Source organism: Colius striatus, chromosome 1 (assembly GCF_028858725.1).
Source record: "Colius striatus isolate bColStr4 chromosome 1, bColStr4.1.hap1, whole genome shotgun sequence".
Taxonomy (NCBI): Eukaryota; Metazoa; Chordata; class Aves; order Coliiformes; family Coliidae; genus Colius; species Colius striatus.
This window is the reverse complement of record NC_084759.1, coordinates 136,089,949-136,234,127: the sequence shown is the minus strand read 5'-3', so window position 1 is coordinate 136,234,127 and position 144,179 is coordinate 136,089,949. Positions and strand designations below refer to the sequence as shown.

The following is a 144,179-nucleotide window of genomic DNA, read 5'->3' as shown; positions in this document are numbered from 1 at the left end:
TTCTAGCCTTTGCTGCATGTTGTTCACATATTTGCCAGGACATTTGGAAGAGAACTCCCCAGTCTTATCGCTGTATTCCATTGAAATGCCTCAAATTTTGCAACACTTGGTTTGTAGTACTAATGCGTGAGGTCCCAGCTCCAACATCTTAAACCATTACCCTCCCAGACCAAGAAATGTTAGAAGAGAGCTTGCATATATAAAACTCAAAGAAAACCCCTCTAAAATGTCCTTTTTTTCCATTCCGAAAGTGGCAGAATGAGCTTGCTTTAGTAGGTGAAGCGATGATACTACTGTTATAATTAAAACTCTGTTACTCTTCATTTATAGAGTGGATGATAAATAGATCCAGAATGCAAAACTTCCTTGCAGAAAACTCAGAGCTACGGAGAGGGGATGAAAAGGTCTCCCAATCAGAGCAAAATTTCACGTCTTCAGAAATCAGCAATGGACTAAAAATTGTCTCCAGCTTGATTTAGAACAACCAACATATTTCCAATAATTCATTTGGATAATGTTTATCCATCTCATTTGAGCTTCTCATGTTAAATGTGATGTGTTAGCTGGTTTATTTAATATGAAGCATGTTAAATATATTTTAATACAGAAAGAAAATGAAATGAAAACATGATCAAGTCAAAACAATTTTCTCTTATATCAAAACAAAATGTTTTGATATTATTAAAATAAATCAAGAAAGTAAAAATGAAATGTTTTGACTTTTTCTTGTTAAAAATATTTTTCAGAATTGACACATTCTTGCAAAACATTTGGATTTTGACAAACAGAATTCTTTTTTACAGAAGAATTGTTTCACTGAGCTCTAATTAAAAACTGGCTAACTCACAGATCTCAAAAAATAGTTGTCAGCGGTGAATTATTACTGCGCATCAGATATATGGTGAAAGGCATCAGTTCAAGGCCCAGTGCTGTTTAATATTACCATCTGTGATCCTGAAATTAATATAAAAACACTTTTGACAAATTTTGAGGTAATAAGGAGTTTGGCAGAGTGACCAGGGCCATTGTAGTGTGATGGGGATCACCCTGGGAGACTAGTGACTCAAATGTCAAACATTTCAAATCAGGAAAATCTAGACCTTGCCCCACGAACAAAGATGCCAGCTCTGCTTCCTGATAGCAACTCTGCCATGGCAGGAAGTGATCGATGGGTTCTAACCGATAAATAACTTAGCAGTAAATGAAAGCAGGGGAGAAACAAGTGAGATACTAAGAGAGGACCAACGGTGCAATGTGGCATCCCACTCTCATATCAGCAGCGTCAGACTGTAAGCACGGAAAACTGCAATGAGGAAAGCGTAAGCTAAGCTACTGTGCTTCAGGCAGTTTTGTCTGTCAGAAAGAAGAGACTGAAGGATGAGGAGGAAAAATAGGGTAAAAACTGAGGTGGCTTTTTTTAAGCAGATAGCTGTAAAAAGGAATTTAAGGCAGACAAATTCAGAGGAAAAATGAAGCAACTGTTTTTACTGGTGAGTCTAATTGACCAGAGGAACACGGTTCCTGTCAAAGCAGCAAACTTGCCATTTCAGGCTCTCTTTAAATCAAGATTGGCTGGTGTACTGAAGGCACAAGTTATTTTGGTTCTGACTAGCAGTAGGAGGGAAAAAAAAATAGATGACCTGAATTACAGAAAAATATTCCATTCATATCCACTACATTTAAAATCCATGTGAATCTACACATTAATTATTTGCACATCATAGATAATCTGAAGATAGTCAGGAAATTGTCAGTGAAAACTATGCTGAAAATCACTAATTTATCATCAACATTGTCAACAGTTGTTGAAGGTGGATATTTGGATTTAAATACTGTCCCAGATATCGTTTCACAAAAGCATTTCCAGCTTTCAAAATTGCGATACTAACTGATGAGACCAACTTTCTAACAAACAAAACATAACTGCAGAAACATTTCAGTCTCAGCAAGCTCTGCTTTCTCAGGAAGAAAAAATAAATGTCTTTCAAAACCTTGATCATTTTGGTATCTGCATTTAATTCCCATGCATGCTACAACACTCATTGTGTGACGATGGGTTTGTAATTTATATTTCTATTATGTTCCTCTCTACTTGTAAAATGGGAGTACGACCTTCTACTACCTGTAGTTCTATTGTAAGATCCTTCGGCAGAAGACTGTCTCTTTCCATGTGTATGTGTAAATACGCAAATACTCACAAAAAAGCTTTGGGTGTCTGAGATCATTTGTAGAACAGATAATGTCTGTTCTTCTACTTCTCTGTTTAAAAATATAGTCGATGGTTAGAAAGTGCAAGTCAGAGATATTATCTGCCATCCATGACTTGAATATTATATATTTAAATAAAATACGGAATTATTTGAAGGAGTTGAATTATTTTATGCCATGTCTTTCTTTGCAGAACAATATGACAGTAAGATAACGTTTTGCAATTTCAGATCATTTCCCATGGCAAGGAAATTATATTTGCCAGCCAGCTGGGTTTTTTGCTCCATTTAATGTACACATGATAGATACTGGTTAGGACCAATGTTTTGAGTAGAATGTTGTTCACAACTGGGCCTAATAACCAATACAATCATAGAAAATCATGTATCAGCTTTCGGTATTTTCAGCTCTCAAAATCTATTCATGCTTTTCCAGTTTAAAAGTCTTTGTTTTGCTTTTTAATTACATGCTATTATAACACACATTATACAATACATAGACTATAATGCATAGTACAGACATAATGTGGTACACATGGTAATATATATTTTATTATCTATGTTTATAAGTTTACTAATATTGAAAGCTATGCTAAGTTTACATAGGTTGTATTACTTGTTACACAAAATTATGCTTAAAGAAAGGGATTTGTTTGTTTTAATTGTGACAGCAGTAGCCATTTGTATCTCTGACACAGGGGACTCCTGCCAATGTTTGTCGGCATCTAGGACAAACCCAGGACCTTGGCAATCTAAATACACAAAATACATCAGGAAAAGAGAATAGAGATAATTAGTTTGGCCCAAATCAAGTTAGTTAACAAGTTAGTAGCAGAACAAGGTATTAAACCAAATCTGTTGCTCACAGAGATACACATTCCTGGTAATTAACTCAGCAGTTAATATGTGTATTTGTTCACAGCCCAAAGATTAGAAGCAGCAGTAATACCCTATTTGGCCCAGAATTATGAAACATAACTTAGCAACAGTAACATTGCTCCATGGCAAAGTTTAAAATATCACTTCTTTTTGCTGCTCAAAGTAATTTTCCACCTGCAATATCCTAACACAAGCATGGACTTCTTGAGTGAAGCCACCATAAATCAGAATACTGAATGACATGACTCATAAAGCTTTGTGGCCAAGAAAGCCAATGTCATTCTGGGATGCATCGAGAAGAGTGTGGCCAGTAGGTCGAGAGATGTTCTGCTCCCCTTCTACTCTGACCTGGTGAGGCCTCATCTGGAGTACTGTGTCCAGCTCTGGGCTCCCCATCTAAAGAGGGACAGGGAACTTCTGGAGAGAGTCCAGCGCAGGGTCACCAAGATGATCAGGGGACTGAAGCATCTTCCTTATGAGGAAAGGCTGTGGGAACTGGGGCTGTTTAGTCTAGAGAAGAGGAGATTGTGGGGGGGAATCTCATTAATACTTACATATATCCAAGTGGTGGATATCATGAGGATGGGGCATCCCTTTTTTTCTATTGCATCTAGTGACAGGACAAGGGGTAATGGGATGAAGCTGGAACACAAAAAGTTCCAACTAAACATAAGGAAAAACTATTTTACTATGAGGGTGAAGGAGTCCTGACATAAGCTGCCCAGGGAGGTTGTGGAGTCTCTTTCCTTGGAGGTCTTTGAGACCCACCTGGACGCATTCATAGAATTCATTCATTCCTGTGAGACCTGATCTAGATGGACCTGCTTTGGCAGGGGGGTTGGACTAGATGATCTCTAACGGTCCCTTCCAACCCCTACCATTATGTGATTCTGTGAAGTGATCTCAGTAGCCTCCATCTCACCAATTCACTGATGCAATCCATATATTATTTCCTATAAGCTGAATTTCTCAGCCATTTCCCCTTGCCAGTTTTCTCTGACTTCCCTTGCTCCGGACCAGGTTATACAAAGTAAGAGGTAATGCCTACATACACATCCACACACAAGAATAAATATGAAACATCACCTTACTAAAATCTCAGTCTTTCTGATTCACAAGACAAAGCCAACTGCAGCAGGTTTTGCTAATCCTAGCCATAAAAAATAAAAAAATAGGAGTAATTATGCAATGCTACCCCTGCACCTCAAGCCAAAACCAGCTAAATGTTGAGAGAAAGCCTTTTCTCCCAAATATTCTTGTTTTATTTGACGTAACTTATGAGGTTACCTCTTCCTCAAAATTTTCAGTAGGCTAGGGAGAAGTTGGGTACAGATCTTCAGATTCATGTTAGCACACCATAAATAGCAGCAGATGAGTTTTATTCAAAGAGTGTTTCTGGGACTAAATGTGCACTCACGCTAGAGAATTATCTCTTGCATACATTTCCACTTTTAACACTCATCTTTTTTGGCCTACAGAATCCTAAGCAGTTGAGATAAACCCTACATCTAATTAATTAAACACTTCCAAATCCTGAAACTCATAACTTGCAAGTAAACCTGGTTTTGGGACACTGTAGCAAGCTGCCTTGAAGGCTGCAAGATCTCCAATTACATACTGAAACAAAAAATACTTTTTCATTGATAAGCAGTATTATTAGACAAAATTTGATTAGGTTGGTTTGTTTGTACCTGCTTCTGAAATCTTGGTACTTAGAGACTGCATTATTTGGGCCAGAGCTATAAGTAATTGTGAATCTCTAGTACACACAACAGACAAATGCTTTTGTTTCTTGTAAAGCTCTACACACCTGACACCTGCATGACAACTTAATTCACCCACTTCTGCAAGTTAGTCAGCTCCACTGTTATGGTTTGATAGACTTTTCTGGTAAAGGGGAAGGGGCTGTAAAGATGGGTCCTGTAAGTAGTCGCTTGCAACTCTCCCCAGCTCTGAGCCAGACCCACTTCTGGGGCTGAGCCAATTAGATGCCTCCACAATCACTTTTTAAGAAGAAGCCAGAAGAGAAGGCTGCTTCTTCCTGTTTCTTTTTAATTCTGTCCCTTCTTCTTCTTCTGGCTGGTGGTACTGTAAGGAGTAGGAACAGTGAGAGAAACAACCATTGACTTCAACCACTGACTTCAAGGTCAGTGATGAAAGAGAGGAGGAGGTGTGCTGGAGCAGAGACTCTTCTGCATTCTACGGAGAGGACTGGTGAAGCTGAGATTTATTTTCATTTCTTTAAAGACCCCACATCAGCAGTAGAGACTCATTTTGATAATGACCCCATATCAGGGGCAGAGACTCATTTTGCTAAAGCTGACCCCAGACCAGGGGCAGCGATTCACTTCATTAAAAGCCCTGAGCCAGGGACAGTGACCACGGCCGGAGGAGACCGTGTCCCGAAGGAGGGACCCATTATCCCTATGGCCAGAGCAGGCCGTGTCCCATGGGAGGGACCCAATATCCACAGCTGTAACTGTAGGAAGGAACCCACGACAAAGCAGATCATTAAACTTATGCCTAGAAGAGGCCTTGTCCTGAGAGAGGGACCCTATAACTGCAGAAACTGCAACCATGACAAGGAATCCACACCAGAGATATTCACCAAGGACTGTGTCCCATGTGAGGGAACCTGTATCAGCAGAAGCCACAGCTGCTGGGAACAACCCACACCAGAGAAGTTCGTTAAGGATTGTGTCCTTGGGAAGCGACCCCGTGTTGGAGCAGGGGAAGAATGCCAGGAGTTGTCCTCATCTGAGAAGACAGAAGCGGCAGAGCCCGTCTGTGAGAGACTGACCACATTGCCCATTCCTTACCCCCTGAGCTGTTGAGGGTGGAGGAGGTAGAGATATCAGGAGCAGTGAGCTGGGCCCGGGAAGAAAGGAGGGATGGGGGAGGGAGATCTTAAAGTGCTGGCTGTAATTTTCTCATCATCCTATGTTGGGGCCTGGACTATAACGAACGTTATGGAGTTAGACAAAGACAGGGAAAGTTAGCAGTTCATCTTTGAATCGCCTTCGGCAGCAGAAAAAGAAAATAAAAGAATGCCTATGTGAAAGCAAGCTTGAGCAGGGAAGAAATTGAAACGATAGACTGTAACAGTGACAAGGTCAAAATAAGAAGACAGGATAGAACATTCAATTAAGCATTGTGTGATCACATGTACGTGACTAACAAATTGTAATATATGTAACTAACAATAGTATAAAGCTAAACAAAATGTAAGGTAAGCATAACCATAGTCTAGTGTGAGAGAAAACTAACTGAAGGCCAAATAGATGGGGTGATATTTTAAACACAATAAGGTTGATGTTTTAATCACAATAAGGTTGGTGTCTTAACACAGTGAGGTTGGTGTCTAAGTTGTTACAAGAATGGAACTTTGAGGCCTTATGCATAGCACATGATCCTTAGTATTAACTAATTGTCATGAACTGTAGCACGTATACAGCATTTGGAAAAAGTACATAAGTGATGATTATGTGACAATAAATTTGGAGTCGATGCACATCATATCGGTGTCTGGTCGCTCCCATCTCGCATAATGAAGAACTCCTGCAATCCTACTCCCTTCTTGTTTTTATTCCGTTCTGTTTCTTGTAGAATAAACTTTCCTACTTTTCTCTCTAAGTCGAGTACTGGAGTCTGTTTTGCCCAGAATCGTAATTGGCAGTGAGCCCTCCCTGTCCTTGTCTCAATCCACAACAACCTTGCTTATCTTTTTACTCCCATTTCGCTGGGGCCTCTGCCATCCTAATGAGGGTGGGGGTGAATGGAGGCACCAAGCAAGAGACTGTCATGGTGCTGCTGTGCTAGCTGGGCCAAACCACGACAGTCACTTTCAATAGAAGAAATCTGAACAAGCTGCAAGACAGTTTGGTGCAGATAAAACATCACCACTGACTGGTTACTAGAATTGCTGAACCCTGGACAAGTGCACTGGGGCAGTTGAGAACCAGACACTCCCCCTCTAGCTGTTAGACACATCCAGTTGCCCAATCCAAAGAAGTAAAGGCTAGCTAGGGGATCATCAACCATCATTTTTCCAAGCCTGAAAATAAGTTTTACCTTCAAAGCCTAACTGAATTTTGTAACATGAGCCAGAGGAAGACCAATGTGTCCCTCTTAAGAGGCTGGTGTAGCTTGGAGCAACTCAAGTTTGGTAGGTGAGATCCATTTCAGTCCCACAAACTCTCACAAGTTCTCACAGTATAATCGCAACCCAGAAGAAAGTGGGGCAGCACAAGCTAAAGCTTCAGACCAACTTTCAGAGAGCATCCAAAGTATTTAAAAGGTCAAATAAATGAAAGGGTTTTGTCTTGCTCTCTCCATGGTCTTTTTTTGTTGTTATTTTACTGATAAAATCTGGGGGAAATATGCTGCTGTTTTTGTAGTGCAATACGATTGGCAAAACCCCACTTCAGAGAAGTGTAGGTAGTAGCACGCATGACTAACGATTAATGATGCTCATTAAAAAATGTCCTGATGAAATTCATTAATGCTTGGCTTGAGTCTTGCTAACAGTTACGCAACATTAAGAGCAAGGCAATTACAGATCTTGGCTGTAACTCATTGAGAGATAAAAGAATACTTTTTCCTGTTTAACTCAATGTACGACATGCTGTACTACAAAAATAAGCTGTCTTGAAAAAGCTTCTTCAACAATGAGACACAACTCCATTGCCACCTGGGGGTAAGTGCTGGAGTCTGTCATTCCTCTCTGTTTCCCAGGGCACAGAGAAATAAAGATATCAACAGAAAATAACAACAATAAAGTAAAAGCTGTGCTTCTAACTTGTCCTTATCACTCATGAAGTTGTTTGAAGCAGAGACCACCTTTGGCTTCTCAGGTGATTGTTATTAGTTGAACAATTTCATGCATTGCTCCTTTCACACTCCTAAAAATTAAAAAACATATCACAGAATGGTGAAGGTTGGAAGGGACATCTAGAGGTCATCCAGTCCAACCTCCCAGCTAAAGCAGGTCCACCTCAACCAGGTCACACAGGAATGCATTTAGCTGGGTTCTGAAAACCTCCAGAGGAAGAGACTCCACACCCTTCCTCCCTGGGCAGCCTGTGCCAGGGCTCCCTCACCTGAACACCAAAGAAGTTTTTCCTCGTGTTCAAGTGGAATGTTCTGTGTTCCAGCTTGTGCTCATTACCTCGTTAGATATAACAGAAAAAAAGACTTACCCCATCCACTTGACAGCCACCATTTGGATATTTGTAAATATTAATGAGGTCCCCCTGCAGTATCCTCTTCTCTAAACAGCCCTAGTTCCCGCAGCCTTTCCTCATGAGGAAGATGCTCCAGTCCCCTGATCACCTTGGTGGCCCTCCACTGCACTCCCTCCAGAAGTTCCCTGTTTCTCTTGAGCTGAGGAGCCCAGAACTGGACACAAGACTCCAGATGAGGCCTCACCAGGGCAGAACAGAAGAGGAAGGAGAACTCCTCTTGACCTGCTGGCCACACTCTTCTTGATGCATCCCATTGGCCTTCTTGGCCACGAGGGCACGTTGGTGGCTCATGATTAGTTTATTATCAACCAGGACTCCCAAGTCTCCACAGAGCTGCTCTCCAGCTGCTCCCAGCCTGTACTGGTGCATGGGATTGTTGCTCCCCAGCTGCAGGACTCAGCACTTGCCCTTGTTGAACCTCATGAGGTTCCTCTCTGCCCAATCCTCAAACCAGTCAAGATATCACTGAATGGCAGCACAGCCTTATGATGAATCAGCCAGTTCTCATAGCACAGCAGGAGACTGTGATGAGGATAAACTGCAGATTAATTGTAGGGAATGGGAAGGAAACAAGTCATGGTTAGCAGCTTATGTCTGGAGTTGCAAGGATGGCTTTGAAACAGTGACCAAAAAGGTTCATGGTCCTCTCTCAGAGCCAATTCCTGATCAAATAACTGCTTTGACCTTACATGTCAGCAATAAAGCACACTGTGGGGCTTTAAAAAAAAACAAAACAAAACAAACAAACTGAACTCTACCTGTTCAGTAGCAAATGTCAGTTCTGAAAAGGGACTACCATCAGTCCATATCTATGGATGTGCATAAGACAGATTCCAGTGTGTTGTCATGCAGCTTGACTCTGTGGTGTTAATGGGAATAAAGCTTTCTATTTAACAGATTTATTAACCTGTAAACTTACATCCTATGCAATTTGAATCAGATTTCTGTTGTTATTACAAGTAAATGTGCTATTGTGAATTCAGTCAGGAAATGCTCATTTTTTATAGTTGGCATTTATACACATTACATACTGAAGTCCACTACACATGCTCTTGTTTTCCCTCTTATTTTTATGTCTGTAGTTTGCTCTTTACATTGAGGGATATAATTAACTTATTTACAAACATATTTTCTGGGTTGGTCTCAAAACCACCTTTTTATTACTTCCCACAGACAACTTCAAGTTCAGTAAAAGCTTTTTCTGTACTTTCTGGACAAGATGTGAATGAAGGATTTTTACCTGGGGAAGAAAAGCAAGAATCCATGTTACAATGGATTAGTTCACTAGCACAGGAAACTTCCACTGCATTTACAACAGTGAACAAAGACCAGCCACAACTTAACGCTGTGGAAAGTTTTCAGGATTAGAGCAGTGGATATGAAAGAAACATCATCTTTCAGTTCTAATCAGCAATTCAGTAACAACAAATAACTCTGGATATTTAGTCATAGTCTGAATATTTTCTATTAAACTGAAAGATAATTATTTGACTCACTCGCTCTGTACTTCAGTAGCAAAAAGACCATGTTTTTAGATCAATGAGAGCCAGCAATGCTTGGAGTGCTTAAGAATCTCAGGCTGCACCTGTGGTATGTGTAGAGCTTTACTCTGTGGCCACTACAATTCCAGAAAAGTGAGTTAAAAGGAGGAGGCCTTGCAAAATAAGAAGGAATTTTTATATACAAAAACCTTACTTAAGCCAAGACACATGGAGGTCAAGTCTCATCTACATTGCTGGGTCAATACTTTTCCACAGCCCAAAGGTTAGTCTACTTTCATACTAAGCAGAATTTTTAAAGGCTTCGCTTTATTTGCTTGTTCTCTCTGTCCTTTACTACACATACACAAAACACTTTAATCAAGCCCACTACAAACAATATCAATATTTTTTTTTATCTTATGTATGGCAGGGAAATGCTCATTCTCCATGACAAGGACAGCAAGGACATAATGGTGTACAGACTTTGGTCCAAAGAATGTTTTCCTCAGTGAATTAACTCTGGGCAACTGCACAGAGTAACTCAAGCTCAAGTAAAATCTGTATCTTGGTGATAGTCTCTTTAGGGAACACAACCAAGAGGGGGTAAGGAGAGTTTTGTAGATGTGCATTAAAAAAAACCCAAACAGTTAACTCCCAAGCAAGTATCTAAAGTTGTGCATCTAGCAGTGGATGCAGAGCCTTTTTTCAGCATCAAGAATCAGCTTGTAAAATGGGTCCCCTGTGGTTAACAGAGCCCTCATTGTGCATAAATTAAGCTTCAGAGAAGCCCAAACTTTGTGTGCTTTCCTCCACGTTAGTGATCCCTCCCAACAGCCATGTTCCATCTAATTCATGCCTCCCAAACATGAAATTCTGGTGGTCAGTGTCCAAGCCTATTTAATACGTGCAAGCCAAATACTGTCTCAGAGTATTTATTTTTAGCTGGACCGTTAATCCCAGAAAGAGGTATGCCTCTGAACACAAGTCAAAAGCCTTTAAGAACGCTTAAGTGTGCATATCAAGTGCTTTCAAACTTTGGGAAAGCAAAATCACCACAACATATACTACCAATGCAGTTAGAAACAAAACTTTATTGTTGCAGTTTGAAATTATTTACACAATATAAATCTCTTTGAAAGGTACATTACTTCATTTAACCAGTGGTAGAAGGCCTTATAATAGCTTTAATAACATTTAGTTCAAAAGAAATACAGTTCACTCCAACGGATAAATGATGCATCTAAACTCCACAACATACAAGAAGGGTCATGGGGACTTTTTGGGGAATGACAGTGCTGGAAGATGGCAAAGGCTTTTTGAGCTTATTCACAGGACATAGATGGACTCATGTTTAAAACACTGAAACATACGTAGTGACAAAAAAAAGACAAAACAGAATATATCCCTAATATGCTATGGCCCTGTTTCTCCAAGGATTTAAAGGGTTTTAAATAGCTGGATTAAGAGGCTTAAGACAGAACTAATGGATCTAACTTTAAGCCATATTTAAGAAAGATTGGATACATTCTCGGTGCTGAGACTATTCAAAGCACTTGTGTACAGAGCAGCATTAACTACCACAGATTGGATCCAAGATACAAAATATGTTAAAAGGAAGATTTCAACAAAATAAAAACCACAAAAAAAAGAAACCCAAATCTTTCACACACTGAACTTTGACACCTAGGGGTTTTGTTTGAGAACACATTTAAAAATTACTACCAAAAGCTCAGAAATTGATCTTTTTTTCCAGTTCACACTGCATTTTATGGCATTCTTTTTTTTTGTGTTTCTCTTCCAGAGTCTCGTTTTGTATAGATCTCTATGTAGGGGGGAAAAAAAAAACCAAAACAGGTAACATAGAAAAAACGCAGTTGCAATGCAACAAAAATAGATTGGTGCAGTACCTGATGTTATTTCTCCTTTTATTTGTGGCTTGTTAGATTTCAAGTAACTTGTTTTGTTTCTAAATGTTCATACTACTTTTATCTCTACATAAACACATTTGAGAAGCCTGTGAATTAAATTCCACACTGACAGGGAGCCCGAGACAGCATCTCGACAACTGTAGGTGGCTACTGATATGGCTGATGGAAACTCTTGAACTAGAAGTCTGGTAAGTCTGGTCACTTGTTTTAAGGTCACAATTGCCTTCAGGACCATTTCAGTCAGTTCTCTGACATTTCACAATAAACCCCTTTAATATAATGAATCTGGTACACACTACCACATATCCTATTTTAAATTAACAGAAAAGACCAACAAACAGGTGTCAAAAATTAATCAACTGCACTGAGGTTTTTTTTAATAATTTGTTGGAACAATGCTTCCCTCCCTCCTGGTTGACCAATTTCCTAATGACAAGAATTTCATCAACTGAAAGTGTCACTTAAACCTAAACAATGCTTTTTGGAGTGCCTCACCACATCACTTAGATGCAGCACATCCATAGAACTGCCATATGCAAATGTTTTGCAATTGCAAATTCCTGTTCCAGGGGTCTATAAATCACCAGGGTTGGTTTCTTCCAACACGTCCCATCTGGATTCGTGTGGCTTCTCACTGCCAAGAGCCTATTTTCTTAAAAGTTGTGTGGTTGGCTAACAGAACACCTACCTTGCACAAGACCAGAGGTCATGGCTTTTCCTGTCCTTCACAACTAATGAAAACAATCAGCTTGTAGCTCACATTAATAAAAAAGGGGGAGGAAACTCTGCTGTAAGATTGCATTATCTCAAGTTTTCTGTTCTACTACTGTAATTACAACCTGCCTGGTGTGAAAGAGATGGAAACAGCAGCTAATTCCAGTAGTTTAAGTAACTTAGCACACCTCAAAAGGCATTTAAGAACTCAGTAAACAATACAAAGACATTAAAAAAAATCAAGATTAAGACAGCCACCTCAAGCACAGACAGGCAAGATGTGGTCAAATCTCCTCTACAAACTACAGGAAGGACTAGCCCAAGCAAGAAAGTATACTCCACTAGGTTATAGAACAAGGTTTTACTTAAATACAAAGTTACTCAAATTAACTTTAGAATTTCTTTCAGCAGGAATAACAAAAGTGTATTTTTAAAGTTTTTATTAGCTACCAAACCCATTAAAAAAATCTGAACTTCACGTAGAAGTAAGCCTCACCCTTTACAATTTGCTCTTGTCCTTAAACCATGCAAGTAAAGAAGTATATCCAATACCTTACTCTATCAAAAGCTTGAGCTTCCGTGTGAATGATTTCCTTTCACTTATACTTACTGAGCCCATCCCTCCTCTTGACTAACGCTTCTTTGATAAAGTCACTTCCTAGGACCCTAGTAACTTCAAGCGCCAACACTGATAAGCACACGTACCTTTCATGTGGTGCAGGTAAAGCTGACAGGATGTACAAACTGTACCAATCTGCCAGATGGACAAAGAGATTCACACACCAGTATTTTCCAGCAGTTATTAAACACAGCAGTGACAAGAGTGAACTAAAGCTTGAAGGACACAACGGCATTCAAAACAGACAGTGAAAGGCAACAGTCATGAAATACAGTCGGGCATTTGGGGAAAACTATGCTTCATTATGCCTATGCTTTCAAGACTTAAAAGACCTCCTTAGAAGGGGACCTCCCACACAATAAAATTCTGATGAGCAGTCACATACCGACAAAACAAACCACAGTTTTATTCAAAAATAAAACTGTGATGGTCAAGCATGGAAAGACAGCTTTTATATTCCTGTTTCTCCTAATGAAGTGGGGTTGTGAGCACAGAGAGGAGAGGAAGGGAGTGGCACACAGGGAAAATACTTCATGTAAGTTTCAAAGTCTAAAAAGGCTACCAACAGTTCTGGCATTGAAGAAAACAACTAGTAGAACTATTTTAGTGACTTGGGCATTACAAGCATTTACAAGTTAGCAACTAATTCTCCTATTATAAGGCTATATTCACCAAAACCATTTAAGCTGGGGGACTCCTATCACAACCAGATTGCTGTCAACCTGGGAGCACACGCTTTAAGAGTACTTCAACATCCTTATGTTTAGAAGTCACCAGCATTCAAGAATGTATAGGAAAGTAAGCGGGCTGTAAGTTTAAATAAACAATTTAAACAGCTTTCTACATATCGCAGGTACTGCATGTACCTCTGATACACTTTGCCCTATTATTAGAATAGACTTTATCTTAGTACTGTATAAATTCCTTTATTCCCAGAATCATTCCCAAGAGCAAGATGTCAAAAAAAGCTAACAGGGAAAAAAAAGACACTGGATGGCCAAAGCTATAAATGGATACCTTAACATAAAACTATTATGCTCCTTTACACATCAATTTAACAAAAAGAAGTCCACACACAGAGTTAGATTTCTTCTTTACATCAAAATTTCTACAAAATAGGAGAGAATACAATGTAATACACAAGTCCATAAATGCAAGATACAGTACAATTCACACTAATTTACAAATGGTTATTTACACTGTTTTATGTACACAGACAGTCAGACCTGGTTAATGCAAAATTGCCAAGTCTTTTTAAAACGCAAATCAAGAAATGTAAATGAAGGCCTTAAAATTATGTGACTCAAGAATAGCTATCATTCAGAAATCTTTAATGAGTAGGTGACATAAGAAATTAGGCATGGATTAGCCAGATCTGACTGCAGAAATGAGAAGAAAAAAATTCACACTATTCTGCTTTACAAAAGCAACCAGGCCACTATGGTCTATTGACTTGATGCTATTGATGCAAGAATGCCATTAACTAATAACTCTCTTTATATTTACAATATAGGTTTAACTACAGCAAGAATTATTAATTTTGGCATTCACGCCCTTAGCTTAACATAAAGGCAACAGAGTATCTTCTTGGCAAGTCGCGGTCAAAACTACTACAGGATGTTTCTAGAGCTCAGCCATTTTTTGTCCTCCTTCAAAAATTCCTAATGTTGCTATTAAAGAAATTGAGATAAATTAAACAAGTACATGGTCTCTAGTTTGGTGCTCTAGTACCTAACTTACATTCAGAATGTCCTGTATTCACAGCTTCAAGCTATCTTATACTCTGCAATGCTATTGCAAACTACTGCTTCAAACTTAGCACTGTAGATATTCCTTAGCAAGCGAAAATATCCAAGTGCTACTGGCTCAAACGGATGTGGAAAAACGCTCAAGGTAACTGGCATTTCATTTTGGAGAATATTTTACAGTATTTCCTCAGAACTTATCAGGAATTGTCTTAATCTGCACTTGTCTGGAAAGAATGATGATTCAAAGCAGCATTTAAGTGTGTAAAATGAATTTCAACATGCAAAATGAAAGCCTCTACCGGTACTCCAAAGTCAACCACTGTAACCTGTGATAATCTTTGTGCTTCTTCTAAGTGGCTCAGGAAAACCTTGCAGTATTTGCTATCTGCTTCAAAGTGCATTTGTGGGATTCAGTGGAACTTCACTCCACAAGAACAATTGAGCTGCACTCACGAAGAGCTTTGGTTCTGCAGAAGCAAGCTTCCATCCTACAGTTATTGCTACTTGAGCTATACAAACAAAAACTACTACTGAAAAAAAAAAAATGACACTGACTCCAAACTTTAATAGTACTGGTACCTGAAAAGGGAATGTGTTTTGCCAACTATTGGGAAAGTTAGGATCTCTCAAGTGTTGGGATTTCCCCAAGTCCAAAGTGAACTTCACAGTCTTTTTCAAGTATTTCACAAACACAAAGCAACACTGTCAGAAATAAAGTCACCACTTGGAAAAACACAGTAATAAGAGTTCAAAAACCATTATCAACCAATCTTACTTCCAAGGAGATGCTGATGAATTTAAAGGAACTACCAAGACAGTATTATTCAACACATGTCATTAATGTCAACAGGGAGAAAGTACAGTCAATTGAAGTTTTCAGTGCTTTCGTGAGCTCTAGCAACATCCTTAATAGCTGCTACAAAGGAAGATATGTCCATTTGAGCTATTTGTTTCTATTTAACTACCAAGAAAATTTGTCCAGTATAGTAGCCTCCAGCTAACAAACTCTAATGAAAAATGTTCCCTAACTGCAAGTTAAAAAAAAAAAACAAAACAAACACAAAAATCCCAGTTCTCCCATTAGGATTTGTAAGATCTGACTGAAAGTAATGAAATTTAAAAAAAACTTTAAACTTTCAGAGATGAATAATAAACAAGCAAAAAAAAAAAGTCTCAAACCTTGCTTTTGTAAAATAATAGAATGTCACTCAAAATGCTCTTTCAAGGTGAAAATTTTTCACTCACATCAGTTTTTTTTTTAAATCAATCCAAGCTTTTGTAAAGCACAGATGTGTACATATATATGTGTGTATACACACACACACATATGCACACACAGCAGTGTGCCGTAAAGCAATTTTGAATAAATATCTTTGCTGGAGTCTGTACAGACTCCCCATAATATTTACTCTTCAGGTAAGTTTGTGTTTGCACGTGTATATGCACACACACAGACTTTGTACATGTGGGCACTTATGTGACCAAAGTGCAAAGTTTCTCAGAGTAGGATCAGAGATGAGTACATGCCTGCCCAAAAACTGCCTTGTTGGGTTTTATTCTTCTGTCACAGGTTTCGTCCCCTCCCACTCCCCTACCCTCTTTCAGATTTAAAGCCTCTTTTCCATGCAAACTTATACATTGTTTTCTTAAGTAAACATTTTCTTTTCAGTTCACATTTTGTAATCCAGAACATTCTTGGTATAATAGCTTTAAGAAGAAAATGCATGTAATGATCAAAGCCCCATTGTTCAAGTCATAATTTTCCATATCATCCTTCAAACTGGAGACTTTGAAAAGTAATTTGCTGCCACAGAAAGAGAGACATACTAGAATCTGCAACTACAGGATCAAGCATTTAAGATTAGAATCCAAGCAGAAAGATGTTGAACAATACATGAACTGTAAACCTAAGAGTCTTGCTCTGCAGTGCAACAGGAACTCTGCTCACCAATCTTCGATAGTCGACTCCACTAGATAGTGCTGAAGCACATCAAATATAGACACCAAAATAGTGTTCAAATTTAGAATCAAGTTTCAAAAAAGGAATACAGATTTGCAATAGTGGTCTTTTGCTTTAAAAGTACACTTAATGAACACACAGCTTTCCCACAGAAGTCAAGAGATGGTACATTGTCCATCTAATGATGGTACATATCCTCAAAGATATCTGATGGTCACAGGATTTTCACACTTCCACAGCTTAACACATCAAGAAGGAAAAGTCAAGATGTTATTTATCATTTCAGTAAGCTGTCTGATTCTCATACAAAAGAAAAGTACCACCATATGGAAAGCTACCTTTTTTTAAAAAAGAGGGGGAAAGTAAAAGATCATCCTAACCTTTTTCCCCTAGGTGTACCACACTGGTGATCTCACAAGTCTATCATCACGCTTTTTGCTTGTAGACATCTAAAAGGTTAATATTCTCTGATCATGCTTTCTTTAATATAAGTTAATGCAACTTCAATAAAATAAGTTGTTAAACAAATCCTTTGGAACAATTTCACTGTCTGCACCCAACTTTTACAAAAACTGATGAAAGCAGCAATGGAATCAGGTTAAACTTATAATAAATAATTCACATACAACATATGTTAAATTACAAAAAAGGATTAAATTGCCATTTCTACAACTTTTATAGATTTAGCAAGTTTCTAATCTGTTTTATGTCAACTGTATGTATGCTTTTCATATCAAATTTAACATCGAAGGACTGTTTAGAGGCATTACTTATAAAGCAAGAACCACCAAGTGAGCGTTACAGAACTTCAAAAAATGTTTAGCTTTTTTTCCAGTATCTGTTGTCAGAAGAGATTCAGGAGTTATCTATCCACTTTGTAAACTTCTTCCCATTGTTACTCAGGAAGAGTCAATGTCATGACCTCCAGCTTCATTTTGAAATACTGGTTAAACCGAACAATTGCATACCTATGCAAAGAGAAAGGAAGAGGAAGAGTTGAAGTTAAGAGCAGGTAACACCTTTCACGTGAAAAAAGACATTCTAGGTAGGGATAGCTAATCACCCATCCCAGTACCCTGTTTCTGACACTGACCCTTAGCAACTTCCAACACAAGAAATTAAGAGAGTAACCATATTATGGTACTTCCTCACTACCATCCTCCAATCCCAGCTTGCTATAGTTGCAAAACAGATGCTGCTCTAGGATTATCAAAAGTAGTGTTTTTGTTTTTAATTGTTCTTGATAGACAATTGTCCAACAATTCCAGATATAGTTGATCTTGATCATTGCAAGAATAACATTTTAATCAAAACTGACAGGCGTTTGGGTTCTGCTACCTGTGCTTTAATTTGTTTTATTGTGCCATCTAGTGGTTACTAGCGAGTACTTTTACTTGAGAAGAACTATTCACAAGAAGAAATTGACATTTGTTTCATTTACAAAATGACACAACTAAGCCTTGTTAAACTGACTTTAGTCAGTGCAAAAAGTTCTAAAGTGGGATCTTTCTCAAAGCTAAATAATTAGTTTTGTTACTTCACTCACATCCTCAGTGGAGAGATTAACTTTGATGGCTTGTTGCCATGAAAGACAAACATCTACCTCAAATGGAATACCACAGGCCAGCATCCCAGGAAACAGAACTTAACATTCACTGGCATTATGAGGACTCTTGAAAAACAAATTAGGATTTTCCACAATCACCCAACCACACTGAACACTTCGGCTTTTATGATCTTCTCTCTCCAACAAAACATTCAATGCCCAAAACCATGTATTCCTCCAAGTTCCTTAACTTGTTACACCATACATTTTAGCTCAGGGACACGTACTAATCTAGAGAACTTTCATCAGCAAAAAGCACAGATAGCTTTTACTGTCTTGTTCTCTCTGAAAAGTTAATAGTTATAGTATGATCACAGAGGCTGTTTCTCAGATCTCATTGCTTCTGATAGCTGGGGTGTTGGGCTAGATGGTCCCACAGGTCCCTTCCAGCCTCAAGTATTCTATGATTATATGTAGCAAGCTAACTTACCCTAGAAAATCAAAGTCAATGGTAGAATATTTGGCTTGAATTAGAGCCCACAGCCCCCAAAAGAAATGAGAAGCCTAAAAGAAAAAAAAACAAAAAAACCCACACATTAGTGAAAGATTAACATTATACAAAATCAAACAAGTATTACAGCATTACTGGCCATCAGTGGAATAAATCCACTGGCCTCCCAGCTCTCCATGTGTCGTTTTGAAGAAAAATAATGTTTTAAGTCATCTATTAAGCAGACTGTTCTACAATTATAGACATATGTTAAAAAGATGCACAGAAATAAGACATTCATTTCTACTGCTGCTAATATGTATTCTGCATGTACTCCACTCCAGAGCAAATATGAAATTCCTTTTGAATCATTGCTTACAATCTTTAAAACACTGTAACTATGCCTGACTTTCACTACTGATTTGATGTAGAGATTTAGCTGCAGCTATGTAAGAGAACATCTAACTCCTCAGCATATACATAAATTTCTCATCTGTTCCAAACTTACTTCCATTACTAGTCCAAGTAAGTAGTCTGGAGGCCTATGTTCAGTTCCAGATTGAAACTATGGATTACATTAATAATACTTCAAAAGTTAGTATACTTCAAAAGAACAAAACATGTCATGGACATAAGCTTGATAGTCCCCTTGTGGAAGATGTTTCAGGACCACCCAGGTTGCAAGAGATATACTTCAGACTTCTGTTCAGTAAATAATTGTTTACAACAATTATCTAAATTGCCTTCTGAAGTTTGCATGAAATGCTTTACCAGAAGCGTAGAAGAATACACATGCCTGGAAACACCTTAAACTGCACATGTGAATCTCTTTTGCACCTGTAGTTCAGATAACTTTGCCTGACAGTGAGCAGTTTGGCATTTTACAACAGCATCCGTTAACTTTAGCTGATATTTTCTCTTCAAAAGCTTCCCACATTAACTGACACAAGTATCTTTGGCGGTATTTGTGCATCATGTGTGGTCTATAGGCAAGTCTTGAGCTGTTCTTTAAACACAACTCTATCTTCTTACACATTAGTATGATGATAACTTAAAACTGACAAAACAATGCTATATATTTCAAAACAGACCACCAACCTACTTACATTAACTTTCCTAAATGAATGGGACAGCTGAATTTAACTGTAACAGTTGATAGAGATTTTAAAAGAGTAACAGCAAACAAAGTGATATTTTTAAGGGTGTGTTTAATAATCATCCTCCTAGAATGTGAACTGTATTTCCTCACTGCAACCACTTGCTTCTTCCAGAAAACTGAGAGCATAACAGAGGTGTGCTTGGATTAGTCAGGGAGAGGACTAAAAAAAGCCAAACTGGCTAATTTGCCTTAGTCCTCCTATGAACAGTTGGACGCATTCTTCAGGACAAAGCAAAGTTATCTAGCTATTGCGTAAGGGCCCTTCTGCTGCAACATTTCCTGTGACATCTTCTAAGCAAAACAAGACCAGGACTAGGCAGAAAACCTAACAAGAACAACAATAATTTGTAAAGCATCTTCAGAAATCATACAGATACACAGCTTAGAACAAAAGAAAAAGACATCTTCAAACTGCTTCTAACAGTATACATGCAATGACACACCCATTTGACTTATTCTGTCTCCATGAATTACACTTGATGAGGTTTTTTTTTTTCCCTGAAGGACAGAGCACCAAAGCCAGATCAAAACTGAACACATTTCATCCTTTCAAAAAGGAAGAAGGGAGAAAAGCTTTTACATCCAAAGTCTGCAAAAGACAGACGGACAGACAGGAGACAGCTTGTGGCATACAAGATACAGGAGGATCAGGAAGCAGACTCACACAGCCAGCCCTCTCACTCTACAGAAAGGTAGAATTTCTGGGGAACCACAGGAGACTACATGTGCACTTCTCTATGATAATTTTTGATGACCTAAACCAAGTCTGAAAACAACATACTCCTTGCCAAGACATTGCAGACAAGGAAAGTGTTAAGGTAGTAAAAGAGTTAAGGACTCTAAAGTGACCTAATTCTTTATTTAAAAAAAAAAAAAAAACAAAAACCTAGTTTCATTCTAACAAAACTTTATCCTTTTTTTTTTTTAAATGCTTTTGAAGTGAGAAGATTTCTAAGTCTTTATGAACTACTACCTTGTCGCTCTGTCTTCTTGTCGTTAAAAGAAAAAGTTCAACACAGACCCAGCATGAGCTCTAGCTAAACTCAGGAACTTGCCAGATCAATAAACAGCCAATAAGAAATACTTCCTGAAAGCTCATCTCCTCATTTCCCAAATGCTTGCTGCCCCTTTCAATAGGAATATTCTACAGAGAACTTAAAATGCAACAGAGCAGAAAGTTTCCACGGAACAGGCTAAGGAAGTTTTTTCTTTTCATATGCCACAGTACATCACAGTAAGAAACTAGCCATTGCATTTGTCCACAGAGTAGTAGGGTACAGCATTTAATATAATGAAGTCTTTGTTATTTACCAGTGCAAACTGATTGACTTGGACATATAGAACTTCAACTTCTTTTTCACTGACTTCTGTGCCAAATCCTTTATAGTCTTTGTAGGCCTCAAGGTAAGATCTCAGCCATTGTTCCTGTAATTTTCTGTTAGGATAAAGGCTGTAGTCTACTTCATTTACTCCTAGAAAAAGAAAAAAAATACTTATTAGAAACTTACAGTGTCTAAAAAGACTATTAAAATCACATTACTGGACTATTTAAGCCATTCTCTTTCCCCAACACTCTCAAATTGATGTGGACAAATATCACTGTTTTAAGTTCAACCTGATGTTATCAGTTACATATTGGCAAGAATTTCCCACATGAAAATCAGAGCATTCAGAGCAGAATGTATATGTTTTCAGTCACATAGACATTCTACTTACATTTCGAGATTCAAAAATTTCAGCTTTGAGAGATGTCTCAAGAAAAGAAACCTGTTTTCATTATGAAACAAAAGCCATCACAAATATAGCAAATATTACACATTCCATAGGAAAAAGGGATTGGTATTTAACAATATCCAAAGCTGAATCCAGATGCATATATGTCATCACTAAGCTCATACTTAGAAAAAATGATTAGAAGTCCACCTCTCTCCTCCACAGGGTACTGGTAGAATCAGAAGTCTTATCTCCATAATCACTATTTTTGTCTTATTTTTCTTCCTATACTGGAAATACTTATAGGCCATATAGAATCTATCCAGCATCTCAAACCTGGACCACAGTTCATTCCCATTAGCTATCATTCTCAGAGGATCTGGGAGTTTTCCTGAAGTCCTTATTTATGAAGAGTGCAATCCCCTAGCTCCTTAACTCTTTCCTATGTCAGATCATAAAATCAGAATGGTAGGGTTGGAAGGAACCTTTAGAGACAATCTAGTGCAACCTCCCTGCTAAAGCAGGTCCACATAGATCAGGTCACACAGGAAAGTATTCAAATTTAGCTTTTTTCTAAAAAAAAAAAAAAAAAAAAAAAAAAAAAAAGAAAAGAAGAGAGAATAGGAGAGGTGAAGCACAACTCCTTTGTATACGAAAAACAGGTATTTGTGTGTTTAGTCTTCTTACTGTACTTAAGACTCCTTAAAGACGCAGAAGACTCTGAAAAGACATCCCAGATGAAAAATGAAAAGCTCTCCAATATATTTTGTATAGAATTTCATTTGCTTTTTAAATATTTAAATTATGTAGTATATATATACTGCAATATTTTTTTTTATATTTTCAAGACTTAATGTTCAGTTTGTGAAGTGCCAACTGGTTGATTAAAGCTCCTAATTTCACCAAATCAACTGCTCCATCTGTACTAATCACTACATGCATTCCTGTTACCTCACCTTCTGAAATAACACAGCATATACTCAAGGTTATTTCTCTCTTATTTTCAGTGAATGCTTGTTCTATTCACTGTATATTTCAACTAGTTATTGAATTAATTCACCAGGAACTTACTCCTAAAGTCCCACTTTTTTCCTATCTCACAGTCTTAGCTCTAACTTCTCATTTCAGTACATGACTCAAAAGGTAAATGCCTAGTACAATGCATTCAAAGCCAGCAAAAAATCCGTATGAGCCTGTCATTTGGAACTGTGAAACCACACTGCCTATTCCTGATATATACCTCTGCTGTAAAAGATACAGTCACAGTATTTCGTTACAGAAGGCTCATGTCTGCTGTGTCATTTCATGGATACTGGTAGAGCTATTTATCTTGCTCTACCAAAACTTAAGATGTTGATGTTCCCATTTCTGGGTTAGCAGAGATACAAAGGAAGGGTATAACTGGCCTCCAAGGTAAGACATCAACACATTTTAACACGTTCAGATGAACGGCTATATACGTGTATCTAGATATACAGACAGAAAAGAGAATGTGCAAGAAGGAGGAGGTTTGTTTGTAAAACCAGTTTATCTTTACCCCAGAAATCCAATTTTTACCTGCAAATTCATTGAAGTGATTTCCAATGTCATAAGCCAGGTAGTTGTATCCAGAGTACTCATAGTCTATGAACTGTACATCACCTATGTGAGACACAACAGCAGCAACATCAGAACCCATATCAAATGAAGTTACAGCCCTAATCCTTTGGCATCCTTTGAAGTTTTGTGGGAAAGATAAAACAAAACCACATACTCATCTTACTTGTACCCAGCTGTGTGCACTCAAGACATTCCAGGGTAAAACTGTGATTTTTACAAAAAGACTTTTTGAATATTCATTCAATAAAGCTCTTAACTAGAGCTTACAATTCTCTTAAGAGCAGAATTTAAATTCTAACTTCTACCACATGAGGGCATCCCTTACCTTCAAAGTAAGAAATGCAGTAGCAGATTCTTTATTTAAACTTTATGCAGAAACAGCCAATCAATTTTTCCCTGACTTAAAAGTTCTGTTTATTCTCAACACAAGCATGCAACTACAGTGGACTAATACATCACAAAATGTTGATATTTCCTTCAACATGTTTCTATTTCCTGCTTCCTCCAACCGCAGTTATAAAGCAAGACTACTCTTAATTGTTGCTTTTCTTAAACTGGGTTAAATTAGTCTCAAGAAACTATCAGACAACCCTCAAGACCTTAAAACTACAAAAGGATGCAGTATTATGTACACAAGGATTGATAAAGAAGCAAATACAGCCCCAAATGTTTCCAAATTACAGTTACCTATAGTGAAGCTGAAGAAAATGCTTCACATAAGTTAATAGCCTTGAAGCTGTATAAAAACATCTACACTACATTGAACAGTCAAAATATTAACAAGATGGATTAAGCTAGATTTCATTTAACAGAAACCATAAAAATGACTAAAAAGAAAAAAAAATATAAAGAGAAAATGAAGCAATGGGTTAACTTAAAAAGTTGTTTGCACTGAATCACTTAAAATGCAGAACTTTACATTTCCCACTGCTATGCTGAAATGGGCAATTTTCACAATTGCACCCTTGGCTCTCCCTACCCATTGTTTTGATGACTAGTTGTGTATTTACTCAATTAAAACATAATCTGTTTGTTATATTGAACAGTCTTCTTAACATGATTTAAAACATTATATCGATACTATCAGAACTCCAGGTCAAATAAAATTAACTAAAGAATAATCTTTAAGTTACATATGTTAGGTATTTCCTAGACTGGTGATTTCACATGCCTAACATATGGATATCATACATATCAAATACAATAGTGTTGTCAGATGTGTCCTGATCAAGTTATCACAGAACAACTTTCTTACAAGTGTTCCTCCCTGTGCAGTTCATCTTTACCGCATTTGAAATACTAAGACATTGATGTTTTCCAGATGGATAAATCTTGTCTAAGCACTTACAATAGAAGTTAAATCCCATAACACAAACAAAAATTGCTAAGTTACAATCCTGCAAGTCAGATTTTATCCTTACTTTCAGAGAGGATTGCTTACCAAGGTTATGAGGTTAAACCTTTTAGGCTCTAACAAACCAACATGACAACGGCCCACAAAATGGCAAGCTCCTCCCAGGAAAATCTTGCTGGCAATGGAAAATTGAGGTTCTCTAGAACTCTGAAGGGACAAGAAATTTTACAGCAGCTGCAGCCAAGATCTTACAATACTGTTGTAGATTAACTTCTGACACAGCTCGACTGGTAGATTCATACAGTTGTGCTTCCCACAGGTTCTTTAGTATTAACTTTTAAAAATAAACACTTGTAAACTACAAGTCAGCCAAAATGCACAGATTATTCCTGGTTAATACTCTGCTTCACAACTCACATCCTGAACCTTCCCACCCCCAAATATTTGATATTGCTTGTATTTAGAGGGTTTTTAATCCCTCCCTCACCTAAAATACAAATACAGTTGGTAAAGGTCTGCTTGCAAAATATCAACAGAAGTAGTATTAAATTTTCATGTGCAAATTTTATCTCGAACCTGTGCACTATTACACATTTTTAATCACAGCTAACATTTAAAACTTACTTACAGATATAAATAATATTACATACAATAAGAAATTGAAGCTAACAAGACATGGGTGAGATTGTGAGTAGGCACTGTTCTATGGGGAAAATGCATGTGAACAAGTGACGTGATAAATCTTCAGTGAGCACACTAGTAGTATGGTGCGTGGCACCACAAAGCAGCAACAATGGCATACCTAGGCTGTAGCTGATGAAGAAAATTCTGCTGGCTCACTTTTCTTAAGACAAAAGTTTATAGTGAAAAGGTTCTGCATTTTTACTGGTATCTTTCAGACTCATGCTACTGTGGAACTCTACCTTAAATTTAATTTTTGCATGAAGGCTCAAAATAAAGATGCACAGCTCTTTCTGTGAAACTGAAAGAAAGCAAAAACTTTAAGTTTGCCACTTCATAAATGCATAACGCATACATGTCCCAGCTACCTTGTTCTAGAAGCAGAAGAAGCTTTGCGTTAATTGTTTTTAAATATCCATAGGGTTAGAAGTTTTATAAGATTTACTGCAGTTCACACAGGAAAGTCACTTCCAAAATGCATGGCTAACATTAGTAGCAAGCAGCTAGCTTGTCCTGAGGTTTCTAATAAGTATGAAGAATTCATTCATCCCACTGATATCACTGGGACCAGGCAGACCAAGAGACACTAGTCTAAGCTCTTTTGTATTTTGTTGAAGATATGATTTAAAACTAAGCTCTATCTTCTTTCTGGAAAAGCTACTGTTACTAACAGTAACAGAGACATCAAGAATATCAAACGTTTCAAGTTGAAACACATTTCTTTCTTCCAAGGGTCTTGTGGCATAAACAACATGCAATGTAATCTGTGAAAATCACATAAAGATACAAAACGGAATACATTATGTTCCACACACCAGAAATTAATGTTCTTAACAGATCAAGTAGTAGTCAGTAGAGGATCTGCTAGATCTCTTCAAGGAACTGAAAGGTGGGAGGGTGATGACACCTCTCTTTCCAGCTGCTCTTCATTTTTAACGGTTAAATAAGGAAAGCACTTTCAATGTGCAAGTCCTAGCTGTAGTTACCACAGCAGAACGATGCATCCTGAGTTCCGTCCCATCCTGCTCATCAGGTGAGCCATAGGCCCTAGAAGACAGCTTCAGTGAAGATCATGATCTGTGCTATGACCATACTTGAAAATTCACATACGGGTCATACACCCAAAGAATAATTTTAGCTGTGAATACCCAATATAGCTTTGCAAAACAAAATAGGTTTTTAGATCAAAACCAGAAGCCTTAAACGTACCTCAGTCTTCAGAAGCACTGAGCACCCACAGACTCCTACCAAAGATCATAGAAAACATTGGGTAGGCAGAGGGAATAAACAGAACAAAACTAACCATCTACCTACACACTTAACTTCCTGGCAAGTGATTTTAATACATTCAAAAAGAGCACATATAAATATAGACAAAAGAATACTGATACTTGGTCTTATTGAATAGCAAGTATTTGAATACTCTTAAAAACATAAGGTATTTTTTGAAACTCCCAGGTCCCATTGGGGGAAAAAAAAACCCAACCAAGCGCAAACCTTTTTTTAAGAGCATCAGAACACAAGGTCTATAAATAAGTAGTACCAAGCATCAAGCATATTTTGACTGTCTTGATGTCCAAAATGTAATTAAAAGCAACATGAAGCTCTGAGTTATATCCTTCAAAGAGTTGATGACACTGATAATTGTACGTTATGTAATGTAACACTTGCAAATGTTCATATCCTGAGTGACTGAAAACGAACATTAACAAAACAGCAAGAGGCAGAGTTCTCTCAGCCACAGCATGAACAAATTCAAATCAGGTGAGTGAAACTCCATTAAATTCAAGCTAGCACTCAACATGCTATTCCAATCTCATAAATAAAATTTAGGGACATGAGATAGACTCTTCCTAAAAGCAGTATGTGGCAGAGCTATGATTCTTCTTTCAGGTTTCTCAAAACTTAATATGAATTTAATGCAGAGGACAGTCTAAAGTAAGGCACTGGGACAAGCCATAGTCCTAGTATTTTTTCATAATCTGTAGCTTAAACACATGTATGCAACCACCCTGTGCCTAGTAAATGTGCAAATTCGACATTCACAAATAACATAAAAGTGTTGATAAAACTAATACATGAGTTATAGTTTGTATTGGCTTCTGAAAAGCCAGATAAACACTACCAGCTTTGCACAAACTTTACTGAGAAGAAAAAAAAGTAGTTAATCTAGAAGAACAAGTCTCCTTCAATTCTAGTTTAGGCTTACCAAGGTCTTTTTGAAACACAGAACCTTTCTAGATGTAAAAGTAAACTTATAGGAAGAGCACAGCATCACCAAAGCTCTTAACTATCTTCAGACAGTTTGATGTCATTCCTAATGAAGTGCATCTTTTTGAAGAATTTTCTGTGCTCTGGCAAAGTTATTAGTATTAACAACAAGAGCTTTTTCTCTGCTAAAGAGTATTCCAACAATACATGTTTAGTTAAAGCTGAGCTTCCATTTCTAAAATCATATTCATAGAATCATAGAATGGTAGGGGTTGGAAGGGACCTTTAGAGATCATCTAGTCCAACCCCCCTGCAGAAGCAGGTGATTATAATAATGAACAGATTTTTTGCTCTGTAAAAAGTAACACTGTAGGAAACAGCTTTCAAATATTCATTCTAAAAAAGTCATTGAGGTTTGGTTACTATGAAAATGGTACCTGCTGTGACAGATTGCAGATGTTTCACAACATAGTACAGGTGCAACATTCAAGTTAAGAGTTTAATAAATATATTTCATATTTCCAAGTCTTTTTTCCCCCAGCTGTCTACAGCTAGCTTGAAGCCAAAGTACTTTACGTACCTCCCTCCTCCCCTCCTGTCCCCAAGCACTAAGCACTCACACACTCGTTATTGTAGGATTGCTCATAAGAGATGCATTGCTGGCATTATTTTTTCCTCCATTCTGTTTACAAAAAGAAAACCACATAGCATTTGTTTTAAAAGTAAGAACTTCGAACCTATTGACTGTGGTAGTGAACCTTTTAAAGGAATTACTTACTTTTTTTCAGGCTGGTTCTACTATGAAAAGCAACTATACTAATTACTTCTACCTCAATGGGTATGTTCTGAAGTGCTGAAACGCTAAAACTGAAGGTAGCTTCAGCACTCAAAAAATCCACAAGGTAAAGAGAACCTTTTTTTTTGGTATTACAGCATCAGAACTCCAATGAGTGTAAGAGTACAAGTTGTTTTTTTGTCTACCTTCCATGCTTCCCCCCGCCCTTCTTAAGCAGAAGTATAACCTATCTTTGAAACTAAGTAAAATCATTGAAGCTTGCTAGTGAATTCTTTAAATTAATTTAATGTTAATAGCATTGTACAGGCTTATATACACATACAAACCTACGTAAGAAGTACTAGAAATTCCCTTGAAAAGCTGCATTAACTCAGAGAGAAATTTTATGCAAGCCACCACGAGTTTCTTGATTCACATGCATTCAGTGCGTATCTGATGCAGAAATTGGTTGCACATACACAGACAGTTTTTATACTAGAACCAAAAAAAGCATCTTTTTGTTAGTTTTGATTTAGAACTTAAGGTACTTAAGAGGTCAAAAGATCAATGATGACTAGTGAAGATTTTAGTTCCATTTACAATCATTTACTTCAAATACTTCTGGCTTACACACCAATAATCTTATCATCAAACTGTCAGAAACAAATATGAAGTCACTAGAACGAATGTCATCCTCACTTCAAATTAAAATCTTGCTCTAATCTGATTTGGTGCACTCAGCCAAGCTCAGATATTTGAAATAGGAGGAAAATTGTGCATTCTTACTAAACAATGATCATTTTAGTGTCATACATTTGCCTTTTTTATTTTAATATCCTGTTTAACTGATTCATTAAGTAACTGAACCTCAAACCTCTGAACTCAAGCATCAAAAGAAACTGGATTTATACAGAAGTTTTAGAGATTTTAATGAAGACATTCTTTAATAATATGTTATGAGTCAAGTGTATTGTAATAAAAAAGTAATCTTTGCTAAGACATGTAACTGCTTACAACTGTTTATTATGTATGCATTACAAAAGATATCCTTAAGATGCCTGTGTACCTCATGCAGAAAATAATAATACATTCACTGATTCCCATTTAAGTATCACTAAAATACTTCATTATGAAAGCGTTTTCCCACTATCACAAATCAGAACAATACACATATTATAGGAGAGAATGTCTTCAGGTTATTTTCTATGTGTATGATTACATTTTTCTTCCTAAAAGCTTTATACAACTGGAATAGAATTAACTTGAATAATTACATACTTTGAAGCCTAGTCATACAGAGAAGCTAAGGATTAGCAAGTTCATTAATTCACTGAAGAAAAGCAAGGAACATTCTTCCTCCGTAGAGTAACAGATGAAAATTAAACAACTTTGTACAGATATCACTACCACTATATTGAGTCTTAAAAGCTCAAACTGAGTTCAGTTGAACAAGTCAGTAAAATGACATGACTGATGCAGCAAATGCAATTACATCATAAACAAAAGTCACTCATTACTTACTGTTTAGTTCAATACCTACCTCGTTTCTTGTTGTAAATAATATTCTTACACAACAGGTCATTGTGACAGAGTACCACCGGTGATCCTAAATTTGACAGTCTTTCCTTCATCCAGGCCATCTCTTCCTGAAGAACTTGAGGACTTGGAATGTCACTTAAAAACCTTTTCAGGTATAAAAAGTTTGAGAGTTAAGATTTAGTACTTTGTGTCTCCCAATAAGTGTTATGAAATAAATTATTTTCCTCTATATTTTTGCTGCGAATAATTCAAAAGATCTTTTCCCAAACCAGAACACTGTTTCCCTAGCACAATGGTGGTCAAATTACAGCAATTATTTCCTGCTGTCCTCCCAAAAAAAACAATACTCTGAAGATTATTTGAGCTGTAAACATAATAGTAATCCAAAAATCAGGAATAGAAAGAAGTTGAATACAATCCTGCACATTTTTGAAGGAGTAAAGACTAAACCGGTTAGTTATAGCATGAATTGCATTCACTTTTTGCTCACATTACACAACTTCCTTCAAGGACACGCAATAGCCAGTAATAAATGTGTCTTATACAGAGGCGATGCAACATTCCTTTTTCATTCTGCTCACACTAAATATGCTTAAGCAGACATTTTGTCATTGATTTTCAATTAACTAAAGTCCTCAGTTTTCTTAATCTTATATTGTAGAAGAAAAAAAATTCAAAACTTTGCTAGAGCATTCTTTAATTACAACACAGCAACAAGTGCAGTTGGTGTCAGTGATTTCAAAAAAGTTGAATTGAGAATGTTTTTAAGCTAGAACCTGCTTCCTACGCAATACAAAGCTTGATGACATTGTACAAACACCTCCAAATTACAGCTGTAGCTTAAAGATTTGATCTCCACTCTCCAAGAAACATCATCTTCAACTCAAACTTCAGATTACAGCATGGAAATTTTATTTAGGTTAAATATTGCTCCTACAATTACTCCACTCATTGCAGTCTTTCAGTTACTGATGCTAGAAACTTTTGGAGCTGTACTTTTATTTTGTTAAGCTCCTAAGAAAACAAAACTTAGGTTTACAGCTCAAGAGCTATACTGAGATGCTAAAACCAAAACTTAATTAAACCCTTAAACCCAGGCAAAACCATTATTTATACTGACTGATAGCACAAGCATAGAATGACTGCATGAGTACCTTTTGTCCTCCTCTCCCAAAGTGTTTTTCCAGCATACCCCATCACTCAAAACAGCCTTTCATTAACTTTACCTTTATGCCACTCAGTTCTGGACAAATTTATATGCTGAAAAAACAGAAGACAACTAAGAGGTGCAGGTTAGAATTAACAAGCAGTACACCTCTAATCCCAGGAAACATGCTTTTAGTATTCACCCTAGAACATAGGTCTCAACTTGAGACTAATGGTTGCCTTAAAAACTGTTGATACGACTCAAAGAAGTATGTGATCTGACCTTGGTTCTTTAAAAAGAGTAAAGAAAAATGTCGTTTAAGTGTCCAATCAAACCAAGAGTTATAAGTTTATATATACACAATATATCAAATTAATTAAAAGATTCTCCTTACCATATTTGCAATATATACATCTAATTCAGTTTACAGAAGTATTTCTCAAAATTTTACAAACTTTGCTATATAGTAACACTAACATTTTTTTTAAATATTCTTCTACCTCTCAACCAGAAAAAAATGTGCTTTCCTGACTTCCCGTAATGAAATACCTACCTTTTATTTACTTCCTCATCTGCAAATTCTGTGGGTATGAGAGAGAAGTATTTACCCATCTTCAGCCACAGATTAGATTTAGGGATCCATCCATTATGTGCATGAATAGTATGGATTTTAGCAAGCTGTCTGGCAATAAGTCTAAAAGAATAAAAGTTTAAATTAATGTTATATTTTATGCATATCTGACAGTCTTCATATTTTTCCTAGCAACACAAAACAACTACAAAATATTTAACAGAAAAACTGTAAAAAGAATGCAGCAAGGGAATCCAAAGAGAGTTTAAACAAGAGCAGCACAGCTATAAAACAGCACCTTTCAAGACTCAAAAGGTCATTAACAGCACCACTTGAGGGGATGTGGGAGGGACTGTATTTCAGTTACAGCATACATACTTCACCTGCGCCTGTGAGTCAAGAGTTGACTCTAATTAGCTGCCACTGTTTGGCAAATACATTTCGGTGCATACACAAAAAACTAAAATCTTAAGACATCATCAATTCCTGTTCACTGCTAACAGTTTAGAAAATTATGTCTCAATAGAAGGCTATCTTGAACCTCTTCACAAAAGTAATGTATTAGAAACAGAGCTAGGAGTGTTTCCTTTAATCAAGTCCAATCTCCTACCACCATGTTAGCTACTACCAGTTCTCCCTAAAGGTAATCTACAAGTGTTACATACTCACAATAAGCAGACTTCTACTGAGCATAATCTTCTGGAAAGGCAGAAAGGATCAGTTGCTCAGCACTGACATACCATGATAACTAATATAGACAACAGTGAGCTATTAAGAGGGTGAAGGTCAACTTAGTGCAAGCTATAGAAAGATTTCTTTTCTGTCTGCTCATAAACTAAGCTCAAGATCATTTGGGCCTGACAGAACACCAATAAATGTATTAGAAAATTTGGATAATTAGAGAAAAAATAAAATAAAAAGCTTACCTGAAGATGTCTGGATTGCATACATGCTCTGGATCCAGTGCTTCTCCCTGCATAAACTCATAGCACAGGCCATTGTTGAAAGTACAGTACAGCTGAGGTGCACAGCCGTGGGCCTGCAACACGCGGAAACTCTTCACTTCCTCATCCCGATCTACTAAGAGCTCAGTCTTATTTCCATAGATCCGAACTAGAACAACATCATCTGTTATGTCACCCACATAGCAGCCAATTAATTTATTGGTGATTCCATCGGTGAACAGCTGAAAAATAAAAATGCATAAAGAACTCAAATCTGCATCTTCAACATGCAGAAAAAGAATGCAGGGTTATTCTTTAGTTCACAAAAAGTGTTTACTATTTGAGCATTGACAAAAGAAATCTAAGATACAGGAAAAATCATAAAGAAAACTGCAAGGATTTTCACCAGCAACACATCAAAGACAAAAGAGGAAAAATGCAAAAACATGCTACAGTGAACTACAGAAACATTACATGTAAAAACGCAGTAAATGGAAAGCCACTCTAAACTCTGAAACCACTCTGAAACTGATGGATTAAAACGGCTGAAATCAAAGCCTCAGCAAGGCAGCAAGCCACTATGAGAACAGTTATGAATACAGGCAGTACAAAAATAAAAACAATTGCAGTATTTGCTGAACAGTGCACAACTAGCCAAAGATAGCCCCGTAGTTATAAACTACTCTTTAAAAAAAAAAACAAATAAAAATTCAGCTCAGAAACAGTTCAAGATGAGTGGTTATTACCTTCCCATTAGCCTTGAGGTTATACCAATTGAGAACAATTTCTAAAGTCATTGTGGCTCCTTTACAAGTTGGAGACAGTACTTAAAATTCAAGACCCTAGCCTCAAGTACTATCCTCCCATTTTATTTCCTAACTAGTACATGGCATTTAGAAGATTTTTAAAAGCATTAAGTCCTTATCATTAAGATATATGTAAACATAATTTTTAAGCCCTGCAACTTACTAGACTTTGAGCAGTGTACCCACTGACACCTGAACATACTGAAGATGAAGCAATTAACTTTCTATGAAAATATGTAAGAGCATTAGTTGACCATTATGTTTACATCTAACAACAACCTACTTGCTGCCTTTCAAATAACAATACAAGTATGGATACTGCAAGCTCCCAGCTATGGAAGGGACAGGAGGGTGGACCAAAAAAAAACCCCATACCTTAACAGCTGCTTCTCCCTTTACATTTGATGACAAGACCTAAGAGCCATTATACACGCTGAACTCTTGCAGGTGCAACATGACAAGCAAAATACATCCCAAGTTATTGGGCTGCATGTACTCAGTTGAGTGTAGTCAAGCATTTGAAATCCCACTTAATGTCTTCAAGAGCAAGGCAGCAGTTCTTAATCTCCTCCTACAACCCAGGACAGTTTTACATCTTGGAAAACAGACACTTGGTAATTCAAAAGTCTTTGCACTCTGCCAACTCAGACTGAATGCTTAAGAACTTGCTAGAGGAGCACTACCCATTGACATTAAGTCTAGCTGTTGGGCAAGTGATTGAAATACAAGCCATTAACATTCTCAGGTGACAAGCAACAGCACAAGCAAGAATCCAATGTTTTCATAACTACTGAATAGTCTCCTGCAGTCTTAAGCATAAGCAAACAAAGACAAGGTCCTCACAGCAACTGTAATTTATATTCAGGTATAGTTTTTTTAGCATTTACAGTTGCCTCATCTCTCATTCTACTGTCCTCAAAACTCTAATTAAAACTAATAAACCCTTCCAACAAACCACAAAACCTCCTTTCAGGACAAGTGAACAGCATGAAGTAGCTTCAAGTTGGTTAACATACTGAGCTAGACAAATCTAGTTTTTCCTTGGGTGGACATTCCACCAGTTTACCTTAAAAACTTTCTTTAGAAGTGCTTTCAACAGTAATTTTCGTTTAGTTAACTCTTCTAGCATATGCTTTCTGTTGCATTTCAGACCTTATACTAAGTCTTAATATTTCATGAATAGTACTTTTATTTCAAATACATATCAACAGGCCATTTCTCCACAGACACCATCATTCCTTAGAACCATGGATGGTTTGGGTGAGGATTTTTTCTGGTGGGTTTTGGTTGGTTTGTTTTCTGCTGTTTCTTTTAAAGCAAGCCACAAGTTAGAAACTTCCTTTTTTCCTCTCCAACAGGTAGTCTTTAGTTTGAAAAGTAGTATCATTCAAACAAAAGTGAGAGCTTATTTCCAAACCCCAGGGGTTTAGAGAATCAAGCATTAAGAGCAATATTTTTTTTAATTCCTAAAGAAAAAATTAGAGTTGTGTCAAGTCTCCTATAGGAAAAGATAAGACTTCCACAGTAGAATATGCTGTGTTTTAGCTACTATGGCCTTGCTTTCCTCAGCACCTCTATGTGATGAGGTGAACAAACTCATCAATAAATGCACAAAAGGACTTGAGAAACTTTAGTTATAAACACAAGTAACAAGAAATAGCTCAACTTGTAGAGTAAGAATAATATTAACGCATATAAGGAAATATTGAGAACAGTAGAGATTACAAAAATATTTTCTTAAACAGTTATAAACATTCAGTCTTGCAGAAGTATGTTCAAAAAAACATATATCTTTCATCTACAGAGGATATCCGTGAATTCAAATAAACCTGTTTACAAAGCCTCCTCACTTAACTCAAAATTAAGACCTTACAATTTATGGACACATTTTATTACCAGCTTTATTTTAAGCAGCCAGAATAGGGGACAAGTAATGACAAATCTTGCCTTAAGCAGTCTTCATAGCAATTGTTACAATGTCCATCAGTGCAACTAAAAAACTACACTGCTTTGCAACACAGATATTGGCTTCAGATTAAAAAGAATACAACTATAACACTATCCTATTCCCCTGCTTTACACTTACATAGACATTTTGTGTTTTTCTGGATACATAAGCATATTTTTGTATCAATGCACTTGCTCTATTAAGAGAATTATGATTTGCTTAACCAGCATTACCCAATTTGACCAGGCAGTACTTTAGTGCATTTCAAGCATTGCTTAATCACAAATTACACATTTATAATATATTCATTCATAATCGTCTTCCTCCTAAATGTGTGCCATAGAACTATTTAGATTGAAAGGGACCTCCTGTGATCATCCAGTTCTCAAACAGGGACATCTCCGTGCTCAAACAGGGACAACTAGAACCAGTTGCCCAGGACTGTGTCCAGCAAAATCTCCAGGAATTCTGGACACTCTAACTCATCTGTGTAACCCGTTCTACTGTTTGACCACCCTCACAGTAAAAATATCTTGTGTTCAAATGGAATTTCACATGTTTTATTTTCTGCCCATTGCCTTATACTGGGTGCACATCTTCTTCATTTTCACCCATGAGGTAGTTATACATATTTTGTTAATATCCCTGCAAGTCTTGCTTTCTCCAGGCCAAACAATCCCAGCCTCTTCTCATATGAAAGGTGCTCCATTCCATCAGTCACCCTCACAGCCCTTTGCTGGACTTGCTCCAGTGAACCTGCATCTTTCTCATACTGGAGAGCCAAGAATAGGATACAGCATTGTAATATGACAAATCAATGCAGAAGTACCAATTCTCAAGACATTTTAGCATAAAACCAGAAATAACTCTTTAAATAACTGCACTTTGCTGAAGTAATTTGCTTTTAGCTGTTGATGCTGTTAAAAAGTATCTTGTCTGCCATATCTGAATGAAAACTTCTGAAGCGTAGCATTAGGAAAAGCTCTTATCTTGTTATTGCAAGGCCAAAAGAAAAGTGAAAGTTTTTAATTGGAAAGAACTGAAAACATTAAGTATAAAACTTACTACCTCCTCTAAGAAATCAAAGCCTATTGTCTTTACTGAATGGCAAAAGTAGCAAACAAAACTGTTAGTAAAAATTCCCAACCTACAACAGCATTACTTCAAACTATTGGAACTTGTGCTACAGTTTTCTACTTCTTTTAAAACAGTCATTTAATAAAGTTTACCGCCTTTCTCTCCATATAAAAACCAAGCTATGAAAAAAATACAGCTCTACAGTCACCAGAAATACTAACACCATATAAAAAAACAAACCTTAAGTACCACTGATGCAAAGAAACGGTAAGAATTTTACTTGTTTACGCTGTTGTTCTGGCCACTGTACAGCTTCTGTCACACTGCACAAGCCTATTATCCCCTTAAAATAAGTCTCATTAGTGTTAATAAAAAGAAATCTACAAGGAAATTGGACTCCCTCAACTGATAATTTAGGAACTTACTTCTTATTAGCATCTCTTTGTAACATGCTGCTATAAGTAATTATTTACACCCAGGAGCATTTTAGTTATTGGATTTTAAAAAGGTAGAAGGGTTTGCTTACTCTTCCAATAACATTATTCAGAGAAGACAATTTCCATATTCTATCTGAGAAAATACTAAATGTTTTCTATCAGAAAAAAAAAAACAACAAAACTTAACACTATATGCTTCTACTCAGAACGCATTTACTGGAGCACTTAATCACAGAATTTATAGGATCATGTAGATTCTAGCTATCTATATATATTAAGGAATCCTGTGGAATTAAAGAACTCCTTGCCTGAAATATAACCTGATGTGCAGTGTAACAAAAGCATTAGTTGACATGGATATGACAATCAGTAAACTCTCAATGTCATATGGAAGATGATGGAAGAATCTACAAAATGTTATGAAGAGCGGGGAGAAAATTCTGGAAAATACATCAATTAATAGAGCCAACAGAAGTCAAGAACAATAAAAAAATCCAGCAGCAAGATTCCTGAACTCTCGTAATCTGTAAAACTTTAATTACTGTGATAAATATTTACAACATTGTTAGTAAGTACTATCAGGTGAGCTGATGCAAAGTTGAAACTAAATTTCTGGAAATGGTATTTATACTGGCCCACAATCCAGTTAGAGAACTAGCTTGAAGTCAAGGCCTTCCAGCTCTTGAGAATAAATAGAAACTGCTTAACGAAATGCAGATTGAAGGTAAGAAAGCTATGAATAAGCTTCAGTGACTTAAATGTGGTCTTAGAAAGCAGCACATCGTAGAAACATGGCAGATCACGGGAATTCAGAAGAGTAGGAAAAAAACTCAACAGACATGAAGCATCTTTGATAAAAGTTTACCCTAAAACCATCAGCAATTATCAGGTTATTAGATTACTGAAAAGGGCATGTGATGGATATATTCCCATCCCATTAGAAGGTGGTTCAAGAAATTTTTATCTCATTCTATTGTTCCAAGTACTCAAAAGAATCGGAATAAAATTATGATCACATGCAACAAACACAAACAGGCAGAGGCAGTGTTACAGGGCAAAGTAGAAAGCACTTATCCATAGAAGCAAGATAAAACCAAGAAGATTTTTCCTTTTAGACTGTTATTATATGAGGAGGAGAAACATATGAAGTACTATTGTACTGCTGTAGAAGCAGAACAGTGATATGAAGTTTCAGCACATATAAAGCAAGCATTCCCCTAATTCTACTGCTGAACTTCAGTTTGCACATTAACACCTCCAGAAAGGAACAAACATATACATGCTTTTTCAATGCTCATAAAATTTCAAGTTCGTATTATAAGATGCAATTTCATTTTTTTCTGGAAAAGTATAGCCTATACAGGCACATCCACTAGTATACATTTCAAGGATTTAACCTCTGGAAACAACATTAGTTACTTCAACTCTTCTCTCTGTTGCTATTCATAAAAGAAGAATAAAATACAACTACTAGAAAATTCAGGCCTTAGGTAAATTCTCATATATTCAGCAAGACTTAAAAGAAACATCATTCAAAGGGTTGCAGGCGCTGAAGCCATATCCTGTAGATCACTCAGCAAGTCAAAGCCATTATCTACTGATTTTGATAAGACAACGTCAAAGGACTTGACTGACCATTTGGTGTTAAAAGTACTAAGTCTAGTATGGAGCCAATCAGTTAAAAGCATCCCTCTATAGCAACTTTGGCTATGGGCCAAACTAGCAGTTTTCTACTGAACTCCTGGGATGCTCCACCATGACGGCAGAATGGAGAAAGCAATACCATCACTACCTATGCTATATGGCATCACTTAAATATCTCTTTTTTTATGGCTACCAAACTATCAATCCTGCAGCTTCAAAGAACAATTGAGGTGTTTTTTACTACCATGTGAGGTGGGTTTTGGGCCAGGGTTTTGCAGGAATTGTTTTGGTTTATTTGTTCTTTTTTTCTTAAGGTCTTACTCGAAGTTTCATATCCTCCATGCTCTCAATGTAAATACCATTTAAAATTACATTCAATAGACTATTTTAAAGCACTACAGATGGGTCACCCCTTGCAAAGACTAGTGCTGAAAAACATGACAAGATGACAAAACCCCATGTCAGAAAAAAGCTAAGAGAAATTACATATTTTTCATCTTATTTCTGAAAAATATTTTCCTACCAAAAACAGTCAGCATCAGGCAATTTGGTAAGATTTCTGAAGCGGTGAATTGTTTTAGGTCTTTCTATAGATTTTGTGATACTGATGAAAATAGATAAATTAAAAAAAGCTAACAGAAAAGAGTATAATATTATAATTCAAATAATTGCTTTGTTGCTCCTCTCCTTGGAAGGCTTTGACATGAAATGGCCATATAGCAGTGGAGGTTAAAAATCAGAAACTAAAGCATCTTGGCTACCTTCCTTTCCAATGTTCTGAGTCCACAGTATAAACTATACACCATTACACAGTTAGATCCATGTCATGCCTAAGCAAATGTCAGTAGTCTGTAACTAGAACCAAAGTCATCAATACAAACACACCTATGTCGTGCACAACTGGATACACATCATGCACTGTGATGTGGCACACCTATTACATAAAACATCATCAGTTGACATTGCTGCCCTACCCTATGATACCACAAAAAATATTTACAAGGGATTGAGATTATCAGGGTTCATCAGAAACTTAGTAAAAATGAAGAAACTAACCCAGCCTTAAATGACATCTAGTATTGTCTGTATTTCCCACTGATTGTGACACCGCATGCAAGGCACATCTGAAATAACAGTTTTTCCACAACACAGACACAATGCAGCCCCTTCTACAACTCCTCTTTATCTTGCCTTCACTCATCATTTTTCCATTTAGAGACATTAGCACTTAAGGATGTTTATCTGTGAACTCATCCTTCCCCTTTACACAGTAACTACCTTCATTATTGCTTCACTAAAAGCACAATGTCCTCACAACAGCTAAGCAATAAAGATCTCTCTTGAAAAATGTAATGACAGAGATACAAAATAAAAAGTTCCTTTACTAGCTTCCCAGAGACTAACATTTTCTGTTTCCATTCAATTACTTCCTGGTTTAAATCCTGTACTCAGTCTGTTTAAACAAAGGGAATAATTTTAACTAGTTCAGAAATATGAACCTAATCATAGTTTGTTATTAAGAAAATACCAAAGCGAAGACATTAGAGCAGCATCCAGAAAATACTGCTTGAAGGAAACCTACTGATTGGAAGTCAGGAAGAAAAAGCAAAAAAAAAAGGAGAAAAAGCTAATCTAGTGTATGAAAAAAAAAAGGTGGTGGGCAGGGGGGGTTGCTAGTGAAAGTACAACTCTCTATGAGCATGGCTCTGCTTTCTTTGTTCACATTTCATAGCTACAGGAACAATCTTTTTTTCAAAGAATTATAAAATGCTGCAGTTGTAAAAGTCACACAAAATACAAAGACACATACAAGACAGTACCAGAAGACAAGCAAAGTAAAATTATTTCAGAAGGAAAAACAAAAAAACCTGATTAATTACACCTATTTGGAGGTTATGGGACATTGCAAGACTTGGGGAGGACAAGACGGGGGAGGATCACAGAAGTGCTATGAAGCATTTGATTCCCTTTGCAAAACTTTTCCTTTTCTCCCCTGAGGTCTGGGCCAGGGCACAATCGCTGTTTGATAGCATATAATTATCATTTAAGATCTCTGAATGATTTTGCAGCCTTTTTTTTTTTCATACATATCGTGCTGGTCTATCCAAACCACATTGTAAATTAACAATATTAAGCTTTTTCACCCATAAAAACAAGTAGCCTTTATTCTCAACATTCAAGATTACTACAGAATGGAAAGAAATACAGATTGTTTTTCTTGCACCACAATATTACACTGCAGAGAAGTAATCGTGGACTAATCTACTGAATTCATCATTATGATCATTCATCATTATGACTTAAAAGATACAGAATAGGTCACGGGATAAAAGAATCCTGAATCTGCACTTACTGATATTATAGCCAACCTTTCCATCCTATAAACAAACACTGATCCACCCTTAAATACTAACACAAATTAATCCTCAGAAAGGAGAAAACAAAAAAATTCTGAAAGTGGCTAACAGATTCCAAAATGTGATTTGAATTTTCCATTAGGAAGAGTGATACAAACTCTTTGGACAGTAAAGAGTAAAATCAATTCAGTTCTTAGATGTATATTTAATAAGGAATTACCCAGACTATAAAAACTAGAATGTCCACTGTCACAATTCAAGCTGCTCACTAACTCAAAACAGGTTCTAATTCAATTTTGAAAAGCATTTTTGTTTGTGAAATAAAACAGACTTGTTTCTCATGTTCAACACCGCCAATTTCTGAATTCAGCAGGCAGTTAATTTTTTAAGCAGAAGGCTGGAAGAGAAGGCTCCAGAGATCCATCCCAACCTGAACTACTCTAAAATTTTATTATTGAAATTAGTTGTTACAGAATCACAAGTGACCACTACAAAACAGCACATACTTGTTTTAATGACATTGCTTTGTAATAACGTAAAGCAGAGAAAGTAAATCTCAAGAATTTAAGAGTTAAAAAATACAACACAGTTCCATGCAGCTGCTAGTACATCCTCAAATGACAAATACACAAAATAGCCACATGAAGATCAGTGTTTAAACAGGAAAATTTTGTTTTTCCTTATCAATGTAAAAACTTGAATCTCAAATATCCGTACTGTTCTGTAGTGATACAACTTGAGATAGAGGAGATACGTTATAGTAGAGCACCTTGTAATTCAGCAAGTAATTGACAATAATTACAGATTCTACAGATCTTTTAGTAAATACAATAATTTAAGCACTTAAGACTTAAATTGCTTTCATCTTCTGTCCTACACTTTTCTATGCTACGATGCAAAAAAATTTAAAGTGCTATATTACTGATTTTAGATACTTATAAATCTTATTGAAAGTGAGGATTAAGCATTAAAATTTTCTAACTACACTGTGTCATAACTATTTAACTGACTAAACAATTTGACACAACAGTAAATGTTTGCAAGATAATTAACTTTTTAAAGTCAAACTCTGGACCTTTCAGCTTCTTACTAATTGTTTTGACCCAAGAAGTACTAAGAGCAAAGACAGCTAACAGCAGAGTTCAACAGAGGTAGTAATAGTCTGCTCCACCAACCAATGTTCTTTGTGTACTTTGCTATGATGCTGCTGTTTCAGATTAGTCAAGCGTAGTTTCCATGCAATACCTGATTCTCATTTCCAATTCCCTCCTAAATGTGTCCCTCTCATGAGAGGACTCCAAGGCAGAACTTCTGTTGACTCCATCCTCCTAAAAACAGCCATCTTCCATTTCAGCATCTTACTGTATGTGATGCATTCGTAACACATGTCTAGCAGTGCAGGAGTAACAGTGGTATTCTAAGTAGTTTCAAACCACACACATTCTTGCTTCTTATGTACACACTACAGTGTAAAAACAGACTAAAGAGTTACATAAAAGGCCACTGGAGAGCTTCATGAATAGGATATTCCTCTGCTGTTCAAAAGGAGCAAAGGGAAAAAAAGGGAGTTCAAAGGTTTTAAAGTAACTTGGTTGAAACAAAACAAGACAATTTTTAGACAGAAACCTCTAAACACAGACAGTAGCCTATTACTTTACTATTGCATGACCAGTCAAATTAGTCTCTGTTTCACACCACCAGACGAATAGTGCCAGTGGTTTTTATTCTGTTAGTTGCTTCTTCCAAAGAGGGTGATGGAGAAAGTAGCTTTTTTTTTCCTTAAACCTACTAGAACATTCCCAAAAGGTTAGAGTCACCCCCTCTTAATAACAAAATGTTATTGATTTATTAGCATTCCTGTATGAAAGAAAGAAAAATACTCTGTTGACAAGTATCCTCATCAGAGAGCTAAAAAGAACAAAGTTACATTTAACTTCAGGTAAGCCTGCAAGGAGCTGGGACTCAATGACCTTTACGAGCCCCTTCAAACTCAAGATATTCTATGACTTCATGGATTTGATGACCCTTAGCTTACATGTCCCCTCCAACTCAAGATGCTCTATGACTTTATGGATTCAATGACCCTTATGGGCCCCTTCCAACTAAAGTTTATGAACTCTTAACAACCCTGATTAGCATTATCTGTTATAAAGCTATTTTCATTGCACTCCAAGATGTTCAGACTGTGCTTACCTTACAGCTACAGCCCTCAGAGAAATTGCTTAGAAAAACCTCATTAGCTTTACCTTCATACTAACTGGATTTGCATGCATTACATTTCTCTAACTATAAAGAAACTTCAGAAAATTTCAGTCAATTTATGTGCTATCACCTCCATGTGCTTAGTTTTTTGATTCACATTAGTCTCTGCACCTGTCTTTAGAGGAAGATCACACAAGTAAGACCCTTAGACATATTAATATATCTGATGAATAATGCAGTCTAAGAGTGTATAATACAACACTCAACTAAACACAAGCTGCACCTGAAATGCTATTTTTGCCAGGTAAATTGACTGAAGTCTTGTATGGGGCCAGGTAAAGCATATTCTAGAAGCATAAAGGCAGCCAATCCTCAAGCAGATGACTCGTCATAAATATGAATGATTGCTCACCTAGAGAATACCACAGACTAATCAGCAATACTTCTGCATGTGGGCAAGCCTAAGAGAGGCAGGCAAGGGCGTTAACGGGGCTGATATTTATCGAGATACGACCAGCCCTAAACCAAACCCGGTAGAGGATCCAAGGCGTGTATTTTTATTTATTTATTACATGTGTCGACGCAGGGCGAGCCCCCTGAGGGCTTCGTCGCCGATGGCGCTCAGGGGAGTGCCCGCCTCACTCCGGTGCCCCGACGGCCGTTACCTCCGTGGCCGCCCCACTCCGTGCAGCGGCGGCGCGGGCAGTGCGACGCCAACACCCGGCTGTCCCCTCCTCATCGGTCTGCCTTTCCCCTCCACTACCTCCGGAGAGAAAGGAAGTCCCCCATCGCTCTACGGACTCGTCCTGTTCGGCACAGACTCGGGGAGGGTGAAGCGCACAGCTTTCCTCTCCCCTCCCTCGTCCCTACAGCCGCCCTCGGCCCCCAGACCGGCAGCGGGCGTCCTGCGTGCGGCGGGGCCGCCGGAAGAGCTAGCCCCTCCGCTACCGGGGGAAGCCAAGTTTCAGGGGGCAGGGCACGAAAAGAGGAAGAGGAAAAGGAGCGATGGGGAAGGAGGAGGACCGGGAGGGGGCAGGGGATGCTGCCGCGCCGACACGCCCCGCCGCCAGGCTGCCTAGCAAATGGGGCTCAGCGCAGGGGGCTGCATTTGGAGAGCGAAGAGGGAGGGGGAGGGGAAGGAAGGAAGCGAGGCGGCAGCTCCCCCGCACAATGGCTGCCCGCCCTCCCCCTCTTCCTTTCTCTTTCCTCGGGCTGCCGTAGCCCTCGCCGGGGACCCGGGCGCAGGCCTTACGACGCGCCCGGCCTTCTTCATACCTGCAGCGTCACCTCCTCGGGTCTCCAGTGGGGCCGCAGGCGGCGCAAGAGCTGCAGGGCGCCCTGACGGTAACCGGGTCCCTCCTCGCTGACGGTGATGTCCAGCTTGGGCACCTCTGGGGAACCGGGCGGGACGTGGATGTAGTTGGACATGGCGGCGGGCGAGTGGACAGGACACGGCACGGGGCGACAAGGTCGGGCAGCTCGGTAGTGTCTCCTCCGCAGCGGATCCGGCAACTGAGGGGGAAATTTCCACTTCGGCTCTCGATAAAGCGGCTCCACCTCCCCCCGGCGGCGGCGCGGAGCAGCCTGGGAGAGCGGGCGGGGCCCAGCGGCGCCCTGCCCTCCGCCTCACCCGCGCCTCTCACCTGCCCGCTCGTTCGCAGCATGTGCCTCAGCAGCCTCATCGTTACGCGGCGCCCGCGGCCGTGAGGTGATTCATAAAAGCAAAAGCTCTTTGCGGCTGTAGAGGGGAAGCCGAGAAAGCGGCCAGTGCAGGAGACCTACTCCTAGCCGCCGCCCGTTCCGCGAGCGTGAAGGAATGCGGCCGGCAGCTGGCCCGGCACCGCCCAGCCAACCAGCGGGCAAATGACTGATTTTTTTAATCTGGTTCCTAGTTATCTGCTTCAGTTAGTTTTTATCTTTAGTTTCTACACCAGCCTTCGTAACACCTGCTCTTTTTTCCCCCGTTTCCCTGCTGAGTGTATACATGCTGGCCACCTTGCTCTGCGTTCCCGTTTCAGCCACTTGTGGTTCGATAGCATTTGCGGTCCTGAGGGCACCAAGAAGGCGTCACGCTGCCCCCCTGCCCCATTTTCATCCGTTTCATGAGCACTGCAGATCAGTGACATTCTTCCCCCATCCCAATCTTTTATGCTGCAAATCTTGCTGCCTTGAAGTTATTTTCAGATAGTGAAGAGCCCAGACTATACCACAGCATTTTACAAGTTAACGGGAGAGAAAAAAAGCCCCAAAACAATCCAGGTTTTTTTTTAGAAATATTTTTCTTCTACCCCTAAAGATTCCTGAAAGTACCTGCCTCCTATCACATGCTGTAATACTGAAGACTCTAGAAGTTCCTCATTAGAAAGGAAGTTTAAGTTAGTCTAAGGCACAAAAGCTACACAAACAGAACAATAGTCAGTGTCTTTCCTGAAGAACTGTTACTGTAAACAGAATCAGGTTAGAGGAAAGGGGCATAATTTACACTCAAAATGAAAAAATGCCATGACAGAAACATCTGGTTCTACAGGTTTAGTTCATATTAACTTCATACATGTTCTCCAAAAGTGCAGTGCATTAGTAACCTTTGTAGTGTGTCCTCTGCAACCATTCATTTGTGAATTTCCCTCATCTATTACCAAGTATTGCTGTTATCTTGTCACTGAAGGGTTTTTGCATGATCTCACTATGTAAGTGCATCATCACTTCTATTCCTATTATTTGTTGAACGCCTCTCCTTATCCCAAAATTTCTTCTTCATTCACTCACATGTATGACTCTCCCCTCAGATGGGATTTTCATCTTAAACCTCTTTTCTCTCATTCCTCATGATCATTAATCTTAGTGCTCTTTTCCACCTAAATTTTAGTTCAGGTCAAGCATTAAAAATCTTTAGACCCAGGAATCTGTGAGAATTCAATAAACAAAATTTCCTTGTTGTATTTTAATGAAAATGTAGTGTTTATGGGTTGTTGTTATTAATGTAAATATGTTATTCTGTATTAATAGCCTTTTTCTAGCAAGGATTAAAAGAGAATATGAGTCTGATTCAAATTTCAGATGTCATCAAATTTTCAGATCTAAATGTTATAGCTTGAATACATTTCCCATAGTAACATGCTTTTAGCTGTCCTTTAGTCAAATTTATTCCCTAAAAGAACACTATTTCCAGTTTTATAAATCTTTTTCCCATGATTATGCATCTGTCTTTTATATACATGGACACACCACTTAAAATCTTCCTCCATCTCACCAGACTGGACATACCCATTCCTTCCATTACCACACTCCATTTTCTTCTTTAAAAGTAAGGATATTTTGAAAGTTAAATTCTTTTTTTTTTATTATTTGGAAAAAAAAAAATTCTTTATACACACTCACCTTTATACATTGTTCAGTCCCATAAGTGAGTATTACCCTAGTAGCATGATATCGCTCTTATCTGATCAAGCATGTAATACATGGTGCCCTCAGCTTCTGCTGAGGCAGTTTGGTAGATGATAAACTAAGGCTTATTTATGGATTAAGGGCAAAGTGACATTTTTTTTTTAAATAAAATATCAAAGGTTGAATGCTTCAGCTTCCACATGTTAATTTCACCATGAACTAGTCTAAACAGAGATTCAATCTTGCTAATGCTGTACATAGCATTCCCACTAGAAGCTTTCAGTTGTTAACTTTGAGAAGCCCAACCTACCCAAGTTTGACTAAATTTCTACAAGTTCACTGTGATTATATTTTAAACATGAAGTGGGAAAGTTGAAGCAGTCATGGTGCTTTGTGAATTAAGGGAACTAAACTTCTGCCCACTAAATATTTATCGAATAGGTGAAGGAACCAAGTACACTTAGGTAGTAGCACCTTCATCTTTCTGGTCATGGTATAAAGACACATTCTTTTTGCTTGTCCTGTTTTAAAACAGTTCAATAAAAGTTTTAACTAGCTATTCACCCTGTTTCCTTTATACCTTTTTTGTTTCCTGTGAATGTTTGCTGTGTTCAAAATAAACCCCAGAAAACATCTTCTGAAGACTTAAATTTCCAAGAATAGTACTTTTTTCCTTTTTGAAAAAAAAAAAAAATTCTTTTTCTTTCCCCCCTCCTGACATCTGTACCCTACAAATTGTGAAATTCAATAATAAGAGCTTCAGTAGGTTCCTCATGGGTTACAAAGTGTTCAGGTCAGCTATTAACTTGTTCTTAGAAACAAGTTAGGTGAAGGTTGAAGGGGTTAGGAATAAAGAGAATGTGTTTTCTCTTAATGCCTGATATACTACATTTAAGTCATGCTAAGTCTGGCCATAAATGTACACAACGTAGAGCAGAAGAAAACAGGATGCTTTAGTTCACTCCCAGGCCTGCACTCTGACTACAGACAGCCCGTCTCATCTGCTTATCCTCACTTTTCTGCCATTCTCTTTTCTATCTTCTGCTTATCAGAAACCAGGTTGTGTCATTTCATGTATTCCTGCATTTTTCACCTTGTCTTTAGGTCAGTGCTGGATACTTTATAAGCAGGAGAGGAGAGGAGAGGAGAGGGGAGGGGAGGGGAGAGGAGAGAGGAGCATCAGGTTTAGAACCAGTTTTAACCTCCCAGGTGCAGTTCTCCTGGCTGCTTTCCAAACCAAGTAATTCAGTAATTGCTTCAGAAGAATTCAGTGCTTAAACGTGACTGTAAATGGGAAATGTATCCCTTCTAGCCATAATTAATTTTAATAACATTTTGTATAGCACAGAGTCTCAAAATACTTTCTATTTTCCTAATCTCACAAACACAAAAATTGAGTCATCAGAAGGTTAAACCTGCCATTAGACCAGTCAGTCAGCAGGCCTGAAAATAATTGTTGACTTCCAGTCCAGTCCTTTGATTACATGCTTTCTTCAATGCCTTAAGGAATGTCATCTCTGTTGATTATCCAGCATGTATTATTTGTTTCAAGATGAACCACATTTCAGTACACACAGTGTTAAACTGTAATTGAACTCCTTTATTTATTTATTTATTTATTATATTGATTTTTAAAATGCCTGATGCCCAAGCATCCATATTGATTTACCAGCAACAACTCTCAACACACAAAGCTGATAGTTCTGTCATATGTTTATTGTACTCTGTAAACAGATTTTATTTTAATCTTGGTGAAGACTAGCCTGAAATAGATTATTTTATTAAAATCTTGACAGTTTACAAATCTCTTTCAGATGGATACTGCTTGGTACGTTGTTGAAATGGTAAAAGCCCTTCTCTTGTGCAAGCTGTTTGACAGAATAATGGGTTAGAGCTTTTCCAAGTTTATGTCGAAAGCTGCATACAATAGCAGAGTAAAGGCTTCAATGCTCACTGCAAGTTTATGGCTTAATTTTCTAGTAGGATACCAATTAGTGACGTTCATTTGACACATTCCATGTGATAATATAGTTCCCAACTGTCAACCCCCTATTTTTTTCAACAAGGGAGTGGTGCAATGCATAATGTAATGTGATGTGATAACAGCTGTGATTACTTGATGGCTTCCAGCTCCTTCAGCTTTTTGGGGTTTCACCTGTAAACCTCAGAGGTTTCTAGTGGCAGTTAGTGCCAAAAGACTTGGTTGCCTCTGAGGCCCCTTCAGGTGTCTTCCCTCTGTGCTGTCCCTGGCTCTGAGCCCATGAACTGCAGGATGCACTGCCGTAAGTAGTCATCCAGCCACATGTCCTGCAGGAAACCTAAGCAAACTAAGCAAAAACGCTTAAACATGCATGTTAATTAATCTCAGTGAAGAGACAAAACCTGATAAAACCTGCTTAAGTCAGTAGGACATGCTTATGCTTAAGCAGGTGCTAAATCTAAATGAATAGCTTAGCAAGGAATTCTGTGATTTCTCCCTGCTGGTGAGACTACACTGTGCATTTGTTAAGGGCTATTTATAAAACATTATAGCCATTAGATTTAAAGAAAAAAGAGAAAAATCTTCATGCTAATTACATGATTCAAAAATACAGGTTAAATAAAGCAGCAGAATATCATAACTGAGGGGGGCATCTGCATTCATTTTGATAGATGTATCTGTATTTTAAATTAGGAAGAGTAATTACAAGTTGACTGATCCTTGACTAAACTTGAACTGTACATGTGTCCAATAATCCTAGTGTTTTTCTCAAGTGCAACAAATATACAAATATACTGTGTAAGTATCCAAAAAGAGTCTACTCAGGCAGCTTTAGGATGCTTTACATGCAAGAATTAGTTTCATCTGCAGCAAAAGACTTCTGTATTTTCTAGAAATTTAAGCTTTTCTACCATTTCATTAACTGATTAAACATTCTCCGGAAAAGAAGAAGAAAATTTACAAACCTCATCAATTTAAAACACACTCTGTGAACAAAGACAATATCAAATGCACATCCAAATGTTATGCAAGCTTGTAAAAGAAGCTGAGAACATTTTTTCCTGGTTTTAGGGCACTATCAGAATGCCATTCTGTATTCTCTAGTGAAATCTCTAATCAATTTTATAGCATAAAATGTATGTGGGGAGTTAGCTGAACTAAATTAAATCCATTTTAAAATGTGTACAGAATTACCTTGAGAGATTGAAAGTATGGTTATCGCGTATAAATGACTGCCAATGCACATTCAACCTGAATCAGTACCAAAGAAGGAAAGGCAAAGACAGTGACAAAGAGGGGAGATAAGATCGAGAAGGGATAGGAAAGGGCAGGAAATTGTAATTCTGTGTCAGTGAGAGAAGAAATTACTAAAATGGCTTAAGTGCCTTCCTCACAAAAATATAATTCCCAGCAACATTTTTGGTAGTTTCAAGAAGGCAAGGACTGAAAACAATCGCAGAATTTATGCAGAAATTATGCTGCTTTCTTGTGCTTGTATCTAGTTCCTTTACATCAAGTTGATGGATAACTAGGAGGACTCTGGAGCATCACCACCACATCCTTTTGAGAAATCTTGTAGCCTACATGCTGAGGCCTGTGCACCCCAGAACACTCCAACCTGGATGCTCTTTTGGTGCCCCTATGTGCATCTTTTCTCTAAGCCTTACTTCCATCCTTGTTTGTAGCCTCTTTCCTACAGAGTTAAAGTTAATGTGACCAGACATCATGTCTGTTCTCACATAATAACTTGAGGAGCAACTTTAGAATTTCACTGGGACTTCAAATCCCAAAGATAGTTTGAAATCCTGCAACTGGGAATTACTGAACAGGTGAAAGCAATCCCTATTATTTCTCACCAAAATAAAGGCTAGTCAAACTATCCATTCTCTTGCTGACAATGAAGTAACTTGTTTGGCTTTTGTTTCTGTATTTGCTACTTCTCATCTGGGTAGAAGAAAAAGCTGCCATCACTTTGGAAAACATTAAAATTTACTTAGAATAACATAGTTTAGAAGCTTCTGCTCAGACTTTGCCTCTTTATTCTTTATTTTGATCTCCCTGCTTTGTTTCTTATGTAGTGTTCTCATACTTTGGTCCTTTCCTGCTGGTACAGTAGAAGAAGGTAGCTTCTTAGTGAAAGAGTTGCATTGTATTGATGGAACAAGCAACAGCACCCCAAATTAGTCCATGGGACTGCAGTTATTTTCCAGAGCACTTGTTTTTGTCTATAATAGACATACTTCTTTCTGCTTGTCTCTTTGGGCTTTTTTTTCCCCCTCTTTTGAATTTTGGAGGGGTTTGGTTTGGTTTTGTTTTTAGACAATTCCAATTTCCTTGTAGTCTTCTCCTTTTGTGATACACCAGCCTGGTTAAAATCAGTTACACCAGAGAAGCATATCTTTGAGCAGCCTGTTCAGTTTCCATTGCCGTCACCAGGAAAACCACCACTGTGTGCTTCATTAGGAGCCAAATGAAATGAAACAGGCTACGGTCACATGAGCTTGGATTGAAGTTCAGAGCAGCACACTGCTGTCACCCCCCACCCAATGATGGTGCAACTTCCACCCACTTCTTGGGGTGTAGTGTCAAGCAGTGCCCTGAGAAGCTATGAGAGCTCCTCCCAGGGTGGCAGGGCAGGACTGGCTCATCCCAGACAAAGAGAGGGCAGGCAGTGCTCAAAATGTGTCCTGGGGAGGCATTAAAGCCCTCTCATGCTCCAGGGTCTGGCGGTATATCCCCAGATTCCACCCTAGCACAATGTGCTCTCAAGGAGATAAGGGAGAATGAAATCTGACTTTCAGAGTGACAGACTCATCTTTGTATTCTGAACCTATAAGCTGTAGGTCACAACACCATCCCAGGCTGCTTTTGAAAATCCAACATGTTTTCAGTGTTGTTTATTTAATTATTTAACCTATAGATTTTATTTACTCCTGAGGTGTTGAATCTTAGGGGGCTTGCCAAAGAAGTACAGTGGGCATAAATGAAGAATGGCTCAGAACAGCCTGATATTTAATCATAGGCTGTAAATATCTCCTACAGACTTCTCTGCTACATGTGGGAAATTACTGAATTAGTCAGCTTCATTTGTAGTTCTGTTAAGGGAGAGCTTGGAATATTAAATTACATTTCCAGTTTAGGGATAATAAAGAGATATATTCCCACTGGAAAAGTAAAATAATAATACAATACGAAATGAATACAATGTAATAAAACAATAGCAAATATAGCAAGGATAAAGAAACAACATTTGTCAAAGTCTTCATGGGGCTGTAGAATTTGCCACAGAAGCATAGAGGACTGTAGAAGAGAAGAATTTCTTCCCCAGCTTGGACAACAAGCAGTAAGCAAAAAGCAGGGTAATCAAGGAAAGAGGCAGCAAGAGTTGCTACTACAAGAACATTGTGTCTCACTGGGAGCTCCCAGTGCAAGTGGAATTCAGAGTTTAAGTTTTATCAAAATACCTTGAAAGAGACTGGAAGCTTGAATGCAGTGTAAGCAAACACATGTTCTTAATCATTACCAGCTTTCCTAAATTCTGTTTCTTTCTCATCTTGCCTTAAAAATAATTTGGTTTGTGTAGCAGATTTAGCTCTGCAGTCTTTACACTTGAAGATTTCTGGTTTGATTGAATGTGCAAAGCTTTTAACACGTGAAAAGAAAAAAACATTCATTCAAGCTTCAACTCCCTCTCTCCAAAGCACCAGAGGTGAGGAGTAGTGCTTCTGGTTTTCTCACACACTGGAATTTTACATTTCTATGTCAGCTGGGCCTCTCTGCCTGCAATCCCTAAAGGCTGAGGTTCACCCAGAGTACAGCAGAAAATCTTTTGCAAGCAGCTCACAACTGCAGCATTTTGGTGGTTCACTGTGATCTGTATATCTTCTGCCTCAATGTTATTCTGAGATTTATATTTTTATCTTGACTTTGTTTCTAAGTGAACAGCATTTTTTGTTTAGAACATACTGTTTTCCCTGGTAGTACAATTGGCTGTGCTTTGAGTATGTCAGGAGCTTGGTCAGCTGTTACTGAGACTTGTTTTTCTTCTTTTTATCCCTTTCATCCAGTGGAAAAAGTTTCCTGCTGCTCACCCTACTGATATTTGATATCCTGTCTCCAAATGATGTACGTCTTTGAAAGTTAAAGAACAGCATGTCAACCAGCTCTGTTAATTAGCACTTTTATTTTTTTTTTTTTTTTCAGCAGTGCATTGCAGGATGATTTTGGAGGTGTTACTTCTCAGGGGAATAATTTTTTCTAACCCAACTCCCACTTCTGTAATCTTTTTTTTCTTAAAAAATCACTTTCTTATGCTTTACAACAATGTATTTATTTAATCTAGAGAATTAAAGGAACGCTTAGAAAAAGCAAAGCAGCCAGTCAGCAGCTTTTCTGAATATCTGTTACAAGTAATATTCTAAGGCAGAAAAAGTAAGGAACTTGAGAGATGTTTTTATCTTTTGTTGAAATGGTTTACATTCTGACAGGTTTTCCTGATAATCATCTTTCTTCCTCTTTTTTTAAACAGAAATAATCTTTCTAGCACCACCATCTGCTACTTACATCAGAAAGAAACAGTGGTGAGCCATTACTATATAGTTATTGATTATGTAATCAAATGTATCAATAAAATCCATGCTAAAAGCTGTCCACTGGTCTTTTTATGACAAGTAAATGACAAAAACATTTCCAAAACCTTATTCATTGAACATTGAACTCCCTCTTACCTTTACAAGTATATTTTTTCCCACTGTCTTTGGGAACAGGAAAATTTAAGTGGCAGAAACCTCCAAGTATACAAAAGTAGAAATGCTGAAGGAAGGTTTGAAAGGTAGATTCCATGGATCCCAAAGAATCCACCTACAGTCATGTAGATTAATTGGCCAGAATTATGTATTTATAAAAACACCTACCATACTATTCATAACTCATTAGCAGTAGACAAGTGGAACTCATGAGCTAGCTCTTTTGTGATAGTCACTTGTAGTTCAATAAATCATTGTCTTACTTAGATTTGCTAAGTTGCATAAAGTCATTGACTGAAGGTGAACTTCTATGTGATCCCTAAAGCAACACCAGACCAGCTCTGCCACAGCCTCAACTAAACCCTGTTTTACAAGCCGGTACCACACGTGGAGTTGTAATGAAGACAGTAGAATGAACCCTGACATCTCAACCTTTGGAACCTGTAATTGAAATATCTTTTTTTAAAAATCACCTTTAGAACCCTTTTGATGAATTTGATGTCATAGCTTATTTGTAGTCCACTTTCTGCCAGTAAGGGATTTACTTTCCTTTATTTTCCTCTTTGGTGGAGGAAAAGTTTTCCAACAAGAAAAGTTCTCCTTAGTAATATGTGTACTTGAAAGTTGATGCCAGAAAACAAACCTCTGGCAGAAAATATTTTTTTCCTACAAGACCTTCCTTGCTTACTCCTTTAGAAAACAAACTCTTTACTTGCTTCTAGAAATATTCTGGGTTTCAGCTCTTCTCTGGTATATTTCCCTTTTTTGTCTTTGTCGTGTTTCCATTCTTTCCTTTGTTAGCTGTTCAAATCTGATCCTTATAACTCACTAGATAGTTTCATTTAAAAAGTGAGGCTTCTCTTAGAAAGCAAAGCTCACAAATGAGAGGTTTTACCTGGTCAAAACAGTCTGGCAAAATCTGAATTTCGTATGGAAAAGACCATAGCGCAGAACACAAATAGAAGAACGAAGCATACATTTGATGCCGTTGCAGAAAGCATAAATGAGATCAGAAAAAGGTTAGAAAATGAAATGTAATTAGTACAGCATTTGTGAGTTTTTTGAATGCTATATCAGAAAACACAGTCTTAATTTTAGGGGGGGAGAAAGGAAATTATAGAAAATCTGCATGATAGAGAAGCTTTGGCTCAAAGTTCAAGAAGCATCTGAAACAAGTGCAGATGTAGCTGTGAAGATGCACTTCTAATGTTTTTTACTCAATTTTACAAAATTCTGAAGTTAATTCCAGTTTTATATGAGCTAAAGGTGTTTGTGTGTAGACACAGGTGAGTGAAAGCAGTACAGGCATTTGAAAACCAAGCTCTTTCCATAGACATAGCCCTTGGGAATCTTTTCCAAAAACTAATCATTACTTTTATGGCCCTTATCAGCAAAACATGGAATTCACTCCAATAAAATTTATGTCCAATGAATTTAGAATAAAATTAAAGAACAGCATTTTTAACTGAGATAGGCATATGGAAAATAGTGCTTTGGGCAGATAAATTTTGTGGCTCTATAATTTTATGGTTCATAATAATACCTGCAGTTGCTGAACATACCAAGTTGAGGATAATTAAGATAAGGGTAATTAAATCTTATTCTTGTAGGGTATAAACTAAATTGGCAAAATCGGGAGGGAATTTTTTTCCTTCCAAACTTTATTGTTGCACTTTGTTTATTTTTAGGGAATGTTAATCTGTTTTTTTGGAAGCCCCTGGTTCTGAGATAATGCTGATAATAAAAGACTGGATCACTGATATAATCTGGCATCAGATTATTTTTCACGTCCTAGGTGGGAAATCACAAGGCGTGCAAACACACAAGCAGAAATTCATAGTGAGAACAATGTATTGCATTGTGTATATATTCAAAAGTATGTTAAAACATTAATGTATTCATCTTTAGTATACTTTTAATTTCTTAGCTTGGTGCTCTGTAAGAATTAGAACCTATTTCTACACTGAGTACTCAGAACACATGCTGCTGCATGTCAGCATGGAGATCCGAGGGAAAGAAGGAATTCTGCTACTGAGCCTTTCTGCTGCTTTAATGAGCTTCCCAGCCCTTCATGGACTGCTGAGGAAATCCAGGTCCTCAGAAGCACATAGAGTCGCTTTTAGTTTTTATGTATCTATTTCTGTGATTGAACCCTGATAGGGCATTATTCTATTTTTGTGAACTTGCCTGTTGGCTAAATATATGTTTGTTGGAAAGGCAAAAGGAACCCTAGGATGTATTAGGCAAGACATTCCCAAAAGGGACTGCCTACAAATGCAGAAGTACATGCACTGTTGAGGCCTCATTTAAAGTACTGTTTAGAAGTCTGGTCCCATATATTAAAAGAAGAAACAGGTATGAATAAAGGATAACAGCATGATTAGGTACATGGAGACCTCCATTCTCTTGAAAGAGATCTGGATCTTGGCTAGTTCTATCTAGTACATGAAAAGTTGAGAGTGGACCATCCATCACAAAAGTTTATGGACATATCCTAAAGGCAAAAGGTCTGTTTAAAACCCAATATTGGTATGCACAAAATAAGCATAAACTGAAACTGGAGTTATAGTTGGAAATTGGGACAAGTAGTGTATTTCAATTAAAAAAAAAACCCCAACAACAACCAAACCCAAGCATGGTTAAGTCACAAGAAACTTGGTAAGTCTGTCCTCTTTGATACTGAATCAAAAATAATAGGCTTCTTAACATTGGGTAGTATATTATCTCTAAAAAAATACCGTACGTTCCTGTATGTTCATTCTCATCAGAGAGGAAAGTGGAGAACAAGAGCTAATTAGCTGTAGTTTAAATTCAGCATCCCACTGTTTTCATCTTTGGCCATGTGTAATGAGAAGGGTTATGCACAGAAGCATAACACAGTCTACATTTAGCCCACTCTTACTTAACGAGTTTTGATACTTCTCTGAATCTGATCTTGTGGTTCTAGGATGTGGCCAAAACAGAATTATTCTTTTTCCAGATTACTTTTCAGCTGCATTAACTTCAACTATCTGATTTTGATTATCACACTTCAGGTAATGCCAGTTAACAAAGCTGTGAGGATTGCTTTTTAGCACATATCAAAGTACTTCTCAGTGACTGTGCGAAAAAATGTATACAGCCACCAAGAATAGAAAATGAAACTATGATTCATAACTGGTTTAAGAGCTAAAGGTTCCCCTTCTGCTGGGTGCCATTCAGTATCACAGGTAGACTTAAACTGCAATTTAACAGTGTGCTTTGATAATGAAGCCTCAGGTTGAGACTGGAACAGATCATAGTTTGTATCTGGAAGACCAGTTACTTCATGGCTACATGCAGATAACAAAAAACTATCCATAGACACAGTTATCTAACAATCACTGGTTAAAAAAACTTGCAATATATGAATTACAAAGGATAGGCAAGTATCTAAAATTACTTGGGGAGTCATCATCCATTCCACACTTTTTTATTAGTTCTCCTAGCTTGGTAACATCATTCCCAAAGAGATTTTGCCTCAGCCTTTTAGTTTTCACCCATCTTCAGTCTGCCTAAGGCATCAAGCTAAGTATTCCTGTCTCAGAGGAATATCAGAGTACATGACAGTCAAACATATTATATATGTGCATCTCATACCCTTAATAACATAAGCATTAGAATTACTGGCCATCTCTAGCAGGCTTCTAGCAGTTTACCTCTAGGCCACTGACTCTGCTTTTAGACTGTGAATAGTCTGACCATACCAGCTACCAAACCTGCATCAGTGGCTACAGATTAATTGGAACAGGCAATCTGTGGCAAAGCTCATCTATTGTGGTAGTTCACAGAATCATACACACGTTGTCTTATCTGAGTGACACCTAAAAAACAAACTAGACTCTACAAGCATGTTTTTATAACGCAAGAACTTACGTGGCAGATAACACAAGAAAAATGTTTCAAATGTTATCTGAGAGAGTTTGTGCTTTTTTAAACTTGAAAATCAATGCTATCAATCTGTTTCCCCACACATGAAAACAATAACAAGGTTAAAATAATATCAAGTCTGCTTTAATTTCAAAACAATCCTCCAAAATGAAGTGAAGGCTGATGAAGTGATTATCTGTTGACTTAAAGCACTGAAACTTACATAGTGCATTGAGATAATCTCTGGCATAAATGGAAAATCACTAAGAAGGAAGGCCATGGATAAAACATGATACTACAGGTTTACTATTTGAATTCAGAATCTGTGTGAGAATTAGGCTTTCAAAAATTTACAGAAATCTTGTCTTCACACAGATCACAGCTATGCTTTGTAATAAATTCTTCAATCTGTTGACCTTTGCAAAAATTACAGGGAGGCTTGTCTTTGCAAACCAATACCAATCTTGTTTGCCGTTCTTTGGTGGAGGATTCAGAAGTCACAGCAACAAAATCAGGGAAACCAGTAAGTTTTCATACTATTGAAGGTAATTTGTGAGACATCACAAGACTAGGAGTGTAAAATTATAATACAAAATTATTGAATGTTTATAAATGAGGATGGATGTACTGAAATATTCTTATTTCTCCTTGCCTCTGTCAGGCTGTTAAAATTAGTCAAGGTAAGTCTGTTCTTAGCCTTAAAGTTTAGTAAAGGCAAGATAGTTGAGTTCTCTTATTCCATAGTATATAGTATATTCTCTTACATACTGTAGGATAGAGCTCTTATGGAATGGCAATCACATACTTGTGTACATGGAAACACTTCTCAGCTACTATAGAAAGGAATCTTTTGTTAAACCTTAAAAATAAAGTAGTGTCCTTATTTTGTGTTAAACATATTTTAATTCTAGCAGATGTTCCCAGCTGATAGATGTTTTGGTGCTAGCTAGCAGTCTACTTACTTCAGCCTCGAATTTTAACAGCTTACCCTCCTCACGGCACTGAACACACCAACACAATCAGACTAGTTCAAATTGCTTTACTAGTTTGTACCCACCTTCCTCCATAATTCTCCTTCACAAACCCTTCCACTTTTCTCCTGTCTTTAGCTGTCATCATCCAAGATGAGCAGTAAAATGCCACAGTTGTATAGCTTTTGTGAAAACAGGTAAGTGGTGAGAAAACTCTCACCCATGGCCTCTGCAACTTCTGCCCCACCCTGGGCAAGAAGCTGAGCATAGGCTCAGGTCACTGCCTTTGCTCCTTACTCCTTGCCTGAAAGCTGCTTCCAGCCTTACAGATCATGGCCTTGCCTTCCTGCTTAGTCTTGACTTTCAACCTTGTTATTACAGACTTGATTGCTAATTACCAGGTTGTTAACTGAACTCTGTTACCATCACTGGACCTGCTCAGCTCTTCTTGATTGGGTGCTGTAGGTGATGTCATTGCCCTTACCTGATGTCACCTTTAGCTCCTGGCTTGCCTAATTAAGGCCTATATTTAATGTTCATGCACTGGAAGATGCTCATCTTTTACAGAATTATTATGTATAATTAAGCAATGCATTTGGCATATATATCTCAATTTGTGCTGTCATAGTAATCTTCGCCAATAAAATCAAAGCAGTACTTCTCCCAGCTGCTATCAAGACAGTCCAAGGTGACAATCATCATTCTCCTGTACATAAAAGCAGACAAAGGCAGAACAAGACTGATAAATGAGAATTTTTATACTTTGAAGGCAGTTTTAAGATGCTGTCCTCATATTTCAAAAACCCTATAAAGTGCTGTTAACAGGGTCAAATGCAGCATTGAATGCAACTCTTGTCAGGAATTAATTGATAACACTTAACAAGTATGGGTGACAGTATTTGACTTTAGTTAGGTAGGTTTTACTCTACAAGTTTTTACTTGTAAGGTGGTAAGTAGTGAATATAAAGACTTTGTTTCAATGGCTAGTAATCAACTGTATTAATTACAGTTGGATAATTGAGAATGGGTCAGTACTGAGATCATCCATCGTCTCTTCTTTCCACTGTACATTATTCAGTTCTATCAATCCACAACTATATATAAATTAGGATTTTTTTTCAAGTGTGTTTTGTGGAGCTCCAGTTATCCTGCAGGTCTCAAATTTTTTATGCTTTCCTCTGTGAATGGAAAATTCCTTCTGATCTCAGATGAGTCTTAGCAATGGTTTCAGGAATCATGATCGGACTAAGAAAAAGATTTGATGGATTGCTCTGAAAACCCATCAGCCACGTATAAGATGATTCTTTTCTAATTCTAGACTTCTGTGTGGCTTCCTATACAGCATTAAGATATTATCACTAAAACTCCCTTGTGCAGAGCCTCAAATCCTGTAGCAGCAGCATAGTTCTCTTGCCACACCATTCAACATACATTCTCAGTAGAAAACATAAAATGAACTTGGGAACATTATCGTGTCTATTCCAAATGAAACACAAGAAGCAAAATCATCACATGCTTATTAAGAACTGCATTCACACCACGTTTTAGAATACAAAGATTTATTGTTCTGATTGTAATCCAACTTAATCTCTTTAATGCACCAGGAAATAACTTGCATATCTCATGAAGGATCTTGAAGACTACTCTATAGATAGTTCATGCAGAGTTACTATCCTTAAAATAGTCTCCTCTGAGACACAGACTGTCTTGCTGAGTAGAGTTTTGCTGCCTGTGCTATGGCTGTTGACAAGACTCACTATAATGACCATAGCTTTAATAAGCATTAACCTACTTGAAAATTTCAGGATCATCATCTTTGATCCTGACAACAGTTTCAATATATAAACATCTACATTCATTAATACTTCCATGCTTTAGGATTGAACCTGAAAAATTTATTTAATTATTTATACAAGAAAAAAGGAGGAGAAAATACCAACAAGGTTAAGCAGAACAAATCGGCAAATGTGATGCTTTTAATAACTGTGTAAGTCTAATACATATTACAACATGTATTTAATTTGTTTCCATCTTTAAAAGGAAGATGGGCAGAAATGTTGAGTGTCACTGAAGGACTAATTATCTTTTAATGATATAAATACCACTGCTGACAATTACACTTAATTAAATTATTAACTAGCTGTTGACTAATTAACCAGGGCTTTGTAAGTATGAAGCACTCTGAATAGATCCTATTATTGCATTGCTTGTAACTAAATATCTTTGCAAGAGCATGTGTACATGGCATTTTGCTGCGATCTCTGTGAACTGATATCCCAATTATGCCATTGTCACTCTTTGCTCATAAACACACAAAGTCATATGCAATGTTATTTCCCTCACCAAACTGTTAGAAAGATAATTGTTATCAAATTACTAGCTGAGAACATGACATCAGATTCAGTTGTTTGGTTCCCTCAGTAGGTAACTGTGTACATTCCCATGTTAGTGAACATTTATTTTGTACAGTTTAAGCCTGTATGGAAATTGAGACCTTCATACAGCAATAGCAGCATGAAATGGAATATTGTAATGGTGCTTTGTTCTTACAAACTGTTTGATAAGAACTAAATCCCAAACTGCTGAAGTCAACAGAAGATTGACTGAGTACACTGTTGCAAAGATGTCACATTCAAAAGTGCTGAGATCTTTTCAAATGAAATTCTTTCATTTGTTATCCAGAAAACAAGTGTACATAAACAATTCAGAAATAAAATTTTAGGGCTAAGACATATCGGGACTTCTTTTTACCCTTTTAATGTAAGCTTTGAGAATAATTCCTAGCTTCTGTTTTTTCCTCCAAGGCCAACAGATTTTATGTAATTCACAAGATCTGCATGGAAATAACACTTTGGATGTTTCATTTGGATGAAAGAGTTCTCATTGCATAAGCTTTTATAAAATACATGTTCTAGGATAGTAGCACATTTTATCTGAATCTTGACTATCCATTGTATCACCAGTACAGTATTTGAATTTTTTGACAATGTTTAACTTGAAAAATTAATTCCAAAATATGTCTCCAAATAGGTTTTGTATTCAGTTTCTATATGAAGGAATACAATAGGCTATCTTAGCATCTATCACCACAGTCACTTCAACTTAATTCCATTAGTCTAGGAATGCCTTTGAATAGATTTAGGACAAAAATAAACCACCCGTGTATACCATTACTTCTATCACATACTTTAATTCCATCAGGGAAATCACTTACTATGATCATCTGATTATTACATAACAGACACAGCATCGAGATTAAAAAGCATTATTGAGAGATGCAGCTTTAGGCAAGTAGAATAAAATCAGGAAAACTGAGTCTGTCAGATCCTCCCCAAATAACTGAGAGTAAAAATTAAACTTTTGTCTCAAGAACTAGTTAGCCACCATTTGTTGGCTGCTTTTCACAGCCTCTGCAGCTGTCTCCAGGCTGTCTCCTGAGTGCATGGCCAGGAAGAGAGGCAAGGAGCTGACCCAACAGTGAGGTGACATTTTGGAGGACAGCTGTCTGCCCACAGTCACCCTCCTGCTTCATGTAGTACACATCTTTGCAAGGCCATGGGCCTTTATTGTTCTCACTCCTAGGTTAGCAGAAAATGCAGTGAGAGAAGTACTGCTTCTAAGTGCTCCCAATAACTTATGAACCTCTCTCCATTTGTTTCACCTTACTGATTTTATTGCAGCAGGATTTCACTCCCTGTCTTTTAATGTAATGAAAGGGATTAGGTGTTGCAAGGCCACAGTAAATATATGCAGACAACAACAGCTGGGAGTGATCAGGATTTTGCCCCGCCTAAATTCTTGTAGTGAGCAAACAGCATAGCATACAGTCTGAGCAGAAGATTGGGTGTTTTTGTTTTTTGTTGTTTTTATTTGCTTGTTTGTTTTTTGATGGGATGCAGGGGTCCTTCACCAAGGACATGTACATATCTCTATCTATCTATATCTCATGCTTGATATAGGACCTCTCTGAGCAATATTAAAAATACTTTTTGGATTGGTCTCCTGTAGATTTCAGCCAAATTGCTTTGAAATGTGCATTTTTACAAATAAATACAGGGAAACCAAAAACTGGCACTGCAGAATTTTCTTTGTTGCTATTAGTTGTCAAAGACTCCTGTTTATCACAGTAACTGCAGTAGAAATGGAGCCAGTATCTTCTGTGAATGGTACCAATCAAAGGCAGATAATAAAGTCTCTTTGGTGCATTTCAACTAATTAAAAAAACTCAAACCACTTTTTCATTCATTTATGTTTGTATCAGCTCACTGTACCCTCCCATGGTTAAGACATAGCCCACTACATCTGGGATCACATTGTAACCTGCCAAAAGCCTAGACTACCACCTTCTAATCTGTATCTTGAAGAGGGCTAGCAAACAAATACAAGTTTCTAGGGAATGGCTCTTCTTTGGAGTTATCATTTTCTAAACTAAGAGTTCAACATGTATGTCTATCACAACAAAAACACTTTGGAAATCCAAGCACACACAGAGGTAGCACTTGAGCGGGGAACAAAACACAAAAATCCTATTACACTTAAAATTCAGAAAGACAGGATACATGGATCTTTATGTTTAGATGGTAAAATCTCCCAGCTTCCTACTATTTTTATGACACATTCTTCAACACAATATCTTTAATAGTGTAATTCGCAGTATTTATGGTTTGCATAGTTTGAGTACAATACCATCTGTTACCTGACAATACCTGCTCAGATAAGGTAACACTGGGTTTTAGGCCTATCATACTTTTTATCTTGCTGTAACTTGACTTCTGTTGTCACAACCTGCTAAAACATCACCAGCAGGCTCAGTAAGAAACAAAGTGAATACTGAAGTGCAGAATCAGTTGTCCTTTTTTTTTTCCCTTATGATGAAAATACACCTCAATATTTTCTGTGTATTTCTGGCTGCATATTACTGAAACAGTATATACTACAGCTTTAGTTTCAAGAACATCCATTATATTAAACATCATTTGCTTAAAACAGAGGGAAATCTGATGTCTCTAACAGTTTGTATACTCTAGGGCTTTGACCAAACTATCAGCTGAGTCCATTCTACCTTTCACTAGGTCCCTGCTGGCTCTAGAGAACTAGAATACTAATTGGCATGAAATGGACCAGGTAACCTGCTAATTTATAGAAAGACAGGTCTCATGCTGCCAGTATAATAAGTCCTCAGCCCTAAGACAGGTGTAATACATTAATCAGGTCTCTTAACGCATTACATCACACCAAATTGATCATTCCAAGCATCTAAACCAATTTTTAACTGGTTCTCCAAAGCAAATGTTTTCTCATTTCTAGTCATTTGACTGCTGAAAATCTTTCATTGAAATACTGGATCCTCAGACAGTAATTGTTTAGAGAATGAAATATGCATTGCATTTCATAATCCCAGAAGAAGGGAGAATGACTAGAAATACTAGTAAAACTTCCCTGGTACTTTATTTCCTATTTGAGATACTCCAAGGAAAAATGTAGCCTGTTCAGAAATTCTTCAGAAGAAATTAAAAAGAACATTCAGAAACAAGAAAAAACACCTAGGGAGAAAGAATAGGAAAATTAAGAGTTACTTATTTAAAAAAAGTTTTAAAAAATAAAATGTTATATGGTAAGTCTGTTAAAAAAACCTTATTACATTCTTTGCATGAATAAATAGAACAGTTCTTCCTTCTATCTCATGAGAGACATCCACAAGTGAAATAAGTTTTTAAGCTTAAAATAAAAAGCAGATTTTTTTACCCAAAGCAGGTGGTTGACCTGGGAATCCTATTGGCCCAGATCGTAGAAATTAAACCAGCAAAAAAAGAGAAAAAAAAATACCTAAAAGAATATGTACCAGTTATTACCAGTCTAACCCAGTAAGAGTCTTCCAATATTTCTAAAGGGATAATCTGTTTTCTAGGTTCAGTGGGTAAGACAAGAGGAGATTTATATTTCATCACCCACCCCCTCACTGTGTTTTAATGTAAAAGTTTGAGAACAAGCAACATTGTATTGGATTTTCTGGGAAGACTACAGATGTCTAACATTCAGGAGCACTGCAGGTTTACAGGAACCTGCCTGGCAGCAAGCATCTAGTACAATGCTGGAATAGTTGAAGAGTTGTCCCCAATTGTAGCTATCCCATGTCACAGAGCAGTCCATTTAGTCAGGTATTCACTGTACTAAATGGCCATTAGTCAGGCAAATTGTCCAATCTTTGGCAAACAGTAAAGAACTCCAGAATCTTTGTGTTCAGTCACTGCAGAGGCATTTATGAAGACCCTGGCATCACAAACATGTTTGGTAGAGCCACCTGCCTTATCTCCAAAGAGACAGAACTGAACCATATTGTGCCCTTTTGCTTATATTATACAAGGCAGTTCTTTTGTTCAACAGGAAATTATTCCAAATGAATTTTTGTTCAAAGATTCATGTCTACTTATCATAAGACATGTTGTAAAATTGCAGATACCATGCAGTGTTCCCTAGTAACTGTTGCATTGTAATTTAGCTGACATAAGAAGCAAATAAATAGGTGTTTTGCCAGAAAAAAAAAAAAAAGACAAAATATACTTTTACATTGTTTTTACTTGTTTGTAGTCAAGAACTTATTTTACACTCCCTAAATCTTGGGCTATAAAGCAGTGTACCACTAATTAAATGAAAGCCTAACTACACTGTATCTAACATGGGTAGTACTGATTTTTTTTTTTGTAGTCTCATCTTCTAATGGTAGTTGTCTACTCAGAAAGTTACGTTAACAAGTAGTGTAGTAGATCATCAAGTAATGGAACAATGGCTCATCTTTAGGGTCACACAGTGCTGAGGACGTAGCACTCACACTATATGCAACTCAGGGAATTTAATTTCATACTGGCTCTAATTTGTTGCCACAGTCCAAAAGCCCTTAAACAGCTAGAAGTATTTGGTGTATTATAAGCACATGATTTTCAGTTGTTTTATGCAAATGAATTCTATTCAGTTCATATGCTCTGTAACCGCTCAATTATGTCAGCCAAACTATTTAAGGTATCAGGAGATTCCATTCAAAAAGCATGTTTCTGGTCTAAATGAAAACCCTAGTGTTCGTAACATGCTTACTGGTTTTGATTCCCTTCCTGGATCCTTGCTCTTTATTGCTCTCCTGCCTTGAGAGCAGCCTTGTGCCAGTACTCCACTCACAGGATGACTGGGGAAGAAACATGCATCTATTATATTTCAAATTTACTTGGATATGATGAATACTAGCAATAGCATTAACTGTTCAGAAGATAATTTCAAAATAGGCTAAAGAGAGGAAGTGATCTATTAAATTAAATGCAGCTTGCTGGAGGACAGATAGCCAAAGACTTTCTATACATTAATATGCTATGCCATACAGTACTGTTAAAGATGGTACAGTTCCACCTTCACCAGCTGCAGAAGGGAAACCCAAGTCTCCCACCAATCCAATCACCAATGCAAGTGACTCTGTTTTCACTCACATGGATTGTGTTTTCAGTATCACATTCCAGCCCACAACATTATTAGGGTTTTTTTTTAAAGATTAGAAAGAAGGAAAACAATCCAAGCAGATCTACTATTTGGCTCAACATCAGGGGACAGCTTAATCAAAACATAAGACTTATTCTACAGCTCTGTTCACAATGACAGTAGTACAACACTTGACTCACGGATTCTCACACAGCCTCATGGTAGGTAACACACCTGATGTAACTGGCGGCCAGCCCTGCTTCCTTTGGTTTGCCCCAAGATTCCATGGTGCTACTTCCTTGTAGGCACAAATGTAGCTTGGACCAGCCAGCTTGAGTAAAGATGGTAGGGACAAGTTAACGCAGCTGGCAAGCTACTTCCAATTATCAGAAATAAGTGCTGCAAGTTAATCAATTGGGTCCTGGGTGATCACATGGGCAGAAGCAGCATATAAGGAGGTAGCTAGCAAAGGAAGGGTGGCTTTGAGTGAGCTCTGTTGGTTGTCCTATTTTGCCTGTGTATGTCTCTGCACATGCATTACCTAGATTCTCTACATCTTTGAATGACTATTACTTGCACCACTACAACAGTTGGTGACCCCAACATGATCAGTCGAATTTGTTGGATTAAGAACCCTTAGCAGAAAATCACCTGGATTCCTGTTTGAAAAGGGAAGTGACCCGAGTAAACTGATATAATGGGAAAAATGATGAACAAAGAGGAAAATCCTATTGACACCCTCCAGCATATCCTTGCTGAGAAAGGATTCAATTATGAAAAAGAGGATTTGTTAAGACTTGTAAGATGGGGACAGGAAGTACGTCTCTTCATCTCCCCCCAAGAAGTACATGAAAGGGACATTGGGAAAATCTAGGAGACATGTTGAAAATGCTATTGGCCTGTGTAAATTGGTATCATCCATTCTACAACAGCTAGAAGCTGAGTGTGCTACAGCTGCTGCCATGAAAGCAGAAACTGCTGTACCATCTGCATTCCTGGTAGATGCTAAAAGGTTCTTTGGAGGTGGTGACTTTATAGTGCCATCGGCTCCACCTCTAGAAGAAAATACTAAGAGACTGTTCAGAGGGGGTAATGTCATAATACCCTCGGGCTCCACCTCTAGAAGAGGAGAGCATGGATGTGAGCCCACCTCCCCCAGAACCCCCAAGAGTACCATTTCAGGAGCTGAATGCACACATTGTTTCTCCTCCCCTCCCACCCACCCTTCACCATCCTGCCCCATCCCATCCTTCTGCTATGCCTGAAGGAGTACCTGGCAGAGAACGAAAGGTACTCTTTGCCTATGACACTATGGATCTGGTATTGCCCCTGAGCTCATCAACCCTGACTATATTCCTCTTCCATCGTCACCCCCAACATCTAGTGAAGGGGAAGATCAACAAAGACAATTGTTAGAGGAAGAATTAATAAGATACGGAGAAGACATGAAACAGACTTTGACCCATTTGGAGGAACGGATGGAAAAGCCAAAAGCAACAGCTAATCAACTATTGGAACGGATTAATGAATTAACTAAACCAGAGATTAAAGTTTCACCCCCACAGGTGCTCAGAGACTCCCAGCTAGATGACTATGATCCGGCCAAGAAATGGAGAGGCCTCATATGTGACACAGTAATCGAAGGAGAATTTATTCCACAAGCCTTTCCAGTAATAACAGCACATAAAAAACTACAATGAGCACCTTTGGATTGGAAGTTGGTAAGGGAAGGCCAGAAAGCTGGGATATAATATGGCTTGACCAACCCATACATTCAAACTTTATTGGATCATATTTTCGCCAGTGGATTAATGACTCCATTTGACTGCTGGAAGCTAGTAGAAACCTTCCTGAAGCCCACTCAGGTATTACTATGGGAGTCTGAATGGGAAAAAAGAGTCGATATGGCAGTAGTAGAAAATATGGACTTACAACAGGGAGATCCGCGGCAAATCGTCACAGCGGATATGAAGTTAGGAAAAGGACTGTTCGCTGACCCTCAGGTACATGAAGCTATTTTGCAGCAAACACAGACGCTGGCTCATCAAGCGTTTAAGATCGTCCCTGACATGGGGGTGCCAGTTCCCTCATACACAACCATTATACAGAAACCCAATGAGCCTTTTATGACCTTTCTAGACCATCTAAGAGCAGCTCTGGATCGTATACCAAACATGTCAGCTGAAGTAAAAGCAGAAATAGGGTTACACTTAGCAGTTGCTAACGCTAACCATGATTGCAAAAAGATCTTGCAGGCTCTCCCACGGATGGCAACTTTGTTCGACATGATAGAAGCCCGCTCTAGGGTAGGATCATCAGCACATTTAGCTGAAGCCATGGCAACAGCATTGAAACCATTAGTTCAACAACATAAAGGAAACTGGAGGCCAAAATGCTTTAACTCTGGAAAAATAGAACATGTGAAAAATCAATGTCGGTCCAGACCATTGGTATGGACAAACAGCTCCAACAGACCATCGGGGTCCAACAGCAGATTTAATGGCAATTGTTACAGATGTGGCAAGTTTGGACATAGAGCCACGGAGTGCCCTTCTCGAGTGGTCAGACATACAATGCCTAAGGGAAACGGGTTAATGAGCGCAAAAAGGGCGAGTGCGATGACACAAAAACGCCCTTCAACACCAATGGCTGCCTGGATGGCCTCAGATTGGCCACTGCAGGAAGCACAGGAGTGGATGCGGAAACAGCAGTAGATGTAAGTGCTCTGCTTTTAGGACGGTCATCAGCCTCTCGACAAGGTATTTTTGTGCTCCCTGGTGTTATTGATGCGGATTATGAAGGAAAAATCGGAATAATGGTTAAAGTTTGGCAGCCACCAGTTCATATACCTAAAGGAACTAAAATAGCTCAATTAGTTCCTTTCAGAGCTAAAGTTCCATTTGCAGGAAGTTGTAAGCATCGAGATGGTGGTTTTGGATCCACTGGAGTACCTGAGGTAAGACTGGCAATGCCACTTTCACAGGGAAAGCCCACTCAGACGGTTGTATTCCAACATCCAAATGGTGAACACATGGTTGGGTACAATATGTCACTGGATATGGGGGCAGACGTTACCATTGTTCCATTATCCTATTGGCCAAAAAGCTGGTCTTTAGAGAATTTAGACAATCCTGTTGTCGGAGTAGGAGGAATACAGATGACAAAAATTAGCAGAGACCTGATTTTGGTATGCATACAGGATGAAGAGAATAGATGTGTGTAAATTAGACCCTACGTAATGAACACTTCAGTTTGGCTTTTAGGTAGAGATGCCTTAAGCCAAATGGGCTTTCGTTTGTCGAAATTTTTTAATGGCTTACAGATAAACCGGTTTGGATTGATCAATGGCTGCTAAGCAAAGAAAAGCTCGCCCAGATTCATGAATTAGTAAATTAACAATTAGAAAAAGGTCATATTAAGCCATCCACTAGTCCATGGAATACACCAATTTTTACTATCCCTAAAAAAATCAGGGAAATGGAGGCTGTTACACGATCTAAGAGCTGTTAATGCAGTGATGCAGGATGTGGGTGCTTTACAGCCAGGATTACCCTCTCCTGCAATGCTTCCAAAAGAATGGCCCCTGTTGGTGATTGACCTAAAGGACTGTTTTTTCACAATTCCCCTACATGAGGATGACAGTGAGAAGTTTGCTTTTACAGTACCATCTATTAATAAACAAGAGGCAAGAAAACGATATCAATGGACTGTTTTACCTCAGGGAATGAAGAACTTGCCAACTATTTGTCAAACTTATGTTGCCTGGGTACTAGCACCTCTGCGCAAAAAATACCATCATGTTTTATTTTACCATTATATGGATGATATCTTGATTGCAGGAAAAGACCTGGACCAGCATCAGATTCTACAAGAAGTGAAGCGACAGTTGAGCATCTCCGGGTTGGTGATCATGCCAGAGAAAGTACAAATGCAAGCCTCTTGGAAATATTTAGGTAATATTATCACCAGTGCGTGCATTTATCCTCAGAAGGTGGCAATTAAAACAGAAATTTCTAATTTAACAGACGTTCAAAAGCTAATAGGTGATATCCAATGGGTACGAACCATATGTGGTATCATGAGGATCTTGCGCCACTAATGCCTTTGCTAAAAGGCTCAGTAGAGGCTGACAGTGTGTGAAAACTGTCCCGGCAGCAAACACAAGCAATAGGAAACAAGACAGTCAATAACTACAATCACCAATATAGTTTTCAAAAAAACAATTACCACAAGACTAGAGGCAATTGTGAAAATAATAGTTAAGGGCAGGAAACGTCTGCTGGAAATAGCAGGGCTTGAGGCAGACGTCATTTCCATTCCTCTCGTGGATGAGTTGTTGAACTGGGCACTGCAACAATCTGATGAATTACAGTGGGCCTTATTGTCATATCCAGGGACTATAAATAATCATTATCCGGCCCATAAATTGTTTTCTGTTAAATTTCAAATGGAAGACCAGCCGTTGAGATCAGCAGTACCCATTAAAGGCCTGACTGTTTTTACTAACACAAGCAAGATCCAAGCCAAAGCAGGGGTGGTTTGGTGGGAGAATGGAAAATGGCAAAACCTAACTGTTCACTCCCCAGGCAGCTCAGTTCAACTGCTGGAGCTGATGGCTATAGTTAAAACCTTCGAGAAATGGCCAGACGTCCCATTAAACATCATCTCTGATTCCCTATATGTGGTCGATGCTGTCACTCGATTAGAGAGAGCGTTGTTGAAAGAAATCAGAATCTGTGTAACTTATTTCTGCAGCTCTGGCATCAATGAACGTCAAACTGCTTATTATATTGGACATATTTGAAGCCATTCGGGCTTAAAAGATGGCCTATCAGTTGGCAATGAAATTGTTGACAGGATAGTAGCAGCTCCGTTGTTGAAAATCCCTCAAACAACGCAGATATTTGCTTAAGAAAAACCCACGGGGTCTAGTCTAAATCCTTTAAAGGACTCTCCCACCAAGGTGCCTGGAGATGCACACACGTTCTACGCCTCCCCTTTAACGGGCTCTCAAACCCGAGGCTCCATCCAGTCCTTACTCGAGAATGACTGGAGGCAGCGCAGGCCCGAGCCGTGGGAGCCACTAGCAGTGATCTCCCAGCGGACCGCCGAGGCAGAGCCTCCGCGGTGGCCAAGGATCCAGAACGGCCCCATTCCAGGCCCTGCAGAGCCGCGGACGCAAAGCTGGATAGGGGTTAAGGCGCGGCGCTGAAGGCAAACCCGGCCTGGCCCGGCCTCCGTCCCACCGCTGCCTCGAGCCGCCCGCGGCCGGTGATGCAGCCCCGGGCATCGATGACTCGGCACTCAAGCACCCTGACTTCCCTTGGTAGCGTCGCCGCAGCGCTAGCGCGGAACCTATCGAGAAGTCGGCGTTCGACTTCCAGCGAGACCTCGGCGCCCGCAGCGCCATCTTGGTGTTGAGGCGGGGCGATCCCGGGAGGGGTGAAGTACGCGGCGGAGCGCCCCAGGGCCGTGCCACCGGCAAGAGACGGTGGCAAACCACCCAAACCTCCAATCCCCTTCACCGGCCGCTGACCGTGGTGACCCAGTAAGTAGCGCATGCGCTCAACCGGCGACCCCTCCCCGCCAGGTTGCGTCACGGCGCGCGTGCCTCGCCGCCGCTTGCGGCGCCGGGTCCGGACGGCGGCGCCGGGCATCGGCAAGCAGCCGCAGACCGTTGCCCGCTGTAGCGCATGCGCGCCCGCGTCTCAGCCCCCCCCCCCCCCCCACTGCCGTGCCGCTCCATGGGACACGCGCTGTTGTTTTCTCCCTGCAGCAGGGGAGAGGCGGAGGAAGATGCCGGGGAAGCTGAAGGTCAAAATCGTGGCAGGACGCCATTTGCCGGTGATGGACCGCGCCAGTGACCTGACGGACGCTTTTGTAGAGGTCTGCGGGAGGGGCGCTCTGCCTCGGAGCGGCGCAGGGGTGGGAGAAGGAGATGGAGGAGGAGGAGTGTGTCCCCCGCCGGCTGGCGCCTCGGGCCCGCGCACCTCAGGCACCTGCCGGACCTCGCCGCCGCACCCCCGGGCGGGGTGGTCGCGGAGGCGCGCCCTTCCTGCGGGCGCGCCGGACGCCCCCCGCTGGCCAGCCGGGCGCGCAGCGGTGACAGGTGCCGGCGCGGTCACGTCCGCCGCCGCGGAGCGCTGCCTGCAGAGGCCTGCCTGCGGAGGCCGGCGGCCGCGCGCCCCCGATATGCTCCGTGCTTCGGGCTCCAGCCGGAGAGCCGTGCTGTGGGCGGCAGCCTTCTGCGCGGGGAGGGCAGGCGGGCGAGCCGGTCCTAGCTAGGGCCAGGTGGGCGAGGGCGCTGCGGAAATGGCAAGGAGCACCCTGAGCCCGTATCTACAGGGGTGTTTCTGAAGCAGCTTCATGGTTTACCCTTCGGTGCGATTTTTTGCTGACAGCCGAATAGAATTTGAATGGTGTTTGAGAAATATCCTGCTCGTTTTCAGCCTCTCCTGGCTGAAGGTCGTTAATGAATGGCTCTTGCTGATATGTCAAACAAATGGAATCCATTTCAAGATTCGATCGATTTGAAAGCAGGATGGAAAAACAGTAAAAGCATATTTAAGTCATTTATATCTCTGAATATATGAAGTGTGGAGTGGTTGTACAGGCCTTACTTTTAAGGCTAATATTCATATTTATATTTAAAGACTTTGAAATATATAAGTATTTCCAAAGAGGACTTTTATTGGGAAAAATATTAAATATTGCATACATATTTAAACCAATTTATTGCACCAAAAGTATTTAACCTTAACTTTCTTTACAGTCATATAGTCAACAGACAATATATAGGACGTTTCTCAGGAAGGGATTGTAAAATAAGCTGATGTGATCCTTCTGATTTATGATTCATTATTTCCAATATGAATAAGATAGAACATTTCAGTAACATTCCATGGATTCATAAATCATACTCTCAGAAAAATATGTTTAAAAATGGAACACTGTGTGAATGTGTGTTTGTTTCACAAATAGTTATAGGGAATACTGGGATTAAGGTAGGAAGACAGAATGTCTTTCTAGAACAATATAAATTGAAAATAATACTAACATTGAAATAGATTTTGAGTCTTGATTTGGTTTGATGTGTAAAAATGTGATTAACATGAGGCACTAAGAGCATTGCTTACTTAGTAAGACAGTAAGTTGGAAAGAAGCAAAAGTTTATTTCTCGTGTGCTTTTTAATGGAGCTGAAATGGTTCTCTTTTATTACATGATGATCATTTCACTTAATAGTTCAGTGTTTGTTTTCATCAGTCAGCTTTTAATTTATAACCGTTTCTTTTGTAATTTAAAATTTGATTAATAGGCAGCCAACAGCAATTTGGTGCATGCTACTAAGAGACCAGGGAAAACAGGAATAGGAAATGGAGTTCTCTGATGAGTTTAATTTGGCCTGCTTTTGTATTGCCTTGAGGAGAGATGGCTCTCCTCTACCGTTGGTCACTGGTTCCCAGCCCTGCCCCCTCTGTGCACACCACACTAAGTAACTGCGTAGCAAAATAGATTTGGAAATTCATCTGTTTAAAGACTAGCTTAGCAAAAAAGGAAAACAAAATTCTTGAGAAAGATGAATTTGCTTAGGTGGGTTAATAATGTGCAGTTGTTTCATGAATGCCTTGGCACAAATAAGGCTAAAGATATATGTGGATGGGGCCTTGGTTTTAGGACTTGGACTTTGCTAGCATATACAATCTGGAGCAAAGGAGCACAATTTCTTCCATAATTTTTCTTCTAAATTTGTGCAGAGAACAGCAGTGTAGTGCTTGATTGTCTTTACTGGTTTTAATGACCTAGCATGACTACTGGAGAAGTTCAGTTATAGCAGCCTGAGGCTCCAAGGGAACTAATTGACTCCCTAGAAAATATTTAAAAATAGCTTGGGTGGAGCTCTGCACTGTTGCAGCTTAAAAGTAGCGTCAGTATCGCTCTTTATACTGCTTTGTGTCATGAGTACATATTCTAAGGGACAGTCCTTTTAGTTTTCTGTGTGTGCATAGGCTGCGTCTGCCTTTTGATAGCTAGTTGATTTTTTACACTGAGATTATGTAGTCTTGTGTTTTCATACCACTCTGGCTTTTAACTTTAAAGCTTACTTTGAAGTAACTTCTTTTTGAAAAGCATTATTGTTCATTGAATCAAATAGAGGGCCCCACCTATTTTTTTTTTTATTTCTTTGGTCACAAATGCTGTATAGAGTTCTGTTGACTGAGATATGTACCATTATATAGACAGAGCTCCAGTTGTACTCATGGTTGAGTTATGCAGTGCTTTAGGCTTTTTAAATTAGCTGGATGTACTTAAGCAAGTGCAGAATCTCTAGAGAATTGGAGTGTGCACCTATGCAAAATAATCACTGTATTACTGAAATGTATAAAGTGTTTACTTTCTTGAGCAAAAGTGTTTAAAAAAAAGTGATTCACTTTTCAAAAGCTAAGCCCAAATCTAGTCTTCAAAATCCATTTCAACTTTAAAAAAGTAAATGGTACTCAAAATCCACAACTGTCTTTAACCTGCAGCATTTCTTTTATATCAACTCAGTCGTTATTTCCTTAAGAACCTTGAATTAATTCAAAAGCATAACTTTACGTATTTTTAAGTTTGGTCAAATACTTGATATGAATTGATGTACTAATTGAGAGGCAATGTTCACAGAAATAAGAAGTGTTTGTGGATGGTTTAGAGTGAAAGTTGCAGCGAAGTAAAGACTCTTACATTGTGCAATGTCGTTTCTTGATGTATGGAGCATCACAGAAATTCAGTTTAGCTTTAAAAGCAAAAGAAGAAAACCCAACCAAACCCAAATGAGGTCATCCTGAAATAGATTCCCATGGAGACCAAGCGGAGATTCCTGAAATAGACTGTTATGTGGTTGAAGATGTGTTAATCAGTAGCTGGATGTTACAGGGATATATAGATATAAACGTGTAGTCTCCTGGAGGTTGTAAGGAGGCGGGATAGGTCTCATCTGTCAAGTGACTGGACAAGAGAAAACGGCCTCAAGTTGTGCCAGGGGAGTTTTAGATTGAATATGAAGAACTTTTTCACTGAGAAGTTTGTTACACACAGGCAAGGGCTGCCCAGGGGAGTGGTGGAGTCACCATCCCTGGGGATATTGAAAAGCTGCGTAGATGAGATGCTGAGGGACATGGGTTAGTGGTGGGCTTGGCAATGTTAGATTAGTAGTTGGACTCAATGATCCTAAAGGTATTTTCAAATTAAAATGATTCTATGCTTTTGGGAATTTTCTATATATTAAGAAAGGAATGGGAACTGATACAGTGCTTCCCACTTGCTGCTCTGAGCTTGCTGATATGTCCAGCATATCAAAATTGCAGTTGGTGTGTATCTGGGGAGATTTCTTAAATTAAGAAATATATTTACCAATTCTGCCATTTTATTTCTATATTTTTTCTATAAATTGTCAATAAGGCTGATGTAGAAACCCTAGACAGAACAGTAATAGGATCTAAACTATCATTATTTAGATAGAAATACTGTGAGCAAAAATTATTTTAAATGGAAGGCAAGTGACTTTGAATACAGCCAATACAGGTGATATTTGTACCTCTTAAGTGATTGAGGAGAGAAAGAAAGCATTTTAGTAGTGGAAGAGGGAGATTTATTGGAAATATTGTTGGTCCATGGACATTTATTTGCTGATATTTATATATGAATAAGTTAAAAAAACCTACTCTCACTAAAAAGGAGGATTTGCTGATACTGTTGAAATATGTATTTTAAATTATTTACATATGTAGATTTCATGAGTTTCTAAATTTATTTATTAATATTTTTAGGTAAAATTTGGCAATACAACGTTTAAGACAGATGTGTATCCCAAATCACTTAATCCTCAGTGGAATTCTGAGTGGTTCAAATTTGAAGTAAGTATTTTTTAAGAGTTTGCCTGTATCTATGTAGACACTGTGGTTGAAATGCCCTTAATGAAATAATTCATTTCAGGTGAAAAATGAGTTTTGAGGAGTGAAGTGTATTTCTGTTTAAATACACGACACCTTTTCAGCAAACTTATTTACAGTTAGACCTTGTTTGCTAAAGGTGTCTCATTGGCATTTCAGGACTGTTTGTAAAGATAAAAGTGTGCCAAATTGGATCCAACTCAAATGGATAGTACTACAAAAGGGGGACAAAATGGCATTATGGATTACGCTTTCAGATATCCATACAGATATACTTGTACTTTCTTTAAAGGAGTAATTTTGAGTAAGGAAAGTTAATTGATATTTGAAATGTCACTTTGGTTTGCAGAAATAGTGCACTTGACAAAGAATAAGATAGACAATTCTCTTAAGAAAATTACAGAATTAAGAACTTGGACAACAATTACCAAAGACTTTCTTTTCCTATTTCCTTATGTAATGAGGGCAGTCAGCATTTTCCTGTAATTGGTTGTTGCATTCCAGGTTCTAATTTGTTGATGTCCTTGATGTTATGCCATGAACAAGTGTTTACATGTTCTTTTGTTTTATTAATTACTGTCTTTGTTTATTACTTTAGATAATTATGTAATGATATCTAGAATAAATGAATTGCTAAAACATTTGAATATATAGTACTGATTTGTAGTGTTCTGAGATAATAACCACAGTATAAACATAGTTATAAATATATGTATGTGTAATGAGTGATGTAACAGCTGGTAATGGTAGACTTATTTTAGAGAAAATACAAAATAGTAAGGTTAGACAGATTTATTACTCAACATGGAATTCTTGCTTAAGAGCATCTCTTAAGTAGTTCTGTGGTGTTGAAATTCAGTCAGTTTTCTTTTTTGGTCTTTCAGTTCCTGGGGTCATTTTTGAGGGGAGGGGGAAGAGCTCATCTATGTTGAGGGCTAATTCTGTTCATACAAAAAGAGGTTTTTTGGCAATAACAGACGTCTCAGAATTCTGTCTTTTTGCATTTAAAATGGATTTGGGAAAGAAAAGAGCCAAACAGCAACACTGAAAAAAATAATTAAAAAAATAATTCCACATTTCAATGAGTGGAAAAACACTAACTGCTTAAGACATTGTAAGTGTATACGTGTATGTGTATTTTGATCTTTTCGCAAGCCTACATGTTGTAATTCTGCCAACACTTAAACACTTAAATGAGTCATCGCGTTCCATTTAGCAAACCCGGTTCTTGGTTTGTGACGTTCAATGCAGGAAATTGTAAAGTGTCTATCTTCGTAGGTTCTACAAAACAATTGAAGTATCTGTAAGTGAGTTATTACATTTATTTAGGATAGTATATGTTTTAAATTACTGAATTTTTAAAGCCACTTGTATAAAATTACTTATATTCTTTTAAGACACTGACCATTTGCAAAGGATGAGAGCACCAGTGATCCTAACTTCTGAGTATGATAGTCCTCTGAGATGCTTTTTCTTATTTTTCATTTAAAAAAAAAAAGGAAAATTTCTTTATTGTGGAGATGGATGGATGATCTAGGGACTATGACTTCAAACAAATAATGTGGAATTGTGTCATCACTGTAATCTTGCTTTTCTGTTCTTCCACCAGTGATAAGTCTGGTTCCAGGATTTCACTAGTCTGTGAAGGGTAAAATCAAAATAATTGAATGTGTTGAGTAGATACAGCAAGTTGAAATTACAGATTTGCCTGTGTCAGGTCACTGTATGTAACTTAACTCTCTCCTTTTTTGCATTTGCTTTTCAGCAGTGTTTCTCTGCAATTTAAAAAAATACTCAGTTTCCATGTTAATATTTGTTTCTAGGTAGATGATGAAGAGCTACAAGATGAGCCTCTCCAGATCACAGTTCTTGACCATGATACCTACAGTGCTAATGATGCCATTGGAAAGGTGTATATAGATATTGATCCTTTGCTCTATAGTGAAGCAGCTACAGTTATTTCAGGATGGTTTCCAATTTATGATACCATTCATGGTAAGATTTACTATTTTAAAAGTAAAAACACTGCTGTTTGAGACATAATCTTTTTACAATCTTAATTTCTGTAAACATTTTCAGAAATTTATAATTTTATCCTTTGTAACTGGAAAGCTACTTGTCTCCAATTTTTTTCCTTATTTCTGGCATAAGAAAAATTTTTATGTAGTTCAGACTAGTGCTTGGCAAAATATTTTCCATAGAACTTGTGGCAAATGGAAAAAAAAATCTTCAATGTGGTATTAAAATAGTTACTGCAAAATTGAGATTAGAAAAAAAAGACTTTTCCAACTATCACATGCTTAATAAAAGAACATGCTTTTCCTAAAGTTACTTGGGTTATGCTTTCCTGGAGTGTTGATTAAATTTCACTTAAGATGGAGAGACAGCACGTGACATATCTTCAACAGAAAGTACAGGATGAAATTCCTTTTCCCTGCAGAGAGTACTCTTAGTTCTCGGTAGATTTCATTAGAATATCTTGCAGGTATGAGAAAATTAAGTTAATGATATTTTTGCGGTTAATTTTAATGATAAACAGCTTTTGTCCCAGAAGGTCAAAGGTCAGTTTACAGCTGTGTGGTTGTCATTACCACTCTTACTCATTCAGTATAAATTAAATGACCAAACTATTTCAAAAGCTAATTTTAAATAATTTTGGGGAAATGATTAATGGTATTTATTAGATTTTAATAATAACTGATGGAAAGTATTTTTTACATTTAAAACAGTTACAATGAAGAGATTTTTTTTTTTTTAAATATCGTATATATTTTTGTTACCCTTTTGTGCTATTAACATTTGCCCATTGTACATTTTCCTTGAAGTTAATATAGATGAACACTTGACTCAGGATATGTACAATTTGTATGTCAGGGAGAATTGGTTTCCTATATATTTTTCTAGATCTGTTAGTATTTCACAGCTTTTTTTCTATTTATGTAAAATTATAATTCTTCTATTTTCATGTTCATAGGAGTAGATTCTCATTACCTTCATCCTTGGCAGAGAATAATTGATGCTTCCTTAAAAATCAGTATAATGTTCATAAAATTTTATTTTAACAAGTTTTGGGATTTTTGTTGTACCTCAAAATGATTCTTTGTTTAAATACATGAACCTGAGGCACTTTCTGTTATGGTAACTGAAGGCTTCTTTCTATGGACATTTCAGAAGATAGATCGAGATGACTTTATTGCAATGATATCAGAGTCAATCTACAAATCTAATGCTTTTGTTTGAGTGTCATATGCTTGTGTGATAAAGGCTTCTGAAGACACTAGAGATCAGACTTCTCAAGAAATGTAGTCCTCAATATGTCAGAACCTGTAACATGTGAAATGATTTTTTTACTGGGTGGGGAAAAAGAAGAAGCTCAGAAGAGTAAAGTAGAAAAACAAAAAAGGAATGGTTAAATGCTGAACAAATATTCCATTATTAGTACAGTTTAATTGTGACCAAAAGTCAAGCTTTATCTAAAAAGTCTGAAATACTTTATTTTTATGTATTTCTTCTCATACTCAAAAATATTTTACAAATGTTTACTATGCCACTTTGTGGTTCTGGAAAGAATCATATATTTTCTTACTGGGTTGAACTTCAGAGAGCAGCTTTATTGCAATTTTGAAACTATTCAGAGAGAAGATTGTAAAAGCTTTTTGGTTGCTCAAAGCTTTTTGATGTGGAGAGGGCTTCACTTTCAAGGCATGTATACCCAAAGTTAGTGCTTTTGACCTCCTGTGCTAAAGATATCTTGGGACAGTCATGGTGCTTAGATGTGCTCTTCCTGTATTGATAATATAGGGCAAAAAAGCAGAGAGCGCACTTGCACACTGCAGCAGAGGCCAATGCTGTGGCAGGTGGCTTCTCTTTTCCCAGTCCCATCTTCTAAAGTCCAGTTTGGCGCAGCAGGCAGTTGACGACTGTTCTTTGCATAACATCAGTCTCAAAGACTTGGCAGAACTAGAAACTTCCTCTGAGATGGCATCTCTGCAGCAGACCTGAGAGGCGAGGAGGTGTCTTCCTGCTACTCTGGCCCACACTGGAATTGATACATGAAGTGCCTGCTATGCATTAATTACTAATAAGAGGGTGTGATTAATAGGGCTAGTTTTGTGTTTGGTTCTGATATAGCATCTAATTTTTTATATTTTTGTATTGATAGGTATACGTGGGGAGATCAATGTGGTGGTGAAAGTAGATCTCTTCAATGATTTAAACAGATTTAGACAGTCATCCTGTGGAGTCAAGTTTTTTTGCAGTAAGTAGAGGAAAAAGGGTTATTTGAACAAGAAATACCTCCTCACTTATTTTCTTTATCTATTCTGTCAATTTTTCTTCTTTCATCAGCTCATTGCATAAGCCCAGTGGAGATTACATTGAAGCCAGTAGAAAATGCAGAAAATTGTTTAGCTTGCTTTTTCTAAAAACAGGATTTTTACTGTTCATATTTCAAAACAATGTAAATAACTTTTTTTTTTCCTCCCTGATCTTTGTTAGTTGCATTTCAGTGCGTGTGCATATGCACATTGTGTTACTTTGGGTGTATATCCTGTTTAAGAGGCACAAAATGGAAGAAGTTCGTAATGGTACATGCTGTAACTGATACACTTGACAGTTATCTTTTTAGTGTTCCAAGGTCTCCCAGAACAAAACCGTTTGGGTACATCCACATTTTAACAGACAGTCACATGAATTACTTTCTGGAATTGTTCACAATTCTTGGCTCATAGACTTACATATTTATGCCTTACGTATTTGTCTTTTTTTTTTTTTTTTTTCACAGCTACATCTATTCCTAAGTGTTACAGAGCAGTAATAATTCATGGATTTGTGGAAGAGCTTGTAGTTAATGAAGACCCAGAGTACCAGTGGATAGATCGAATTCGTACACCAAGAGCATCAAATGAGGCTAGACAAAGACTTATTTCACTCATGTCAGGTATTAAACATGTAGGCTGTAATGATTATTACTGCTTTAAAAATTATTCACCATTTAAATCTATAACATGTTTAAGAAAAGATTGTGTTTGATTTTTTTGGTATTAATTATGTTTACTTTTTCAGTTCACAGTATCTTCTGTTTCTGAAGGTTCTGTTGTCCTAACTGATGGCCAGTATGGCTGACTTTTTTTTTTTTCCTTTACAGTGAGGCCATTCTCCTGTGTAAATTGTTGTTTTTTAGCAAAGTCAAGCATGCAAAACTTCCTTGAAGGTGTTTTTAAGCCGTATGAGTAGTATTGCTAGTTTCTGACTCCATTAAAATAATAAACCGCTCCACCTTCTTTGAAGTAATTGGAAGAATGAGAACAAATACACACCATCTCATATGCATTGTGTATTAATACTTTTCTTACTCATCCCATCTTTTTGAAGTCAAGATTGATTAATTGCTTCTGGAACATACTTCTGTATTGCTTTGCATCGAGTGCTGGCACAGGCTACCCAGGGAGGTTTTGGAATCTCCTTCCCTGGAGGTTTTCAAAACCTGCCTGGATGCATTCCTGAGTGACCTGATCTAGGTGGACTACGTGCTTTAGCAGGAGGGTTGAACTAGATGATCTTTAGAGGACCCTTCCAACACCTACCATTCTGTGATTGTGCAGGATACACCCGCAGTTTCTGGAGAGACCAGTGGTTAGAATTAATTGATGTCTTCACAGTATTGACAGGAGTTGTGAACCAAGATCCTGTTTCAGTACCAGTGGAACAGAACAAAGCACTCCTACTCTAGAGAACTTTCACACTAAGATGAGTGAGATGGACAATATTTAAGGTGTAAGGAATACAAAGAGGTCACGAAAAATGGCCACTAGAATGATAAGCTGTGCTTTCAGTTCTCTAATGGGCTCTTAATGTGGTCAGGTTTCTTGTAGATACAGTTGCATTTTAAGGAAGATACTAAAGAAAAAAATATGTCAAGTTCTGAAAGTATGTATGGAGATCTTTAGTGTTGGGCAGCATAAGAGAGTCCATGGAGTTTTTTCTCAGTATCTTGGTTAGGAAAGTTAGTGTATTTTGAAGAAAAAAGTGAAAACCCAATATTGTCATAACTGACCTGAATTCACTTTTTATGAGGTTTTTAATATAGCTCCACTGGTATGTTAGTTTACAGGATTAACATTTGCATATCTTTTGCCTTGCATAAATAGTGAAAGTGAAATAGCATATGTGGAAGCATTCTAGATTTCATTAGGATTAATGGCAGTAGTTAAGAGGGAAAAACACAAAAGACTAGCAATATTGCTTCATGTCATGTTATATAATGCTTCACATTGCAATCATTGTTACTGATTCATGTTCCAATCATTGTTACTGGTGAACACAACTAAAGAAATCTGAAGAAATCTGTAACTTCTGAGAATGACCCAGTCTGAATCATAGATATGTGTTGTATTGTGTGTTGTTTATGTAAAAAAAGAAATCAATCTCAGTCTTGTCTTGAATGGAATGCGTAGCAGTTTTCACTCAGCTAGAAACGTTAATGCTCTACTTCAGTCTTACAGACTTACAGGCATAATTTCAGCCTCTATAAAGAAATTTACAATAAGAACATGTTTGGTAACCTTAAAACCAAGATTCTAACAAGCAGAACTAAGCTTGATTTCTTAACATCATTGACATTGTAGCTGTTAGACTGTCCTCTGTCACAGTGAGGTCATTTCACTTTTTTTAACAGAGCATTTAAAAAATCTTTCATTGTCATCAGAAGAGACATTACGTTTTCCATCTACTGTTACCAAGGCTATGTAGCTACATAGATCAATGAACTTTTTTTTTAAACATCCTGCTAAGTAAGCGTCTACTGTCTTACAGTCTTTCAGTCTTTGTGTGCAGTTAAAAGCAGAGAAGTGGCAGTCTTTTGTTTACAGTGAGAGTGGCATATTTTGATATTAGTTTTTGTTTATTCAGTGTTGCATTTTGTACCTGGGGCTACCATATTAAACCATAGTAGTTTAAAAAGTGTTGAAAGGTTGAAAGATGCTTAAATAAGTTTGTAAATAAAAAATTGTAGATGCCTGTCCACAACGATTTCAGAGATGTTGTGTTGTTCTGAACTGTATGAAGGAGTATTTAGAAACTTGAGTGTGTTCTAGCACACATCGTGACCATCTCTTTCTCTCTCTAAAAATGTAAAAAGAAAAAACCTAATTAAAATGTTACCAGAAAGTCTGAAATATTATGATGTTTTGGCAATCAGAATAGATCAGGGGAAAAATGGGAAAAAGGCTGTGTGAATTACGAATATCACGCTATGTTACAGGAGCCTGAAGTTGTGACCAGCTGCTTGGCATAATTATGTAAGGTTGGATCTGTTATCTGTTTTACTAATTTGGTTGATGATTCTGAAATCAGAAGCCAAAGACCATGAAAGTGAGTAGGGAAAATTTGCTGCAATTATGAGCACTTTACCTCTTGTTTTGTAGGTGAATTGCAAAGGAAGATTGGCTTGAAGGTGCTTGAAATGAGAGGAAATGCTGTTGTTGGTTATTTGCAGTGTTTTGATTTGGAGGGAGAGTCTGGACTAGTAGTCCGAGCCATAGGAACAGCCTGCACATTGGATAAATTAAGTAACACATCAGCATTTTTACCTGCATGTAACTCCCCATCCAAAGAAATGAAGGAGTAAGTATGAATTAATAGTTTCTAGGGAAACAAGTTTCATCTTTTCATACTCATTCAGTTTTACATAACCAATGTGATTTCTTTTTTTCCCCAGAATTTGTTTTACTTTTGTCTGTGACTCAGTTTATATTCCACAATTTTGAAATGTTTTAGATTGGATTACTTCACGTTGTTTCTTTAGAAGCTGGAGTGATAATCCTTACATAATATGACTTTTTAAAATTTAATAGCAAAGGTATTGTGTATCCTTGGGTTGTGATCCAACAATTTCCTAACTAATAATTAGTTCTGCTTGACTCTGTGATTGTACAGTAAACATTTTTGTTAGGACTTCTTTCAACATATATTCTGTTTGAGGTTTTCCAAGTTCAGTGCAGTCAGATTTGACTGTTTATACTGAGAATGTAAGAAAAGATAAATTTTGAATTCAAGCAGTTCTGTCAGTGATTTAGAAAAAGACTCTGAGGTAGTCTCTGTCTCGTGTGCTTTGCTTTTTACTGTTGCAAAACAAGTAGGACTACTGAAAAACAGGTAGACTTAAACTGTACTTCCAGAGAAAACTTTTTATTGTGAGAAGTAGAATTTCTTCATCTTTTATATCTACTGCAGCACTAAACACAGTTTAAACACAGTTTTGTAATGTGCATACAAATTAATAGGAAAAAAGTCTTCTTCAAATTATTACTGCTTTGTTAATTGGATAAATTCTTTATTTTATGTTTGGTGGGACTATCCAATTTCTGGCAGGAAAATACAGCACCAAAAAGTATACTGCTTATACTGTGTTTCCAGAGGTATTAAGTAGCCATTTTGATGAAATTCAACTTTTGTGTCACTACAATAGTAATTAGGCATTTTTGTCATGCAGACATCAGTATACTCTGACTTCTCAAAATTACTGGTTTCTATTTCAGATCACAGCTTGTTTAACTTATCTTGAGTTTTAAAACTTGCCATCAAAATAGCTTCTGGATACAATGCAGTATAAAACAACAGTGATTATTAAAAAAAAAAAAAGAGAAAAAAGAAAAAAAAGGTGGACCTTATAGCTACCAACTTTAAAAGCATTAATAAATAAATCAGTAGCTTTCACTCTAGGTAAAACGTTGAAATTCCCCTGCCCAAATAATCCATGTTGAGCTTGGTGGTGGGTATTGTCAGAATCATTGTTTTGCAATCCAAAGAACAGGAATCTTTCTCAAAGCCAGCAAAATCAACTAATACTTCTTATTCTTGGCTTTACTAACTTGATGTCCTGTTGCCAAAGGATCAATTACGCATTCACAAGCCCTTGCTTAAGCTGTTCCTTTCTCTTTATTTCATCTGGACTCTTGCATGCTAGGAATTTAAATTCTTAGAATCTGCTTAAAGTAAGAGATCTCCTCTAGCTAAACTTCCCTGAAATCCTTTATAACATAACTTTGCAACCTATTTGTATGTATTGTTTTCTTTTCTTCCGCCTTGGCTGCAAATTCTCTCAGGTCTCCGCTGGTTCATCCGCCAAGCCATGGATGCCGCTCGACTCACAACAGCCCAATTCACACTGCTACTGGCTCACGACTTACTCAGAACTTCTCTGTGTCTGTTCCCACTCTCATCTACACTGGTACGAGACTGCTCAGACTCAAGAGCTGGGGAGAGGCAGGCCACAGGCACAGTGGTCGCAAAGTTCAGGCAGGCAGGCAGTGTAGGCAGGTACCACCCATCTTTTCTCCCTCATATTCTCATGGAGACATCTTCTTTTGTCAGTGAAGAACTACTCTGTGTGCAGCTGCTGAAACAAAGGCAATAGTTTCTTGAAAGTGCATTGAAATCTCTTCCACAAAACAGCGCTCTTCGTTTCTTTTTAACATACTTTCTTCCTAAGAAATTAAGTAAAAAATAAATTATGTATCTGGGAACATTCACTATTTTACAGTCATTGGAAGAAATCATGTTTTGATTGGAGTTCATGATAACTTTCAAGTGTAATTCAGCTATGATATTTAGATTTTAAAATGGTTATAGGAAGAGCACGTGCCATTTGTGGAAGAGATGGTTTTAGAGAGCAGGTAAGTCAATCTGTGCATAAGTAAACTGCTTGTCAATATAGTTGCTCCCACAAAGATTCTACGCTGCTCTGTTTTTAGCTGTGGCATGTGCTGATGCTATGGGATAAGGAAACATTTTTTTTTCCCCTTTAAAACACGTATGTGTGTATATACATAAATCTATGAACATGTATAAACACAAATATAATTTGAAATCATTTTTTCTTTATTAAACTAACTCAAGCATTGTATATTTGACCAGATTTTTAAGCCATAAACTATTTTCAGTTTTTTCTTTTGCATATATATGATTTTTTTTGGTTACATCTCATGCCTTTCATTTGGCTTAAGTGATTCATTCTAGATTATCAGCATCTATCTGGAGAATGCTGAACGGGTAAAACAGCATTTCTTTGCCTCTGGCCTCATCCCCAGTCTCGCACCTAAGGAATAGCTGCTGGCCCTGCCCCAATCCCATCCTGGTGTATGGATCATGCTGCTGTCAGCCAGGTCCTTTGGCACAGGATTTCTGAATATGTTTCCACCTTCTTCTGGCAGGATTCCCTTCAATGAAGATCCCAATCCCAATACTCATTCATCAGGACCCTCCACCCCTCTGAAAAACCAAACCTATTCCTTTTCACCTTCCAAGTCCTACAGTCGACAGTCCTCTTCTTCTGACACAGATTTGAGTTTGACACCCAAAACTGGTAAGGCGCTTCCACCCACTTTTTGTTTCGTTTGTGTTTATCTTTTTATATTTTCATTCAACCCCTTCTTGATTTTTTGACATTTAAGTTATCAAAATGATGTGGAACTTGGAGACTTCAGATAGTACACCTCAAGCCTGAAGGGTTTGTGTAGGGTGGAAATTTAAATCCTGCCTATATCTCCTCTATTCTGAATAAAAGGGACATTTGTAACACAAGTGTATTCAGGTTGAAATAAAACATATCAGAACATTAAGGGAATCCTAAGTCATTGCTTTTTCCTTATTTCCTCCATTTCATCAGAAATCATGCGAGTACATTTCTCACCACAATATGTTAAGGACAGTATTACTAAACCCTGTGCAGTCTTCAAGTCTAATGTCTAGTTCTCTTAAGTATACTGTATACATTCCTCTGTGATTTTTTAACAGCTTTTTGCAAATGCAATACTAGAAATACAACAACTGCTCTCTTTTTATTCTCCTTGGTATATGGAAATGGCTTTACAAACACCATATAAATTTTGAAAGTAGCTTGTACTTCAGCCATCTTCAAAAAACAATTTTCTTTCTCCTTTGGTCTATCATAATTTCTTCAACTTGTTTCCTCACTCCTTGCCTTTTAGTCTGTGGTTAGGATAGTATCAGTAATATTATCAGCACAACTCAAAGAATTTTTACCTGTTTATTATCCATTACGTGACCAGTGCTCTAAGTTTAGCCACTGTAGGGCGAAACGTTTTGGAGAATTGTTTAAAAAAGTTAAGTTGCTTTTTAAATGATGTTTTAAATTGAGGTATTTGAAGCTCAGAACATTCGTGTCTCCATCGAATCTAGACAATTTTAAAGCCTATTGAAAGTAATTGATTCAATTTTACTTGATAGCATCCCTTTCAAGACTTTTTTCCAAGGAGATAGTTAAATGTTCCATTCAAATGCAGTTATATAAAATATTTTGCCCAATTTATTCCCTAGGTGTCTGTACAAAAACATGTTCCCAAGAAGGAAGTTGTCTGTCCTAGTACTTGCTACCTCCTTCTTCTTTGTCCCTTTTTTAAGCAGTGCATTTTAAAACATGTACTTTTTAAAAATTGATCTCTCTGTAAATGATGACTGTTCTGTGGATAACTTACGGTTGTCACTTGTTTAAAAGACCTATGAATACAACTGAATGCTTATGACACAAATTCATGTGTTAGGTTTACTGAATATTTGAAAACCTGTTTGTTTTAATCAGATTTTCCGTGGTAAGGATCATATTGTTTAAAGGATTTAAATGTAACACGTTTATAGATGTAAATGTTCTGACTTTTGCAAAGTAGGAACTTACTGTGAATTTATTAAGTTTTTGAAGCAGCAACCTTGATTCTTTGCTGACAATGTTATGGGGGTGGATGGGTCATCTCATCTATAGTCAGTTCATTCAGAACTTAAACAAATTGGGACCTCCTGTTTTTATGGATTTTTGAAGTATATAAAGATTTTTTTTTTTTTTTAGCCATCTTTTTAGTATTAAAGCTAATAGTGGGCATTGTTTTGCTTACTAGCACTGTTGTTTTAGCAGCTTTTGACTCATCTGTGGAGACTTGTCTTAAGAGGATTTGCTAGCTGCATTTAAAAAAATCAGTATCTTGGTGTGACATATTAGGTTTTGAATCTTGATAGCCTAAAAAGAGCATATCTTTTGAGTCACTTTTTTACCTTGTACCAAAAATTTACTGATGTGTAGAAGGTACTTCCATAATACCAAATTCAGTATGTTTCTTTTAACAATTCACTGTATATGTTCAGAGCTCTGTTCTCATTTCCTAAGACTGTTAATAAGTTTGCATATTTCAGTGTTACTGGTTTATTTTTTTTATTTTAAAAAGATGCAAATATCTTGCCAAATTTGAGATAGTCATTATGCACATTGGCTGATGTAATAAATAAAGGGGGTTTTTTTCCTGATTTTTCTGCAGTACATTACATTCCTGTTTATTTCTCAGTCAGATTACTAGTGTATTCACGTGTCTGAGGTGGAGACTAACCTGGAAAAAGAGTGCACATAACACAGTTTCACAATATAAATAAATAGGGAAGACCAAAATTTGGATCCACTTAAGCATCTAGTTTTCAGTAGCTCCAAATTGGAAGATTACTATCTCAATGTCTTTTGTAAAATACAGTTGTGTTTGTGATGTACATTCTAGTTTATATCTGGTCTAAATATGAGCAGGAATTATTCTGTGCTGAAAAAGATTCTTTTGGCTTGAAGTTAGACTTCTCCGAATTGTGATACATTTTATGCCACTGCAAGCTAACAACATCAAGCTGACAAAAAGCATGACATATTTTGATCAGGTAGTATGTTTTGATGTGAATTAGTATATGTTTGGAGGAAATTGAGAAGGTGAGAACTCCTTTTGTTTGTGAGAACTTAGAATTGTTCAAGTTTCATTACTCTAAAAATTATAAAACAAATCCATGACTTCTCTACAAAGTAACTTTTAATACCAAAATAATGAAAATAATCAGATTAAGTGTGTGAAGAGTGTGTTATTTATCTATTACTCCATAGTATTTGTTATCAAATTTTGTATAAATTTTAAAATAACTGTTCTGTTACATGACTTTAAAAGAAAATAATTTCAAAACGAAGTTGATCAGGTTGATTTTTGAGAATATGCTTCTCATTCACATTGTGGAACTCTGTTGTCATTCCATTTCTTTGTATGTCGAGAAATAATTTAGTAGCAAGTGCTGATTCAATTGGAGAAAAAAAAAAGCTTCATTTTGATTTCTTCCATCTGTTTCTTTAGTCATCTTCTGAATCTACATCTCTTTGTCTCTATTACTTTCCTCCACAGCACCTTCCCCACAGGGACCTAGGATTTTCCTGTTTCCCAGCTCCCCTACACTCTCTTGTGATTCCCCACATCTTAAAAAGTCCTGTCTCCTCCTCTCGGGGTCTAGCCTTAACCCTCTACACTCTAGCCATGTCAGCCCAGTTGTTCTGAGGAAAAGTGTTTCTTTCACTGAAGAGCTGCTTCTGGCTGCTTCTGGTAGGATCAATCTATTATAGCCTTTTAAACAGACTTTAAGAAAATGTTGTTGTTATTTGATATGGGGGCATTTAACACGTAGCCTTCTATAACCCTCTGCTTTTGTTCCATTAGCCTCTGAAAACTGTTGGCTACATGACTATTTGTACCATTTCTCGCCTCTGCCCTAGAAGCTTGAAACTGCTTCAGAACTTCCTACAGATTTTGAAATGTATTTTATGCTACATAACTGTCTCTTTTTCCCTCACAAAGTTTCCTTTGGTAATTGGACTAAAATAGTGTACTTGGTTTTTTAATCCCCCTCATTCTCTTCACTTCATTGTTCCTATATTTTGCATGGAACAAGCACTTGCTCATTAATTAATTCATAAATTGTTGAAGTAACGGCTATCAGAAGGCTAGCAAGTCTACTCTTTAATACTTTAAGCAAAGCTCCTACAAACTTTTTGTTTGTACTGCCTCCTTTTCCATTTCATTGACATGCATTATTTTCATAGATTTAAATTAAATACTTATTACTACCTTTTTTTTTGTCCAGTATTTATGGTATGTTTGTTTGTATTTAATATCGTATAGTCCTTGACAATGACGTTTTAGACTCAATGAAAAATAGTAAAAGGAATTCAACCTTGTTTAATGGGACTATACTGATGCTAATATTTTTGTTTCCTTATCCAAGAACAGCTAAAAATAATTTCTAAAAATAATAGCATTTTTATATGTAATTATATGATGATAATAATAGCCTAGTAATTTTGTTAGGAATTGATTAACATAACTATGTCTGATAGTATTCCTAGATCTCCCAGTATTTTGTTAAAACAAATATCTGCACTTTGATGTGTATGTACAATCTCATTCATGTTTATTAGATACATGATCAGAAGAAAAATCAAGGAATTGTTATATTTAATAGGTTATAAATTCTGTAAAAGAAAATCTTGGCTTCATTCATAGCTGTTTACACTGTGGTGTTTTATTTCATCTTGCTCCTGACACTAAAAAATTCTTTATCCTGTGCTTTCCTATATAACTTAGGTGTTTATTTTTGCTTGCTCAAGTTAGCATTGATGGTTTTAGGTACAAGAAATACCAATGATAGTATGTTTTTAGGCGTGAAATGTTACCAAGAGAATCTGATTCACCAGCATTGTGTTTACTTTAGGAAAAACACAATCTTGGTATGTGTTTATTTTTTACTTTTGTGATTTTTAACTGTAAATAACTGTCATACATATAACCTGCACCTCGACAAACTTGGTTAAGAGTATAATTCCTTGATAACAGGTAATTTGATAATGAAGATTATTGTATATGTGGTAAACTTTCCATCTCTTCAGAAAAGCTCTTGTATTGGAAGGTGTGAATAGGAATAAAATCTATTAAATAAAGAGAGGGAATTACCTATATTTTGCAAAATTGGAGTTTGTTCCTTATTTTTATTTACTGATTATCTGCAGGTTATATGTGTGCAAACATAGTAATCAAAGAAGTGTGTCAATTTTAAGTGCTGAGCAGTAGTCCTTACTCCTGTAGCTATACATACAGTTGTTTCTCAGTGGTTAGGAAAGATGATTTAGTTAATCTCAGGAAGCCGAATTTTATTATTTTCTAAAATGGAGAATGATAGTAGAGAGAGATAGTTCACTAATAGAGAGATATATGGCTATAACCTAGTAGTGTGGAATTAATTCTAACTTTGCACCTGGTTTGGTAAGGGCTGAAAATCTGATTGGTTAGAAGCTTTCTGTGAAAAGCAGATAAGGTAGACCTAGATTGAAATCATAGGCAAAACTCCCAGCAGTAGCAAAACCCTTATATTTATCATAGGAAAGAATTGCAAACCCAGATCTTTGTGTTTTTAAGTTGTTTTTTTTAGTTCAAGTTGAAAGCAGAAAAAGATCTTAGAGTTTTGCCCAAATGCCAAAAAACCACTGCTAGTCATGTGAAAGCCAAGCCCCAAAATACTCTGCCTTTCTCCTTAATTAATGCTGTGATGCTCAGCGTTTCCTCCCGATAATTAATATTATCAAGATAATTTGATTGTTTTATGTATTTTAAAAAATATGGTTTTGATTGCAAATTATAATATATGTTTATTTGAATGTCATTTGTACTGGTACTCTTCAGGAATGGGCAGTGGGAGTGCTGGAAAAGAAGGGGGGCCATTTAAAACCCTTTTAAGACAACAGACTCAGTCAGCTCTGGAACAAAGGGTAAGGCATTTTATACTTATATTTCTGATCTACTAAAGTGAAAATTTAGCTCGTAGTAAGTTATGTTTCCAGTTACTTTCTATTTAAAAATACCTGTATTTTTTAAGTCTGAAGACTTAATAGCAAATGTTGAATGTTTAAAAGCCCTTTTATAGAGAAAGTAATTTAATTTTAATATATTACTAAAACATTAAGAAAAGTGGATCAAGTAACTGTAATGTGCACAGTGCCCAAGTGAATACAATTCATTTTGTAAAGAGTTACAGGAAAAAATTACTGTTGTTTAACCTCTGAGTTTACTGATGCATGGATAAGTTTCATACTTCACCATCATGGACAGTTAAGTTTTTACAGAAGCCAAATTCAGAAACATTGGAGTAATTTTAAACAAGGTGAAAATCCCATTTATAATTGCGAAAACTTTCAGTTTTGAAAAATAGAGTTGGTGTATAATATAGCCTTCATTTTACTACGTGAAATGGTGTGCATGTAGCATTTAAAAAAGTGGTGACTTTAACCTAAACCTGTTCCCAAGCATACAAGGGCTCTATAGATTTACAGCTTTTTGAAGAACTTCTGAAGGTCTAAAAATGCCACCTGTAATTATGCTGAATAGACTGTATAATAATAAAGTACTTTTAATTATTTGGTTAAGTTTTGTAATGAGTCCTTGCAACTTGTCTAAAAAAAAAAAGAGGTTATATTCAGCCTTTTTTGAAACATTATTAGTATGATGTCTTGAAAGAGTAAATGTGTATGTTTTCCTGGTTTAATTACGATTTCTGACTACTTGAACTACGTACATAGAACCACATGCATTTGTTGAAATGAAATCAGGTACATCTGTGACATGTAAGTTAATAGCTACTATTTTGAGTAAGTGGATGATTCTCTTCTCATTTTTTGTGTTATCTGTTGCTAAGGGAGGATCGCCTCATAGGTTCTGTAGAAGGCGGGTATGTTCCAAAACATTGTGTGATTCTTTTTGTAACCCTTTTTTTTTGTAGTGAGGCTTTCTCAACAATTACTTTAATTATTTTTATTTTTTCTTTTTTGTGAGATTTTTCAGATAACTTTGTAATCTTGTTTATGCAGGATTTAAAAAATATTTCTTCTGCTATTTTTTTAAGACCATTTTTCAGGTTGGCTTAGTGTTTTGCATGTTGATACATTTCAGTTCAAAATTTTTATTTCTCTTCAGTTACAAACAATGACTTTTTGCTTTTAATGTCTTAATTTGGGGGAAAAAAAAGCTTTCAAAAGAACCTTTTATCTCTTTGCATTTGGTTTTGGTAGCATTTCAGACATTTCATGCCTGACCTTTTATTTCCTTAGGAAGCTTTTAAAAATGATAAAAACATTAAAATGAAGAGCTTTTAATACATTTTTAGAGCTTGAATTCTTGCACATTGCTTTGATAATGCCTCTATATAGTCTAATGGAAAAAAAAATACTATAAAATGGGATGGAAACATGTAAAGTCTGTTTTTGATGAAGTAGCAAAGCATGCAGACTTGTTAATTGATATAAAAATGTATTCAGTACTGTGTTTCTCAGAATTTAATATGTGTTTTTACTACGATTACCTCGAATGCATGTTACTTAACTAGAATGGATAATACTGAAGTTATTTTGTCTGGTTTAGTAAGTGCACTCTAGTTACTTGTCTGGTTTGGTTATGGTAGCACTTAGGTGGGAAAACAAAGAATAAATTCAATACCTATGATATATTGTCACATGTCTTAGGTATATAGTAAGTTCTTTTGAGTCTTAAGACAGTTTATTTGGGTGTATGGTAATGCTAAGGCAAATGAAAACCAGTTCATTTAACTGGATGTCTCCACAGCTTTTTTTTAAATAAAAAATGTGGTTTTAATGTGTTACTTTTATAATCCTAACTGCAAACAGAACAGAATTTGTTGGAAGGCTAACATTGCCCATTTTCTTCTGGAAAAATACACCAGCTGTGGAAAACTCAGATGTTATGTTGTACATTAATATATTTTTATCAATTCACAGGTTACTTGTTGATAGCAAGTATAACTATAGCATAGCTATCTTTGTATATATTTTTATCTATAAATGTATGTGTTTGTGTTTCCATCAGTGGGAAAAATTGAGATTACTGACAGAAAATTAGCCTATGTTTTTGTAAAGATGACCAAATGCTACTCTTGATGGTATTTTGTATCTGTTAACCACAACTTGGACAAATGCTGTTTTATTCCTCCACTTTTGCATTCTGCAAGTGCTTGAGAGATCTTTACTGCTGCCATTTCAAAATGGAGATCTATTGATCTTCATCTCTGAAGAGCACTGCTAGATAACTGTTGTGTTAGAGTGCAGTTCTCTGTGTGATTCTTTTGGCTGAACTGCTGACTTAAGCAACTTTTCTTTCCAGCGAATTCTTATTACTATCCAGCCCATCCTCTCAATTCAGTTGACAAAAAATTGTAAGGTTGTTGAGCCATCTTGTGAGATGGAACAGAAAATGTGCTTAGAATAAAAATAATTCAACCTGGAAATCAACAGTATTTTAATGTGGACTGGGTCCTTGCTCTGGTTCAGCCCCAAAAGCTCTATGAATGTACTCGAGCATTTGGAGCTTTAGCTGAGGGAGGGGTACAATGATGTGAATGAGTGAATGGCTGGAAGGAAATCTGAGAACTGCTTCAGCTGACGCTAACACCAAATTACACGTGTGTTTAGCCTTGTTCTGTGTGCTTTTTCATTATTTTGTGTTTGTATGAAGTGTAGTTAAAAAAGAGTACTAGCAATACATGTATGTGTATACACAAACATTTTAAAACATCATGTTAAGCACATATTTATGATGATTTTATTATAACCTTATCAAAATTTCCCCAAATGCCACCTATAAAATCTGTGTAGTTGCAAGGATTAAACCAGTGACAGTTCTGTCAAGGTCTGTGTGGTCAATGACTGAACTGGTGTAGTGAATTGGTATTGTTAAAATGATTGACCATCATCAGTTGTAGCTTGGAAACTTTGTCATTATGTCATCTCACACATGGGATACACATGCTTGTATCACCTTGGTATAAATGTAGTCCTTTGCAAATTGCTGTAATAGACGAGATTTGTAATATAGAAACACTGCATCTGGTTCTTATGGAATCTCTGGTTTCCAGGCAATAAGTGTAGCTTTATAATTTTGAAGTATTACAGATTAGCGCATGTAACTGAGACTGGAAGTTGTGTTCAAGTGATATAATGGTAAAACACCCAAAACTTCTAAATGAGCTTAAGAAAAGAAAAAGGAGAAAAAAGTGATGATGAAGTGATGGAATTCCATCTGTATCAGAAGGAGCAAAACATTGTTAATGGAGTAGGAGGACATCTGAATGGTTCAGACAGTTGGTTATACTGTCTATACCTGAAATTAACTGATAGGATACAGTCCTAATTTTAGTCTGTATCATAATACAGACTCCAAGTGTCAATATATTGAGATAAAACAATGTTATAACTTCAAAGTTTTATCCCTAGTTGATGCTGTAGGGAATCAGGGAAACTGGAAGTCAGAGCGTGTTAAAATTACTTGCAGTACAGAGCCATATGAAAATGAACAAAAACTGAAAGTAATTTATGAATCTCCATATAGGTTAAAAAGCATGACATTTTCTTATGCTTTAGAGCATGGAGTATTCTTCACTTTGTTGGCTACATACTGGTTTAGCACAATGTAATTGTGAGTATATATATATACACATATGTATGTATGTATGTATTAAATATACATACATATATGTAACAGAGCCCTGATGCAGGCTGCCCAGGGAGGATGAGGACTCTCCTTCTCTGGAGGTCTTCAAAACGCACTTGGATGTGTTCCTGTGTGATCTGATCTAGATGGACCTGCTTTGACAGGAGGGTTGGACTAGATGATCTCTAAAGGTCCCTTCCGACCCCTACAGTTCTATGATTCTATGATAAATATAGCATAGGCTTAATGGAATTTCATATAAATGGACAATGCAGTAGACTGATTCCTATAGTTCTGGAAAAACTATTTTTAATGTCATTAATGTGGGATAACTATATTCAAAGGACAGACCGAATATGTATGTTATATGTTTAAATAATAAATTACACAGAATGAGCATCATAGAATTACACAGGGACAAATATTTTCATTGTGCTTGTGAATAACTGAACAATTGATATTACAGAGCCACAGGGAAAGAGAATTCTAACAAAGTATTGACATTGCTTTTTTTTTTTTTTTCCTTTTTTTGACCTGAAAAACATACAGAAAAGGAGTTTAGACTGTTTTGTAATCAGAGGTTTCTGATTATTCTGATAACCTGCAAAGCTCTTTGATCTGTCAGAACTTTCTTGAGGTAGTCTTTTTCTCTCCAGCAGTGCTCCTGAAGATGGATTAGTCAAGCAGATTTACAGAGTCTGTGGTGAAGTCTTCCTGCTTTTTTAATGTATAATAGGACACAACTACAAATTTTGGTGTTTTTTTTTTTTTTTAAATCGGGTTCTTTTGTTAGTTTTTGTGAGGGATTTTTTGCTTCTGTTGATACTGTGGTTACTGATTCAAAATTTGCATCTTAATTGTGAAATTAAACACCAAATGAAAATCTTGAAGTTGTAGGGCCTTTTAAAAGTTGTAAGAGTTCTGTTAACAACGGTGGTAAGAATTCTGACATACTGATTTTTAAGTCTACATTGAGCTTCAGTTTAATAGGACTTTTTATGCCATGTATTGCTGGAATAACTGTGATCCTCTTTTAATCTGCAGCATGTACACTGCTTAGGTAGAAGCTTAGTTAAGCCGTACTGTTGCAAGTGCTTCAAGTATGTGAGAAAGGAACTGTACTTTCTCTCATACAAAATTGTGGTGTTTATTTTTTCCATGTAACCAATTATCATGACTATACAAACCATGATTGCATGATTTTTCTTTTCTTTTTTTTTTTTTTGCCTCTCTGCATTTAGAATTGATGAATAGAAATCTATTGCCTTTCCCCCATAAGTGTGTTATCACTTGTATATTAGACATTCCTTAGAATGTCTCTGTAGAAAAGAAAATCTTTCCATTTAGGGCTCATCTCCTTTGAATACAACTGATTTATTTTATCACTCGTCTCATGAAAAATTTCTCTTATTGCTTAAATTGCCTCTTGTATGAACCTTATTTTTGAGTAGTTGCTGAAACTTAGTAATTCCTTATTTTAACTATGAATTGGCAAAACTAATTTATGCAAATAAATTTGGAATGTATTTTCTTAGTTTAAGAACTTACAGTTACGTTTCAAAGATGTACATTGTATTCTAGAAGATAATATTTACTTGTTAATGTAGAGCTTACAACACAAGCAGAGAAAGTACGTTAATATTTTTTTAGGTGTGTTTTCCTGTAATAAGACATTAATTATTCTTGCCAGACTACAGTTTGTTTTGCTCAATGCTTCAGGATCAAACTGCAGTCAGTTGTAACAATAAGTCCCAAAAAATGGTGAGAAATTTTCCTTTATTTTGTGTCAGCTAATGAAAGTAGGAGTATGTTGTTTAGCTGCCATCGTACAAGTGGACCAGTAGAGGCTTTGCTAACACAAATATTGTGCTGAGATACAACTCTGTGGGGGAAAAGTATTCTTACATTGTATAATACTTCTGATTTTATTATACTGTGGGTATATGAAGATGTGTGGTTACATAGTGCTTAGTAAGCCTGAAGAACGTGTTTGGCCTAATGTAACTGCTTTGCTTGTATTTCAGGGAAAGTATCAATTCACTGCATGTTTATTGTCAATCAGCAATGGTTGGTAAGCAGTCATTTGATGTTTGTTTTTAATTGTAACAGGAATTTCCATTTTTTACCTTGACGACCTTTCCACCAGGCTTTCTTGTCCATGTTGGTGGTGTTGTCAGTGCGCGGTCTGTGAAGCTCTTGGATCGCATTCACAATCCTGGTATGTTAATGTAAGAATAATTTGCTTGCCCAAGTCCAGTCGTCGTAATCTTTATAACATGTCAGTATTTGAAAAAATACAAATCTATCCTAACAATTTATATTAAAAGCTATAGTTATCAATCATTTAAGCCTGAAAAATACTAGTCATTCAGACGGTATATTTTTAGTGAGAAACGTATCAACAAGTTAATGAAACAATAAAGTACTTCGAGTCCAGTAACTTTGCAGTAAAAACTCTTTGAATTATTTGGATCGTAATTATATTTTACTCTTTTTTAATATTAATATTTGATACATGTTTTCCATTTGAACAAAGCCAAGATTGAAAACTTGATTTTAACTGTGAATGTTTTCTAACTTTCAGCTCATTGAAATCCTTAAGGATTAATGACTACAGTTTAGTTCAATATATGTTTTTAACATCTTTTGATAAAACCTTGACAGCTTGGTTTCTGTTCTTAAAAATATATACTGAACAGTACTTCCAAGATTTTAATTTAATATTTACCAGGGAACCCCAGCTGGATCATGTGTATGTTGCATGTGCTAGTTCTTACATCAGAATTAAGTGACTTTGGCCTCTGAAGACCTTGTTATATCCCCTGAGACAAGCCAAGAAATACTGTGTAAAAAAATTGAGTTAACAGCACGTCTAAAAATGCAGATAAAAGAGAGTAAAAAAGTAGCACCTGCAGTGATTTTGCATGCACTAGTCAGGAGTAATATAACAAAGTTTGTGCAAATGCGTCTTTAAAAGCAGTTAAAAAAAAATTTTTTTTTCCTTTTTCTTTCTTCTTTCTGTGGCCCAAGGCAAGTAACTCTGCAAGAAAGGTAGATTGTTGCTGATCTGAAGATTCAGTAAAGTAACAACTTAAACTTAATTTGAATTTAAAAAAACCTAAGGGATTTCTTTTAAAGCATGTAAATACACAGTAATGTTTTTTCCCCTACTTTTAATATTTATTTACACAGTGGAAGCAAGATTGAGAGAAATGCCAAAGTATAATTCATATGTGAGTCTTCCCTTTCTTTGCCAAATTAGTCTTAGTCTTCTCTGTTTGCAACAGATATGTGCAAAATTTACTGTATGATAATTTTATTTAAGGGAAAATGAAAAAAAATCAGTTTTACTCAGAAGTTTTAAAAACCAATTTCTTGCATTATGCAGTCCTTTATTTTTACCAACTGACTTAAAGCAGGATAAGAAAGAAGAGAAGAGATACCTATTTGCACAACTAAGTGGCTCCTTATAGTCTTCGAGGGTCTTGTAGATTGCTCCTGACAAGTGAATGTAAGATGCATGAAACTTTGAACTCAGTATATTGCAAAGCAATGAAAACAAAAGAGGAAATGAAGGCACATGGTTATGGGAAGTAAGATGGAGTAGAAAAAAATTTCTGATAGTAATGTTTGTACTGAGCATTTGAGTCAAGTCTGTAAAATATTAAAGGAGACAAACTGGCGAATTAACAGGAAAATGTAGAAGAGGAAAGAACATTTGAAGATGGGTTAAAAACTTACCAATAAGACAATAATTGCTATATACTGTACACTTTAATCACACCTAGTGCTAGACTGCTATAGCATGCTCCTTTTTTTCCATTCTATTTCAGCCACTTATTAACTCTGCTGTCTGTGTCTTTCCAGTTCCTGTGGAGTGGTGTTGTCAATTGTGTTCTTGTTGGTAGTTTTTTTTCACTATTCTGCTCCTATAACTGATCTACTAATTTGCTGTTTTGAACTCAGCCTTTGTCGGAATTATGGGTAACACAAGATCATACAAACTGCTAGACTGGAATAGTTTCAATTCAGGTATTTTACTAGTCATTCAGTACTACATATGCTGACAGAAATTATGGCAGCTCAGTGAAGTTCTTAGAAATGCTGTAGGATATTTAGGTTAATGCTTCAAATTTAAATCTGTTTAATCATCAAATGCCTAAATGTCTTGTTTTATTGTTGTTAAAGGCTTTCTTAAAAATTGCCAAATAATGTTTTAGTATAAAATAGTATTGCTAAGAATAATATCAATCTGGAAAGCTGAATGTTCAGATAATTATTTTGTAGTAGCTTTCAGCTCAGCATCTGTGAAACAAGTAATTTAGGGAAAGAGAATGGATTCTTATTTATACAGTTTGGATCGTGTCAGGTGTGAATTAGTTTTGGGGGTTTTTTTAAAGGTTTTTTGGTTGGATAATTTGATTTTGGGGGCGCTGTTGGTTAATTTTGTTTTGGTTTGCATGAGTTTGCATTTTCTTCAATGATAGCTATACTTCTGCTAATTTCAGGAAATTGATGAATGTGTTTATTGTAAATAATAGATATAAAAACTGCCTGAGATAATGGAAAACAGATAAAGAGGACTATCTATTTAAAGAGTAGTATGTACTCTGGGATTTGTTGCTTCATAAATTTTGTATTGTAAAATGAAATGAGCTTGTAGGACTTGCAGCTTAATAGAACTTTTTCATCACCTAACTTGAAAAAAAACACCAGTGTTCTATTCATTATGCAGCTTTAGGGATCAAAGTGTGTAACTTTTATACAACTGCAAAAAGAACAGAACAATTGATCATGCAGTCTACATAAAAGCTATAGAGAGTACTGGCCTATTAGACGGGGAGAAACAAAGACCTCTTTCCCTCCAGAAATGTAGCATACTTTGGAAGAAAGGCAGACATATCTTCTCTGCTTATATCCAAGCCAGCAGATGTAGCCAAATTTTGATGTTCTTTAAGTTGCTGCAGTAAAAACGTATAAAGCTGACCTGCTAAGGCTTGTTTCCCCTGGAAAAAACCTTTTCTTGATACTTCACTGTTGCAGTGCAAGTCCATCATTGGAAGGGACCTTTAGAGATCATCTAGTCCTATCCCGCTGCAGAAGCAGATTCACCTAGATCAGGTCGCATAGGAACATGTCCAGGCGGGTCTTGAAGACCTCCAAGGAAGGAGACTCCACAGCCCCTCTGGGCAGCCTGTGCCATGGCTCCCTCACCTTCACAGTAAAATAGTTTTTTCTTAGTTTAGATTATTTATATACATTTTTCATTTTGCAAATAGTTCCATAATAGTGCCTAAAACTATAGGCTTATTTTTGTTTCCTTGTTCCTTCCTACATTAAGTGTCTTGTAGTATGAAGTTTTCTGATTTTATTGGTTTTCTTAGCTTGTTTTAAATGGAAAATATTTTTAAAATAACTTACTAATTTATTAAAAATTAATTTTACTTTCTGTATGAAAAGAATATTCTCAGATCTATTACTGGTATAGTGTGGTGTGATCCAAGGTGTTAAAAATATATTGAATTTTTTGTCTTGTATGCTATCTGAAGAATCAAAAATTAATTAATACTTTTCAAATGTAGTATTTAGTAGAATGTTACTATGTAAGAATTTTATTAGCTTGTTAGAGTTTTGTTAGAATAATGGAGTAAATGAGTTACATACAGATACTAAACATATGTTGAGCTCAGCTAGAAAGTGATTCAGAAATGTAAGCCTGGGGACCTAAGGGAAAATCATTAATTAATTTCTTGACAAAATATGCAAAACAGTAGCCTATGGTTTTTAGAGGTAACATGAAAAATACACATACACACATTTTATACCCAGAGGTGATTGTTACCAAAAAAATTTGGAGTAAAGAGGTCTAAACCAAATGATAATTTTAGAGTTAATACCTCACTGTCTGTATTTTTGTTGCCTTGACATGTGCCAGTAATAAAAATAGACTGTCGGTAGTAATAGTCTTGATTAATCCTACCGGTTAGGGACTGACCAGGTTGTGTTCATATTCCTGGAAGAATGGGCTTTTTTGCAGTGCTAAATGTGTTGCTGAACAAAGGAGGAAGAGAGTAGAACAGTTGTTACGTGTGATGTGTGGTGGATAGTAAAGTTTCAGATTGCGTACCTGTTAGCTCTGTCTTGGACTGCAATAATGAATACACATCTGTTAAAGTTGAGATACGAAGCACAGACTTGAGATCTCCACTTTCTAGACCTTTATTGCCAATTCTGTTGTTTCTGGATAATACTGGGCCTGAAGGAAAGCAGAGATTTATACAGCTTAAGAAAAATAAAAATCTATATCATTACATTCAAGTTAGCAAGAATTTAGTCAGGACCTTAAGTAAGTTAAAATTATTTTCCTTTTTGAAGATGTTCAGACTTTAAGCTTTCTAGTAACCTGATTAGCATATAAGGGTTTTGTGGAGGGGTTTTTTTGCCAATGATAGAGGTACTTGTTTAAGTGTGTAAGGTACAGCAAGATCATCTGATGATGGTGAAAAGTCAGAGATTTATAGATGCTTGAAGATTAAAGACTGACTTCATTTAATGAATAAAAAAGAAGCTACTTAAACATCAGGGAATTGTGTATAATTAAATGACAAAATTGTTTAAATGTGTCTAAAATGACAAAAAGGTGCCGATGAATCTGCATGATTAAAGTAGAGAGACAAGAGCACAACCTCGTAGAAACGAAGGCACATAATACAGTGATAGAAATACTTTGACACTGGCTCTTAAAAAGATTAAGGATGTACTATTAATAGAAAAACATGAACAGAATCCTCCATCTAGCAGACTGGATATTTTTTAAAGTTTCTCCCTTAGGTTACAGAGAAGAAGGTTCCTTAGGAAGCGCAAGGAACTTGTTGAATAGAGACTGTTTTTGCATATGATTGTTTCGTAGAACTAACATATATAGTGTTCTCACATTTTTCACCTCCTTATTCAGGGAGCTGGTTCAGCAGTGATTCTTCAGCTTCAGTAGTCAGGAATGTGGAAGGAGAAAAGATTGATAATAAAATTCCTAAGGATCTCCTGAGCACCTTGTGTGATACCAGACTTACTGTTGGAGTATGAAATTCTCCAGAACTCTAGTTTTGTTTATGAGGAAATGCAAGAGGAAAGCTTGAATATGTTTTGGTTCTCTTAACTGGATGCTTTTCTTTCACAGAAATACAAACATACAGTGATTATGCAAACATTTCATACAACTGTCTGGGGTATAAATGTGGCATACTCTTAATAACACAGCAGAAAGTATCAGTGTCGTTGTTAATATCTGATGTGGCTATCATTCAGAATTTGTAGAAAAACAGCATTTTAAGCTTGACCTCTCGCCTTTTCTTGGAGAATTTCCAGGCTGACTTCTTGTACATCAGTGTGTGTTGATATGCTGATGGCAGGTTAAGACAGTTGTCAGAGGCTTTTCAGAACAGAATGAGGGGTACAATGTTTTTCAGTTTTACTATACTGTTCTTCAACCTTTTGAGAAGAGTAAATGTTCCTAAATGATTTTTATGGTTAACGTGACTGGTGTTTGGATGTTCTATTTTGAAGCAGATGCACCTGTATATTAATGAAATAACATTCTTTGAGGCTGATTTATTTTTCTTTTGGAGAGTTCTGAGTAGATATTTATGTAAGGAAACAAAGGATGGTCACTATCAATGAGCGTAGAATAGTATTCCTGTGTTCTGTTAAGAGAACAATACATTAATAAACTGGGCACTTAATTAGTTTTAGAGTTCTTTACCTAATAGTGAGTAATGATGTTTCATCTATTAATTTTGATTTAAAAGCCTTCCTGAAATTTGGCTAATGATTTGAAAGCCATTGTATTTTTTGCTGTACAAGTCATCCATTAAAGCTGTTGCTTGTTGCACCACTAAAGTTTGGTTTTCAATTGAAAGTACATAAGAGAGAGAACTCTAGCAGACTAGAGTTCTTCCCCTTCTAGCCGTGGGGAAGGTTGTTATTCTTGCATGTAACTAACCCTTCCTAATTGCAAAACATAGGACCTGATTAAAACTATTATCTTGATACAGTTTCCTTCTTAGATTACAGTGATTTTTTTCAGCCTTACAATGTGTCTCTGGTTGCGAAGATGACAGCTGTAGAACTTCTTTCTTGGCTCAAAATATATTATTGTTAAAAGAAAACTAGAATAATTGTAATTGGAAGGACACCTTCCAGCTACTACAAAATTACAGGTAAACATGTCCTTGTAAAATGTCTGTGAACAATCTTGTTGGAAAATGACAGGTAACATGAATTCAGACTGACCGTAATGGGACTATAGAAGTAACTCTGGTTAAGTGTTAGTGGATAAGATCGTTACCTGAGGTGAGTTAGGGCACAGGAGATTTTTCTTCTAAGGGCTGAGACTGAAGTACCTCAATAGGTGCCATCTTTCAGATGAAGAAATACCATAGGGTTGCTTGGGGTTTTTTTTCAGGCTTCACTTTTGACTTTGGATTCTGTTAGACAGTGCAATTTGTCTTTGACCTTTTGCACTAAAATTATCGGTGGTTTTTTTTGTAAATTTTGAGATTTTGTTGTCTCTTTATACAGTCTCATTGGGGTCCTGAACTCGCTCCAAAAGGCACTGTAGGAGGGGTTCTTTGGATCCAGAACTTTGGAGAGGCTTCTCTGACTAGTTTGTCTTAAAGCAAATAAACAGTTGTGAGTATATGGAAATAATGAATTCAGTGTCTGTGAGTATAACAAGTAAAAGCCCAATGAGTGTTAGCAATGAATATGAAATACAGAGACAGTATCATTTCATGCCAAATAATGCCATCCTGTTTCTTCAGTTGTGTAGTAAGGTAGATAGTCTGCATAGCAGTAAGGAAGAAAGTAGCAGTCTTGTCTGTAAACATCTCTCTGTTGAGAGAGTAATGTTTTTGTGTGCTTAAAATTCTGCATATTTATTTCAATAAAGAAACAAATTAGTATTATTGTTACTTGTTTTAAGGTTCCAGCTTTAGTTAACTTGTCGTTAATTTTGTAATACTATTTATAAAATAGGTAAAATGTGATTTAAGAAATGTGGTTTTTTACAACATAGTATCTCCACCTTTGGGTAATAGCCCCTTTGTTGCTGCCATTTGAAGATGTGCTTTGAAGATTGCTCATGTTTTAAAATAGATTGTATTTATTATGCCAAGATGACAAAACAACAGAGAGATATAAGAAGGAATAAGTAGTTTGTTTTTTACCTCACCGCTCTTCAAAGTAGCAGACTTTGCCCTTGTTGTAATAGGATCAATGAAAACAGATTTTTACATCTTCTTTAGTGTCCCACTCACCTTATGATTAGAGGAACCTTATCCACAGCTGTGAGGACTTTACTATTATAGGATGAGAGATTGAAGTAACAACTAAAAGATAAAATGACAAAGTTACATATTTACATGATTTTCCAGAGACAAATTAATTTCTGATATCTAACATTTTGTTATGACTGGGTGGTACTTTTGAACTTCTGTGATTCTAAGAAGGTATGATGAAGTTGAGACCTTATTTTTAAGTGTTATCTTAATAGTTTAATTTTAGGTTTAATTTTTACTATGTACTTGTATAAGTACTCTGAACATGTTATTGTAGTCCCCCCAAAATTATCATGCAACACAGGATGGTTTCCTTTAGCTATAAATTATTACTGCAGTTTTGGTATAATTGCAGGAATATATATATATATATTTAGAAGATGATACTTTTTTTGCAGCTTGTGCTGTTCCTGCCAGACATTCATCTAGGATTAAAAGCAAAAGTCATAGGATGTGTTACTGTTATGGCTGTGTATTTATGCTTGGTGGTATTTGCAGCAGATTTTATTGAATCCATTGATGGAAGACTGTTACCTCAGAGCTTACAGAATGTAGCCTAACCAACTGATCCATTCACGTTTATTCTTAAGATCATCTAAAATGCTATGTGTGATTGATAGATAAAGTATGGAACAGTAGAAGTTTGCTTCTTTTAGTGTGAAAATCCACGTAGTTACTCTCTTTTAATCTAGGACAGTCCGTTTAGATTTACCAAGTTGAGTTGGTTTAAGTTACAGATGTTAATGTTGCAGTTGACCGTATAAAGTACTTGTGGTTAGTGGCGACATTCGTAAGGTTCACAAGATACCAGTATTTACGTATCTGAGCATTCACACTGTTCAAAGGAGTATTTACTTCAGATCAGGAGCAAATATAGAGAGACAGGCTTACTGTTGGGGATATGGAGAATATGAAGTTGTTCAGGAATACATGTCTGAGACACCTGACTGGAAGTTTAAGTAAGGTTCCAAAAGCCAATTTTTTGTAATTCTTTCCCAGGGGTTGAGATGTAAAAACATCTCTTGATGCATTTAAAATTCTTCAATGAAAGTATAATTTCTTAAACAAATTTCTGACTACATTAGAGATCCATTCACCCATATCATAGATACAAAAACTGTGGCAATTCTCTTATTTTTGTTTAGCACTTCTTTTTTTGTGGTTTTACAAGAAAAAAGCAGAGTGTTCTCTAGCCATCCTAGCAGTGATGTAGGTTTTTTTTAATGGAATTTAGAATATAAGAAAAGAATTAACGAGTTTTGATGGCAATGTTATTAAAAGGAATACTTGGCTGCTTCTTCATCTTGGGATATTCTTGATATTAAGCTAACAATCCCCAATAATGAGCTGCCAGTAAAGGAATTATGCTGCTCTTTGGTACAGTCTCTGCTCTGTGCTCTTGTAGTCTTCTTGTGGTCATATAGTGATTTGATCTGACCCAATAGAAGACTAGCCCTGCAAATTAATGGTTTGTGTTCAATTGGACAGCTGAAATATCTCATCCTGTAAATACATAAAAGCTGTATGCAGTTTTAATTCTAAATGTTTTTAAAATTGATTCTTCTATAATTGAAGGACTTTGTCAACATCCAAATGTAAACCTACTTTTTTGTTCATTCAGCAGTTTGGGCTTGAGAAGTCAGATATGCATTCTCTTACCTCATCTGGCAAAAAAGCACTGATTTAATAGTATTCTCCAGGGTGTATGTTTTCTCTGTAGTTTACAGTTTGTAGGAGTAGATGTTCCTGTTCTCTTTGGTGCGATTACACAGTTTTCTGCTGGTTTAGTGTATCTTAGTTTTATTTTGATAAATCCCAATATCTACTCAGTTTCTGTTTCATAAGCAAAGTTTTTATTTTCACATCTTTTAGTCTTAAAGGTAAATGTAGGGAGTCATTTATTTAAAAAGGATGGAGTGGCTTTGAAAACATTTTGAAAACTTTAGATTAATTTGTTAGTAGGTCATTTGTTATTTGCTAACCAAGTTTTGCATTTAAATTTTACAAAAAGCCCAGTCCTCTTGTCTGTACACTTAATTGTTAAATATTTTAGAAGGATGATAGGAAATTTCAATATTTGTGGAATAACCAGAAAGGATTAAATTAAACCTCAAAGTCCATGGAAGACTACTTGTAAAAGTAAAAAAGTCCTTAAAAAAACCCCAAAACAAACCTACAAAAACTTGCATTTTTTTGTATATAAGCAGATGAATAGGTTTTAATGAAGAAGCTCCAAGAGGATGGTCCTGTCTAGTGAAAAACTCAAAGATTGAATTTGAAATAATATTATTGGTGTCTCCATTGTCATTTTTCAGACAGTGTAACAATGCGTCGTTTGTAGATTGTGAAAATTTTCATCATATGATTGTCCTCATTTTGAAATGTTACATTATAAATGCAAATATTTACTAAGTTACACAATGTTAAAATAGGTTAAAAGGAATCACAAGGTTCTTACTTCAGAGTAATTGTTTCAGGATGTCTAGAGATTCACCTTTAATGCAATATCTATCTCTTCAGTGTTATCTGTGTAATCAAGAGACCATTCTTAGTTTTTCTTCAGTTTTTAAAACTCTATTTGGACTTAGCATAATGCAAATGCTGGCTAAATCTTTAAAGACCCTTTAAAGGTACTAGTGAACCTCTAGCAAACAACTTTGTAGGCTGTTGCTTCGTACAAATCAGAAGGTATTGACAGTGTCTAGGGTTATCTCCAGGTGGAAGATTTGGACATGAGTGTTGTCTTATTGACAATACAGCTGTATAGAAGTCAGGTTAGTATTTTGAAAGAAAGATACAGGAGAATTGGTGGTGGATAGAGTTGACTCGAAGACCATTTTAAGACGCAAAATAATACAGTGCTATTTGCGTCTTTTAAAGCTGTTTAATAAGTTTGAAGAGTTTCAGTTGAAGGAGGTCTGAGTTGGCACAATTTTTATAGAGTACTGTTGACAGAGTTGTTTCTCTAGCCTTCAACTCTAGAAGCAGCGTGCATTGCTTCCACTTTGTTATAAATATCATGCCAATTTTGAAACATTAATAAAAGTAGGTTTGATAGTCAGTCCCTGGTTTCCAATAAAGGGTGCATAATAGCAGTGTGATTTTTGCAAACCTTTTGCTTAAAAGTTGTAGATAAACCTTGCTATAAACTACTCAGTAGATTTGCTAGAAAAGCTTGTGATTGAGTGCTATGTATGCTTGCCTTTTTGCTTCCACCTAGAATCCAGGGCCATTACTTTCTGTAACCATTTCAGTGAGCTGCCATAGTTTTCAGTCTGTACTGTCACCTGATCCAAGCATGCGCCAAAATACCCACCGTTTCTGGCTACTGTCTGCTGAATCTGCTTTGCAAACCCTTAGTTCTTAAGCTTTTGCCTTAGCAAAAAACAGCAACAGACACTCTATGGAGTGTACTGGACACATGCCATCCTGCTTCCCTAACTCCTCTAATTGTTTATGTAAATCCTTAGCTTTACTAAACTTGTAAATGCTACAATGGCATCCCCATGTGAAATTGTGTGGCTCATGTGTCAAAAAAGGCTGCTTGTGAAAATATTTGTCAGAAGAATATGAATGCTACACATTGCACTGCATTCAGTGTTTTGTATCAATTTATTATTGCAATGTCATGGTGTTTGATTTCAATTGTAGACAATTTTGTCTTTTAATACGCAAAGGTAAGTTCATGTAAACTGAATGTAGAGTAATTATATATAAACATACTGATTCCTGGTTTTTGCTTCTTTCTGGAAGAAAAAAAATACTCCATTAAATGTCTTCAGCAGAGGATGCAGTCTTATTTACAAACACTTGTTTATGCATGACTCGGAAATTTTTGAACTTGTGCGATAAGAATTTGTTGCATTTTTTGAAAGATACTTGGTCTGATCCGGTTAACAGTGAAGACAATGGCTGGTAAATTGTTCTCATCTCTAATAAGAATGAAAGTGGTCCATTATGTTACTGTAGGTAATAGTTTTACTAATTCTGATGTTGTATGGATTCTCATAGTAAAGGGTTAAATGTTGCTTTAGCAAGACATAGTGTTGATCAGCCATACAACGGGATGTGTTTCCCATTATGATAAGGTGTTCTTTTAGATAAGTTGGGTGAGAAAAGTTTGTTAACTCTCTCAAGAGCCTGTTTCTAAACTTTTAACCTCCCTCCACAGAAAATTTATAGTTTAATGTTTGCATAGAGTTTGGGACCCGTCACTATCTCTATCTTTTCTGTTCTTGAGCATATCTGTTCCCTTTTCAACATTTCATTCTTAGTTTTCTCTGTGTCTACATACCTTTTCAGTGTCATATTCTTGTTTGTAATCTTATTCTTTATGCCACAGTTCCTTTCCTGTTCATCCTCAGTTCCTTCACTGTTGCTCACTTTCAGCTCCTTTGTCATGACTTCACCTTTTCCTGAACTTTTTGTTATAGAAAGGTGACAAGTAGGAGCAGTTTTTTGCCAGACGGTTCCTAAAGATGTGAAAAGTGATGATTTAGTAAAATTGGCTTTTTGGTCTTTTTTTATGTCTAGAAAAAGGCTACATCTCCTTTGCAGGTGTTTTTCTGTGCAGTACAAAAGTTTGTGTGGCTGTTCTGTCAATGTATATTGCCAGCTGCTTGTGATTAAGTCAAATTGAGCAGGAATTGTTCTACATAGTTAGTGAACTGTTTTTCTTCTGCTTAACACTCCTCTGTTATAGTGAGAAACACACATTGATAAGCAGTCTTGTTTGTGATTTGATGGGGAAGGAGGAATTGCTCCCAAGGTCTGTGTCCATTCCATCATAAAGAGTCAGGAATAGTATTTACAGAATATGTGTGTGGTCTCTCATCTCCCATACAGCTCCACATTTTGTCAGGTGCAGCCTTTGCCTTAAAGTGGATCTCCAAAGTTGGGAATCTACATTCATGTACCAATACTGCCATTAACTCGAGACAGCAATCACAGCCTCTGTTCAGATAGAGATGCACGTGCAAAAGGGAAGATGTTTCACTTCCCACTTTCTTTTATATGTGCCACAAATGATTTTCATAGCTTAGCTTTGAAGCTCCAGCCCTATGGATGTGATGGGTTATTTCTGCATGATTCTCGGCTTCTGAGAGCTTGAGAAATGTGAGATTATGCTAGCAGGTAATCCACCTGTCTGAGTCAAGTTTACTGTGTATTGATTATCTCAAACATTCGATTTTCCAAGTCAGTAAAAATGTTTCAAAAGGTTGAGAGACAGTGAAGTGCAGTGCCTCAAGATTTTACTAGTAATATTTTGAAAACTTGCTGAAAGTGAACTCAGATATAATGGAACATGATTGATAAATGGAAATCCTTAATCTTGTTTTGTGTCTTAATGTGCATATTTTTGTCTTGATTGTGGAGGACCTTCCTAAGAACTATGACTAGGGTTTTTTTCTGTTCAGTGTTCATTTCTTGAAGCAAAGGTTGGTAAACTTCAGTCTGAACATCCAAGGTTGCTGTTAGTCAGTACAGTGCTGTGAGTTAGACCAACATTAACATCTGAAGTTAGGTATAGTTTAATATACCCACTTCTGTGCTCTTTCTTTAAATTAGAAAATGATGATTAGTTTATTTTAGGAAGCTGAAAGTCTAGTTCTCAATGAAAAATTGAGCTAAATTCATGATTAAGTACATCTTGACGTACAGTATTTTTATTTCAGTAAAATCAATGTATGTGTACCTGCATCTTTCATTTTTGTTTGCCATGTTGTCAAAGAACCTAGTGTATGATATGGGCTTATCATACACTATATTTATAAATATTCCTGATAGTACAAAACTGGTTCCCAATGAATCTCAGGTTTTGACATTGGTGTTTTAAATTGTGATTCAGCAAGGATATCTCAATTACCAGAAGTTTGTGTCTGTGCAAAGTTCAGTTGATTTCAGGAGAATTGTTTAAGAATCTATTTACTCAGATGTAGCGTCTAAGTGCCTATTGTTTGTTATTGTTTTCCCTCCTTATTTTATGTATCAATAATTAACATAGTTTTCAACTAAGTGGTACAGGTAAGCCTTTTGAAAGAAGAAACAGTTGACAGACTCAAATTTTAAATTACAGTACTCATTGACAATACTGAGATGGGAGCTTTAGTTCTGGGAAACTAATTGCTGAACAGTTAAAATAAACGGATTGCATAAACTTACTCAAGTAGCACACTTTGATTTTTAATGTAGGATTTAAGCAAAGCAGGCAGGATACATTTTAGCATATAACCTCAAAGACAATAAAGGTGATTAGAATCCAGGGGGTGGGGTTGCCAGGATACTGAAGCAAAAAAGCATTGACAAGTACATAGCCAACATACATCTTATTAATGCTAATGTAGAAGTAGTTTCAAAGTTAGAAGTGCAGAAATAAGGATCGTAGAGCTGTGTATTTGGTAACTGATACAGTCATGAACAAATATTTTAGGTCCTGGTTAACAGAGAGAACTGCTTGCAGCTGGAAAAACTACTGAGATTACTTCAAAGATGTCAAGTGTATACTGAAGTAAAATAATACTTTATTACTACAAGTACTACTAGTTTTCCAGTGTTACAGAGTATCAGTGATACTTTGTTGCAATTTGTGTGCTGCTCTTTTGTTGTTGGAAACTGACAGTATGATCTTCAAGTAGGTAGAGATTGAAGCAGTATCTACAGTATTTTGGTGTTAGCTGTCGTATGAACAACAACAACAACTACTGAGTAGTTTGTCAGAATCTGTTCACTGGGGTGATAAACAAGGAAATTAATGAAAAAAAGCCCTGTTGTTAATGTTTGTGTCAAGTGTAATAGCTAAGAAATAAGAAGTGTCCTGGTACAATGAAACACTTGAATATGAAAAATTTGACTTTTCAGATTAATTGCATGAAGCTTTAAGTTGACACAGTGCAGAATAGTGAACTGATTTATACTTTGTCTTTCAGATGAACCAGAGACACGAGATGCATGGTGGGCAGAAATCAGACAAGAAATAAAATCCCATGCCAAGGCATTGGGTTGTCATGCTGTAGTGGGCTACAGTGAATCAACTAGCATTTGGTAAATCATGACGGTTTGACTTTCAAAATGCCACAATTTTTTTTTCATCTTCAGTGCATTAAAAGTAATTAACTGTTTCAACACAATTGTTGGTAATGTGTAGTTTATCTACCTCAGAGAATTTGTTAAAGTAACTTTCTGAGATTTCAGTGTTATTCTTCTTTTTTAAAAACTATTTTTTGACTTGGGTTTTTGTCAGGTTTTAAATTATCATGAGCATGAACATTTTATTTATTTTTTTTTTTTTTTAAATGAAAACCTACATATTTGCCTTTATAGTAACAATTTATCTATGAAGTTTTCTAAACATAATCATCCTAGTTAAGAATGTTCCTAAAAGTATGTGTATTGCAGTTTTGTTACTACTGGGTAACAAATGGCAGACCAGTACTTAAATGGTAAATTTCAAATTTAAGGCACAAGTTCTTTACTAGGAATTTATTAAGTCTAAGTTAAAGGAGAATGTATTGCCTGATTGTAACTGTCTACAAGCAGGTAACAACAACTCACCAGGATCATCTACAGTGATAAACTAGTACACTGTATTGCAATGTATATGTACCTATGCCTCTAGAATATTTTAGATAGAAAAAATTCTGTATTTCTTTCTGGAAAATGCCTAAAATCTGGAAAATTATTTTCATCTTTCAATACTACAGCAGTGTTTAAACTACCACTGTGCAGTCTTTCTGAGGTTAAATTTGCTAGCCTTGCATCCTGTTCAGACCAAAACTCCAGTGTCTTACTCTATTCTCTTTGACTTAGAAAATTCTAATCTTGTGTGTTTATCTTAATAACAAAGTTTGTGAGAGGCTTAAAGATTGTGAAAAATACTTGCCCTACTCTCTGGCCCAGGAATGTTTGTGTGTCTTTCTGGCTCCAGAAAGTAATCTATGGAGAGCTTCTCCTGAGACAGAATGTGTCTGTCTGGTACAGAAGAGTACTTTGGCTCATGAGTTGTTTTGAATTGCTGTAGGAAGATAACTGAAGCACACTCAAACATCTGAATTTATTTTCTGTCATGGTGGTTTTGCCTAACTACTTTAAAGACGAAGCATTAAAGTTTGCTGTTTTGAAGTGGGAAGTTGGAAAAAGAAGTTTCGTTTTAATTTGCAATTGATAACTTAAAGAAGTACAGTTATACAGTACTTTCATGAGTGCACACCGTCTGTTGGTAAAGTAGTAAGATAACCAGAAATGATCAGTCTGAAAGCTTCAGCTTTAATCACATCTGTTGTTCCTTCAAATTTATTGCTTTGCTGCTGGTAAAAAAAACACCACCAAATACCTTGATCTTTCATAAAACTTGAGAAGAATTTTTGAAAGTCAGGCGCTTGTGCTAGTAGAGTAGGAAAACAGGAGAGCTTGCTTTACAGACAAGGCATGGTTATGTCCTGTATTTCTTGGTGTATTAAATAGCATATTTGCCTTATAAATGCAATGTGCAAATTTCCATCACTGAGGGATCAACTTCCACTAAAAATGGAAGATTTATTCCTTTGGCTGACAGTCTCCTTGTAAAAAGCATCAGTGTTTTGTCAGGGTGTGGTTTGGGGCTTTGGTGTTTTTTGGTTTTGTTTTTTAACCTTAGCTATGGCAAAAGAATGTACAGCGCACAGATAGGCAGTCAGTTATTGGGTTATTTCACACTTCATTTTTCTTATGGAACTACATCTGGTGGTAGTTGATCATTGATTAGGATTCTTGTGTTTACTTGCTAGTTCAACATGCATAAAGAGCAAGGCACTGTAAGTACTGGTCTGCCAAACATGTTATATGTGAAAAATTATTCTGGAAAGAGAAACAACAAAGGCACATATGTCATTCTAGAAAATATGGGAAAGCTTTTCTCCGTATTTTTTTCAAATACCATATTTTAAGTACCAAGTGTTAGATATCTGTTTCTTATTTAAAAATTTCAGAGATATTGATAATTTGCACCTCTGAAAACTTTGAGAGTCATGAATGTGGTCAGTTACTTTGCATGCTGTATGTACCATTATTGTAGCTTATAGTCAAATTTTCCTGTTTTACTACTTTTTATCCTCCAAGAAATGTTCTTGTTACTGATGTGTTGTAACTTCATTTTGAGAGCAAATGTTTATATGATGATGAGACACAACTTCAATTTTCCTTTGGTAGACAATTATGCTATTTTTAAAATGTTTATTTGCTTTGTTGGTTGGCTGTATTTCTTTGTACTAACCATAGTGCTGAAAATCACACTTTGTGATGTTATAGCATATTATTTATAAGGCAAAACTCTTTAGTCTTTCTATTTAGTCCTTCCACATCTTTTACTTATACAATGTTTTAAGTACTGGAAGAGAATTGTTTGTTAAATTTAGTGGATACAGTTGCACAAATTCACAAAATTAGTATTTGTATTGAATTCACTGAGACTTTTGTACAAAGCTTTCAATCTAATAGTTTTAAGGAAGAGTAGCACTAAGTAGGAGAAATTCACTTTGTTGTAATTTTTTTCTCTTATAGTGAAGAGGTCTGTATTTTGTCCGCGTCTGGCACAGCAGCTGTACTGAACCCTAGGTTTCTTCAGGATGGCATCATGGAAGGCTGTTTGGAACAAAGGTTGTCATGGCAGCCTGGCTTCTTTTCCATAGGGTCAGAGAAGGGAGAGGTTGATTTTTTTCCTCAGAGCCAAGATAGTTCTTCTCTATTAGGGTAGGTTACAGTGTTACAGTGCAGGATGCGGGACCAACCACTTTACTGCTTTTCACTAACAACAACAACAACAGAAGTAATGGAACTCTGCACCAAATTAGATATTCTGTTTTTATTTCTAACAGTCTGAATAAGGTAACACGTTTGACTACTAACCACAGATCATAACTCAGTTATTTTTCTTTGCCACTCTTCAGGTATCTTTCTCAACTTTATATCACTCTATAAAAAATGACATATGTATGCTAAATGATGCAAGCCAAAAACTACTGTGGCTGTAATACGTGTATATATGCTTTATATATACTATTTAAGACCTCTATGGGAGATGAAATATCTTGGTGGTAAAACAGAAATGATGCTAGATTTTTATGATTCTGTGTATGTTTTAGTTGAAGTTTATGAAAAAAACTCATGAAACTGATGGAAAAACATAAATTTTTCCTTAGTTTCTCCTCATGCAAATAAAATTTGAAGAATGAACGTGGACAATTACTCTTTTGGGGAAAAAATAATTAGATTAATGCATATTGGTAATTTATTATGTTTTCATTGGGATAGTAGTCAAATATTTCAAGGCATTATTGTAGTCCTAAGTAAGACTATTTATTACATATTGATACTTGCATTACTTTTCCATAATAACCCTGCAAACATAGTACTATTTATTATTACTGTACTTTGTTAGCAGTAGGACATTGTCTTCTGGTATACACTTTTGTAAACAAGCCAGAACAAAAATATTTGTTTCCCTGTTCACTGTATGATGGAGAGAAACAAATATAATGTTCATTATATGAAGAAATTGTCATTTTAATAAAAATGTGCATTTTGATGCCCCTAAGAGTCTTGACATAGTTGTTTTACCTTCCTTTGGCATTTCTGATCTAAACAGATAAAGCTCACCTTTGAGATGAAATATATTTACCAGGGTCTATGATAACTAATGTTTTGGATCTGTCAGATTTGTTTAAGCATCTCTTCAGAATTCACTGAGTTTAATTGTTCATGTGAAACAGAATAAATGTGCAGTGATGCAGTTAGCCGGTGCTTTTTTCAAATTTTTATAGTGGTTGTTCTTGGATGTTTATTATTGAGGAGGAGGAGACTAAGCATTCTAACTCAGTGAAAAATAACTTTTACCTAATGCCTTTTACCTAATTTTACCTAATTGGAAACAATCTTGGTATTCTTCTTACAATGTTAATATATACTATGCTGCTTCTCAGTAGGATGGTTGGTTTGTTGTTTACATTCTGCTCGGTAGGTTTGTGCAGATTTTTGGACACAATCCATCTAAAGGAGACTTTTTATTTGGTACAGCGGATTCTCAGTGCAAGTGTGGTACCATGGGCTACATTTGGAAATCATAGTGTTTAAAGCCAACTCAGTAATGTTTTAGGTTTATATAAATCGTTGATCATTGTAGGTGCTTTATCTTGATCCCTGCATAACAAGTTTCAATGCTAGTTTTATTTATAGCATTTTAGCTGCTAGCAGGCAGCCTAATTTTATTCTTCTAATTCATAAAATCAATACTTGTCACATTAGCATAATGGAGCAGGGTATAGCTGCAGTATATGATTTAAGTAGATATCTGTTGTTGTTCATACACATATGCACATATTAATAATTGTTAATAAGATGCAGATGTTTTAAGTGTATGTTCTCCGTAATGTATTTTTAGGATTGAAGAAGCTTCACCACCAGGTTGTGGATTTTGCCATATACCATATGATGAATTGAACATGCCATTCCCTGCTCACCTTACTTACTGTTACAACTGTAGGAAGCAAAAAGTTCCTGATGTCCTTTTCACCACAATTGATCTTCCTGTAGAGGCAATAGTTATTGGGAAAGGCTGTCTTATTCAAGCCAGGTATCTATCATAATGTTTTATTAATAAAGTTTTGGAGATCTTTGAAAGAATTCCTGTTGCTAAAATCCAGTATGTTATCAAACCTTAGATTTTTGTGTTGAAATGCTAGGAGTTAATGGCAGTTTATTAGGGTACTGGATGAGGAGGACATCCTTCTCTTCCCCTGTGTTACATGTCATGCCTGTAGATGGACATCTGGTAATTTATCCATGTTGATGGACATTTGGTAAATGTTCTGCCCTTTTCCTTCTTAATGCCTATGGAAATTCCTGTAGTTTGTCTACCTGGATGTAAGTTTTCATGCTTTAACTTACTGTTTGGTACTGCTAATGTGTTCTGATACAATTATTGCAGTGGAAACTCAATGAACTGTTTTAAGTCAGTTATGTTAACTGTGTGGTGATGTCCATAACTGAATATCAGCTCTATACTAGAATGACTAGTATAGTAGAGTCTGCAGTCGGACCTGTCCTGTTGAACATTTTGATGATGTGGAGGGGACTGTGGACTGTGTTCTCTTGGAGTTTGCCGTATTGTGGAGTTGCACCACAATGAGAGGTATCAGATAATACAATATCTGTCCAGTTTTGTCCTCCCTCTGAGAGATGTCAGAAAACTAGAGCAAGTTCAATGGTGAGCCACCAAGGGAGTGAGGAAAACCTGTAGAAAGGCTATGAGTACTGGACTTTTGCACTCTGGATTGAGGAAGGATTCAGGGGAACCTAATAGCAGCCTGCTATTAGGAGTTTGTATAGCACGTGTAGCCATCAGCACAGCGGGAGAGTGGGAAACAATGGGCCTAAGCTGAACCAAGAGAGATTTGGAGTGGATAAAAGGAAAAACTACTTACACATGAAGACAAACAGTCTGTGGAACAGATCACCTAGGAAGTGGTGCAGTCTCCATCTTTGTTGAGTTTTCAAGACCTGACTGGAACAAGCTCTGGGCATCCTGATCTGAGCTCAGAGTTGACCTGTCTTTGTCTGTGTGGGAGATGGAACTGAAAACCTGCTGAAGTATCTTCTCACTCGAGTTTTTATGATCTTGTGATTATCATTCTCTGACTTCTACTAGAGCAGAATTACTGGAGCTACTGTAGAGATGTGTTCTGTGCTCCTCCTTTACTGGAGCTACTGTAGAGATGTGTTCTGTGCTCCTCCTTTGGTGTTTTCTGTTTTATTAAATTATGCCTTCAGCACCATTGTGGAACTTGACTTCTAGTTACATGATGGTCTCTGATCTGTTTCTGAAGCACTTACGGGTGTCCATTTTCTCTAAAGTGATTCCTCAAACATTCCCACTCCACCAAAAAAAAAAAAAAGGAGAAAAAAGGCCTGAAGCTATAGTTTGAGAAAGATTTTGTGATGAACTTGTTACAACTGGGTGAATTACTGTATTTTTCTGATATTACTGTATTTTTCTCAGTGCCTCAGTCTGCCTCAGTCTTCCTGATTAAGTTATACAATGAGGGAAAAAAAATCAAAATAACTGATGATCACTTTCAGTCTACAACAGGCCATTAAAACTGTTTTATCTGCTGATGTCATGTGCTGTTTTGTATTGTCAGGTTATGCCGTCTAAAGAAGAAAGCTCAAGCTGAAGCGAATGCGACATCTATCAGTAATCTCTTGCCATTTATGGAATATGAAGTGCACACTCAACTGATGAATAAACTTAAGCTGAGAGGAATGAATGCTCTGTTTGGGCTACGAATTCAGATCACTGTGGGTGAAAATATGCTAATGGGATTGGCAGTAAGTACAGTTTTAATCTTGGGATTCTTTTTCTTACTGTATTTTTCCATCTTACCAAGACATACAAATGTTTTAGAATGCAGAGTAACTAGAGAGATTAGAATGTCATTTTAAGAATAAATTAGGTAATGGAAAGGAATGATGTGTCAGATTGTTGGCAAATCAGGACAGGCTTTCAGCACCAGGAGAAGATTCAAATCTCTTCAAACTGTTAATAGGACAAGATTATTAGAAATAAGAGGAGAGGAAAATAAACTTGAAATGGTTTGATAGCATAAATTACAGAAAAATGATTTTGTTCTTTAAAAGTCCTGTCAGTTCTGTGACAAGTAAAGTCAGTTAATGCTGTTTTGGTTAGTTGCCAAAAAAGAGAGTGATCTCTCCGTTGGTAGCACTGAGGAAATTAAGGGTAGACTGTGTCTTAGAGATAGTCAACACATCTTCATTAACAATATTTGGTAACCCCGCTCTGTCATGTGAGGTTAGAATAGTGAAATATGCTACCGCTTCCTGCAGCAGTGTAAAAGGATGCTTGGCTTATAGTGACTGTTTCTTTTATCTGAACTGATTATCTGTTTTCTGTGAATAGAAATGAGATTCTCACAGCTTCAGTGATACTATAAATGGTTTGGCCAAGTGTTAAATCCTTGAAACCAACTCTTGCCCATGCAAAATATACTAGGGCAGAGATTTTAATTCATAGCTTGTTTGAAACCTTTAGCTAAGTTAAGAGCTGTATAATGGAAAAGACCCATGAGAAGTAGAGTTTATTAGAAGAGGAGTGTGGTTTTTTTTTTTTTCATAAGCAACAGGAGAGAGAGATCTATTTGTTATAGGAAGAGACCATGCTATATTGTAGATGTCACAATGTTGTCCAGTATAAGCATTATGAAAAACTTCGTATGAAAATACCAGAAGTACATGCTTATGCCATTGCCAGTTTTCTTAATGATTTCTTTAAAGTCTGCAACAGGTGTGTATCTAGCAGCTTTGCCAACACCTGGTGGTATTCAGATTGCTGGGAAAACTCCAAATGATGGCAGCTATGAACAGCATATATCTCACATGCAGAAGAAAATAAATGATACAATTGCAAAAAACAAGGAACTTTATGAGATAAATCCACCAGTAAGTAAGACTTTTATATTCTTAAAACTAAAATGTTCTGAGTCATAAACACCATGATAAACACCATGCATATCCATGAATTCTTAAGGACAGAGTCATTCAGAAGACAAGTTGTTTTATAATAGAGATACAAATTCTTTTCAGTATATTTTGGGAACCTACTGGAATTTTCAGGTCTCTAAAGCCATATATCCCAATGAGTTTGTACTTATGTTCATTTAACAGTAAAATTATTCTCAGAATGTTCTGAGTCTTAGAACTGATAATAAATTGCTTGTAATTGAAATTATTTCTGAGCTACATAGAACATCTGCAATTTTTTATATCCATTATAGGAGCTACCTGAAGAAATCATTGGGTCTCCCATTCCAGAGCCAAGACAACGTTCCAGGTTACTAAGATCACAGTCAGAAAGCTCTGATGAAGTTACAGAGCTAGATCTTTCACATGGGAAAAAGGATGCATTTGTCTTGGAGGTGATAAATGTTTTCAATACCCATTTTCATACTTTTTCTGGAAAAAAAGACTGTTCTTAAACTGTTTTTTTTTTTTTTTTCTTTTTTCCATTTTCTATTAGTAGAAAATATAAACTATTGGATTTTGCATCGTCTCTCTTTTTCTCGTTCTGTTCACTTAAAGCTTTTAAGTGTTCAAGAATTTAAAACTTTGGTTAATATCTTCCTGTTCTTTCTACAGCTACAACTGGAAACAATAGCTATAGATAAAGAATATAGATTTCTTTTATGTCTCTATTCAGTAAAATTCAAAGAGGCAGTTTTAACACTGTACAATTTTGAAGGAAAGGAGCCAAGTAATAAAGAATGCTAGAGTTTTGATCATCATCTTGTAGACATAAGTATTACAAATACTTGTCCTAGACTAAGAAAAATAAAGCAAATGAAATTACAGCCTGTAATCATGGCCTAGGGTACATTCAAGATCTTCGCAAATCACTATCTTCATAGAAAGTAATCTGGAAGAAAGGTTGTAGATGAGTAAAATGAGAGAACACTGTACCAGCAGTCCATTTGAAAACAGAAGTAAGAAAGAGTAAAAAAAAAATAGGTTGGGAGAGGTTGGTACAATAAATTGAGATTGATGCTTTGTCTTTTTGAGTACATTGTTGCTCTGCAGTGCATTAAAGGTATACTAGGGTGAAAGTAAGTAAATTCACAAGTCCCTAAAAGTAACCTTGATGCTCTTACATTAACAACAAATGAGGACAGTTTGTTCAAGTATTTTTTTGCATCTCGTCTTAACAAGTTGTTTTGTTTTCTTCTGATGTCATTGTCATTGTAGACTGATAGGAGTGGAATTATGTCCTTAAAACTAGAGTTATCATTGATGTTCTTTGAGGCACTGTATTGAAATAGATGAACCAATCAGAAAATACTTCAATAAATGCAAAAAGGTCAAATGGATTTGTTAAAAATGAAAGATGGAGTAAGGCATAAAATCCACAAAAAAACCTCCACAACAAAACAAGCCAAACACTCTTATGTTGCAAGAGACTGTTTGGACAAGTTATGAAAAATACTGGAAAAACGTAAGCCCAGCCTCCATTTGACTTTGAAAGGCTGTTAAGGAGAGACAGCAGTAATAAAAGCTTGTGGAAGGGAAAAATTTAAGTACACTGTAGTGTATTGTAGAGAACATTAAAAACAGTGGTAAAGTTAGCAAGAAAAACAAGATCTGATGTTGAAGAACTGTCATGCACTGGTTTGCGTTATGACAATGTGTTGGTCCTAGAATACGCATCCTTGTGTTTGCATAGTTCAATCTCTATTTATAGAAAGAAAGACTTTTTGTCTGGGGAACAATTTGCTGCTGTCTTTAAGGATTTGGGATATCAGAAACAATATTCGAGGAGCTCTAGTGAAGCTCTTGAGTCTGACCTTTACAGAGTAAGATCATCGTTTACTGGAAATACATAAGAAAAAGTGATAAAAAAAATCACTGTCATGACAAAATGCTAAGAGATGCTAGGAAGGCAATTAAGAGGTAAGGCTGGATTTTGTGTGTTATTTTGGTGGTTTTGCTGGGTTTTTTTGGGAGGAGGGGGGAGAAAGACTTCTTTTACTTTGAGAGAGGGAAAGAGAAACAGTACCTGACAGAGAACCATTTAATACTGGAGTTAAAATATAAGCAGTTTCCAAAATACTTAATAGGAAAATGTTGGAAGTTAGAGGTAAACTTTGATCTCTTGCAGTTCAGTAACACAGAATGAACCTAAAGTCACGTGACAGAGAATTGATTACCGAAGGTAGCAGGACAAGTGCACTCTTAGTCTAATCTAAAATAACGAAAAAATCTTTAAAAGATTGGATGGAGTAGAGGTTATTTGGATAGAGAAAAATAGTAATCTCCAAATTTACCTTCTTCTGTTTGATTTTCTGCTGTTCGTACTAAACAAGGTTTTTAAAGTCCTGGAAAGATTTTTATGTGTCATTGGAATGAATAGGTAGACAATGATCACATCAATAAATATAGAACTTCTGAGAGCTCTAGTAGCCAAAGTTCCTTAGCTGGAAAGAAGTGGTAAGCTGTGTGGAACCTTTTTCAGCATTTTATGTTCTTTTAAAAATTCTAGTTCTAACATTGTTGTCCACCTACTGCAGTTTCTTTGTTTGCTGTGCATTTTGCTTTATTTTAAATCCAGTTTAATTGAGAGAACTGTTTTTCCAGTGTTAAGCGTATCATAAACTGCTGACTAAGATTCAGAGATCTGGTTGATGGAATAATTTTAAAAAACTGAGCTTCGCTGCCAGATATAGATCTTTAAATGACAGACTTTCTGCATGTTTCTGAGACTTCTGACTGGAACAGCAGTGTGATTTTTATCAATTATTCTTTTTTCCAGATTGATGATACAGATGCAATGGAAGATGTACATTCTTTATTGACAGATGCTCCACCACCTTCTGGTATAGTTAAAACCATGTTTTTCTAATTTATACTGTAGACTGCAAAATAACAAAGTAGAACTGTTTTCTTAAAAAAAAAGTTCAGGAGTAACAGTGAAAATATTTTTGAAGTGTTTAGCCTGGTATACCTGGGAAAGGCAAGTAATTAAGCCCTTAATGGGGATTCCTGAAAAGTGAGGTAAACACAATATTCATGTGCAATTTGTAGTTCACTGATTTGTACTGTCATTGCAAATTTGTTGTTACTTCATGTAACAATTGGATCTCTTTTACTAGTGTACCAGTTTCTGAAAGTTTTTAGACCGAATGGCTAATTTATAGGTTTCAGAGTCAATTAAAGTAGAAGTATAGAGAACAGAAAATATATTTTTTTAAGTATTGATAGCCGTATAATATGACATTGGTGCTGTATTCCAAGAATATTATTTAAAGTGGACAATTTTTCCTTCCAGCACTGTTGTTCAACAAGTACATTTGTATTGCCCCTGCTTTGTGATTTTTGCCATAGTGTCAGATAAGTCTTTGTGTTTACTGCATTTGTAGTCTTTGGTATTAAAAAATATCCAAGTCCAAATTTATTTGGAACTCTTAAATTGCCCACAGCATATTTCTCCAACTGAACAGTAGTCGTTTTCTGTAGAAGGTAGTAAAGTCATAGAACAGAAGTAGACTAGTGCTAATTCCTTCAGTGTTTTTTATAGATGTATTTTTAAAAATATTTTGCAACTTGAGAACATAAAACTGATTGAGTAATTTTTGAAATTCAATCATGACACTCAAAGTCAATGTCATTATAATTCACAATATGCATACGAATGTTGGGGGTTCCATTACTGGCAATGGAACCTTGTGATATGTCCATTTAGTTGTCTGCATGTAAAAATTATTTGAGAAGCCAGCATAGGGGGATCTATACTGCATCCACTCAGTGTTTGTATGCTGATAAGGATCGGGCAAGAATGTGGGTTGCATGAATGTAAGAGAAAGGAAGAAAAAATCCCACAGAGTAACATGCTATAACACTTCATAGTTCAACAGTACCCTGAAAGAAAGTTTATTGTCTTTGTAAGCAGTAGTCTTTGATAAACTTTTATGTGCATTTGGCTGTTTGCATTTGAGCCCATATATGTCATCAGTGTTGGCAGAATTTTGCATTAGGATCTATACCCATGTAAGAGCCCACTTCTTATGCTTGGTTATATCAACCACTTTTTCCTTTTTCTTGTATTAGGAAGAACAGTGAATCATTGCTTTGTATCAGTCTTCTTTACACTATTCATGGTTGAATAGTTCTCTCATATCCTCCTTGATGGAACTCCTGCGTCTGAATAAGAGGCTAATGGAAGATGTTCTATACATTTCATTGTCCTTGTCCTCCCTTTCTTCTCTTTATGAGTTTCCCCATGAGTCTTCTGAGCATGTACATGTTCCAGTCCTAGTAGTTGGTATCAATGTTTATAATTTTGAATACTTTTTAGATTAGAACTATCCTTGTCATAGTTATCAATTATTACCACCAAATCTTTTATTCCTCATAGATTATGCATCATTAGGTCCTGCTACAGTTGAATTTACTACCCTAAAATGAGACCATCAGCAGTCATCTCATGTATCCTCTTTTGAAGATGTTATGTTTGAAGCATACAGTCCTGAGTTACAAATGCCTCCATTGTGAAAACCGAGCACTTATTTTGACCCTCTCTTTCCAGTCTTGCATTTCCTTCAATAGTACACTGTTCTGCCCATCACTGTGTTAGCTTCTTGAAGAGCACTTGGTAAAGTTTGTTACCAAAAGCTTTTTGATGTCCAGAGTGAACTGTATCAGTCAGATACCTTCTGTCTACATGCTTGTGAGCTTGTACTTAGAAAAGTGGTATTGGCTCCTCTGCAGTGTCCTGTTTTCCTGTCTACCCATGAACTCCATTTTCTGGAATAGCTTTAGTGGGCCAGTAATGCAGATAGCTCTACTAGACAAACTGGTAGATTCCAGGCACTAAAAGCATGTCACTGCTTGGAGATTAAAGAACTCTCTGCTGGTAATGAGGTAATTTTAAGCTAGAGATCAATGTCAATTGCTTATTTCATGTTTTGCCTTTCCTGTTGTTTATATGAATCTTTATATTTCATTGCATATTTGTTCAAATGTCTCCTTTGGACACTTGGTTAAGACAGGTCTTCTGATGGAAAAGAAGCAGGGGACTGATTTCAACTATTGTGGAAAGCTCCGCTACTGTGGTGAACACTGATGTTAAAAAAAAAAAAACATGTTTTCTGCTATTGTGCTACCATCTCTGTATAGTCTTTCTATGTCTTACTTGACCCTTCAGGATTTCTGCTTTCTATATTCTGAAAGAAAATCTATTAATATTTGTACTTTCTGCAAGCTGTGACAGTTTCTTTTCTAGCTTATTTTGTGCATTTGCAGAGACCCTAGCAGATTTTTATCTTTTATGCTCATTTAGCTGTATGTTTATATTATCAACATTGATTATTTACTGCTTATAAATTTTCTTACCCTGCTGTTTAGTCAATATACTTGTTTTGTGGGTTTTTTGCCTTTTGAAGTCTCTATTAGTAAGTGCTACATATTTGCATTCATCCTTTAGGTGGTATCTTCAAAGAGTCTCTATGCTGTGTGTCAGAGGCTAGCTTTTTAGCTTTTCCTGTCACACCTTTTTAATAAGTTTCCTCATTTCTATGTAGTTTGTCTGTTAGAAACTAGGCAGAACAGTAGTAGATTTTAGGTCTTTGCCCTTCCTATAATGATGCTTAAGTAGATCTTCATCTGACCTAAAAAACTTCTTTAAATACTTCTCCCTGCTCAGGACAAAGTAGTCAGGGAGATCTTGTTTTCTGGGTTCCACAAAGAGAGATTCCATGAAGCAGTCAGGGAGCTCCTCTCACTATTTGTCTTGGCATCAGATAACATGAGCTATGCAATCTCTATGGGGAGCAACAATCATTGTGGCATTTCATGTCGTTGTAGCCTCTCTCATCTTCCTCAACATGATGACATTTCTCGCCTTGCTTTTTTAGTGGCTGTAGAAATAATCAAAATAAGAATTCTGTAGTGAATGAGTGTTTTGAAAGTGGTGAGTTCAGTCTTTCCTATCGATTTTTCCGGTGGAGTGTTAATAACAGAAAGCATGTGTTTCTTTCGTATGGTGTATTATATTCTTTAGATGCTATGTTTGTTTTTTGAATGTTGGTCTTATTTCTTGTATACGGTGCAAAAGAACAGGAGGGAAAAACACTTGTGGAACATCAAGCAAGGTTATGTATGTTTCTTTAAAAGTATTTTTATTTTTCAATGTGCAACATAGATTTCTCCAAATATTTTCTTTACAGGTTTTTACAGTTGCAACACAGAAATTATGCCTGGTATAAATAACTGGACACCAGAAATTCAAGTAAGGTTATTAAATTATCTATTTTTTCCCAGATTGTGTTGAAATATGCTTTATTAATATATAAAAAAATATTTATATATATATTTATTTTTATATATATTTATATTTTTATATATTTATATTTTATATATATTTGTTTTTTATATATATATTTTAATATATATATTTTTATATATATATATGAGATCACTAATTTTGAAAGCTAAATTAAAAATTTAGTCTTGTGTTAGAATAAAAGGAGTATTTTGGTAAGAAAAATAGGGTATGAGAACCTGGTTTTTTTGTGTGTTTTTGTTTTGTTTTTGTTTCCCCCACCCCCAGTACTGTTATGTAACAAAGAACCTGGTACAAAAATTAGAAAATAATTACAGTAAATATGAACATAAATTTCAGGGCAGTTTTAAGAGCTTGGTGAGATTTTGAACTCTCTTAAAAGAAACAAGTTGTTGGCTGTGTTACTCACTGTGAGATACTGTATATGGTAACATTTGTAGGTTATGGTAACTCACCAATCTGATGAGCAGAGAAAAATTCCTTTTATAATGAGGTTTAATTGATGTTAATTGTACAACACAATTCAGTCTCAGAGAGAGAGTGTTCAAGCAGATCTAAGTAAGTTTTCACATGTAATTGTCACAGTGCAAGACTTTTACAGCCACAGCTCAAACCTGAAAACAGTATGACTACACCCACAGCATACTCTCTGGTTGGTGGGATTGCCTGTGACATTCCATTGACATTCCATTATTTGTCCACATTGTGATACACAATTAACATAATTTTCAACGGCAATTAACAAAATGTGTAGCAGTTAGAATGCTTTATGAAGCAAATAAAAGAATGTGGAATATTTAATATCTTGATTAAATCACTTGTTTCATATACACTAGTTCACAGAAAATTTGCCTTTTGTTTGTAAAATTTCATGATCAGTAATAACTTTATTTGACTTAATGTCACTACAATTGTTTCCTTTTCTTTCAATCCCTCTCCTCCTCCTCCTTTACCATGTTATATATTATTTGCTTTCTTTATGAATTTGTATTATTTTTAATATAACATACAAGCATATACTGGGAAAAAAATAAGTGTGTTTGTTTCTAATTCAGATGTTCACAGCAGTAAGAGTATCCAGATTAAGCAACATCAACCTAACAAATCAAACACTTAATAAGAACTTTAATGATCTCTGTGAGAATCTGTTGAAGGTAAGAATTCTACTTCAAACATTTTATTTAATTTTTCATTTTGAAGCCAAGTAAAATCAGACTATACTGGAAATAACATTTTCTTCATAATAACTTTTCAGAATTAGACTGCAAGATATCTGTAATTAGTTTGTGTAAAGACTGCTACATAGTCGACACAGTGGATTGCATTCTGTCCTGACTTTTCCCACTTGTAATTCTTCTTTAAAAAAAAATGTGGTTAGATGATTTCTATTGTGAAAATAGTTTTGATCTTTAACTTCTGTGAAATAAATCATACATTTTTTGAGTAACATGAATAATGTCTTATCTTCAACAGAGCTTGTATTTTAAACTACGATCTATGGTTCCCTGCTGCCTTTGTCATGTAAATTTTACAGTTGCTCTACCAGAAGATGAATTAATTCAGGTAAGTAAACTGCTTCTTTTGACCTTTGGCGTGTAGGCATGCCAATTTTGGCCTTTACTTAACATTTCCTGTTCTGAGTAAACTAGGCTATGGTTTAATTTACGAGAATGTCTGATGAATTCTAAAGCAAAGATTAAGGCCAGTAACGATTGTTGAAGCAAAAGGAAGACCTATTGAGTTCACTAGTTTTGAGAATCAGTGTACTACATGGCCATTCATCAGCACAGTGCATCTTAATAATGTGTATCTTTTTAGTTAGATAGGAAAGGAAAAGCCCTGACTAGATAAAGGTGTACCACACACAGTGCAAGAATATGGCATGCTAGTATTCTGAGTATGTTGTCACAATTGTCTGGGTTTTTTCTTGCAATTTGAAAATTATGCAATACACTTCATTATTTTTAAAGAAAATGTTTTCTTTAGAAATATAACATCATTCTTATGTTCAATTAAATATCTCTTTACCTCTCTTACAAATATGATAATGACTTTTATGATTCTTATTTTATGTTGGTTCACCAAGAAGAAAAGAACTGATGAACAGAATCAGAAACATGGGACAGCCCTATAATGTAACGACAGACCTTAGTATTATCCTTTATGCTCTGCTGTGAAGGGTTTTTAATGTTTACTTAGATGATTTTTCCTCCTATTGTTCTATGGAAAAAGCTGACTAGTTTGCAAACCTTTTTGTGGATTTACCTAATATACCCATATATTTCTGCTTTGCAGATTGCAGTCACAGCTGTTGCAATTACATTTGACAAAAACCAAGCATTACAAGCCAACAAAGCCCCTACAGAAAAATCACAGCAAAGAGGTAAATGTTGTGAGGGATGTAAAAATAAGGCTTAATACTTTTCTTTCCTTTTTTTTTAAATTTTTCACAAATACCTAATGAGTCTCCATTTTAATTTCAGTTACATTTACACATTTTTACAGAGAGGTTCTGAAAAATCATAAAGTCATAACATAAGAGGTTTTTAAAGTTCTTATATGTGACCTCCAGCAGGATGACTTAATTACAAGTATTAGGTATTTGCTTTATATATTCAACAGACTTCTGGTAGCATGAAAAAATTGTTTGGTATTTTGTGATTCCATGTACCATCTTCCTTTGAATATTTTTTTCCTAAGGAATTAGTGTAACAGATGATGACATTTCCATTGTATTTTGAAACATGTGGTATAAGTCATTAAGAATACTTGTTCTTATAAGTAGCAAATTTTGTCCTTACTTCAAGAAGGCAGAAAATAAATCATTCATAATACTTCAAAAAACTCCTCCAAACCCTTAAGTAGGTCAGCAATATTTTTGGAGATCAGTAAAGCGTGTAGCCTTATGGAGGGGAGTAGAAGAGACTACTGCAGTCTGCTTATGTCATCTTGCTAATGAAGCACCATCTTATGCTAGGAATGTATGTATGCAATCTAGATATGGATATTTAGACAGAACTTTGAAGGTAGTCCATTCTGAAGAATGGAATTAGGTAGTAGAACAGAGCCATATGTTTCCAAAACATTAGTTATGTCTAACTTCTTCAACAGTAAACAAACTGTTTTCTTTCATATGAAATAAATCAAATTTTACCTTTTATTGTAATCTATAGCTAACTCAGATCCAACTGCAGAATCAAATCTAAAACTGACTTAATATATTTTCATGAAAATACTAAATCAAATTATGTTCATTAGATTCTGTTCAGTTTTGCATTAGGATTTATTGTCACACAACTGTTAGTAGAGAACTGCATCACTATATGCATATGTTGAAAATTCCAATCAGACCTGACTGAAATCAATCTGTAGTGCTTATTGTTATGGCAAATCTTGTTTTGGGTGTTAATTATCAATTTGGGTATGTTTTGTTGATTGAAGCATCTACAGACAATGAAGAACAGCTACAATTTCCATTGGAACTTTGCTCTGATCCCCTTGCTTCTCAACCATTCTCACCAGCTAAAGGTCAGTTAAAGGGAAGAAAGCTAAGCTATTTGTTACTGATTTTGAGTTCTACTCTTTCATTTTTGCAAGACCTTTAAGATATCTGTGCTTTTACAAGCTTTAAATGCTCTGTGCTATGTAAGCATAACAGATCCATATGTTCACCTCTAAAGTAAAAATTTTTGAATCATACAAGATGAATTGGCTGATCAGTCTGTATATTTGCTTTTGTAGATTTCCTGTAGTTCTTCTATCTTTGCATTTAGAATATTGAAAGTGGGGCAAACCACTAGTCATTGAGTGTCATTTCACTTCAAAAATTATATATTGGTGGATAATTAGGCTTGCCTTGTACTGCATTGCTTTTGTAAATAGCCTGTGTAAAGTAACTCCATGTATTGTCGGCCTCAAGTAATTTTCATGATGGGAAGCATTTTATCTAGTAAATACAGGTTGTTCAGCTGAGCAAAACTGCATGCATTTTTTTTTTTTTTTAAGTGGAAGGAGCTTACACTTGCATAGTAAACAAATTGTACAGTGCAGCACACTTTGCAGCTCTTAAACAGCTGCTTTATTTTACCTGAGATAGAGCTGCGTTTTAAGAATAGTTGTCACAATTCTTCTGTTACTGTATTAAAAAATAGATCATCGTTCATTGAAATCAACTCTCTTTACTTCCTTCTCCATTGTTAGATTATCTGCCCAACAAAATGGCTAGTGATAGGAAATTTAATATCTGAGAATTTTTGCAAATATTTGGGTTTTTTTACTAAAATATTAAAGAGCTCCTTTTTTTACCCATTATATAAGTTGTCTTAAGAAGGAACCTACCAAAAGGTTTAATTTCAGCAATAATATTCCTATTGCTTTGGGTTTTTTTGTGTTTTTGGGTTTTTTTTTAAATTTTTTTTTTTCTTAATGCATTTGCATGTGCTTAACTATTAATTGGGCACATTATAGTACTGTTTGCCTTCCATGTCCAAAAAGAGGAGCTATCCAGAAATTTCAGACCGGTGTCTGTTTCACTAAGCTGTGCTACTTTAATAATGGACACTGACCAGTAGAGGGTAGCTTGTTCACGTGTATTACTTCCTGATGTTCTTCGTATTCCATATTGCACTGCACATAACTTTAGAGGCTTTCAGCTGAACAATTATTTCATCTGTCATTTCTTCATTACAGTTACATTTACTTAGCAGCTTATTTAATATATTGATACCTTTTTTGTTACATACTTTTTTTGTAAGATTGTTATTCTAAAACTATTTGTATATAACCTGACACAATAATGACCTGTAATAGGATGATCATATTGTAATTTTCAAGACAGATTTAGTAAATATTTATAGCAACCTATTATGTGCTGTCAAAGTGCATAGTACACTATTTGTAGGAGATTTTTAGTCGTGTTTTACTTTTTTTTTTTTCTTTTTATAAGAGGAAAATTGTTGTCCTGTACTACATGACATACTGTTATCTGAATGGAATTAATTTTGTCTTTTTAGAAGTCCTGGAAGGTGCAAGTTCCCACACAGGTATTCCTGCTGCTCAGAGAGGTGAGTTTACTTAATTTAGATACATACCAGAACAGAATGAGCATTCTTGGGATATTGGTATACTCTTTTTGGATGTGTCTTAATCCAGGAAGTGTTTACTGGTTAACTGAGAATGCATGCTCTGGTGTGGCTTAATGATATAATAATATTTTGATATATTTTTTAATTACAAATGTCAGATTTGTTGATAGTGTCTCTCTGTCAGATGTATTGATATTACTTTATCTGACAGAAGATTGATTTCTTGTGAGAGAGCTTTTTTGCTTGTTTTGATTTGAAGTTAGCATGTGTTCTTTTCGTTTCTTCAGGATAATGAAGAAACGGTGTTTGCAAAACTTTTTTTTTTTAAATACCCTTGCAACTAATACCAAAAGTCATAGCAGAAACAACTCTACTTCTCATTGTAATGATGGTGGCATAAGGGTATTGGAGGGAGGATGCTGTGGGAAGGAAGACAGCATTTTTCAAGGAAAATTAATTGGTCTTTAAAACTGAGGTGTTGTTTCAGCTTGTGACTCTTACCCTCATCACCAAAGCTTTTTTCAGTCTGTAGGTCAGATATTGATAAAGGTAATTAGGAAATTTAAGTCATCATCAGTAGCTCTTTGTGTGGGAAGGAATAGCAATGAAAATTAAAATTAAACAAGGCTTAATAAATAAATGCAAAGAAGCCAGAACATAATACCTAAAATGAGATTAAAAAGAAATAATCTATCATAAATCTTTACTGACTATATTTGCATGTTTTTTCAGTGATGAAGTCCCAGTCAGTCAGTTGATTCACAGCTGGGACATCACCAGAAATTGGTACATTGGTTTGGATAAGTCCAAACCTATCCTGTAACTTTTCCTTTAAACAGACCTGGAAAGAGATCTTTGTTCTCTCTCAGACAGAGATAATTGCTTCCTCAAAAGGAGCATTGAGATGAGCAAGAGACATCATCCATATTTTTTTCTTTGTTTTTTTCTTTTGTTTTTCTGTCTGTGTTTTCAGCAACGTCAATTGATTACAGTTCCTTTGCAGACAGATGCAACAGCTGGATAGAGCTCATTAAACTGAAAGCTCAGACCATAAGGCGCGGATCAATTAAGACAAGTAGGCGGCTGTTTCTACCACGTTATGATAATCTGAGACATAGCTCTGATTTCCCAGTGGTGAATAGTGGAGTTTCCTGTCCAGTGAGAGTATTGTAGATCACATGCAGAATGAATAACTGAGTGCAAAAACTGCTGACGTTGTTAATGTCTTTGTAAGCTAACGTAGGGTTTATGAACCGGTATTGTAACAAGCCAAATACAGTCTTTCTGTTCACTTAGTAAAAATTACTTATCGTTAAATGTGTACGCCTACTAATTATGTAACATACACTGCATGGATGTAGGTGTATGTATGATCTTGGAAAATTTTTGGTGAGAAACAGGAAGCAATCACCAAGGTGACAGTCAAGGCAATGGTCACTAAATTAGCAAGTGGTGAGTTATTTTTCAATAGTTCTTTGGCCACAGGTCTGACTATCTTGCTTAAATTAGCAGAGATTAATATCTGTTTTAATGGAAAATGCTGCACTGGGGAAACACAACAACTTTCACTTCTTAAAATTTGTTTCTCCAGCAGAATGTGTTTCAAAATGTTGGCACTTTTTTCTTTACCTTCACTTTATAACTTGATTGTTGTATGTGCAGCTACTCGCCTCAATGTTTTCCTTTGCAGGAATGCCACTCTTCCAAATAAATTCCATTTCAGCTTTTTGTCTCCTTTTGCATGCACTGCATGATAATTTCCTTCCTCACGTGATATGGCTGAGCATCACAGACAGCTGAATGTTGTCACCAAGCTATTTGGAAACCATAAAGAAGAGTTTTTGTGTTTTGAGCAACAGTAATCCATCTCACCTGATAGTTACTTTCTCTTCATTTTTCCCGTGTTTTTTAGCTGCTTCACTTGATAAAGCAAGTCCATTGGCTGAGGGATACTTACGGCACCGGTCTGCTCCATCATGCACCAATTCTACTGTCTCAGTTGTTAAGATGACTCCTCTTTCTTTTCTGCCGGGGGCAAAAATAACCAAATATCTTGGGATAATCAACATGTTTTTTATACGAGAAACCACTTCTTTGCGTGAGGTGAGCTGTGTATCAGACATTAGTGATTCTGATTAGGAGTAATAATCAAAGGTAAATATCTGAAGAGGGTAGAGTTGAGATAGGAATAGAGTTTTTGATGCTTGAGAGCAAGTGCTGAATGGGGACTAAGTCACATTGCACTGCTTTTGTTGTAGGGCATATAGACTTGCTTTGTGTTTGGCAATGTTAGGAAGGGGTTACTTAACCCTTCCTATTGGTGTTGAATTTGGATATAACTAAACTGATGACTTCTTAAACAGAGCTATGTGGAAGAATCTGGTGTTTGGCCAACAGTGGTAGTTGGGATCATTTGAACCAAAAACTGAGATCAGGTTAAATGCTGAAAAAAGCCAAAGAACCCATTCTTTTCTGATCTAGCAAGCTCAGTTATGTCACAAAGTGTTTGTATTGAAGAATTCTTTGGTTACTACGAGGTTTCCCATATTACATACAACTATTTTGCCAGTTTTTAGTACTGCCTTCTATACATTCTCAGTAACATAGCTCTGTGTGGTGAACATCTAAAAAGCATGCAAAGAGCCACACAACCACCTTAGAGTGTGTAGCTAATGATACAATGATCTTCACTCTGGATCTGGACAACAGTTGTTCTGTCCTCTGAGTACACCACAATGCAAGGCATGTACCTTATCATTTTTATGGCATTTTTGGAAGTAGCTACATCTTTCTGCCACAATTTCTGGCCAAATAAATAGATTTTATCTCTTACCTGGCTTGTCAGTGCTGAAGAGTGTGCTGTTTCTTGCTAATTATACGTGGATAAATTTACAGAAGAGATGTTAATAAAAATGATCAGCCTTCATAAAAGTGAACTGTGAGTTCTCTAGAGAAATGTTGACCAGACAGATATCTTGTTTGGATCTTGCAAGTTACAACTCCTTTTAACTTGAGAAATCTATGTGAAAAGGATAGCACTTTTTGAAAAGGATGTCCATGGTATGACCAGGGAAATGATTACATGGCATTTCTGTACTAAACTGCAGCACATGTGGGACAACTAGGTGATCAGGCCCAGTCAGCATGGGTTTATGAACAGCACGTCCTGTTTAACATATGTGATCTCATTCTATGACAGGGTGACCTGCTTGTTGGATGAAGGAAAGGCTGTGGATGTTGTCTACCTTGACTTTGTAAGGCATTTGACACTGTTTCCCCCACAGTGTTTTCTTAGGGAAATTGGCTGTTCTTGGCTTGGATGGGCATGTACTTCCCTGGGTGAAAAACTGGTTAGATGGCTGTGTGCAAAGAGTTGTGGTCAGTGGAATTAAATCCAGCTGGCGGCTGGTAATGAGTGGTGTCCCTGAGGGCTCAGTATTGGGTCCACTCTTGTTTATAATTTTAATTAGTGATCTGGATGAGGGGATAGATTGCAACCTTAGTAAGTTTGCAGATGACACCAAGCTGGGTGGATCTCTTTGAGGGTAGGGAAGCTTTACACAGAGATCTAGGTAGGCTGGATGGCTGGGCCAAGACCAATGCCATGAGTTTCAATAACATCAAGCACCAAATCCTGCACTTGGGCCACAGCAACCCCCAGCAGCACTACAGGCTTGTGGAGGAGTGGCTAGAAAGCTGCCACACAGAGAGGAACCTGGGAATGTTGGTTGACAGCTGCTGAACATGAGCCAGCAGTGTGCCCAGGTGGCCAAGAAGGCCAATGGCACCCTGGCCTGTATCAGGAACAGTGTTGTCAGCAGGAGGAGGGAGGCGATCATTCCCCTGTGCTCGGCTTTGGTGAGGCTGCACCTCAAATGCTGTGTCCAGTTTTGGGCCCCTCTCTACAAGAAGGACATTGAGGTGCTGGAGAGGATCCAGAGGCAGGCTACCAAGCTAGTAAAGGATTTGAAGCACGTCTTGTATGAGGAGCGGCTGAGGGATCTGGGGCTGTTTAGCCTGGAGTAAAGAAGGCTCAGGCACGAGGTGGGGGTCAGTCTGTTCTCCCTAGTGACAAACAATAGAACAAATGCAAATGGCCTCAAGTTATGCCAGGGGAGGTCCAGGCTGGATATGAGGAGGAAGTTCGTTCCTTGAAAGGGTTGTCAGGCATTGGAAAGGGCTTCCCAGAGAGGTGCTGGAGTCACTGTCCCTGGAGGTGTTTAAGACACGGTTGGATGATGCACCTAAGGAAATGGTCTAGTGGTTGACAGGGCTGGGACAAAGGCTGGACTTGATGATCTTAATTGTCTCTTCCAGCTGAAATGATTCTATGATTCTGTAGATACAAATTAAATATCTGATAAGATGGCTTTTGTAACTTATAGCAGATCTCAGCAGACGTATGTTGATAAAGTATATCATTCAACTCCTTCATGAAATAGGGATGGTTGTACAGAATCTGTGATGATGTTAGTGTGCTATTTCCAGCATTCAGAGCAGCTAATTTAAATCTCTTTCAGCTGCATAGGCTGAGTCACAAACCAGATTTAATACTAGTTGCACAGTATTGCCCTGAGGCTGTAATGGAGTCAAAACAATGATCATTACATCCAACTGGAGCAAAGTGTTTTAGATTCTGTGGAAAAACAATTAGCAGCTTTTGTGTTTGTATTTCTTTTATATTTTGCTTATGGTAGTTTACAGAATATTGAGGCACTACAAACGCATTTACAGGCTGAAGTGTATACTAGACACTGCTTCAAAAATGAATGATAATTTAAAATCTGATTTATCCATTGCTCTTAGGTTTTGCCCTTTACAGGTCATTGTTTATAATCATTTGTTACCTGTTGTCATCAAATTTTGTATTATTTTTATAATATTACAGATTTTTTCCTTTTTTAGTTGATGTAACTGTTAAAGCACTTTGACAAAATGAAAATTTCATGAGGAATGACAAACCATATTGAAATTTTGATTTCCAACTCCATTTGACTTCATTCGTGCTTTATACTTGAATTGATGAAATTGTACTTGCCCCTTTGTTTGTTAATCTGCATCCAATACATGTTTTTATATTGCATCCAATACATGTTTTTGTATGTTTGTATGAATCTGTTCAGGGTAGATTATACTTTTTGCTATAGATATGAAGGCAGCCTATGAAGTTCAGCTTAGCAAGCCTCTTCTACTTGCCTTTTTCAGTTTCTCCAGTGGCATGTACACACACAAATGTATGGGAAGTTGAGTGGTCTTGCCTTTCACTTGCATTTTGAAGCTCTATAGGTGTTTTGAACCAATAGCGAGCTCTGTTTCATCAGTTCCTCATTTTTTTTTTTTTCTGTGGATCTTTATTTTCTTTGATTGGTTGCCTGGTATTTGTGCACTGGATTTTCTCCCTCAATGTAGTTGCTCTCATTCTTTCATAGGGATTATCTAGAAAAAAAACCCTACTTCATTGTTTTCCTTCTCCTCCTTTCAATTTAAGTTATTCAGCTTGGCACCAAAGAAATAAAAATCCCCCACAAACACTGTCAAGTTGATGAAAAGGAGTGGCTAGAAGTTCTTCTGAGCTTCAAGGGGAAAAAAAACCCCAAACTTGAATAGCTTGCTTGTCAGATCTCTGCTCTATCTCTTGTTTCCTTTGCATTTGAAGTTTCTTTAGTGAATGTTGAGAACTAATGACAGTTATTTAGCGTACATGAAGTTGCAGTGACCAAAGGTAGAGGCCACTTCTTAAAAGCAATTTCCAAGAAAAATAAAAATCTTTTAATCTTCAGTAGAAATGATTCTTTATCTGCTTCCCAGTTACAAAAAAGGCAGTATCCTTCCCAGTGAAAGAAATTTAGTTATTATTCAGCTGGCATTGGAGTATTAAATGTTCCTGCAGAGGTGTAAGAATATCTGCAAAGTACACATAATAAACTGACTGCAAAGAATACTAGTTGCAAATTAATAACCTACTTGAGATTCTTTTCCTGAAACAGTAAATTTAATTGGTCTATTTTTTAACTGTGAGCCATTAAACAGTGAATAGCTTTTAAGTTCTGTAAAACATAACATTTGGAATTCAATGAAATATTAAACTGATAAAAATGCAAGAAGAGTTTTCAGTATCTTGTAGCTATACCTATCATAACTTTTTTTTCTTTCCATTTTAGGAGGGTGGTGTCAGTGGTTTTCTTCATGCTTTCATTGCTGAAGTGTTTGCAATGGTGAGAGCTCATGTTGCAGCTTTAGGAGGGAATGCAGTTGTCTCATACATAATGAAGCAGTGTGTTTTCATGGAGAATCCAAACAAAAATCAGGTAAAATCGTGATGTGAATTAATAGTGCTATTGTGATTAGTACACATTTCATATATTTAAAAACCAGCAATGTATATATGTACAGGCATAACACTTTTGGATCTCTCATCTTAATGTTTGTGTAAAGAAGCCAAGAGCTTGAACACTAAATTGTGTAATACCCGAATGGGTGAAAATACTAAGTTCACTAGAATGAAGTAAATTTCAGAAAACAGTTGAAGAGTAGTGCTAAACTTACTTAGCTTTTCAGATGTTACAGTGTTAAGATTTTTGTCCTAATGCCATGAAAAAAAAACACCTGGAATGCTGATATAAAGTGTTATATTTTTGACACAAAGGGACAAAACTTTAGTAGTAAAGACAACAACGGAATATGGTTGTTGTGGTGCATGAAAAATGTTCAAAACAGTAGTGAAAGCAAGTACGGCTATCCAGATATTTCATTTGTGGTGGTGTTACGAGAATCTGTCTACATATTTGGTAGCACACAAGTGAGTGGGTATAAGAGAAAATATGGCAGAGATTTCAGTGCTAATAAATTCTAATAACGTCCTCCTGATCTCTCTCAACTTTTCTATTATCTGTGTAGTTATATCTAGCAGTGAGTAAACATAAAATCTTAACGTATGGTAACTGTGTATTGTCATCTTGTTTTTTCAGGCTCAGTGTTTAATAAATGTCAGTGGTGATGCAGTCATCTTTGTACGTGAATCTGAGTTAGAAATGCTATCAGTACAACATTCTGCAGTTGTTTCTCAGCCCACAAGTTCTGGAGGAGATGTCACAACCTGAAGACAGAAGAAGTTAAATAATCTCTGTCAAATAGAAAGATTATTTAATATGTGGGAATGTTTAGGTTTGCATCTTCAAAATCAACTATCTCCCAATAACTTTTAATAGCCAAAATCTGAGATAATTGCTATACTTTGACCTTTTATGTCATAGTCAAGGCAGCATATTGGCAGGTATGCTCTAATTCCTTGGTTATAATTAACAGACCCCTATGAAACCTAAACGGTAGGTGAAGCACTGATATCAGAGGATGGATTAGAATAGTGGGCATCACGTGGAACTGCAAGAGCGAACAAAAATTCTGTTGCGTTTTTCAGCTATTCAACAGGATCATGATAAGTTGTAATTCAGAAGCATTTCTGAGTTTGCATATTGTATTAGCTGATTCTCAGCTCATTTTAAAAAATACAAGGGGAGTCAGGGTGTGTGTGAAGTGAGAAGCTTGTATTGGCAACCTTTGCTGAAGGACCAAGAGGTTTGTCCACAGGCCAAGAAAATCTGGGCTGAAGTTTGAACTTACCTTAGATCATACAATGTGAAGAGGAAGAAGCAGCACCAGAAAGTCACAGTTTGAACTTCTGCACACTAAAATATTTTTTAACTATTTGTGAGCAGAGGATTTATTTTTTAAAAATTATTACTATTTAGCATATGTTTTTGGTGAGTGTTTCAGGTTGTTGTTGTTTGGTTTTGTTTTTAAAAAGGTGCCAAACTGTGATGCCATGTTCCTGGTCACGTGCTGTGTTCCTAGTTAAAAAAAGAAAGAACAAAAAGTTACAAAGAGCATTTGGTGCTATTATAAGGTGTTCATTTACATATTGATGAAACAGGTCTTTTTTTATATAAGAATCTGTCATAGAATTGTCCTGAGGCTCATTTTCTTCAAGCATGATCTCTTGCAAGGATGATATAAACAGGCCTGCAAAAGTTGCACAGAGATGTACTCCAGCCTCCTTTCCATTTAGCAAATTGGAAATGCCTGGCTAATTTGGAATTGATGTATGCTTTTGATACTGATTCCTGCAAGTTGGTTTTGTGGGTATGTTTTGTTCTGTTATTTTTGTTTGGGGTTTTTGTTATTGTTTTTCTTGTTTTTGTTTTGTTTTTTTTCCAGCACAGTAGCTGGGGAATGAAGGTACTGCAAAGAAAGGAAATTTGTCATTTCCAGCAAATGTCTGAAAGGCATATTTTAATGTAAAAAATGCAAGCTTTGATTTGAAGATGCAATCTTACTTAATTCTGACAATACCATACATGGAACTTGAACAAACATGTAAACTTGAATGTATATATTCTGCTTAGAGTTGAAATTAAGCAATGGCATGATTATTTGTTAAAACTAATTATTTCATTGTAAATGAGCATGAAAATCATTCTTGCACAATAAATTTCTTTATAAAAGGTATTGCCTTTTTATTTGTGTAACAGCTTATTGTATACCCTGTGTGTGTATTAAAGATGTATAAATTAAGTCTCCTATAAATAGTTGCAGCTCTCTTGATTATTTTGCAGGGCAAATCTTGTTCCCTTTGAAGCTGACTGCAGCATATCAGTAATTTCAGAAAGCTTGGATCTGGCACAAAAAGTTGTTTTCAGCAGAAGTATTCAAGGTGGAAATTTTTTCTGAGGTAGTGGCATGTCTTTAATAAAGTAGCTGTTCTTTATTTTTTTGAGGGAGTCTTTTTTGGTAACTTCTATGGAAGTATTAATGCCACCTTTTAATTTCTAGCTGTTTAAAAGGTCACATTTCTTCTAATGTGTTTCATTAGACATAGAGGAGGATCTTTCTCATTGAGAAATAACAATTCTTCTCTAATTATTATTCCAGAAAAAACAGACATTGTTTTTAGCCATTACTAATAGGTGTTTAGTTTTTCTTAATTGGTCAAAGCTAGTTAAATTTAACCTGTAGAAAGTTGTGCACCAATTGCTTTGATATTTTCTTTTTTTCAGTATATGCAAATCGATTGTCATTTAGAACATCAGAGCTCGTACGTTTCTCAGAGGCAAAAAAAAAAATCATAGAAACATAAGACAAATTTCAGGGAATTATTAGAGAATGTAAGGAAAGGAAAACTACTATAGGAGTTAAGAATTCTAAGTCAGCAGTGCACAAAACATCTTTGAGGAGCGGTGTGGCTACAACTTCAGTTGATATATGTTCCATGCCGAGTTCAGAATGGCTGAAAATTGTACAAAGGTACATCACTAGTTTATGACTTTTACCCTTTTAGTTGTGGCACAATAACATACGCTTTTGATTGTGGGAGAATCGTTGCAGTTTCTGCTGAAATGGGAGGAGTTAATGCAAGGCACCCTGCTGTACTTGAATGGAATTTTCTGAGTGCCAGGTGACAGGTGGTACCATTGGAGATACTTGTGGCTCAAGCAAAAGTTACTTTGTGTGAGGAATTTTCCTGATTGAGGAAACTTGCCTGTACTTGTTTTGGCTGAGATAGAGTTCATTTTCCTTGTAGCAGCTGGTATGGTACTGTGTTTTGGATTTGTGACCAAAACAAGGTTGGGAACATGGGAATGTTTCAGCTAATTCTGAATAGTGCTTGCATAGAGTCAAGGCTTTATCACATTGCCCCCTCCCAAGCAAGCACACTGAGGGTGGGCAAGAGGCTGGGAGGGAGCACAGCTGGTCCAGGCTGCCTGGGAGCTAGCCCACACTGGCCCAGGCTGCCCAGGAAGTAGCCCACACTGTACAGCTGGGCCAGGCTGCCTGGGGGATAGCCCACATGGAAGGCGACCATGCTCAGCAACAAGCCACAGGGCTAGTTTGCCAGGGATGGCAGTTTTTTGGGGGCTGACATTAGTCAGTTGATAGTGCACAGTTGTTCTTTGTATCACTTGGTTTTTTTCTCTTATTAAACTATCTGTGTCAACCCATGAATTTTCTCACTTTCACCTTTCTGATTCTTTTCATCTTTCTGGTGGGAGGAAAGGAGAAAGCAAGTGTCTGTGTGGTGTCTGGCTGCGTACCATGATTATCTCATAGCTTTCTCTTGCCTTGAGGAATCCAAATGACAGTAAAGTAGCCCTGCTCTTGTCTGCAGCCCTCAGAAGAACCACTAAGCTTGGGTTTACGACCTTTTCAGCAGTCTTGTGAACAAATTGGGTGGTATCACACTTCATTAGGACTGGTAGCATCTGCTGTCAGAGACCACTTCTCCAGGCACTGCCTTGCTTACAGTAGTGAAGCTTAGTCTGTGTCAAGCCTTCAGGTTCCTGGGCAGTGTTCAGGGCCTAACAGCTGTCCCCTCCTACATAGAAGAGCAGCAGTCTAAGGAAGAGCATCTGCAGGTGTTGCCGCTGCTTGCTGATTGTCTCCACAGCTTTCTTTAACCATCACTAGTTTAAGAGGTGCACAGTACTTGCTAAGTCTGCCAACTCAGGCTTGAAGGTGCGCAGGAATTAATGTGGAGGGAAATGTTTGCCTCGTGCTGGAGTCCCAGTCAGTTTGGTACTTCAGGAATGGATCTTCTGGAGTATCATCCCACTTTTTTTTTTTTTTTTTAATTATTTTTTCCTTTCTTTTTGTCAGCTAGGGATTTGCTTCTGGAGATGGTTGAAGAGAGCTCAATTCACTGCCTTTTTTTTTTTTCTTCCTTGATAACTTAGTGTGTGAGCTCTGGTACATGTGTGTGAAAGGTGCTAAGTGAGAGCAAATGCCCTCTAGTGAATAGTGTGAAGTTAGTTGTGGCTCCTCTGTCACCCAGGCAGTATCAAATGCTTTTTCATGGTGTATAGCTGAAATTCAAATTTCCTTGGAAATGAAACTTGAGGATCTGGTTCACTTTTGCCAGGCTGAAAGACAACCCTGCACCTATCACAACAGCAAATGAGAGTCGCATACCTGAAAACAGAAGCAAGAGAGATGCACAGAATTACAAACAGTTGCAAAGAGCAAGATGTTCCCGAATGTGAAGTTTCTGGAGAGCTCTCGGTTCTTTTGTTGTTCAGATAAGAACAGACAGGAGCTTTGCTGAGTGATCTGAGTAACAATTTTCTTGGCAAGCATGTTATGAACAACTATGCTTCTGCAGCATCTGTGGTTCTTCTGTTGAGCCTTGGGCAGTGTACCAAGAAAAGTGTTCTTGCTATGCAGTATTTGTAGTTTTGGTAGCTAGAAGAAAGTTCAGTTTTGACTACTCTACAAAGCAGAAGCAAAGCAAAAAAAAAGTGATTTGCCCTGTCTGCAGAAGAGTGTCAGGCGCTGGGAGCACCAAGAAGCCTTAGAGCCTCTCTCTGGCACTGTCTCACCCTGCCCATGGCCCAGGCCCCACTTTGGGCCCCAAAGCTCTGCCTGGCCTTGGGCCTGCTGAGTTGGGACTGCTGCCAGTGCCCCATAGCTGCCCTGCCCCTGAGATCCACCACACCCTGGGGCAGCAGCCTGATGCTGGAATGAGCTGAATTTTAATGTGTAACATGAATATTGAAACACCATTCATTTTTAAACCTGCGTAACTTACATTACTTGTGACAAGACTGTCACGCTGAAGGGTTCTAGTGGCAGGAAAGGACTCTGTCTTTCTGGCCCTCTTTCTTTATTCCATGCACAACCTGGCCTTCTTCTCAGCTTTTTGAGAAGTCAACTGTATAAACCCTGCCCAGTATGAGAGCAACCCAGGCTACTGCTTCTTGTTGGTACAAATGACCCCATCAGGTAACACTTTTCATTGGGATACCTCGAGTGGGTCACAACGTTGTGTGGTATCACCTTTACACTTGACAGTTGAAGTAACTGAGATGGAGAGGTGTGAAGCAAGATGCCCAGGTCATGCTGGGGGGCTGATGGGAGAGGCAGGCCTTACTCCAGGCATCAAAACACTATGCTTGTGAGTATGGTGTGACAAATCACAATTGACCAAAGGCGGATTTATGTGGTGCTTGGTCTTTTGTCATTGTTCCTGGGTCTTTTGTCACTGAATATACATGATGGAACCAGACCTTAGTCTGTACCAATGTAGCTGGAGTTAATGACCTTGATTTACCATGTATATCAGTCAATGGGCGAATTACTGAGTAGAAGCTGGAGTGTGAAACAATTGTTTCATTTTTGGAAACAGGTGTCACGTTTCAAATGACTTGAAGATTTTTAGCATAAACATGCACATTCTCATTAAATGATGCACATTTATTTTTGTTACAAAAGCATTTCCATTAATGTGTACAGAATTATTTCCTTAAATTGTAGGGAGGAGAGGAGCTAGGGTGATTCTGGTTTTGGTTATATTTTTTAAAAATCAAATGTCTGTAACACTTCAGTCGAGGAAGATCTTTGCCTGGAAACCTCGTGATATTTTTTTAAACATCAGAGTAATTACAACCTTCTGAGTGAAGTATTTGCCCCTGAAGGGCTCTTAAATTCTGAGGGGGTGCAACTGAGCCTGCTAAGTTTCAAAGAGGTGCCATTACCTCCTGGCATGCACTCTAAAAGCCAGAGGGGTATAGTGAAAGCACTTGCAGACACCAACCCTTCCTGCCTCCCCTGTGCCGAATATGTCTGTCCCCTCTCTGTAGTCTCTCTGTGGCAGCTTCCCTTCCTGCCCTTGGCGGTGTTTCCCTCTTGCTTCTCTCTCTGCCCCGTTTCTGGAGGGTTTGTTTAACCACAGGTTGTCAACAGTGCAGGCATTCCTCTGCATGGAAGAGAGGAGACTGTCATGTTTAGATTTGGAAATTGCAGATTCTGTTCACACTTCTTGCAGGACAGCAGAGCTATCTGCATTGCAGAGCTGTAATTCAGTTTTCAAGCTTTTACTGAAACCAATGATCTGTTTATACTTTGGCCTGAGTCCAAGGGTTAAAACTGTTTTGCATGAGTGGGGGAATGTGAAATGGACAAGTAGCTTGATATTAAATTGACATAATCTCTCACCTCTGTCTTCCCCAGTGCTCAGATCTTGTGCTGTGGACCACATGCTTTGTTACCGATTTACTTTGTTAGTTGAAGTTCTGTGTGCAGGGTGATCACAGAACTCTGCTCTGGAGGGATTGCTTCTTCATGCCAGAAACCTACAAACAGGCTTTTAAATTGTCACTATATTTTTACATATATCAACTGTTAAACTTACCCAGAGGCCATGTGAAGAGAATGAAACTTGGCAAAAACGTGCTCACACCACCCTTTCTGTTGACAATGTCAGAGCACTGTTTGTTGAAGGTGAAATGCTCTTGTCTTTCTAATACCATCGCTGGTGTTGACTGCTTCCACAACTAGCTGCAGAGCACATCTGTGGGGCAGCTAACTGCTCAACAAGAGTTTGATGTCTCCAGACTGTTTCCCTATCACCACTGCAGAAGAGGGGCTCAGATAAAGGCAAGGCAGGAGACAAGGTAGATAAAGTAATATAGGCAAGAGAAGCAAGGAAAGAGCACCAAATGGAGTTGAATGTCTACCAACAACAAATAACAGGAAGGAAAATTGGTGATTGGAGAGACACAGGAATAATGATTCCTCAACCTAAATAAACAAGAAATATTGGAAGTAAAGTATGATCATGTAGCAATTGCTACAGTAATGTTTTGGTCTGTTATGAAACTTTTAGGGCTTGAATCTCTCTGCAAATATCTAGATCTTTTCCTGGATTTACTGTGAGGAGCAACAAAACTGGCTCACAGGACTCTTGAATCCTGCTTTGAGAGTTCCTGTGTTTTACCACTATAAAAGATGTGGCTTATGGTTTGGGGTGTCCTCACTGTACTTCTGCATTTGGGATTCATGGTCTCACTGAGTTAAATGTCACGGATCAGTGTCTAGATTTTTGCCTTTTTGTCTTAGAGGAGGTCACTGTTGAATGTAATCACACTTCTACTCCTATTACTGGAAGGAGAATAGCTATATTTTTGTACCCATCTGGACAACTGTTTCTGAAGAAATTCCCTTATCTGATATAAAACCAGGCATTTTTTGTAGGCTTTGTTCCTGGAAGTCAATGAACAAATCTTTCAGTGTGTGCTTGACATGTGTTATGTTCTCTGGAGTGTGCATATGTTTCCACCTTAAAGGCAGAAGGCTGGTTGTGCAGCTTTTCACTCCTCTGTACATACTGCCTTTTGGTTCTACCTGCTGTGACAGTTCCAGCCTCTGCCTA

General features: G+C 36.8%; 2 protein-coding genes across 14 annotated transcripts; one reads left to right on the top strand and one right to left on the bottom strand.

Annotated features, from left to right (window-relative positions):
• Positions 1–10,881: 10,881 nt before the first annotated feature.
• Positions 10,882–44,537, bottom strand: ETNK1 (ethanolamine kinase 1). The gene is made up of 8 exons (XM_062009209.1): positions 44,255–44,537; positions 32,491–32,750; positions 31,547–31,687; positions 29,848–29,990; positions 23,245–23,328; positions 21,286–21,446; positions 18,816–18,889; positions 10,882–17,747 (listed from the first exon to the last, which is right to left on the bottom strand). The coding sequence occupies exons 1-8, from the start codon at positions 44,405–44,407 to the stop codon at positions 17,675–17,677; spliced, it is 1,089 nt and encodes a 362-aa protein (XP_061865193.1). The 5' UTR covers positions 44,408–44,537; the 3' UTR covers positions 10,882–17,674.
• A 26,298-nt stretch (positions 44,538–70,835) lies between these two features.
• C2CD5 (C2 calcium dependent domain containing 5) lies at positions 70,836–138,484 on the top strand. Of its 13 annotated transcripts, XM_062009198.1 has the most exons (28): positions 70,836–70,957; positions 71,186–71,295; positions 75,217–75,303; positions 77,163–77,334; positions 79,502–79,597; positions 80,123–80,278; positions 82,764–82,962; positions 85,551–85,702; positions 88,551–88,745; positions 90,876–90,961; positions 96,798–96,906; positions 110,950–111,064; positions 113,558–113,746; positions 115,434–115,625; positions 117,193–117,379; positions 118,343–118,507; positions 118,843–118,983; positions 121,368–121,431; positions 124,780–124,841; positions 125,951–126,049; positions 126,369–126,458; positions 127,191–127,278; positions 128,337–128,423; positions 129,908–129,958; positions 130,953–131,054; positions 131,892–132,082; positions 136,141–136,287; positions 136,948–138,484. In XM_062009198.1, the coding sequence occupies exons 2-28, from the start codon at positions 71,206–71,208 to the stop codon at positions 137,077–137,079; spliced, it is 3,444 nt and encodes a 1,147-aa protein (XP_061865182.1). In that variant the 5' UTR covers positions 70,836–70,957; positions 71,186–71,205; the 3' UTR covers positions 137,080–138,484. The 13 variants fall into 13 exon arrangements, 12 of the variants coding, with proteins under 12 accessions (XP_061865182.1, XP_061865116.1, XP_061865149.1 ...); XM_062009132.1 differs by lacking the exon at positions 88,551–88,745 and having other exon boundaries at positions 71,186–71,253; XM_062009165.1 differs by lacking the exon at positions 88,551–88,745 and having other exon boundaries at positions 113,558–113,653; positions 130,983–131,054.
• The last annotated feature ends 5,695 nt before the right edge of the window (positions 138,485–144,179 follow it).

Coding starts and splice junctions, on each gene's coding strand:
- C2CD5 (XM_062009198.1), top strand. CDS start 71,206: ATGCCGGGGAAGCTGAAGGTCAAAATCGTGGCAGGACGCCATTTGCCG. Junction 96,907..110,949: donor GGATCGCATTCACAATCCTG/GTATGTTAATGT, acceptor TTTGTCTTTCAG/ATGAACCAGAGACACGAGAT. Junction 129,959..130,952: donor TATTCCTGCTGCTCAGAGAG/GTGAGTTTACTT, acceptor CTGTGTTTTCAG/CAACGTCAATTGATTACAGT.
- ETNK1 (XM_062009209.1), bottom strand. CDS start 44,407: ATGTCCAACTACATCCACGTCCCGCCCGGTTCCCCAGAGGTGCCCAAG. Junction 23,329..29,847: donor TATTTACAACAAGAAACGAG/GTAGGTATTGAA, acceptor TGTCTCACATAG/GTGATGTACAGTTCATAGAC. Junction 18,890..21,285: donor AAGTCAATCAGTTTGCACTG/GTAAATAACAAA, acceptor TTTTTCTTTTAG/GCTTCTCATTTCTTTTGGGG.